Source organism: Amblyomma americanum, chromosome 3, assembly GCF_052857255.1.
Source record: "Amblyomma americanum isolate KBUSLIRL-KWMA chromosome 3, ASM5285725v1, whole genome shotgun sequence".
Taxonomy (NCBI): Eukaryota; Metazoa; Arthropoda; class Arachnida; order Ixodida; family Ixodidae; genus Amblyomma; species Amblyomma americanum.
The window spans coordinates 120,442,207-120,579,960 of NC_135499.1; the positions used below are offsets into that span (position 1 = coordinate 120,442,207).

The 137,754-nt window shown below is 45.2% G+C and overlaps 3 protein-coding genes across 3 annotated transcripts; 1 reads left to right on the forward strand and 2 right to left on the reverse strand.

Annotated features, from left to right (window-relative positions):
- The first annotated feature begins 6,252 nt into the window (after positions 1-6,252).
- Positions 6,253-6,799, forward strand: LOC144124058 (uncharacterized). The gene has a single exon (XM_077656729.1). The coding sequence runs from the start codon at positions 6,253-6,255 to the stop codon at positions 6,718-6,720; it is 468 nt and encodes a 155-aa protein (XP_077512855.1). The 3' UTR covers positions 6,721-6,799.
- Positions 6,800-13,812: 7,013 nt separating this feature from the next.
- On the reverse strand, positions 13,813-105,246 carry LOC144124059 (uncharacterized). Its single transcript, XM_077656730.1, has 31 exons — positions 104,162-105,246; positions 97,387-97,542; positions 90,682-90,837; positions 87,853-88,047; positions 85,224-85,418; positions 82,595-82,792; positions 79,962-80,159; positions 77,726-77,935; positions 73,317-73,529; positions 69,218-69,430; positions 67,597-67,776; positions 63,289-63,528; positions 57,970-58,018; positions 55,900-55,953; positions 54,733-54,906; positions 49,274-49,464; positions 46,418-46,585; positions 43,953-44,036; positions 37,109-37,218; positions 34,027-34,330; positions 33,149-33,247; positions 31,818-31,895; positions 29,241-29,353; positions 27,977-28,035; positions 26,001-26,052; positions 24,538-24,602; positions 23,406-23,509; positions 20,409-20,468; positions 17,221-17,325; positions 15,434-15,492; positions 13,813-14,087 (listed from the first exon to the last, which is right to left on the reverse strand). The coding sequence occupies exons 1-31, from the start codon at positions 104,795-104,797 to the stop codon at positions 13,985-13,987; spliced, it is 4,821 nt and encodes a 1,606-aa protein (XP_077512856.1). The 5' UTR covers positions 104,798-105,246; the 3' UTR covers positions 13,813-13,984.
- An 18,485-nt stretch (positions 105,247-123,731) lies between these two features.
- On the reverse strand, positions 123,732-130,437 carry LOC144124060 (uncharacterized). The gene is made up of 4 exons (XM_077656731.1): positions 130,420-130,437; positions 124,550-124,730; positions 124,244-124,417; positions 123,732-123,760 (listed from the first exon to the last, which is right to left on the reverse strand). Exons 1-4 carry the CDS (start codon positions 130,435-130,437, stop codon positions 123,732-123,734), a joined length of 402 nt encoding a protein of 133 aa, XP_077512857.1.
- Positions 130,438-137,754: the final 7,317 nt, after the last annotated feature.

A 137,754-nucleotide genomic window follows, 5' to 3' on the forward strand; every position in this document is an offset into this window, starting at 1 on the left:
AGCAGTGTCGCGTCGTGGGGTTCCAGCCATGGTCTTGAACTAGGCCATAAAGCTGGCAGAGGCGGCTGTAATCGTGGGAAGGAAAAAGCTTAAGTGAGGCTGTGAGAATACTAAGGCAGCAACAGCAACAAGAATGGTGAAATTTAAGCTTGTTAGACCCCCTAGCCACCCTCAACCACCTCTCTCCCGGAATCTGAGTTGCCCACTTTTTTAGGTCATCCTATGTTTGACACATGCAATTTGCAATAGAACTAGTCACCGCCTGGTTATGGCCAATCCCCCTGTTGGTTTGTGCCATTTTGTGAGGCAAACAACTGGTGAACTGGCAGGCGCATCCTTAATTTCCGTTGCCCATTGGTATCTGAATAAGATTCCTTTTGAATGCGTCAGAGATTCAGCTGCTGGCCTACGCTCGTTTTCATCGCGACGACGTTCGATCCGTATAAAACAATACAGAAGATCTGACAAGGCCTCAGCTTCATAAGTAAGACCTTGCGGCGCAAAGCTCGAGCTGCACTGGACGGGACATTGCTGTCGAGGAGTAGGAGTATACTAGGTAAGCGCTAGAAAAGATACAACTGAATATTGCGGATATCTGAAAAGGACGCTGGTCCGTAGTTTATCTTGACAAGACCATCTTTTAGTTTCTTTCTGAAGAAAGTGACATTTACACAAAGGCAAACGGAAAAGAATGTACCTTTTCACTAATTTAACATAGCAAATGTTTTAATGTGTTAGCAATAGAAGCCCCACCGTGGAGAAAAAGCGGGGTCCAGTATTGCAGTGTTGCGTGCACCGCCTACCAGCTACCACCTGCCATTGTTGACAAGGGACAAAAGTCAGGAGATAAAATTTTGCTCCCAATTTATAAGAGAGAGGAGGGAGAGGCTGCTGCAGGGAGAACCCAGTTGGTTGCTACCGTGGACGGAGGAGGTTCGGACTCCGGCAGACGAATACTCCACCTGAGTGAGGGTGGTTGTTATGGGAGCAACCCGGCTGGTGGCTAGCGAGGAAAGTGGAAGGCAAGTCAGCAAATGCCATTAAGCTTTCGATGATGAATGTGGTAATCCGGCAACCCTAACTTTTTTAAGCAAGAACACATAATGCTAACGGACTGTCATCGGATAATGGTAAAAGTGCTCGTAATTTTTAAACAGTCCGATGGAGAAGGAAACCCGGCCATCAGCTGGGACGGCTTTTGTGAACTTAGAGGCTGTGAGGATACTCCAGACCACGAAGTGGCTAGCATTCAAAAGCGTTCAAATGCATATCACTTTTTGCTAACGCCACCATCTTTTATTTGAAGCTGAAAGTCCAGCGGAGTCACGCTGAATAATAGATTACTGGTGTCATGTTACTGAAATTTCTTTCTGGTGTTGTATGAAACTAAATCTCTGGCACTTGGACTTTTCCGCACAATGTGACAGGTAGATGAGAACATGTTGTTAATTTATGTACTAATCTTTTCGGAGGTGAATTATGTAGGAAAAGGCCTGATATTGCAGCCACAAGTTGCTTCACAGTCGTTCTGTCAAAGGAATGATCAATGTTTTATGCCAGAGCAACGCTGCGGACTATGAGACATCTATGTGGAGGGCTTCGGATAAGCTTTCATCCCGAAAGTGCTTAACCTTGCTCGGCACGACCACTTTAGTAGAGCACGTCTTAGTGAAAAATGAAAAAGCCTGGTATAGAAAACATATTTTTTGTGCAGCATTTGGAACAGGCGGTCCAAATTTAAGTTAAAAAACTTGCACAGCTCACTTGCATAGCACAAGCAGAAAGCGCCTTTACTTTACCCGTGAACGTTTGCCCGAAAACAGTACAATATGTCTGAGCGCTTCGAGTGAAGCGTTTGGACACAGCGCCATGATTGTTTGGCGGTATATAGGCCCACATTGATAGGAAAAATGCTACCTTTATGAACATAACTACGTACCTTCGAACTGAACTATAACTTCAAACCTGCCTGCCCAAATAGGATATGCTGTCATCCATACCTCAATGACAGCAAAGAAATGCAAGTTTTCTGTGTAATAATGTGGGCGATATAAACAAAATACAAGTACTGACTAACAGGCCCGGCCATGTCGTTTGAAGAATGCTTTCAGCCATCGTGAAAGCGCACGTACGCGAAACACCTTTCAGGAAAATGGAATTAAACGACTTAAATAATGGTCAGCAAAAAACCCTGAACCCTTTGATCTTGGGCGATGTGATTCTCGGCTGCGTCCGTCTTTGCCGCTATTTTGTAGATTGTACATCCCCGAGTCATTCAGGCAGCTTTTCTTCAGTCTTGAATCCATGTAATTTCGGTATCATCTGAAACGCTTAAACTACAAGGTGCAGTTACCATCATTAGCATATTAAGTGTGGTTCTGCTGCCAAACATTATTTAGCAAGCAGGCCTAATTGACTGCTCATGAAATCCGGAGGACGAACGTGATTTTAATATCGGGTAGCACAACACGTTGCGCTCATTCATTGCTCCTCCTATTTATTCATGACAATATGACCGCTGTATGGGGCACTGACCGAGAAGTCGTTGGCGAGCGGGAATACTTCAGAGAGGGAGAATACTTCGGAATGAGAAATAATAAGCGAGTAAGTGTGTTGGATTCTTGCGGTGATGCCAGGCCGCGTGTTCCCTAGACGAGTGGGTGAAGGCTTTTGGAGACTCCAAAGAGACGTTCCTGACTCTAGCAAGCTTCACATAGTGCAGCGCCCGCGTACCGAGATCTCGATGCACCTTAAGAACCTCAGGCAGTCGAGATTAACCCAGAACCCTTCAATGCGGCTTTTCTTTGCAGCCAAAACTCGTAACACGTAGAAAATTCGCTCACGTTCCACGCTTCACCTTCTTTCCTATCTCGCCCAGTACCATCCTTTCCCACGAATTATAACATAGAAATGGGCGTTCTTTCAGTCTTTCGGCGTACATTGCTTGTTGGGCCAGCACCAAAAGAATTGTTGATGAGCGCGCTTGCCCAGAAGTCAGTCCTTAAAAGTCTGACTCCATTGGAGGGGGGTCTCTAATGATTCGAGATCAGGTGGAGAGGGAAACAAAGAGGAAGAGAGAGAAAGTGGCTGGTGACCTATTTTACACGTCATTTTATTCAAAGGGGAGACATCGTTTTTAAAAGGGGTTTTTTGCTCAATTTATGAAAGACCTAAGACAAGTGATCCCCACGCTCCGCCAGTGTGCTCGATGGTATCTGACATAAAACAGCTCGCAGCGAAACGAAGCGTACGCACTTCTAAAGTAGAAGAAATGTTCCGACCACCACTGACAAGAAGACTAAAAAGGGTTGCCTGCTTTGGGTTCATGCCGCTTCTACGTTCTGGCGCTGGCGGGTCTCAGATCTCTTGTCAATACTAGTGGAGGGTCCGATACCCCCCGCGCCAGATTGTAGAGATGCATGAACCCGAAGCAGGCAACCTATACTAGTGGAGGGTCTGAGACCCCTCGAGACCCTCCTGACTTTAAGCTCTACCTGAAGAGCTTCTAGAGGTCATCGCTACTGACGATGGCTGACGCAGAACACGCAGAAATGAGTGCGGGCCGACGACACGCTTACGACCATGGGTCCTGCTGGCTGCGACAGTGGGCCTCGTGTCGCTTAGGTGATTTCGACCCATTGACATTGGCTCCGGCTGCCATACCAGGAAGGTAGGCCGGAATATAGCTCCGTTAAAGACAATCAATATGCGCCATTGAGATGTGTCAAGCCCCAGAAAGGAGGCGGTGATAACTCTTGTGCCGCCATCATGGTACGGTGAAGAATACTGGTGAAGAATACGGTGAAGAATACCGGTGAAGAGTAAAGGTTTTCGGCTAAATTAAGTTCCGTTTAAAGAGCATATTATTTTATGCGAATAAAAACTGCGCGAATTCGACGAGACAAGGAGGAACACAAAGACGCACAGAGGGACACAAGGACGCACAGACAAAGCGCAGTTTGCGTCTTTGTGTCTCTCCTTGTTGCGTGGACTTCGCGCAGTTTTTATTCGCATCTACTATGAACCGACTAGCCCAACTTCATGTCCTATACTTCAGCATATTATTATACTGCTGAGCGGCCTGATCTCTACAAAAATGCAGAAACTCTCTCTCTAAATTTCTGTTTCATTGTAGTAGCGGGCACCATGGTAGCTGTTATAATCACATGATTTGAAGCGATTGTTGTAAGAATAGTGTGCCTTGTTTTCGTCAGTGGAGTGAAGGTTAACGATCAGAAAGTGATGCCATAATGGCTGCCGCCACAATTAGCAATAATGTGGACAGCATGTTAATGCGAGTACGGGTGCCCTCGCCTTCTCTGTTTAGGTTCAGTATATTAACAATTCAGTGCCAATGTCGAAGAAGTAGTTATGTGGACATCCTGAGAGGGCTGAGCGGGCACCGAAACCTCTGTACATTGGCGCGCCTGCATTTCGCCTCTACCCAAATGTGTTAACCGCGACTGGGAACCTGACAAACCTGGCCGTTGAAGTTCCCCCTTGCTTTGCCCATAGTCCAAAAGCTACCCTTCTATAAGATGTTGCTTAGTTAGCACGAGAGCAATGAAGCGGCTTGGCTCACTTTTGTATTTGACGTAAAGAAGGAAATTCATGGCTTGCAGTTTTTTCTTGGCTGCAGAAGAAACTAAACTGAGTTCATTGAGTCTAACTGCACTTGTACACATAAAAGCACTCCATATGATTTGAAGCGCATGTTACAGGTAATTTCGCACCAAGAGATTACTAACATCGCGCACAGTGCGTAATCTGTTGACAAACTCCATTTTTTAAATTCTTGCATTTCTATTTGGATACTTGGATAGGCAAGAAAACCAACGGATTCAGCTTGCGTTCTAGCTGCGGGCGCTAAATCGAAAGGGCTCAAGCTATGCGCCTAGTATGCACCGAGCTATGCTTCGAATATATGGAACACCAAATAATGCACTACAGCTTTTGTCTACCAAAAATATGTTGACTAACGCAACAAAATCACACCACAATATTAGTTTTTGTATTGGCACTTACGCAACATCGATCTGAAGATAATGAGCATGCATGCATGAACTTCAATGAACAATTCATGCATCGCGTGCTAGCCTCATGCTAAACTGTTATGTATGATTGCTGCGGAATTAGTGAAGTTCTAACCCAGCCGACCGCTCCCGATTAATGACGACGCAAGAAGCCTATGCTCAAAAGGGGCTTTGTGTACCGTTACGCATTACTGAGGACAAAACCCTAGTTGTCAGATTCTCATCTACTAAGGTGAGCGCTTCGCTAACCCCTACACGTCATCATCGCTTGTGCGCAAGCCACCCTCTACGTACACAAGATGTCGAGAACAGGCTATCATTCAAACGCGTGGTACACATGTCTGCTTCTCTAGCTCAGCGGCAGCGTTGCAATAATTGGAACGCACTCTGGCATTGACCTTGATCAGCAGTGAAACGGCGACCTGGTATCTGCGCTGTTGCGACGATGCGCCCGGGGGGGTCACCGGTCTGCATGACAATGGCAGCGCCGCCAGCCATGCGTCGGCATGCGTCACGTGGCACTGGGTTATGTGTGCGCAGAGAAACAGCCGCGGTGGTCGTTACACGCCCTGAGGAGAGAGTGCGATCGCTCCTTCTGGGGCACCCGCTCTCGCCCATGCATAGACAAACATGCTGGCGGGTTCGCTGGCATCGTCTTGGCCGAGGCGTTCGTGCACTGCGGAGTGTGTGGAGTGCGTGTCGTGAGAGTTCCGCTCGAGTAAACTGCGTTCGCATATGAGTCGCCCGCCTTTTTGCTTACTGCCGTACCGTGCGCTGCTTCTGTGTCGACCATGGCTCTGCAGTGTGTAGGAAGCAAGTAGTGCCCTTGTTTTTTTCAATAAAGTACAGCGGGTGTCATACCTGGCGGGAACACGAGAAGTGGCTAAACTGGCTGTTAACGCGGACAGAAGTAGGCTTCACTTCGAAGCAGGAGCACGGCTTCAGGCTCCTCCTGTCGAGCTCTCTTGGGCTTTTTTTCGCCTCACGGTGAAGCCAATTTTGTCTGCGTCAAAAGCCGGTTTAAACATTTCTCGATTTCATTTTAAGTACGGCACGTCGTGTAAATCCAAAGGCCACAGAACTGCAAGATGAGTCACCAGGACACTATGACAGGTACAGAAACGGGGTTAGATTCAGGTGTTACCAGTGCTCCTTGTAGCGCCTTTTAAAAATGGACATTTTACACGCACTGTATCCTCCTGTGTTCCTCCATGCCAGAATGGCGACTCAAGGTTCCTGGACGCGGCAAGGTCTCCCGCTGGTAACGTCCTTGCTTGTGGCCGGCGCTGCGGCGGCGCTGCTCTTCATCGACACAGCCAGCGCCGGCCGCGTCGCCCACCCGTACCCGCACCTGTCCCGCAGAGGCCGCGAGCTAGAGTACTTCCCCGGCGTGGGCCTGGTGGAGCCTCTGGGCCTCCTGGCCGTCGCCTCGCTGCCCCTCTTCGTCCTCTTCTCGGTCATGTGGCTCGTCTTCCCACTGTGGTTCAAGTTCCACCACTTCGGCCTCTACGGACACGGCCTGGTCCCCGGACTGGTGCCGGGGGCCGCGGTGCCCGGTGTAGCGGCCACTGGCAGGCGCAGGAGGAGAGACCTCTTCGTCCAGCAGCAGCGTGGCGGCGAAAGCCTCACCGAAGTGGCTGCTCGCGTAGTGAAGGCGCTGCGCGAGGGACTCGAGAAGTATTCGTAGCTATAGGGACGATGGGCTTTGTTTGAAACACGTTTTGTTCGGAGTTAATGAGTGACGTGATACTGCTGTGTTCTGGTGTTAGAAGATACTCTAGTGTCTCACAGTTCTTTGAACGTGAGCTGCCAGCGCGTTCTTACCAACCTGGAAGAGTAAATCCACCGACGTAAATGTTGATATTATAGCACATGTTGTTTTCGGCGTGTGAATATGAGACAAAAGAGAACCTAAACTGTCGGCTTGTCCGGCTCCTGACACGAAAAAAAGAAGAATGGACTGTCTTCGGGTGATCGGCTGTGCTAAGTTAGCGAGTGCCTAAACAATTCTGGTTTAGATCTTTAGTGAGTCAAAAGGCTTAGCATAAGTGTACAGATAGAAATAGTTGATGAACTTCAGCAACGAAAAAGCAAACTTTTTTTCTGTACACTCGTACACATCAAAACCGTTAGCTTCCTCCTAGGCTACGCTTAAAGCCTGCGTTCGAGAGCCTTGTTGAACTTGTTCGCGCTTCGGCAATAGCTGTCCAAGAGAGCGTTTTTGACTTCGAGGTGGCAAGGAAGCAAATCACCGAGCTAAACAATTTATGTAGCCAGTGTGCTGCACCTAACTACGGAAGAATGATTCCAAATGACGAGGAGGAACACCTGATTGCAAAACAACTCTCTAGTTTATTTTACATGTTGCTTACAGGTTATAGGTTGCAGGCCGTCGAACTGACTGCCTTAATTCTGGAGTAAAGTCTGGACTGCTCAGACCAAATCTCTTATTTTATAAGACGATATTTGCATTTACGATGGACGACTGGAGCCTCCATCGAAACGCAGCCGCCGCGGTCGGGTTCGAACCCGGGAACTGCAGATCAGTAGCCAAGCGCCCTAACCACTGATCCACCGCGGCGGGTCATGTTGCGCAAACCAACTACAGAAAGTGGGAAAAAGAAAATTGGCCGCGGAATCGGAATAAGAAGGGAATCGTTATATTGTGCAGGTCTTGGTTTGAGGTTGGATGCCCTGTGATCAATGCCGGTATTAGCCGCTGAAAAAGGAGCACTGACATAACAGTTGGAAACCGACTGACTTCAATTAAGTGTATCCGTGATTTCAGTGTATCCACCTTGCGTACATTAGGTTTTTTTTATTCATTTGGGACTGTTGCAATGTTACTGATCGAGTGACAGGTATTGAATGAATAAACTGCTGCTTGAACTGCCTTGATTTGGTCTAATTCAAGGTTCGGATGTCCGTAATTGTAAAAGCTGAGAGATCTCTCGGTTTCACCTGAGAAGTGCTCGCAGCTATTGCGGCTCTACGTCATCACATCATATTCCTTCTGATATGCTTTATTTTATAAGCGTTACTTCTAGGTCCAAGTGAGCCGGGCTGCCTGAATAGTGGAAACCATACACTGCCACCTCCCATCCACCCAGACAATATTGCTTTGATTCTGGAGGCCACCTGTTTTATTCAGTATAGATACTGCTTGCCGTACTAGAGTGTTAATAGGTACCTATTAATTGAATAGCTCCGTAAATTGGACAGAATTTTATAGGACCATTTTGATATTGCTTGAGAGACCCTGCGAACATAATCAAAAACCGTTATCACAATGCTGGTGACGTAGCGCCTGTCGATACATCTAGAAACTATTTGACATTTCCGCCACGTGCCTTCTTGTTTCTCGTAATCGCCTATGTGATTTTCTGTGGCATTCGTGCCGAAATCCCCCGCGTGGGTATATGCCATGTCTGCTGCGGTCAACAACAGCTGCAGCGGCTCGGAGCGCGAGCTACGCCTGACCGCATATCTATCGTGACGCTTTAAAAGGTTGGGCGCTAGAAGACAGGTTACTCCTGTTTTATCTCCCGTATAGGCGTATTTGTGTTTGGAGGCATGGTGTCAGGGAAACGTGGTGCCTTATTGAACGTTGTGCCAAGCACGCACTCAAATACAAGTTGCATTAATGAAAGAATGATTCAGGAAGACCCATTTCATTCATTTAGATCTCTGTGTCCTGTACTTCGCGCTGTTTTAAGTATGAAAGTTCAACAACAAGTCCAATTCGCTACTCTTGCGCATAATCAGCTTCTCATTTTACTTTTGCTTGAATCACCAGCGCATGAAATTAATTACCGAAATGTGCAGTGGGACAGCCTCAATGCGGCAATGTTTGCTGCAAATTTGAAATCCTCGTGCTTACGGTGTTCGTACTATGTTTTTGTCGTCTCATTATGGTGATAATAATACATGGCATAATTACTTTTGAGAAGCAATTTAATTACATTAATTACTTGCCAAGGAATCTCTAAAGGAAACTAAGTTACATTACAAATTACTGCTCTCAAAAATTAATGACAGTGCATTGCAATTACTTCCCAGAAAGTAACTAATTTAATAAATTAGTTATTACAACACAAAAAATTGCACATTGGTTATAGTTCCTACAAAATTTTCATATTAAAGCGTAAGCCTTTCTTGGCTCCCGAGTGACGGGACGGTAGTTGTAGACAGAAGTTGTCCGCGCGAACGGTGAATCTCAAGTTGTATGGTAAATAAAACAAAAATGCGAAAGTTCATTACGCAAGAACTCTTAAGGAACATATATGTAATTAAAAAACAAAGCAAAAACAAGGAAATAATATTTAAAAAAAGAAAACAAAGATCCCGACCGCGACGGCAGCGTTTAGATGGAGGGAAAACGCAAAGGCGCCCGTGTGCTGCGCGATGTCAGTGCACGTTAAAGGTCTCCCGGTGGTCGAATACATCCGGAGCCCGCCACTACGGCACCTCTTTCTTCCTTTCTTCTTTTTCTTCCTCCTTCCTCCCTTCCCTTAAAGCGTGGTTAGTGTGTCCTCCGAGAAATGTGAGGAAATTACTGCGCCATTCGCTGTCCTGAAAAACCCATTTTCAAAAAAAAAAAACGAAAAATACATAAGAAAAAGTAAAACAAAAAGCAAAAAAAGCCACAATGACACAAAAAATGAAAAATGGAGGGAGAAACAGAACAGGTAAAGGCTTTCGCCTTTCCGTTCATCGCAGGCAAGTGCAATCCTGTAATTCTTCTTTGTTGGCGCCACCGCTGAGCTTCAAAGTGGGCACCGGAAATTTTGCTTCTCTTTTAATAAAGATAGCCCTAGTCCATTGAACAGCCGCTTTACTGATCTAGATGAGGTCAACTTAAATTGCAGAATTTAACTGCTCGCATCGCTCTCGAATCAGAAGTCAGTCTTTCAATGCGCAGTATGGTCCCACCCTCTCGATTTTGAATAATTGGTCGTACACGTAATTAGCGGGAGTGCATCGACCGCCTGTTGACGCTCATCGTCCCGGAAATGCCCCAGGATGCAGACAAGCTGCTATTTATGCTGTTAAATGGACTTGTTCTGGAGGTACATTGGCGGAAAAAAATAGCATGTCGTGGTGCCGCGGTCGTCCGTATTGCCCTTCAGTTAAAAATATGGTTTCATATCCGGCCGCAGAAACTAGTTTTCCCTAGAACCCACAATAAGGTTTATTAGATGTTTATTGAGATTTGTCAGTGCGGCAACGTGACAATTTTCTATATGCAGCAGTCTAGAGGGAAATGCTTGCTCAAACGCTCGCAGTGCGTCTGTGGGAAGGTGCAATACAGCATGTCATGGTCATGGAACTTTCCCGGTGGCCCTGCGGCGCGTCTGTGTGTGCGACCGTACGCAGTGCTGGAAGATGCGCAGCAGTCTTATTAATTAGACTCATCAAGACGGTGCCGATGCTCGCACGCACATCGCCTCCCGTCCGCGTGCGCCGCTACGCTGGAATGCTGGCTATTGCTGGCCACACGTTTTTCTTGCTTTCTAGGCACTCAACCCAGCAAACGCGATGCCAGAGCATTGCCGATGCAAGGAGGAGCACGGACTCATTACTCAGCAAAAGTGATTTCGCTAGTAATTAATTACGTTTGCATGAAATTACTGCTTTAAAAGAATTCAGTAGATTTCCAGATTACCAGCTCAGAAAAGTAACGGATCACATTACAAATTACTGATAAAAGCAATTTAAATACTGCAATTTCATTACAGTAATTTAATTACTGCCATGTGTGGTGCAAATATGACTCTGATTCAGTGACAGCGCCTGCTTGTAGTCAAGAGACTCGGCAGTATTAATAAAAAATCAATAACTAAGCAAGTAAATATATATGAAAGCTTGCTGCAACACCACCGCCATCACTAGCTCGACCGGCAAGCGAACCATGAAGGCCGATTCACAGTACGGACCGTCGGTCTGCGGCTCGCGCATCACGAGTTCACACGTCACCACAAACTGGTCTGCGATCCGATGCTGGCAAGCGGACACGGCGGACCAAAAGAGCAGACGATGATGATGATAATGATGATGATACTGGCTATCCGTTTGTATCGGGAGATAAACAGTACTAAAAACCGGATCAAGCCAAGAAGGTAAAAAAATCAAAATTAAAGAATAAAAAGCCACCTAACATACGCTCATGGCACGTTTTGGCCCCCTGAGCCTTCAAGGAGCGTGACCGTGACTGGGGCGAACCAAAGTTGCTAGACTACTTTAAAGCATTGGCAACGCTGGAAAGCAGGAAAGAGGAGGATACGAGCTTTTGTCCGCGCGCTGTGGGCTACCTCAGTCCTACCGATCTGTCCAACTTCCGCCCTCCGTGCCATTAGCCCGAACAATGAACGAACTATAGTGGCATACAACTCAAGAATAAAGCGGCAAATGGCCCCATCAGAGGAGACCCTCCATGGAGCCAGTGGTGTCTATTAATAATTTTTCCCGTTGACCGATTCTCTCCCTCTTCCCGCTGATCGGTCCCGTTGGACCTGCTAGCGTGAAATCGAAGGGGGTGGCAGATGAATTGGGTATTACCGCGGCGTCTTGTTAATTCGTCACAGAACCATTTACGGCAGCCGAAACGTTGGGAAGAGTGGGCTGGTTGACAGACTAGCACGCATAGCTTCGCGGGCCGCCACTATATCCCGCTTTGAAATAGCGACTTGACATTTCTCGCTTGACCGGTCCGCGGGCAGACAGCGCGCCTCGCATGGTAGTGACGTGTGATGCGCGGGCTGCGGACTGACGGTCTTTACTGAATCACGGAGTGAATCGGCCGTTAGCAGATTAGACCCGAGCAACCTCCTCACTGAGACGCGAAAATGAAGCGGCCACAGGTCAGCCTCAAAGGCTTAAAAAAGCACCTTGTTTGTTGTTAGAGGGTTTTGGGTTTAGATTGGATGTGCTTATGTCAGAAACCTGCTATAGCGATGACATTGTATACGAAATATTTTTCTTCAAACGCAAAAGTGGACGTAAGGGTCGTGGAGTGTTTTTCTTCGTCACTTCCCGCTTTAAAGGGACGTGTTCCAGGAATTTACTATTTATTCAATTTACCGTGAGGTTTTAACAGTCAGTAGTCGCAACGTTGTGTTTTCCGACTTCTGTCGACGGCCATATGGTGTTGCGAGTGCTTTCCTTACATTCGTGAAAGTTTTGTATAATTTGTTACTGCTAAGAAATGTGCTGCCATCTAGAGGGAGGAGAGCCGGGCGGAGAGGTGACAGCTATTTTAACATTTATATAGTAGTTGACAGTAGGCGGTGACATGACGCACAAGTTTCACTGTCCTCTCATGGATGTGAAAACGTAACTAATGAGCCAGCTCGGGTTTCTATGGAATCAAAAACTCTTCTTGATATTTACATTACCAATGCCGACTTGTCCCTTATAAAACTAGGTGTTCTATGCTGTGAATCAAATGATCATATGGGCATATACATGTGTTTACAGAAACATGGTTCAGCGTGGCCGCCCACGCGACACTGGTGCACCTATCCGGACATAACGCCACCTAACCTGCAACGTTTCTCGCAGACTCGAATCCCGAAGAAGGAGTTGGTCTGTAGGTGCCGGAAAGCACAGCACATTCGTAGCACCAGGATGCGACCCGCCTTCCAAGAAAACCATCCTTCTATGGAAGTCTGGACAGGGCTCTAGCTCCTTGTCAGAGCCATAGGGCACATTACATGGCTCTACGCTGAGACCGGTTGCATGTTTTGTAGAGTACCTAATAGCACAACCCTCAACCACTCTTAGAGACAGTGCTGCCACAGCATCCAACGCTGCCGTAGACGCTGCGTCACTGAACACCAGTATTGGTTGGTCTACTTCTCGCTGCCCAAAGCTGCAGTGCAAGCCAACAAAGTACGAGCACAGCTTCTTCTCTGTTGAGTTGACTCGCACCATGCTAAGTATAGCCCAGAGGATTCTGTCATTGTTTCCTTATTTTAGTTCTTAGAAACAGCCTCTTTGTTGGCTCTGGGCCTCAGTTCCAAGATGTTTGGAGCAGACAACATCACATGTTAGCGTTCACAATTTATGTTTTAAAAGACATCACACGTCTATAATGAAGAGAACTTATACCGGATAATAATTCCGCTTCCCTTATGACCAATCCCACGAACACGACGCCTCGGCACATATGTACTGCACCTGTAGAGTGCAGGCGAGCCGCATATGCACTGAGTAATGAACTGATGCTGCTGCAATATGAATATTTGTTTCCAGCCGATACACAAGGATGTGATTGGGTTGGCGTGCACGGCGTTTTTCGGCTGTGAGTTATGAACCGTTATTCCGCGCTAATACTTTCAAGTCCATGACAGGTGCAACAATTCTGAAATTACCTGCGGCGTTGTTGCCAGGCTGACTAAAAAGGATCAAGCGGAGGTGCCGCTCTAGATTTGAATTTAAAAGTTTAATTGAACAAAACAGAATTCATTCTCATTCGAAATGCACTAGTAGTTTGTTCTCTTATAAAGGTGGGAATAAAGAGAAAATTACATTGTTGACAGCCGAGAACGCGATTTATCTTCTGGGGCTTGTTTTTGTCCTGAATGTGGGAAGAAAAACTGATAGTGGCGCTGCTTGGCATACGCTACTAGTGTATTCAAAATACAGAAACACAGGAGAGAAACGTACCAGTCTAACAACGTGGCCATCGTATCTTACAATACAAAATTTCAATGGCTTACAGGCTCAAGAGGCTATAAAGCAATGTTGAGAAATTCAAGCAAATCTCGCTGCGTTTTTTATCGTAAATGCTCATGTATGGTCGAAACTGACAATAATGAACAAAATAATGTTCAACGCTGAATACAGTTGATGATTGCAGAAACTTGCGCAGCTTTCTAGTACGCAAGTAACCAACATCTGGGATGAGAGCATGAGTTCATAGGTCGAAAGTGTTGAAAGGTGGATGGCTCTCAATACCAGAAATCACATCTCCGAGGAGGATTCATGGGCTTCCCAGATGCACAGTTGAATGCAGTTGCAAACTCCTCCATATTCATCAAAGGAACGTTCACCCTGCAGACGGCAGATATAAGAGAAACGATTTAGCGCCAGAAAGACCTTGTGGTTCTTGTCAGCGAGTTCTTGGCGAACTGTTAAATTACCTGTCTCCTTAGACAGGAAAGAGCAACATGTGAAGCCAAGATAGTTCGCACTTGCACGCCTTCGTGATTTTTGTTTTGCTGCTGTTATGCATTATTAAGTGCATCCGCAAAGCTAACAGGAATGCATATTCTATTCGTGAATATCGGATCTGTGACGTTCTTTGTACTAGAAGGCTTTAAAGAGTGAAGTTTTTGGTGGTTTTGTATTCACGAAAGTGGCATTACCACTATAGCAGTCAATCTTCTCAGGGACTATTTAGGACTAAACCGAAAACAGGAATATTTTTTCGCCTCCTGGATGGTTCCCAATGGTTTAAGAGGTTGCCAGCTTCATGAGCCCTTGACGGCGTACATGCAAAGGTGGACTGTGAAATGTTGCTTGATTTATGCAAACGCAAGCCGTTGAACACCGGAGGAACAATTGTTAGTGTACAACTAGGCCACTCGAGCACGGCTTACATGTAACGCATATTTATCGCCTTTCAAAACTGGTAGCAGCATGATGCCAGTAACGAATTCCATACCTTGTAGCCTTCTATAATTTCCTGGAGAGTATTAGCGCAAAGCTTAAAAAGATACACGAGCGTAACTAACTAACTAACTAACTAACTAACTAACTAACTAACTAACTAACTAACTAACTAACTAACTAACTAACTAACTAACTAACTAACTAACTAACTAACTAACTAACTAACTGACAGACTGACTGACTGACTGACTGACTGACTAACTAACTAATTAACTAACTAACTAACTAAGTAACAAACTAACTAACTAACTAACTAACTAACCAACTAACTAATAATTAAACAATTAAATGTCACGTCAGGTGCCGCAGTCTAGTGTTGATAATTTGATAGAATTTCAAGCTTAACGTCCCGAAACAGTACAGGGGCTATGGCAGACGCCGTAGTAAAAACCACCGGGTTAATTTCGATGAGAAGAACACACGGGCGCTGTCGCCTGTTTTCTGTAGTCAAATGCGCCGATATAGGGCCCGGATTATATCGAGCCAGCTTGGGCTCAGGAGCCAAAGCTATAGCTACTAAGCCATCTCGGAAGTTCAGCACTGAAAACAGCGTTGGTATCCCAGACGATGACAGGCGTACGTTTGTTAATCATTTTTGCTACGATCTTGGATTTCATGACGTATAATAGTATCATCATTTGAGTAGCATATGTAGTTATTAAAAGAAGTGAGAAGTTCATTTTTTTCAGACAGAAAAAGTAGAAAATTATAGTTAACAGAATTACCTGTCTTGGGCGAACATTTTCGCATCGGCGCTGTCTTGGGATGAATCTCTGCAATAGCTCTGAAAAACATAAATGGAACAGAATCCTCTGATCTTGTGAATTCAAGGAAATGTCCATGATTCTCTCTCCCCGACAGTGGTTTTTTGCCTCCCAGTTTCAAAATAAAGAGAAATAAATAAATAAATATAAACAAAACAAATGAATAAATAAATAAATAAATCTGAATCCTTTTGCCAATGCACAGAATATGGAATTGTCATTTTTTTACAGTAAGACATAAAAAGAATCGAATGTAGTCAATTGCACTTGGCCACCTCAGAAAAACCACTGAAGGGTACGAAAAACCATCTCCCCAATGGCTAGCTCGGCAGCAACAGATATCAAGGGAACACATCGTGCAGCGAGCAATTACAGTCAAGGTGCAACAGTGCGCACTAAAAAGGAGTCGCAGACATTGATGTTATTTGATGGCTTTTTTGCAAGCATCTAAGAATTGCATAGACATTCATATTTGCCACAACAACTTTGCCATAACAGTTATCCTTAGCCTTACACAAAGCTAATAAAACGAATAAATATTAACTTAATTTAACAGTGAAATAATGCAGTATCCTCTATTGCAAAGCAAACACAAAAGCTAGCGTAGACCTCCTAACCACAAAACTCAATGAAACCACATATCAAGGTTAGACTAACGCGATGACCAATTAATTTATTCGAAATCGCCTTTACCATGATTGAAAAATTGATTCATATTTAACCTGCGAGTGAGTGCTAACAGAACACATCCCCCTAAGTAGATTTGAAAAATAATTGAGCCCAGGAAAAGCTTATTTTTTCTTCATTATTAATTTGGTTGACAAGCGCATTTGTCTAGAGAAGAGGCTATATTCGGTGCACCGTAAGCTGGTAGATTCGTTGGGTATAGCAATGAACGGAGACATAAAAAAAGTATTAATGTGGGAGCACACGTTCTAGAAGAAGCACGCTTATAAATTTGCGCTAAATTACTATTATACGCAAGCAACTTAGTTTCACATAACTGTGTACGATGGTTCTCCCCTGGTGATCCTTCTGTGCGTCCACTTTAAACCCTCTTCGGCAGGCAGCGTATCGCTGCTGCCACTTAACATTTAGTAGCATTCAATACGCTATGTCTACGAGGCGGCTAATGAACGTTAAAAATGAAGCATCAAAATGATTCCCACATTCTTCCCATGCTTTTTTATGAGTAGCAACCTTGCATTCTCTGGAATATCAAGCCGTACGGAGGCAAATTTTAAATTCACAATGCAGGCTAATACGAAGGTATCGAGGAACTTGAGCTTAAGAGCAAAGAGATCGAGCCTGAGAACCGCGCAGTATCAAATGTGTTAAAAAAATTACTCTTGTACGTGTAATAATTACTCTCGTTACTCTTGTACGTGTAACGCGCAAGTTACTGCTTCAGAGTATCATAATGTTTCTGAACTTCAAACGATAGCCGCCAGGAGCGCAGGTTTCCCATCACCGGCGTTCAGCTGGCCAGCCTGATTGTTTTCTAACTCTGTTCTTAAAATACGTTTTTACGAGATCTTTCATGTATCGCGGCCAAACCTCGCCAGCGAGACACATATTATGCTAAAATGGAGCGGGAGAAAATGAGGGTATTTTCTAGCAAGGCAGCTCTTTACCACATTCCTCGCCCGAAGCCCAGAGTAACGAACAGCCGCCTGCAGCAGAGCGGCACAACGGTGGGAAACCCCGAGCGTTCAAGGCGTTCTTGTAAACGCAACTCATTTACTTGCCAGTGCGTAGTAGGTGAAGAAAAGCTGGTCTGCGGTCATGTTCAAAGCCACCAAGCGGTAGTCTTTCCCCAAATATCGCTTAGAGTAAAGTCTTTGCTGAAAGTCCTGAAACGAAACGTATAAAACAGCTGCCGTTAAAACGGCATCTTACAAGTTCGTGTTGATCTGTTCGGGCGTTAACAGAGCATGGTGGGCAGCCGCATGCAAATCAGAAACACTTAAGACTGACAACCCGATGGACATAAAATGTGGAATCTCGAAAACGGGCATAAAATTCTCCTCTGTTTGATCGCGCCTCACAAAACATTTAGCAAAAGCTTACATAGCTGCCCATGTTTAACGTTATCACATTGCGAAGACATTTTGTGAAGTCACAGTGAGTTAGTTTTCTCGCAGCTTCGAGCTGTGTGAAAAGTCGTACGCCTCGACACAGGTTACAAGCTCAATCTCTCTGCTACTGTGGCCGCATTTCGAATGATGAAATTACATAAAGGCACGTGTGCTAAGGGGCGTGAATTTTTTCAGGTATAGCTCGCTGATACGTTTGAGGAAAAAAAAATTTCTGCGTAAAAGGTGTATACAGAACACAAAAAAAAGCCGATTAGTTTTGCAGCGCAAAACGCCATTTGGCATCTCCCAAGGGGATGCCAGAAGTTTTCTATCAAGCTGCTCGATGGGTGGGAACTGCCATGTAGAAAACGTATTTTAAGACGAACGTTCGTAGGGTCATTGGGTTCATGTGCTTTTTTTTCGAACATGAGAATGACTCTGAAGCTTAGCGGGTTAATTCCCATATATGCAGATTTGGTCATTTCTACTTAACATTCATACATCCCTGGGAGTCCGCGTACCACTCCTGGCGCAGTGGTGCAGCAGTTAAGCGATGCACCATTGCCCTGCGATGGCAGGCGCTGCAATCGCTGGGGCTTGTACAACCCAAGTTGTACTCGCAGAGCAACCTTTCGCGACCAATATTTTATTTAACTGTCACCTGCCCCGGTGGACAGTTTGCTCACTATCCGGTTGGCAGGTTGTAAGGACGCCACAAGGTTACGTGACCTAGGTGGCCCACTTGCCTCCTGGGTTGATTCTCTGGGGATTTTTCGCGGATTTTTCACTCATGGTCAAAGACGCCGACACGACACCGGATTTTCTGTTACACGAGCTCCCAACGGCATCGCGTTAAAACGCAAGTTTACAAATTATGATTAAGAGTGACAAAATCAGCCACCACGAATATGTCGAAGGACGTGTTACGAAGCTTACTGCTTAGGGAAATCGACTCACTGCGTTCGCGAACGAATGCAAAATAAGTCTAGAGATATGAACACCATTTGACTAAAATTAATCGCTGCTAGCGGTAACATACCCAGAAAAAGAAGCTTCGAATTCGCAAAGTGCTCTGTACGTAGCTCCTCAAAATGGTGAACAATCCTGTGCAGTTAAAACTAATCCAGAGCCCCCACTATGGAGCTCTTCATAACATAAGCTATGTGCCGCTTCGCAACATTTATGCCCTCATCCTGCGCATGATATTTTTGACGACAGGGTTCAAGTAAAGTTCGTAAAAAGTTGAAAGAACCTCTACAAAGACCTTTTCTATTGTAAATGTCATTGTATCGTTTTTATGACGCCATGAACTATTGAATATACATATAACGCAATTATTTTGAGCCATTGGATTAGCTTGGGCCAGTACCAGTACAAATTCCAGAAAAGTGATTGAAAACCGCTAGAAAGAGCACGAAGTACAGCAAGGAATGCTACCATGCAAAGTCAACTTCAATTATTGTTTATCGTTTAAAAAACTACAGCCACGAAGTAAGCTTTGCCTGTTACTGCTCAGTGCGGTGAAAAAAAAAGAATAGTAGCTCTTGTTAAATCTAAACTTTGACACCTAACCAAAGATGAAAAATATTAAAACAGGTTGTGGTTTTACTGCTGCAACTGCTCTGTTGCAGTGTTTGTCTCTGGTAGGTTTTTTCCACCTTCCTGTTTACATGGTGCGTCAAAGTTCCCAGGTCAGGCGGCCTGCCTTTCAGCAGTGTATTCTACGACGTGAAATTCCTGTGAAGCTACCAGAGTTCTGAGAGGGGATAACGATCCTTCTTTTACAATCTGCACAGATTTTAAGGTTCGGGGGTGTCAAATGCTTTACTACACGCGTCTCATAAGGCGGCCCTGTAGCCTGTATACTTTTGATACAAACTGCACTTTTTCTCCTGCGATGAGCAGATAATGTAAGCTTCACCTTTTCAGTGATTCGATAAAGAGAGAAAAGACGAAAAAAGGGAAAACAAAATGGGGGTTTAAGTCATGAAGGGCATATATATATATATATATATATATATATATATATATATATATATATATATATATATATATATATATATATATATATATATATATATATATTTAAGTCATACAGGACACACACACACACACAACACACAACACACACACACACAAACACACACACACACACACACACACACACACACACACACACACACACACACACACACACACACACACACACACATATATATATATATATATATATATATATTACTAACCGGGAGACGCAAGCGCAAGGCTGGCTTAAATTAGTGAGCGTTCACTTTTGTCAATTCCAGGGTTGGTAGAGCCATATATTATTTTTTGACACGCTTTAATGGTGTCGCATAGCTGCTAGCACGCAGGTATCTCTTCGAACGAGACAAAAATACAACACATAAGGAGAAGCGTTGAATACATCTTACGTGGGGCGCAGTTTTCCTTAGGTTAAGGTGCATGCCTGTACTGCCTGTCGGTCGCAAAAGTTTGAGGAATTTGCAATGCGTGGCCTAGTGAATCAAAACTCAGTTGCTGCGCCATCTTCCGTTACAGAGCGCGGTGTAGCGTCTCACGGTACGCCTGCTGCTGCAGTACAGTGGATGAGCCTCTACACCGAGCTCTGTGAGGGCAGGTGGCGCAGCACTGCAGTTTTCCTTCGCTGCGCCATGCATCGCAGATTCCGCAAACTTTCGCGGCCGACCGTACATATATTTAATTGAAATCAGAGCCCCATCGATAGTGGGTGCTAGGCAAAGGCAGATTCTTGAAAGCAGGTGTTGTGATTGAGGAGCTTCCCTCGGCGTCTTTGAATTCGTGAAGGGGGAGACAGACGTACTACACAGGGGGCTTACCTCGAAAGCAATACGGAGTGCTGCGTTCTCTCCGATCCTCGTGAATGCGTATGGCGAAGGCTGAAATGAGAGCGGTGACGCTTCGTTATTCACCGGGGGCGCCACAAATCAACTATTAGATTTGCGAGTAGCATTGCGTGATTAGCGCAACCATTGCTGAGCCTAGTTCTGCCCACAGCTTGTTATGTCGATATGTGCAGAAACCCGCCGCGGTGCTGTACCGTTCGCCAGGTTACGACAGTATCAATGTCTGTGGGCTGTACAATGTTGGTGCACGTTAAAGAACCCAAGAAGGTGCAAATTATTCTTCAGGCCTCCATTACGGCGCCTCATATAGCTCATGCGTACCTCTGGGACACTGAACCGAAACACAATATACCATATTCTATGCAATACCATACCATACCATACCATACCACAAAACAAAAGGGAAAGCTATGAAGAATGTACCATAGAAGAAATGACACAGCAGTGAGAAGCGCAGTTCATCATCATCATCAGCCTCGCTGCGCCCACTGCAGTACAAATGCCTCTCCCATATCTCTCCAGCTGCCATGTCCTGTGGCAGCTGCGACCACCCTATTCCCGCAAACTTGCTAATCTCATCCGCCCACCCTAACTTTCTGCCATCCCCTGCTAGGCTTCCCTTCCCTTGGAATTCACTCTGTTGCCATTAAGGATCGTCGGTAGTTTTGCCTTCTCATTAAATACACTACCCAATCCCAATTATTACTTTTGATTTCGACTAGGATGTCCCGGGTTTGATTAACCCGGGTGTGATTCTTGACCTACTCTGTTCTCTTCCTGTGGTTTGAAGTTACACCTACCATTTTCCTATGCACAGCTCCCTGCGCTGTCCTTAAGTTGAACCTTTTTGTTAGCCTCCACATTTCTGTCCCATAAGGTACAGCTGTTATATGCTTTTCTCTTGAGGGATATTTGTAACCTGGAATTCTTAATCAGAGAGAACCCGCCATATGCGCTTAACCCGATTCTTATTCCACTTATTATTAATGCGAAAGCGTTGCTTGGCAATGTTCGCGGTTTCGTGTCAGATGAAAGTGCACGCAAAACATGTCCGCAGCTCTTGCGTCGTTCGAGTACAAGTTACGGGTAAAAAAATAATTGCATAAGATAGAGGACAACATAACGCCGCGGCGTGCCAGATTTGGCCAATGTGGAGTAATTAGTTAATTAATTAAAGGCAAAAAGTCAATTAGCCATCGAAATGGCAATGGACGTCAATATAGTGGGCACGTCAAAACAGCCTCGGACGTCAAAATAGAATAAAAAAAGAGGTTAGAAAGCACAAACCAGGTTAAAAAAATTTAACCTAAAAGTAAAAAAGTGATAAGTAATGCAATGCTTCGTGTCATCCGGCAACGAGAGGCGACGAGTGGGGAAGAGGCGTCAATGCTTTCGCATTCCCCCAATGCGGGTCACCGCAGTGATCTGTAACGTCTTTTTTCGCTCTCGTGATCTGGATCAGCGGTCACTACCTGCCCTAAGTAGACGTATTCCCCTACCACGTTTAGCATATTGATACCTATAGCAAACTGCTGATCCCTACCGATATACTGTTGAGCATTACTTCGGCTTTTTGCATATTTATTTTTAGACTGCTCTTCCAGTATTAACTCATTCATCACGTTTCGCAGGTCATCTCCTGAGTGACTTAGCAAGGCAATGTCATCAGCGAATCGCAGATTGCTAAGGTATTCACCATTACGTCCTATCCCCAACTGTTCCCATTCCAAGCCGCTGAATACCTACGGTAAATAGGCGGTGAATGGCATTGGCGAGATCGCCTCTCCATGCCTGAGACCCTTTCTTATTGAATTTTCATTGCTCACTTTATGAAGGACAGTGGTAGCTCCGCAGTTGCTATAGTTATTTTCGAATATTTTTATACAAGGTGTTTCATATAAGACTACAAACTCTTAAAAATAAGGTTTTGATTTAGAAAAGTTCTTTTTAAATAATAATTCCTTTATTTTCCATCACAGGGTTCTGAGAGGCAGAGAGAGAAAAAGCTAAGATTCTATCTTAAGAAGTGCTCACCTTCCCGAAGCAAAATTACATGATACATAAGAAAGGCAAACAGCATAAGCATATCCGAAAACATTCAGTAGCAAGATATTGAAAGAAAATAACAGTGCAGAACAAAGAGCAATTTTTACGCAAATACATATCTTCGTAACAAAAAAAAACGAAATACACGGTATGATAACACACATTTTACACAGTTTGCTACACCCACTCATGTATAGTAACTGACACAGAAGGAGTCAAATCTTTCTATCGTATGCGCTCAAGAATTAAATCGTGGCTTTTGGCAAAGGTTAGATTGAGGACGTGTGAAAGAGTGCGTCTAAGCATTTATTGTCCATAACCTGTTCTGAATGAGTGCATGTTCCAGCGGTGTCAGCGGTGGAGTACATTAGAGTGCAAGTGCGAACTAGGGCCGATAAACTAATATTCAATAGTTAACTTTTTAACAATTACTGCTAGGCTGCTTAATATGTAAGAGGTGTGTAGCTCACCGTAAGTAATATTCATATCACAGTTTAGAATTTCTGAAACTCGGCTACCCTCGACGCTATGGCCTAACAAATTTTGGCTATTTAGACGAGTGACTTCCACTAGAGAGGTTGCTTTGCCTGCAAGCATCTCGAAAGCTCATGCATTTTAGCGCGATGTGGCCAATGATGTACTACACTGCTGAAAATTCTATGCCGAAAAAAGCGCGCTTGTTAGTCAAAAAGCCTATTTTTAAACATTGTGCAAAGTTTAGCTGAAACACCCTATGTAATACCCCCTACACACTGATTCCGCAATACCTGCATGGCTGCTGAAGTTTCGACTGAGTCAGATTCTTTCTCGTTAAAAAGACGTCATACAATAAGGACGCACGTGCCCTTTGAAGCTCAAGATGATTTGTATTGTTTTTCCAGAAGAGTTGAAGGGAGAGGTGTAAGTCGGCTCACGGCTACTTACATAGTATATAGGGTGATACTGCTGCGCAAAACAGTCAGCTTTTGTCTTCAGGGCATTAGTAGCGACATTTGTCCAGTAAATACTGTATGGATTGTAAAAATTTTCTGCAAACCAAAAAAGTCAGAGCCGTTAACAAGAACTCTCAAAGACAGCAGGTGCGAAACAAGCCTTCGATCATGTTTTCAGCCTTTTCTTGTGTCAATATTGCCACGTCTTGAGCGCCGTGCTTCGTAAAGTCGCTCATGTTACTTCATGCCATCAGTCAGTAAAGTAGGATGCATGCCAACAATCCTGCAACTTACCGGGAGCTCTAACGGAATTTCAGCTCCAAGTCTGCTTTCACGGCATAGCTCAGGAGCGATATTCGCACGCGTCAGTGTGTCGTGCGTTTCGGTGGTTAGCATGGTAAAAACTCTCTGAGCAACGAAAATCGCAATTTACGCAAAAGTTCACTTCCCTCTGAAAAGAAGTTATTCACTCAGCTGTGCTCGCCTGCAGTGAATACTCGTAACAGTTTACTTGAATTGCTTAGTTTCGTATGTATTTTTGGTGCAGGCTCAGGATGCAAAGAGCGGTTACTTCCAGTTATTTGCACTAAATATTGCACCGCTAAAGCACTCGACTTTTACGCGACTGCGTATGCAGCTTGTTTGGTCCAAAACCTGTCGCCGTCGCCAAGGATTTAGAGGAAGGCGTCAGAAATGAGACGGAAATAATCCTACAAGTTATAAAGGAAAAAAAATTCGCCGACGTTGAGGTTCAAACCCAGAGCCTCTGCGTGCCTGGATGGTAAGCAGCGCATATGCCACAAAAGATCGATGGTTAAAGCGTGTTGGTGGGGCACCAAGTGAACGCGTTGTGGTGCTTATGACAATAAGGTGTTTTGGGGTTGTGTACAGATGTTAGAGATTAAAAAAATGAAAACCAAATGTAGATGGTTATTAGGCATGAGAAATGAAGGCCAATGTCTACCACGTGTACTCTTAAGGCGAAGGTTAAGGCTCCTCTAAATGTTTATAGACTGCTATAGCGCTCTGGTTGTCGCAATTAAGACATGTGGCTGAGCTGCCAGTCAGTTTTTTTTGTCCAAGCCATCGGCGATTTCAAGACATGCTACTTGTAGACGACTCACCGGGGAATACTGCCCGGAAAAGACACCCGGCCAGGCGGTGCCCAATTCCAGGGATATGGAACATTCTGCGGAAAGCAAATACCTCACCATTTAGCGCTTCGCAACGAATTTGAAAAGTGACATCAGGTGCCATTGGATGTGATTGGCGATGCGGTTACTCCATCATAGCCTAGATGCACACTGACCGAAGGCCTAAAGCATGATGAACGGGTGTACGTGCGCGCAATTTTTATTGGGTGACTGAGTGCAAAAGTGATAAGCTCAAGCTTCTTGACTGTTGACACTTTTTCTCGCAGGGGTTGCTTTATGGCCCACTCAATCTTTAGTGTATATGTCGTGAAAGCCACGAACTTTGAATTATGCAGAGACTGCGCAGGAGAGTAAGTAGAAACCGGGGCTAACCGCTGGCACTACCAGATAGCCTCGCGCAATCTCAAGACCCACAGTTCGATAATGCGGCGCTACGCAATCTATAGTGCCCACCTGTCTGCACTGACAACTTGGTGGGATGGAATTAGCAGGGGATATGTTCGATAAAAACCAAACAAAGGAATACTGAGGCATCGTTCTTGGAAACAGGATAGAACATAGTTCTTGTTTACTACGTATTGTTTTTGCATTGCCTGATCTGCACGTGCGTTATATCCTATTTTATGTGCATTCGGATTTTTTAGAAGCGTAGCTAAGAGATAGGGTGTCTGTTGTAACCTTTTTTCTGCACAGTCCCTTTCAAACAGCTACGTGTCGTGCGAGGGGACTCACATGTGCGATGCGTTCACTGCGAATAAAAATAATCCGGAAGTTCAACATGCACGACACCTCCATGTGACACAAAAGAAGTGCATCCTCAAAAACAACATTAGGTCTTGGGTGTCAAAGTGGATTAACACTCTCATAAAAATGAGTTGGATTATGAAGTATGAGACAATCATTATCTCGCGCTGCGTGTCGCAAAGCATGTTCTTGTTATGGTTATTATTAGTACGAATGCTAGTAAAATAAAGCAATAACAGCGTAAATTTTAAGCATCTTTGTCCAAGTGCTCTAGGTGATTACACATGCGAGCATGAACTAGTACAAAGCCGGCCGTAGCAGTTTTGTCGTTCAAGAGTAGCCGTTAGAACGGTACTGTTTTCTCTCAATTGAAATGAAATATGCATAAGAAAAACATTTGTTTTCAAGACGACACTTACATTGCCGGCTTTTTGTGTTTGCCTTGCAGCAATTTTCGTAAGAATTACGCATAGAAAGAGTGGAGAAATAGGAGCCAGTTTGTTTTAGTGGCAACGTGAAAACGCACCCTCTTCCTTAATATTAAATGAGCCTTTCTTCTGATGTTACACAACTTTCAAGGACTGCCATTCGTCTTCGCTTGTTTCAGATATTTCATGGTGAACAGGTGACGGAACGTGTGCTGACATGGCGCTTCAGCAGCAGCAATAATTTTAATTAAGGGAGTTTACCTTTCGCGGGCTGAGGTCGGCACAGAATGGTTGAACATCCCCATAGGAATCACTAAATATATGTTTTTAGCAAGAAAAAGAGCAATCAGGCGAGAACATTACAAAATAAACACGCTATAAACAAAGAGAGCAAAGAAAAGGGAAAACAATCATAAGTGTGTTTGCAAAAAATGAATGAATCCTTATTCTTTTTTCTTGCGTAATGGAAATCTCGCAGGGCGCCCAAATATCCCAAATACGTAAAATAATGCGGCACAAATTATCCAGACCAAAATACTGCAGAACACACGCCAATAAATGATCATGAAAAGCACACATATATTCGGAAGAAATTTGGACCACACTTAGCCTACCATTAAGAGTAGGACGCGTGCTGCTGCAACAGTACCTGATGAAATCATTTCAAAATTAGCTATTTATTTCGCATATACGAGGCATATTCGAAAAGTAAGTGCCGTTCGGTGATAAAAAAAAGAATATTACTTAGTAAGGATTTTAATGATGGTTTTAGTTTGCTACGAATCTATTTTCCTTATCTATACATAATCGCCGTACACTTCTAAGCACTTTGGGTAACGCTGCACCAGCTCTTTTATCCCTCTGCATTTAAGTTCGCATTTAATGAACACAAACGAAGCCGTTCTCACTCGAAAAAAAAAACAACGGCAGCCGTCATTTTCCGACTCGAGTAACGAGGTTGCTCGAATCTTTTGGTTAGGTTAAATGATATCCACGTCTCGTCACTCATAACAATAACCTGGTCATCTCTCTTGATTAGTTTGGGCAGCTGGTGACCCTAATTCGACAAAATAATCCAATCACAGTAGGCACCCCGCAACTGGCGGAAACTACGATTTTCGCGGATATTGCGGTCTGCATTCCCCGACAGGAAACGTACTGTTGGGCCTTGGCCTTCAAATTAAGCAGCGTAATAAATCAATAATCAATACCAAAGCGTTAAAATGAATTTAAAATGATCAGTTGAGTGAAAACACTCGTCTGAAGGTCCCCACGAGATATCAGCGGATTTTCTTCCCGCGTCTTCAGATTTGTGCACAGAGAAACCAAGTTTTCTAGTAGGGTCATTGTTGTGTAGAAATCGGGTTTTTACGAATTTTTAAGAAATATACTCGCGTTGCGAGAATCGGGTAAAAAAACTAAGGGTCCTATGTATACGGCATAGTAACGATGAAATGCTGAAGTTTACAATTTTTATCTGACGTTTTGTTTCCTTGGTCATTGCAGAGTGTTTTAACAATGCGATGCACAATCACGGATAATACAGCTCGGCGCGCTTATATGTTAAAACGCCATATTTACGCAAGAGTTCAACGCAGCTCTAGACTTAGAGGAATCGAATTTCGCATTTGACGCGAGAAATTTCAGATTCTCAAGGCGACAATATCGCAGAATGCATACATATGTTGTGTGTTTTTTCGCCACTTGTTCAACAATTAAATTGTCGCGAGGAAAGTTGTGCTGTTGCACTCAGTCTAATCTATGATCAGAAATTAATTAGGGAGCTGCTCTGTGTAAAAAACCTGCATAAATATCGACTACTGAATATTTTGAGTGCTCTGCTAGAAAATTCTTGCAGTGCACAATCTCGTTACAAAAACTATGTATCATCGCCAACTTATTTTTATGAGATTGCCCTCTACTTTCTGACGTGGTGAAAATTCTGATGACGTGGTGAAGATGCGTATCACCAGTGGCTGCATATCGCAGTCAGTGCCAGTCAGTGGTTAGACATGGTCGCCAACCACCCAAGGATGGGTCGCTTTCCACAGGCGCTTGAAAGCCGCGGGTATATCTTAGTGACAAACGACAGATGACCAGACAAACGCGAAATGGCAGTGTTAAAATGAACAGCCTATAGAGTATGGACCCAGCAAACTTTGAGACCAACAACTGGCTTTTAAAGTTAAAAATTACAATGATGTCGCAGCAAATTAAAAAAGGACGTATAAACTCACAGACTGCGTCATGCTGAGGTTTGTGAAGGCAGTCCGAATCAAAAAGAGACGACGCCATTCTGCAAGAGAAAAGGAGCCCTACATTACCCAGCGGTGTAACCAAAGCCTTCCATCTTTGTATATTGTAATTCTCTGAATCAGTGTTTGTCGCATCAGTAAAGCAAAATGATAGATTGTCGGCATCCAAGGAGAAACGCTTCGGAATCTTTCGACAGCAACGTTGTTCGATGAATGAGTGACATTCAATATTTGGGAGCAACGTAAAGTGTCAAGATAGATATGCAACTGCGCCCAAACCCGACCGCGTTCAGTTAATTTTTTTTTTGCCTAGGAGACAGAACGTATACTCGTGCGCTTGCATTTCACCAATTCTTGGTTGCAGGAATGAAGGGTACCGTGTACGATACACACGGGGGCACCTCCGACGAAACTTTTTTTTAATAATAGATTACGTGCATAGTTTACTTGCAGATATTTTCAAAATTAATGTTTTCTAAAGAGTTCTAGTAGCAGAGAAATTTCGCAAGCACAAGAAAACCAAAATACACTGCAAATCTTGACCTAACAACAAACCAGAAGTTGTTTACAACCGAAGTTTTACAGCTTGGCTTGCCAGGCCCAACGAATTTAATTGGGCGGACCTTTGTTGCAGTGGTTAGACAGGGCCGAATGCAGCAGCCAGATAATTTTACCACCGTTTGAAATAGAAGGTTCTAAGCAAACAATATTTCCATGATGAGGAAATGACCCTAGCCTGTCGATATGTTTTCTAGTGGGCCTCATAAAACGAAACTTCATGGAAGTTGAGCTTTGCGCAATATTCTGATTGCACATTTGATGGTATATGTGCAAGCCCATCTGAGAACATCGAGCGTACAACCACCTGCTGAGCGCAGTAACTTACTGCTTCAAAAACAGTATAGAGATAAGACGCATTGACGAATAAAGGACCCAATAGAGCATAGTGATGAAAGTAAGATTTACATAATTTTCATCTTACAATGAGAATAAAGCACGAGGAGATAATCACACTGATTTCACGCTACAATGTATATTGCGTCATTTGCATATACGTAAAGAAGAACGTGCCTTAACAAATCGTCAACGAGAAGGTGACCAGGGATAGAGTCCCGGATTAGTAACATGCGCGTCCTCAAAAAACATATTCGCGCCCTAAAGTTTGCTCTAACTTTCTCACGAACAGCGTTTTTGAGGAAGACATCCCTGCCTGAGTTCCTCGTGCAAAACCTCGGAGCATAGGTACCTCGTTTCAGGCACGACGTATTCCTTTGGCTCTTTCCAACGTGCCCCGACGAAGGCTCCGAGTTTAAGGAAGACGTCCAATGGTCTGGTCGTACCAAGCAAATGCGACTGCACCTGAAAATATGCGAAAGCATCGGCTGTGGCGCTGATGATTCCGGGTCGCGCAGCCTCCGGTGAAGCGGTCAGGCACGACTGGATTTAAATGTTCGCTGAGCGAAAGATTTCTAGCTGAAGATATAAGCGTTTTGTGGAGCCTTTGCGACGAAACATTTTTATATGACCAATATTTCGGAGCTGTTCACAAAGATGTCCATCGCCAGAACCAAAGCAGCCAGAAGTGAAGCCATTAATGCATCTCGTTTTACTATTAATTTCCTGCTTTTTACTTGTTTTTTTCTCGTACTTAAGCATCACGTCAGGTTGTAATACGTGAAACTAATCAGCCTATAATTCCAAACTCTGGTCAGATTAAGCAAATATTTGCCCTTAAATTCATATCGGCATGCCCTCAATCGCGACATGAGAAGTTGAAGGAAGAATATAAAGGAGAAAGTTACAAGGGTTTTTGTTCGTACATGGTCTGGCTAATTATTCATTTTTTTTTTGCATACTGAGAAGACTTCTAGAAACTTACAAGTCCTTAAAGAATCCTTCAAAAAGTACGCGCAATGTGAGCAGAATCAAATGTTTTTCAAAACATAACGCAACCAGAAAAGAATATACAGCAAACCCCGGGATTATTCCAATTATTTAACTCGAAGCTGCAGCGCGATTCCAAGCTTTGAGTTCGAACATAGTGGCGTGCTGTAAAACAGCAGACCAAGAAACACAGCATTGACTTATCTCCTCAGGTGATTATTAGCATCACAATTGTCGCTTTACTTAGACCACTGAAGCCCGCACACCTGCCACATCGTCAGCCCACCTTAGCGCGCCTTGATGTCAGTCCATGTTAAAGACCCCCAGGTGGTCCAAATTATCAGGAGCCCTACACTACGTCGTCCCTGATTGACTAGTGGCTTTGGGACGTCAAGCCAATAAAACCAATCTTAACATAAGGCTGTGTAGTTCTCTGCCCGGGACAGCTAGAAGCAGCGCCAAAAGTGTTTTGTTTCATGTTAAACGCCCATTGCCTTGCCTCTCTCGCCCGTCACTGTTGGCACCGTACGGCCAATACCCACAAAACAGGATGCTGCCTTGTTCACTTGTTTTGGATGGAAGTGAAACAGAGTGAGCCAAAAAAGATTTTTTTTTTTACTGTCATAAGAACGCATTTTAAAATGGTGGCCTGGGCTCGTTTTGTGCAACTATGCTTGATGCGGTCCGCCTGTATCTAGTCCACTGGAAAGCCATCCAGCAATAATACTAGACAAAAAAAAAGAGAAATGAAAAGAATTGATGCAAAATACGGCTTTCAATGATGGCTCAACCAGATTTTATCCGTTTACAGGCAAACCATGGGCCTGCATACGCGCGAAAGCATCATGAAAGTCTTAAATATTTGGTTTACAGATACGCAATGCGCACAATGTTTGATCATGCCAGTCAAACGATAATCTAAAAGCGACGTGTAATTTCATTACTTGTGTTATGCGATGAAAAATTAATTGATAGCAACGTGGAAAACTAATGAATACTGTGAAATTCTTTCCTTTCAGTTCTATTTTAAATCTCGCTCGAAAGAATTAAGAGCTCAGCAAAGACCCCTCATGTGATACCCTCAAACTGAGGGCCCTTCGTGGTGTCCCAAATAAAAAAAATTACCAACGCGTTTGGCGAAAACTGTGGTCTATCTCTTCATCCATTGTAAATGTAAGCATTAAGTTCCTCGCCGAGGAAAGCAGCAGTGCATTCTAAGAGAGCTCATTGTCGATGGTAGCCGCACTCTGGTATTGGCCAGTTGTTTAGGCTAAGACGTGCGGACGTCTTCATCCTCTCGACATAGGCAATGCGCTACGGCGCACCCATTGCCGATTTTTTGTTGTACGTGTAGTTGCTTTAAATCACTTCAAATTTTTGCTCTAGGCAGTGCCCTTGCCATATCTCGTCGCTTTTGCTACTTGACGTGCCATAGCACTCACTCGCCCTTCTGACTTAGCGACGGCTCAGACCGCTTACGCCGCCTTCTTACCGGCCTGTGCGGCTGCATAAAGCTGCTGGCGCGGTGACATAGAAGTGTTTCTAATTCCTGGCTCCTCTGGCTCCATTGAATGGCCGCTGCGGCAGCGCAACTGCTTTCGATAATTTGGAAGCGCATAACTAAAGCATGAAAGATAGCGAAGCCGTCGATTTTAAACACGCAGCGCGAGAAACACGGGGGTACTGAGTACATTCTAAGGCTTTGCGAAGCAAACTTGTTCTGTTTACTCCAGCGCTGCTTCGAATCCAGCTCAGAGGTATGGTAAGAAAAATCTTGTTCCTCCAGGTAAACATTCGCACAGCAAATTTCGAAATATTTATGGAAGGATCGGCTTCATGTTCGGCCTCAGATTTGACCAGTTTGCACACAGTGTTCGCCTGAATTGGCCAAGAATGGGAGCTAATAGAATTTCGTCCTTAGAACGCGATAATCACTCACCTTGTTAGCGTACCTGATCACACCGTCGTGGAAGGACTGCCGCAGAGGAAACATACTATACAGGTTAACTGTTTTCGCCTGCAAAGAGTGAGCAATGAAATGTGCACAACACAGCTGGAGGTGAAACTTTCACTGCGTATATACTGGCAGAGTAGTCGACTGCAACTGAATTGTTTCGGTAACTATGCACGACGGTGGAACCATCAAGGCCATCCTAAGAGTTTGTCTACAGGGTTAAATTTCCTCAAATGTAAAAGTGTCTGAGAGAGAGAGAGAAAAAAACTTTATTGTCAGTAAGAGGATTGTGATCTTGGGTTTCCTCAAAACAGGGTACTTTCGTTCTTTCTACAATTCAAATTCTACAATGGTCCTCTAGAAGGTACTGTTACAAGAGAGCATGTTCACGAGTATATTACAGTAGATGACAAGAAGCCCTTATGCTCTTTTCAGTTGTTCGTAGTATACGCGTGTAATTAAGCATTCCTTATTAATGCCTCCTCATCTAGTCATGCTCAAATCACCGTTACGATGCGGAGAAATAGGAGAAATAAATAAACTTCGATCCTGTTAAAGCCGGGTTTTGTAAAGCCCAAATGCGATTGGAAGCAAAAAGATCATCGTAGCGATTCATGCGCAAATCCACATCATACAATAATGCGAGCGTGATACCGGTATCATTGTCATCAGCGAATTTTTTTCGCTGATGGCTAGCATGTACAGAGGACGAGGTGGTCGCATTGTAATCTATAATGCAAGATCATCAAAAAGAGCGTGACAGCACTTGTTAATGTGAGGCTCCAAAGCAGAATTTATTGAAAAATTTTGCATGCATGTATCACCGTCGTCAACCCATAGATTTCTCTTTGAAAAAGGAAATTGAAGAGGACTATTAAGTCCATATAATCTAGACGAACGTCGCGAGATGTGAGATATGCCCCTTTTATGGAGAACAGAACTTGGACTAGTGAATCATACTAAACCCTTTGGTGTTTGCTTCGCCAGACATAACTGGACCATTGCTTTCATAATAAATGCTAAACTATTACGTACTTGAAATAGGGTGATAGCGGCGTGGTGAACGCAGCCGATAAAGGAAAATGTGAAATATCACTCGATTCGCGTGCCGTCCACCCAGACTGTGCAAAGCGGTTGCACACAACACGTTCAGAAGCGCCAAGCTACACACAAGCTTTCAATGCATTCGTCAGTCCATCACAAAGCATGCGGTTTTTTTAAGAAATATTTTTCTTCCTCATTGCATTGCTCATTTCGAGAGCTGTTTTAAATTTCTGTTGATGACTAGCGCTAAAAATAAATAAAAGACCACTTACCTTCCCCTTGAATATATGCCTCGTCCAGCTGTCAAAGTAGCCGATCTTTACTACATGATCGATAAAGGTGCTCCGAATTTCTTCCGAAATCACGTCAGCCTGAACACAGAAAGCCATACATCAGATAATTTATTTTCCTCTTCGTCCGTCGCACACGTTCCCATTTTTGCATTTGTCTCACAAAAAAGTTGCCTGCAAGATAGCCTAGTTTTTACTCTCAACTGAACGAAACGGCGCTGATGCCACCGACTAGGTTTTATCTCACGATTAGATCGTTTGAATTGTCAGGTTCCCTTTAATTTCTATAAACTTAGCCAGTGAACATGCAGAGAGACTGACGGCAACGCTCAGCGCCACACATCAAAAGATATTACGGATTTAAAGAACGCGAAGTTCTTTCCGAAGCAACACTGAACTATCTTCGTAACGTACAGCAATAGGGAAAATAACCTAAAAGATCAAGAACCCAATTTCATCATCATTATCATAACAAATACGTCAGGCAAGTAATGCCTCAAATATGACAAGTGTCATGGCCGTCAACATCCAATTAGCTTGCTCCACCCAGTCTACGGTACCCCATATAAGCAAAATAATAATTTCCTCTCCTGCCCTCACTTTCTCTCTCTCGGATCTGTTTAATTGCATCTCCTCCGTTATGCTTAGAGATCGTTATCTGCTTGTTGTTGGTGGTGGTGGCGCCGTAAATATACACACCGCATCCATGTAGGCCCTTTCGATGGCGGCAGTAGCGTGGCCCAGTACACCGCTCCTTGTTATACAAACAAGCTTCGAACTGCCGCATTGCGTATTCATTTTTGCTTCTCTTGCCTTACACCTCAAACGTCGTCGCCTCGCAACGCAACCGGGGCACTAACCATGAGCTCCTGGAAAAGCGCCGTGTGGTTGATGGCCTTCGCGTAGGCCACAATCAGCAGGCTGGGCAGCAGGCGGTCGATGAGACGCAGGCAGACGCGCCACTTGGGCGGCGGTGGGCTGACGACGGCTCCGACGGCCGCCTCTTCGTCGAACACACGCCCCAGAGTCGGCGGCTGAAGTCTGCGGCGAGTCTTCTGCGCGGCTGCGGCGAACAGCGCCAGCTCCCACAGGGCCTCCTTGGCGTCCAGGAATGGAGACAAGAAGACGGCCACGTGGAAGCCCACGTACTGGTACACGTGCTCGCTGCTCGGACCACGCCGCGCCAGCCCGTGGCCCCAGTTAGAATAATCAGTGTGGTAAGCAAGTGTGGTAAGCCACGAGGGGTGGCCCACTAGCGCCAATCATTGACAAGTAGTAGTCAAAAGCTGAGCGTCGTCTTGGCATGTTTTCCCTGGCACTATTCTTAATATGAATCATTAGATGCGAGAAAAGGAAAGGCGCCGTTACTGCCTGTTTCGGAATGGACATTGGGAAGTGCCATGAGGAGAAGGGATGAAGGAAGTGAGGAAGAAGAATAAATGGTCGCGGCACTCGAGGGCTACGAATTGATATCGTCTTTTTGGTGTTTATTTAACGTGCACCGCACAGCACACTGACGTGTTTTCAATGTTGGTAAAATCGAGATGGAAATTATTTGCGAGCTCTCAGATTTGAGCGCATTACGTTTACTTAATTATATGTACTCCAGATGGGCCGCTAAAATAAGGCCAAGGACTTTTTCTAGTTTCTTCTGGTGCATACCATTCTTCAGTTTTCGGTCGGTAGCTAACAGCGCTTAAAACACACACACACACACACACACACACACACAAAAGGAGCTTCTGATGTTTCTGATGAGTCGCGTAAAGTATTTTGTGGGCGTCTCTGTGTTCACGGCACATGATCTGTTCATCACGTCTGTAGAAGAATTGAATGAAAATAAAGATGCTTTGAAAAAAACGAAGTTCCTAAAACGCGTTTTTGTTTCATTGCTCGGAGAGCAGAGGACACGTTTCTCGGGCCAAAAGAAATTTCAATAAAGCACCGATTTATTGGTTTTTGATTATGCAGCTAGCTTTTCGAAGCCCATTCAGCACCACATTATTTAACAATAGAGCTCAATTTCAGGCGGATTATCTATAGACTGAACTGGCGAGATTTTGTAAAACAATTGCTTTATTCAATACAAAACACTGGTGCCGTAAGCGGATTTCCTAAATGATCACATGTTTTGTTTGCTAATCTCGTGACGCACGGCACTTTATATAGCAGCAAATTAAATGTAGTGTTTGAGGACATTGTTAAACCCCCCCAAAATAGGGGACAAAAACTGATAATGCAGTAAATGTCAGAGGCTATCCCAACAATGCAATGAATTTAGACTGCGTATTCAATGAGAGTTTTTTTAAGTCAATGAGCACGCAGTAAATGATCATGCAGCCAAAAGCGATGTGCCGCTGTTTTATCCAGAATGCATGCGCTCACGAACGATATTAGCCTACGTGGGTCCCATTGGCTTACTTCATTTTATTGTGAGAGCTGTTATATGGGGCCCACCCTTGGAGCCTTCGCGTAGCTGGAATCCGTAGAATATGGTAGGTGCCCGGAGGTGCAATTGACGGTGTATGCTAAGGAGATTGGTCACCAGGGCAAGGCGCAAAGCGGGAGCCAGAGGTCTCCTGGACTCTTAGCAGTCCTCCCGGAGTGCAAGGACTGCATATTTCGCACTTAAGTTTATTCCTCCTCACAATCGGCTCACGTGGCTGATCGTTTTTTCGGTTTGAATAGCGAGCGAAGGGTAGCATCGGTGCGCGCGGATTAAGTTTACACAGCGCAACAGCTTGTTTCAGATCTTTCGATTTCTAACTCCGCAACAGAGTCCCTTCATTTCTTCCTCTTATATTGTTTCACCCTTGGCCGCCCTTGTTTTCTTGGTTTCTCACTTTCTTTCCCTACTGGCCAGCACTCTGTATCTCTTCTATTAATCTCTGTTGGCAACAGCCTCTCACCATTTTCTAGCCCTACTTCTATACACTTCTTTCATCGCGGCCCCTCCTTTGTTATCTAAACTTATCTCCTGGCCGCTCCGATCGCTGACAATGAGACGGACTTCCTTGCGATGGCTTAGTCGGGGAGGAGTCTCTGTATAACGGCGCACGTCGTAAACAAGAATGCTAGAGGTTAGGCAACCTAGTGGGTTGCGCCACCCCAGGGTACTGCGGTCAACGAAGACGTTGCGGCAGCGAAAGAGGCGCCATGGATTAAGCTAAGGGGGTGCACCTTGAAATGTGACCTCGGACCAGATTCGTGCTAGGAAGGCTTTGCAGCATTGAGAAAGTAAGAAACGTCAGCGCTAAACAGCCACCGCCTCCGCGTAAGGTTTGCAACCTGACGCTCTCCCCGAGTCTGAAGAACAACGTATAACGTAGTTGAGCCGAAAGTTTTTTTTTTCTGCAGTGTTTTACTTTTTGCTTTGTGCTGGCTTTTTTACGAATATGAAATGCACAATAGTGCTTTCAGAACGATGGCTGAATGACCTATTAGGAAAAATAGGACTGTGAGTTGGTTCCCTTTGGCTGCTGAGTGCTGACAGTCGTTTCTTATCCATCGGTGGTTGGCTGGCCGGAAAAGGATTCTTTGTGACCAGCGCCTGCAGTATATTTTGTTTTGGGCTATTTGTTGGAAAAAAATTGACAGTTTCACTTGCAGGCTGCACTTAAAGCGAGATCTAATAACAAAAGAAAATGGGTGTCAGGTTCTTTGACTGCTGAACAGATTATAGTTAATTTTATTTTTGATCTCATGGGTCCGGCACACACAAGCTGCAGAAGTACAGAATTTGCGGCGTAACAACAAACTCCATCTTGCTTAGTTCTCTCCCGCTGCAGCTTGGTAGCGAACTGGCACTTCCCCCAAACTTGCAATATGGAAACACCAGTTTTCATGCTTACAGAGGCTTTGTTTTTCTTCTACGAAAAGTCCAATCTTAAAACACAGTTAGAGTAACCGCACTTCAACCTCAGGGACAGAAGCCACACTTACGCCTTAGACGAGAGAAGCGTCTTGAGGACATCAAGAAGCCCCCGGTTCTTCAGAAGTAATGGCTGGCTTGTGTTGACGTAGTCTTCGGATCCGTTTATTGCTCGTAGCAGCTTGGACGCACACATGCACATCCAGACACAAAAAACGTAAGAATAACAATCAGCGGCACTATATAAGAAGCGTGTGGGTTCATTTCATGTGCACGAACGAAATGAAAAACGCAAAAAGCTCTAATTTTCGCGGTAATAACGTCAAGAAACGATTAATAATTTGAAATGGCCGCGCACCTAGATGCACCCCGATGCCTACGCAAATATTCGCAGGAATTTACTGACCTTTCATCTGCATGCAAAAACACACTATGATGACTTTTGCTGAAAGAACCGAAAGCCAGTGCACCAATTTGCTTCCTGTATCTACAGCACTTAGTGCGACAAGGCACCACGCAGCAGGAATAGCTGCGAACATCGGCCATTGTCAGTGAAGAAGCTATTACGCGAATAATTAGTCACGGAATAAGTTTATACCCCTGTCACACGGCATTCCTCGAAGGCCTTTCCAGCAAACGCACTTTTTTTCACCAAAGGAGCGTAAGCTTAAAGGAGCAGTGGCGCTACTACACGGTGCGGCCCAAAGGTGAAACAGTCGTTGAGGCTTAGCACTCGCTGCTGTGCTCGAACCGGCTGAAGTGACTGTTTTAAAATTAAAGTGGGGAATTCTGTTCATTCGCTGAGCTCAGACAAATTTTTTTCATTCTGATTGCTTGCTTGAAAGAACTGCAACAGCTGCTCTTATCATCAGCAGCAGGTTTTGTGTATTGCCTTGGCCACCAGGGGCACTCGGTGTTGCTGCAACACTTTCACTGTCGAGAAATATGGGCATAAAATATATACACCCGTACAAAAAAGAAAGCCAGACACACCTTTTGTATTTTTAAAAGATGTTTTAAAACATTGCTGTCTTCATCTCCTTTTTTCAATTGGTTTTACTTTTTGACGTTGGATGGCACTACGATCGCAGGTTCTCGAAGGCCGCGCCTTTAGGCTCCAAAGGTCTCTGACGAGCCCCTTCGCTTCCAAGGCGCTTAGCGGCAAAGGCGCAACATTTTTGCCGCGTAGCTTCACTCCTTAAGCCATTGGATATAAGGACCTGATTCTCAAAGGCTTTCGCGGTGCCCGTGCGACAGGGGTATTAGGCTAATAAATAAAGCCCTCCCGCCTTTCAGTTTAAGTAGCCTATCTTTTGACTATGACCTCACGAGCTTCGAAAAGATAGAAATAAAGCACTGAAAAAACTTTAACTCAGGCATCTACAGCGACCTTTAAGCAGAACTTCAGTTATAATGAGTTCAATAATCATATCCATTGCATCCTTTATCCATTGCATCTACTTCGAAGCTACAGCGAGCGCTTCTCGTCATCGCCAAAGGTCCGTCAAACGCCAATTGTCAAGCATCGCAGTCTGGAAGGTGCCCCAACGAAGGGATTCGTGAACACAAAAACAACATGAAGTCGTTAACGTGCAGTAATCTGGACTTGCATTGCAGGCAGTGCGGGTGCGTGCCCTTTCTGGATAAATGCTCTGTCTTTGCCAGAAGCAGAGATAAACTGATTCGAGAAATCAATGCCAAGTATTTCTCACCGATGGACCTCAAGAACGGCTACTGGCAAACTGAGCTTGATGAAGATCGCCAGAAGATCGCATTTATCACTTCTGATGGCCTCTCGTATTCAAGGTGATGCCATTTCGTCTCTGTTCCGCACCAGCGATGTTTCAGCAAGTAATGGATAAAGTGATGGCAGACCTAAAGTGGCAAATTTGTCTGGTATATTTAGTTGACGTCATTATCTTCGTCTCGAACTTTGAAAAGCACCTAAAAAGGCTTCGAACAGTACTCAGTAGTCATGTGCTCTAACCTTGAAAGCAGAGATGTGCCACTTTGCCTATGAAGAGCTGCTGTTTCTAGGGAACATCGTTAGCAAAGAGGGAGTATGCCCAGACACACAGAAAACAGCTGCTATCGCCCTATTTCCACCGCCGGCCGATAATAAAGCTGTGCGCAGATTCCTCCGACTGTGCGCGTATTACCGACGATTTGTCAAGAACTTTTCGCGCATCTAGCAAGGGAACAGTCTAGCAAGAAAACAGCAGCTCAAAATTGGTAGCGAGGTGCTGGAAGTGGTAAGGGAATACCTCTACTTAGGTCAGGTAGTGACCGCTAATTCGGATCATGAGAGGGGAATAACTAGAAGAATTAGAATGGGGTGGAGCGCGTATGGCAGGTTCTCTCGGATCATGAATGGCGGTTTACCAACATCCCTCAAAAGAAAAGCATACACCAGCTGTATCATACCGGTACTGACGTATAGGAAGAAACGCGGAGGCTACCGAAAAGGGTACAGCTTAAGTTAAGGACAATACAGCGAGCCATTGAAAGGAAAATGATAGGTGTAACGTTAAGAGACCGGAAACGGGCAGAGCAGGTGAGGGAACAAACGCGTGTTAATGATATCCTAGTCGAAATCAAGAGGAAGAAAGGGGCTTGGGCAGGGCATGTACTGCGAAGGCAAGATAACCGCTGCTCCTTAAGGGTAACGGAGTGGATTCCAAGAGAAGGCAAGCGTAGCAGGCAGCGGCAGAAGGTTAGTTGGCGGATGAGATTAGGAAGTTTGCAGGCATAGGATGGGCGCACCTGTCAAAGGACAGGGTTAATTGGAGAGACATGGGAGAGGCCTTTGCCCAGCAGTTGGTGTAGTCAGGCTGATGATGACGATGATGATTTCGCGCATCGCAGAGCCTATGACCAAAGTGACACAGGCAGACGTGTCATTTAAATGGAAAAGCGCTGCAAGAAAAAGCTTCAAGAAACTTCAGTGTCGTTTACAGCTTCCACCTCTCCTCGCGAACTTTAATGAAAACACCGAGAATGAAATTCATACCGACCCAAGAAGCTTGGGCCCAGGCGTCGTCCTCGTTCAGAAAACCGATGGACTGGAGAAAGTAATTGCATGCGCTAGCTGTTCCCTGCCCAATCAGAAACGTAACTATTCGACGACTGAGAAGGAGTGCCTTGTCATGATTTGGGCTACGTTGAAATTCCGCCCCTACCTGTACAGCCGATCGTTCAAGGTGGTAAGCAATCTCCCCGCTGTGATCTGGCTTGCCAGTTTCAAGAACACCTCCGGCCGCCTCGCTCGATGGAGTCTGCGCCTGCAGGAGCTTGATGTCACTGTCGTTTACAAGTCCGGACGCAAGCACTCTGCCGCCGACTGCCTGTCACGAGCCCCTGTACCCGCACCGCCGCCGGACGACAATGAGGGAGCCTTCCTGGGACCCATCAGCTCCACCACTTTCGCACAGAAGCATCGCTTGGACCCCAAACTAAAACGCCTAATCGAATATTTGGAAGGCAAGGTTTCTTCACTCTGGCCTCGTGCAAGCGAGGACTGTCTTCATTCTGTGTACAGCACGATGTCCTCTTGAAGAACTTTGCAGACAACAAAACAGCCTACCTGCTTGTAGTTCCTGCAAGTCTGCTGGAAGAAGTTCTACAAGCTTCACACGACGAGCCGACAGGTGGACATCTTGTGGCACAGGCTGTCGGCCGATGTCGCACATTTGAGAACCTGCCGAGATTGCCAGCGACGAGAGACCCCTCCAATCGGACCTGCAGGATTTCTGAACCGTATTGAACCCACCTCAAGGTCCTGCTCGGACCTTTCCCGAAGTCAACGTCTAGAAATAAGTGGATTATCATAGCGGCTGACTACCTGACCCGCTACACCGAGGTAAAAGCCCTACCGAACGGAACAGGAGAGGAACAAAGGAATTTTTCGTGGAATGCATTCTTCTGTGACATGGCGCCCCCGATGTTCTCATCACGGACAGAGGAACAGAGTTCACGACACAACTGACGCAAGCCATCCTGCGTTACAGCCAAACAAGCCAAAGGAGGTCAATTGCGTACCATCTGTAGGCCAATGGACTCACGCATCGCCTGAACAAAACCATCGCTGACATGCTCAGCAAGTATGTCGTTGCCCAACAGAGGGACTGGACGCCATCTTGCCCTACGTCGTCTTCGCCTAAAACACCGCTATGCAGGAGACCACCCAGATGACTGCTTTTGGGCTCGTCTGTGGCTGGGAGGCTGCGACCCCGCTAGACGCCATTTCTGCCCAACGTTACCGAAGAAAACAACGTCGACGTCGCCGCCTACATTCAACACGCTGAAGAAGCCCGAAGACTTGCCCGATTACGGGCCAAAGAGCAGCAGCGGATGGACGCCAGAGGCTTCAGCCTACGAAGAAGCAGCGCGGAATAAAAGCCATGAGACCGAGTCTCGGTTTGGAAGCCCATTCACCGCCGTGGATTGAGTGAAAAGCTTTTGAGCCGCTATTTAAGCCCGTACAAGGTTCTCCGTCGACTAGGTGAATTTGGCTATGAACTCGTCCCTGAGGAAATGACTGCATCCCTGCGACGCCGCATACTACCAGAAGTTGTCTATGTCGTCCGTCTAAAGTCCTGTCATGCTCGCTAAAGGAGGCTGCGTTTCCAGTCTCGATGCTTATTGCGCATAGTCCGTTTTGTTTGTTTTCAGTCACCTTTTCGTTAAAAAGCACCGGGTGGACGCTTCTTTGAAATGGGAGTAATGCCGCGAATCTGTCTACTGTTTGTTTATTCATTCTTCAAAGCTGCCGGCACGTGGCTGTATCTGTGTTTTTGATGCAAGATGCCAGAAAATTTATCTAGATTGATCGCATCTAGGCGACGCTTATTCTACGTTTTTCCAGAATGTTGTGGTAACTTTGTAGGCCGTGTCTGGAAAGTTTGCTATCAGCTTTAAATTGAGCATGGTCAAGAGCGGCGCGCATTCTGTTCGACGACCACGAAGCACGCTTGTTTCTTTCACCGACTCGGCCCAATGTGTCCGACGGTCAGCCCAATAAACAGTTTTTTTAGGAGAACTTTTCGCTGTCTTCGTCACTGCCTGGACTGCCTTTAACACTACGTGGCACTACTGTATATACGCGATTACCATGTACGAAAAATGAGAAACAACCCATACAAAGCGATGAACACAAAAGTTAATATAAACTGTTTGTTCAGACAGAAGCGCACAGATATACTCAGCCCGCAACGTGTGCTCAATACAATCATGAAACAACGGGTCAGTCGCCATTCTTCTAAAAAATTGGCGGTGGTTTCGCTCTGGTTTAACCTAGAGTGACGCCATAGCTACAGCTGTCCGAGAGGAGATTGGTCAAGTGGCGAACCACGTGACGAACCACGTGATCAGCTACGGCGCCGCGCCACCGGCAGCTGCTCCGCACCACGTGACCAACCACGTGCCAGAGTGGCGGCGCCGCCGCCACGCCGAAGGCTTGAAATGCTGCCGTAATGTAGCTATCGCTACAAAACGGCAAGTCGGGGGCGTCAGTCCAAAAGGTCATATCTCGTCAACAGAGTTGAGGAGGTACTTTTGTGCCCGATAGTACATCAGACCCGCACTGTTGCCTTTTTTCTGTCTTACATAACAAGCACACGCGTTCGTTTATTCTGCCAACAATAATTGTTCCTTCAGGTCGCGCGACATGCCAGCAGGAATGAAAGCAAGCAGGCGAATGAGCACATTTCTATTAATTTGTCATTTTTAATTATATTAGTCGAGGCGCCCGTTGACTGTACGCCGCGTCTGCCATGCAACGCCATGGAAAAACGCCATGCCAGCTGGCACTTGCTTGATGGGGTGGAAGATATTATGAAGAGGTACTGCCAGAGGTCCCAACTTTTCACCGTTGGTTCCTATCCCGATATTCTGCTTCTGAAATAGTTATGAGCGACCTGAGTGGAATTGAAACTATGTTTTTGCGTCGGGACCCGGACACGCTGCCTCTACACCACTAAGGCGAGCTCATTCACAAGGATAATTACACGCCTTGCGCGAGCACCTCATACTGTACAGTGGGCGAATTTTATTAGAAGAATACTTAATCAGTTAGGGTCACTCATTAGCGTTGCCAGTTAATTTGAACAATGATGCGCAGTAAAGCAGTATGTGATGAAAACGACCGTGTCGATGTCTGTGAAAGGGTGCGCCAGGGGGCCCCCAAGGGACCGTTGGGACCCCTTAACGCTATCGCGTCATATTCTTAATGTGAACGTAAGCTTCCCCTGAGATATTTGCGCAGTGAAAACACTACTAGTGTTCCCAAATGCCATCCTATAAGCGTGCAGCGTAGCTTCTTGAATCCGATAAGTGTAACATAAGTGTCTCTTTGAAATCAAATAGTTTTTCGATTTCGCCAGGCCACTCTATTCATAGGCCTACTACTGGAGAGCAACCAACTAATAAAACGTTTTTCCACAGCTGAGCTGAAAAATGTATCCGCCACACCAAAAGTGGCTGAAGCACGTCATGACCACCCATTTGTGCCCCTCAACTGTTACGGCCTCAGGTCGGCAGGACCAATGACCGTGTTTTCTAATTCCCCCTTTTCTTTTTCTTTCTTTCCTTCACCCCTCACATTCGTTCGCAGTTAGCTTTGATGTGTCAAGTTTCAAAGCTGGCATGGGACACATGCCTAGCGCTATGGCACCGAAAGAGCTGCTGACTAAAGGCAAGACGGCAATAAGATATCTGTATAAATAATCGATACAAACTTCCCCTCCAGCCTTAGTTGAGAATAGAAGCGAAACGGTTTGAAATGATGCTATTTATTTATAATAAAGCATGTTAGCAGTGCTAACATCAATTGTTTGTAAAATACAAATACAGGCTTCTTGTCTTTTACACGGCCTGGATTGTGACGTGCGAAAATCTTCTCTTTCGTATTGAAATTACCGGTTCAAGAACAGCGACTTGCTCCCATGTTTTGAGGCTGTAATCGGTCATCCTCTCCTGTGTGGGCCTGTCTTGCAGCGAAACCTGCGAGCACAAAAAGGTCTTCGTTATTATTTTCTTTTTGCACGTCGCCATCCGCTCTTATCTAAAACGCCCGACGAGTGCTTGCTAATCTTTCCCTCTGTGAGTGAAGCTAAACATACGTATGTGTACTTATGTAAGTGTACGTATGTGTAGCTTGGGTCAGAGCCAGAGTATACTCGTGTATTTCATTCACACAGTGAGCGTGGTATCATTTGCATCAGTCGGCTGTAGCAAATGTTTATCTTCAAGTACACTACCGTACTTGTCTACTACTTTATTGCTCCCCTGTGCTGCACACCTTTCGTTCGCCCACAGAAACGGCGTTCCGCACACGCCAGTCGGGTACATAGACGTGATTGCACTAGCACTAGCACAGTACAGAATGCTATCGGACCAAGCGCCGCATCCAAGCCTTCATAATCAATAGTGTACAATAGAAGAGAGCGAGGAAACAACAATACTTAGAAAGCGACGACTTTCATCTAAACTTCATTCACGACGCGGGCACATACATACGAGTGCCTGTGTGGACACGGCTGAATTGTGATTTTTGAAAATTTTTTTCCTTCGTCGATTTTTTTGCCGTCTATGTACACGTTTCCCTGTCGTGAACAAAATTCGCTTGAAAGTCAACGCTGCGTCCGTGTAGTGGTATCGTTAATGCATACTAGATTCTCAGCTGCTAGTACGAAGTACCAACCTGCTCACACCTACGCCCATTCGAGCCGTATTTTCCGCCAGTTTCGGAACATGTGAGCTGCTAAGTCATGTGTTCCTCTGGTGATTCAACGCGGTGTCGCCACGGAGGGCGACACCGCGCATCAGTTACAAAACACATCACGGCATGTACTATGCTCCGGTTTTCTTAGATCCTGATATGCTTTTCGGTACCTCACGCCATGGCAACGCCGACTGCCGATTAAACGTATTAAGTTCAGAACTAAAGCTTGTTGGGCGAGCTGGTTGCTACAAGTACCGAACAGGGCGAAACCAAGAACGAAAAAAAAAACATGCAACGCACGTGTCCCTTTGTGCTCTTTAACGTCCCGTCTTCTTTTCGCACTATTTAACAGATATTAAGCACAGTAAGACAGTAAAACGGAAAGTTTCTATAGTTTGTGCAGTCGCGAGCAAAAAAGGTTAGCACTAGTTGACGCGCCATAGGAGCGGCAGATAATGTTCAGCGCTGCGGTTGTGAACACGCCGATAACAGAAGTGCCAGGTGTGTTCGTGAGCCAGGGCTCCACGCAAGCCGCGCGGTTCAATTTTCACCCCTCCGGTTACGTCATTGTGCTAATCATTTTAACTCGCGACTCTACATCATATTTGTAGACACAGCGGAAAAACACGGACAAGAGGGTGACGGGACGAGCGCTGTCAAGGCGACTTGCTTGTCGGTGTGTTTCGCGCTGTTTCTATAAAACAAATATGTCAAATGTGCACTAAATAGGAATTTGAACTCGTCTTTTTACCGCGGGAACTCGATCTAAACATTCCGAGCTTTCTTAGAAACTTCGAATTATTGTCCTTTGCGACCGATTTTCATACTTTAAATCGGATTCAATGTCCTGGCTCGTGCCTTTTTTTTTTTTGAACTAAACTCTGAAGCTAGGAGGAGTCAACCAACGCGTTGGGTGCCTTTCAGCCAGTCCCGTGGCGGCTTGCCGCGCTGCCATCGGCGGAGTGACGCGTAAACGAAAGAGTCCATGCGTATCTTTATTTCTGTGGCCCTAATTTGCGGCTGTGTTGTCTGCGACTGAAACTATTTATTCACAGAAACCTAAACAAACAAAATAAAAGCGAAAGTGAAGTCGCAACGCGAGTGCATGAAACGCACTCCACGCATTGGTTGACTCGTCCTACCTTCAGCGTTGAGTTAAAAAAAAAGGGAGAGCCGTGGCGTTTAATCTGATTTAAATCGGGCAAACCTGCCACACAATACAATAATTCGAAGTTTATATAAGAATGCTCGGAACGAGTACATAGTGTTCCTGCGGTAAAAAGGCGAGTTCAGATTCCTCTTTAGTGCAGCTTTAAGTTCTTACTTCGAATGTTTTTAAAAGCAATGCATTTGCGATCAAAACGCACAAGGAAAGCGGCCACCTGGTGCCACATCGTGCATTTTAGGGGAGTGTTGGACCACAAGGAAAACGAACTGCACCACACGCTTCTTGGCTACTGGACCAAATTTTCGATACCCTTTGGCCCCAAACCCGCCGTAGATTTTCAGCGCCTGCCAAATGCGCGGTTCTGGCAAAAGGTTGTAGTCGGGGGGTAAAAAAGAGATTCTCAAGACTGTGGAAGCGAGGAATCCTGCTTAGAGTCCTCGAATTTGTGTGTTTAAGAAGGCTAGTAGATTGTTACTTTGTGAATGAGCTTACATTTGCAAGCTGTACGGCCACTTGTGCGATATTATCGCAGAGGTCCTTCGCCTGCATCTCAGCGGGTGCCACGGCTTGCAGATAGACGCAGGCCAAGTCCGAGATGGATGCCAGGCGGCTGCCGCTCATGGCGTCTTCCCGACTCATCAGCACGTCCCCGTCGTCCAGCTGTTGCGCGCAAAAGCAAAGCAGGAAGTTCGGGTTCTCGACGCCCTACTGAAGCATGCCCTTACATGATGCCCACATCGAGCTACTGCCATATGTAACGAAAAAAAGAAATGAAACGACAGCATCCCACTTGATCTGCTCTTCTGTAAGTATATCGTATATATGCGGTATTCGACACTTCAAAACACTTATTTTAATCATTGGCAGTGTGGGATAGTCATTGGACGCAGCAAGCACGCGGAAGCTTTTAAGGAGCCCCAGAAAAGTAAGGTAAAGGTGCGGGTTAGCTGGGGATCCATCACCTATGTACTACCGATTCTTATGGCCGACTTAATCGAATCATGTCTCAGGCCGCATAGGCGGGAGTGAGGCAGTCGGAGAGTAGAATGCGCCATAGTAAGGGCTTTGCTATTGCTACTAAACGCTAGCACTTTCACAGGATGAGGAACTTTACCTCTCCCTAATTAACCTTAGTCGACCAGTTACGTTGTGTGCTGTACTCTTTGTCCTCAGATGCCCTTGCGCCATAACGATGCACCACTTTCGTCATCATGATCTCCCCTCATTTATGTGGTTTTTAGCCCAATTTCTGTTTCCATCGACATTGGTTTACGCTCCACATCCCTCCCCATGCCTTCCTTCAGGTGAGAGCCCATCATTAGAAGGGGAGGCACCGGGGTTACGTGGCCAATGGCGGTTGGGGCCGTTGCTGCGGGCGTAGCAGGTTCAGAAAGAAATGAGTTGAAGGAAACTGCAAAACCTGAATAATATGCACTCAACTTTGGTGTTACTATTGCACGTTTCACATAAATTCGGTGGCGACAGTGCTCGTAATTCACCCCGCTCCCTTCGAGACGCCTTGCGCGATAACGTCTCCTCAGCTGTACTTACTATTCAAGCCTGGCCGCGAGGAGGTGTGGTTTCCCGCAACGCGAAACCGAACAGAATGGTAGAATAGATTTTGACAACGCCGCTATTTTTTCAGTTATATCTCATATTTAGGTGCCATGAAATACCGAAATCACTATTGTATTTCGGATAGATTAACACAACTAATGTTGTTAGTAGTTACATTCCAACATTTATAAGAATGGTTCTCCCTTAAGATCAATCTTAAAACTAATATCCAATGTCTCGTGTCTTCATATGCCCCTAAAGTGAACGTTTACCCGACGTGTGAACTAAAATGATTGCATCTTCTAAGCAAGTTAAAATATTGTACCTGGCAATAAACGCGGGCTCTTATTGTAGCCGTTTGGTAAAACCCCTCTGCGTTTGCCGCAAGCGGATGCAACACACAAACCCCTCAATTGTTATGCAGAAAGCCGCCATAAAAATGCCGCATTTCTATAACGATAGAAAACTATCACATTTTCAACATCCGCTGGCTTTGATAGTTCTCACTATGGCGCCAGAAATGTGTCATAGCGACCTCAGAACGTGACCTGTTCTTGTATTTTCCTGTAGCAATATGCCGATTACGGTAAGCCCACCATCTATTGCTAGGAGGTAGATATAACCACGTCGATAAATGAGCCGTCCACACTACGCACTGCAAGGCAGGCTGATTTCGGCAAGCCTGGGCTTCGAGGTCTTCCAAGGAGACATTGGCTGAAGAAGGTATTAACGCGCGTTTCCAGTTCAACCGACCCAATGAGGCTCACGTTAAGCACAGTGCATTATCGAAAGAAAAAGCGGCAGGTTATGTCAGCCTTCCGTTCACTCCTTTAAGGCGAAAGCGTTTAATGCCTCATTCTCACAGCGTCCGGCGTCCGGTCACACTATAGCTGTCAATCAAATGACGTCATCAACCGAAACCGAATATAACCGAAACTTTAGCCAGTAGCCAATAGCCAACATCAGCCAGTAGCAATGTCACTAGTAGCCAGTAGTCACAACTGCGGTGGTCTCGAACTGCGCATGCGCCGAGAGTGGCGCCACTGTCGCGTGATCCCTTTCGTCGGCAGACGCTCCTTGGCAGTATACGCAGCCGGATGCCTCCTAAGCGCGCTCCCGTTTCCCCATCAACGCAGCGCGAGCGCACAGAGGCAGTCAAAGTGTCACAGAAAGGATGCCTTGTCGCAGTTGTGACTACTGGCTACTAGTGGCTTGGCTACATTCTGATGTTGGCTATTGGCTACTGGCTAAAGTTTCGGTTATATTCGGTTTCGGTTATAGTGCTACCGGACTCCGGACGCTATGAGTATGAGACATTAAACGCCTGACATAACCCTGACAAACGCCTGACATTAAAAGACTGACATAACCCGCTGCTCTTTCTTTCGATAATGCACTGTGCTTGACGTGAGCCTCATTGGGTTGGTTGAACTGGAAACGCGCGTTAATAGCCTTTTTGGTGCACCTGACGCCTGCGCCCGGAAAAGTAAACTACGTCGGTGCTCTCAAAGTCTAACATAAGCGCCGCTTCGTGAGGCGAGCGTCTGGCTTACGTGCTATTATGAATCGATTATTGTCCGGTTACCAATGACAAACCCTCATGCTTCGAAAAATATAATGCTCTTTTGCCTCTGGGACTGATGACAGAATATAGCTACACGCTTTCCAAGTGAATGGCTGCCAACGAGGCCAGTAGGCAGCAGAGGCGCTCCGACCGATAACGAACCGCGCTAGCGCTAGAGACGATTTACTCTCGACCGCAAAGATCGGCGCACCGCTTGACTGCCTGACCGCAAGTATGTGGGTGTAGCCCATGAGATCGTAGGCGTCGAGTGAGACGCAGATGAGTGGTGCCACGCCCAGTTTGTACTGGACGCTGCCTGCCGCTCGCAGTGCCTGTTCACTGGAAGCCTTCTCCAATCCCTGCAAGTCCACGCCCAGAGACGTCAGCACGTCGCGAAGCTGCTCGTTGGTGGCCGAAGCTGGGAAACAGGCAGGAGAAAGACGACAGGCCCATGGTCAAGGAGACTGAGAGGGAAATGGATGAGTACTGTGTCGCGCAAGACATCTGCAAGGGGTTATTTCGGGTCTTATCAAAGATTGAGTCAAATTTGTTATCATAAAAATATGCGATAATGCTGGTCACCTGGTTCGTGACTGGCTAAGGGCAGCCAGGCGGACGAACTAGAGTTACCGAATTCGGGGTCAAGCCAAATAAGAAGACGAAACGGAGGGCGGTGCGTGGTAATAAGAAGGGGTGCGAGAAACAGCCTGAGTTCAAAAAGTCATGTGCACTTACGGTTTCTCCAATGGACAGTCTGTATATCTCTCTACGTCAAGGTAGCCGCCCATCTCGAGAAGAAATTTAAGTTTTTCTCGCTTGCTGTGACTTGCAAAAAGTTTTTGGGGTACAACGTCTCGCAATATTTTTCATCCCTACCTTACCTCAACTTGAAAGGGATTGGTCGATGAGAACGGAGAAAGGTAATTGAGTTTAATGACTTTCAAACATGGGGCATGGCTCTGATAATTCACTTAGGGGAACTTATGTTATGCGGATTATGCACAGAGCTCGAAATGATGAAAGGAAATTTCAAAACGAGCTACGTGCGGTGTTCATGCCAACCTTTTGGCCTCTATACAAAAGCAGCGAACCAAATACATAGCCCCATTTATGGAAAATCAGAACACGTCTAGGTTCACACACGATGTGTAGCCATTACTGAGGTTTTTCGGTAAGTACAGAAAACGGCATGAAGAGAACTCTTGGACATGACGATTTCCTACGGCGCCACCGCTGTGACTGCCGAGAGCAGCAAAAGGAAAGTGCGAAGGAAGAATAAGTTCTATGGCGTTTTCTCACCGTTCTGGTTGCACACCGTCCACGCCGTGTACAATGATGACAGGTTCGGTTCCTTATTACCTGCGCCGATGTGCCGACGACTATCGTTACCACGCAGCTCATCAAAGTTGCCAAGCCTAGGTGCAGCATTGAGCGAGCGCCAATCAGCCATTTTAAAGGGGCCCCGAAACACATTTTAAGTGCATCGTTTTGCCTGTTGGTTGCATAGAATGAGTTATAGTGATGCTATTAGCATCGGTCGTATCGCGTATACTGTGGTTTTTAATATTTTAATTAGCTCGCAAAAACAAATTCGGGCCGCTGACGGTGTCAGCATACAGTGGCGGTTTTTAGCAGCGGATATGACATCACTTAGTGCGAGCTTGATGATTGGACAAAGAGTATACTGCAAATTGCGTTAATAACTAGAGATACGTTTTGTCAAGTTTTTGTGTTTTATATTACATTAAAAAAACCAACTTGTTTGCCCTAGATAAAAACACTGTAAATCAAGTAAAACAAAAACACGCCACCAGAGGCACTGGCTACTTTTTGCATCGAAGAACTTTGCGCCTCTGTAAACATCCTACGACTTAGCACTAAACACTTATGGCTACTCTCTATGTAACTGACAGCGACTTTGCGGAATCGATCCTATCAAGCCATTGCAATCTATAAGTGTTCGTTTCGGTCTCAAGGAAGGATGCGTTCGTTTCACATTTAGTAGGCAGTGCGCATCGTCAGCTTCTGGAGGATCTCCGGGCGGTGGTGCCAGATGGCGCCACGTTCCCGTCAACAGCGCGCGCTGCTTGCTCGCCGTGGCCAACCAGCGCGCTAGGAGCGACGGGCGATGGTTGGCGGTAAGCAGTAGCGGTACGCGCTATGCTAAATGTGTTTGATACCTTGCGCAGGCTGTCACACCGTCGCAGTATCTCGCGCTCGAGTTCGGATCCATAAGGGAACGTCACTGATCAGTGTTCCCTTCTGCGCCGTCGACGTGACGGTGAAGCATCGGTGGGTCAGCTGGACGTTCACATGGTTGTAACCATGCAAACGGCGCTGCCAGCCTTGGCATGAACGAGTTACAGAGAACAGGTAACCATGGAGTGCAAACTTCCGCCACGTGCTAAGATAGGCTGTTTTTATTGGTCGCACTGAGTGTCGTCATTGGGAGAGTGAAATGGAAATGGGAAGCTGGGCGAAAATCGAGTTGAGGGCAGCAATTGTTTGCTTGTATTTTGAAATTTCTTCATTGAATAACTCCCGTTCCTATGCATCGATTCACGTAATTCTTTTTGAGAGCATCTGTGTGACAAAGAATCCATTTGAAGCGTAACCGGCATCCGTTCAAGCTTTGTTTCGCAGCCCCTTTAAGCTGTATCTAGGAGCGAGGTATTCCTAAAGCTATTGCTCGCGTATCTAATAACCATATTTTAAAGCGGAAATGAGATATCGGAGCCACAAAGAGGGTACAACGCAGCCCACGTGCTAATTTCCGACGGATTCCTTTCTGAGCGCCCCGGAAAAAACTGGTAGGATACGTGCACGAATTACATGCGCGAAAGGCAAAAAGAGAAGAAAGCAAGACACGCTACGAAGAAATCCTCGACAATAATTGCTGAGAATTCTGAGAAAGCAAACCCTTCCTCTGCTGGTTGTTTGGTTTACAGATCGATGCAATTTAGAAAATTTCACATGTTTGATTTACTCCTGCCAACAACAGCACATTTATCACAAATAAGAATGAAACATTTAACAACCATATGTTTTTGAATAAGCCTCTAGGTATCCGCCGTGAGATGTTTGGAGCTTATTCTTCTTTACTCCAAGCTTATCGAGGCACCTTGCTGACTGGTCTAAACATTGCTTACCGCAAGAGATTGACATGCTGTTCAGGACATCATGCGCACACATCTTCAGGAAAAGGAAATGGACTACAGAAGGGTCTTGAAATTTTGTTGCAGGAATGTGTAACACAGCAGTGAGAAAATGACCAGCCGAAAAAGTGCAGTCTACTGTGCTTAGTAACTGCGGACAAGATGACACCATTACTGCTATTTAATTTTTCCAGAGATAAAATTTTTAATCCGCTTCCGTGGTTCATTGACTTATCATGGAAAATCTATGAAACTCGCTTTGTGGCAAGACGTTATATATACGAGTTTCCGTAATAAATCAGCCGGAAGCTGGCGCCTGTGCTGACTGTGCATTTTTAAGTCTGTTCGAAGTCCCTCTCGCGTTGGTACCAATAGTTACGGAGTGTGGCCGCGCCCAAACATGTACTCATCACCATACTATAGGTGGGAGCTTCAAATTTATCACGTCACAGGAGCCGTGAACGTATTATTATGTGCACTTTATGACGAAATAGGCATAATATTTTCTATGAAAGAGTAACATAGAAATTTGCTGCACAGGAATAGCTAGCTGGGCAGGTTGCTACTGGTTCATCTTAAAAGAAAAACGTCGCCCTCAAACTGAACGGAACAAGAGACACACCAACACGGCATCTCTTCTTCCGTCGCGTCTTCGCGCAACTTTTTTCATTGTAAAATATGGAAAGTGTTGAGCGAAGAGAACGGGGCTGTGGTGGAGCGCATTTGGTAGGTACTCCCAGATCATGTATAGCGTCTAACCAATGTCCCCAAAACGGAGATTTGTGTACATTTACCTTGCCAATAATCGTCAAAGCGCAAAGCGACAAGTGCCTTTGTCCGCCCTAACGAAAATGCTTCAACTTAAATTGAGCACCGTGCAGTGGACTACAAACAGTAAAATGGAAGGTGAAACGTTAATACAGAAAGACACCAGAGTTGGTGAACAAAGGCATGTTAGTGATCTCCTCTTTGAAATCCAGACAAAGAATGGGAATGAGAAGGCCCTGTAATGCAAAGAACAGATAACTGATAATCACTGACGGTATCGAACTAGATTGCAGGAGAAGGCAAACGTAGTTGACGGAGGCAGACAGTCTGCTTCGCAGATGAAATTGGGGTGTTTGTCCGGCTGTCACCGCCATGAGCGCGGTGATCTCTGCTGATAGGAACAGTGAATAAATTGGAGGGGACAATTAAGCTACGCCTTATGGTTATGACGCGATAGCTTTAGTTGGTTACAGCCCTTATATGCGGAATTAGTCATTGTCTACTTTATATTTATGGATTCCTGGGTGTCCGCATATCACTCCTGGCGCAGTAGTGCAAAGATTAAGCGATGGCCCTGCCGTGGCAGGTACTGCCATCGGTGGGGCTTGTGCGACCCAGGTTGCTGCTCCCGTGCAATTTCTCGCGATAAGTCATTAATTGCCACCTGTCATGGTTGTCAGTGTGCTTACAGCCCGGTGGGCAGGTTGTAATGACGCCACAAGGTCACGTGACCTAGGTGGCCCACCTAGGTTGCTTCTCCGCGGATTTTTTCGTTCACAACGACGACACCGGAAATTTCCCACAGGGAAGCCTTAACGCTGTCGCGTTAAAACGTTGCGAGGCAGCGACAAAGGTTTATTAGCTTCGTTGATTTGACGATTATGCAGACCTCGGGAGCAAGAACGTCAAAACACTGTCACACATCCACTATACCGCCTGACATCGGCGGCCGCACCGTCGTATATCGCCGTCGTGCCGGCGCGCCGCTGCTATGGGTGGGAAGTACCAACCTGACCCAGGGTGCCCCGACTACCCTGAGAATAACCTTGGAGCGCATGGAGGCGCTCTCAGCGGGAAGCTAGTGCTCGGAATACAGCCAGAGCATCCGATTTCTACCCGTTACAGGTGCGATCGCCTCCCAGAACGCTTCAGAACACTCATAAACAAACGGCCGTATATACCGGAAATGATTGGACGAGTTGCCTTGCCGAAGAAGTTGAGGAGTTCACGATGACAGTGATCATTTTGAACGCGATAGCTTCAAGGATGCCGTTATGCAGAAAATCTGGCGGCCGTGTCGTTGTCGCCGGTGTTGCGAGCGAAAAAGCAGGTGGTCCACCTGTCAGCTACCTTACGTGACCTTGTGCCGTCATCACGACCTGCCCACCGTGGCAGGTGGCAGTTAAATTAGTTATTAGATGCGAGAGGTTCCTTTGGGTCTCACAAGCGCTACCGGTTTTTGAACAGCCACCTGTCGAGGCAATGGCGCATCGCTTATCGGCTGCACCACTGCACAAGGATTGTTATAAGGACTCCCAACGATCTATGAATGCATAGTAAAGTTTACCAATTCCACATATACTGGCATTCCCCATTAACGCTCTCGGGTCGTAACTTTAAGGCTGAGCTCAATATTTATCTAGGCTTTCTTGTTTTTTTTTTCGTCCTGCATTAGTGGCCGCCACTGGGGATAAAAGGGAAGTAAAAAATGGGGTGGAGGGGACAGGCACTCGGCTATAGCGAGGCACGTCAAGTTCCCTCACCGTCGAGTATTTTCCGAGCGGCGTCTTCAATGGCCCCAGTCATGGCGTCAGCGGTGTCCATGTAGACGGCCGACAAATCAGGCAACGCACGACTCCAATCAGCACACACGTACGCATAAAAATTGTCACAAGGGTCGCTGGCTCGATCCTTCAGAACGTCAGAGAGGAAGCGCCCTGGATAAGCGCAAAGTGCCGTTGCATTGAAAAGCCATGTATAACTTGTTTGTTTCATTTAAACCAGTATTTTTCCTGCCTTCTATTAGTCGCACAAATATTGCATGTCAACCGCTTTATACGATGAGGCAGCGTTACAGTGTGCAAGCACTTTTTTAAGGTAAGTAATTATACGAATCGGCAGTGTTTATCACTGTACAGCATACCTGTACCTTGTTTTTTATGTGAAATTTAAGCTGCGTTTTCTTTTGTGCAAAGTGAACTGAAAAAAATTCTTCCAGTTTACTCACAGAGCAGAGAGATTATTTATTTTCAAACGGTAATATTATTACTATTTTATATCGTTCTTTTGTATTCGCTTCATTGTTCTTCTTATTGATGCCATACCACCAATGTCTGATGCAGTATTTGTGAACAGTGCGCTGTCTACAGATGTGGGCAACTGAGTTCCTGTGACCCATTGTGACGACTTGAAAGAAATTTTGGCGAGGAGCACTGTTATTACTGAGCAAACGCCATGAGTGCAAAAACCTGCAACGCGGCCCGTGCATACTACTTGAGCTGCGCGTGCCGTGTTTTGCTCGCTTGCGAAGTAGAGCGTATCCATATAAGCGCTAACGTTCGCAAAGAGAAAAGCGAAAGGTGGAATTTTGTGTACCTTTACGGCTCTTAATGTAGCGGCCGACTTCTTACTGAAGTAAATAATTTTGTTAGGTGGTAATTTTAAAAAAATTGAATTTAAAAAAGACTTATTTAAAAAACTCATTTGAAAAATTTAATGATGTATCAGTTCCTCCGTATATGACCGAGTGCATTGGCACTCTTTTTGTGACCTAATATTTTATTGTTTGAAAGGAAAAACAAGGTCTGCCTGCCCTAGACAGCCAAAACGTTTAGTTTTTGACAACAAGATGTCGAGTAAAATGAGTTCTCGCGTAGATAGTTGCTCACGGAAGAGAGAGAAAGAAAAGAACAAGAGTGAGTGCGACTTGCCTTCCTGTTCGCAGAATGAGGTATTGCAGTACATTTCGCCGGAGAGCGAGATTGCTGAAAGTAATAGAAAAATCTTTTATCACTTGTTTTTCTTGTTAGAACTTGAGAACAGGGTATGTTGCAAATTTGCATGTAGTTTCATCGGATGAGAGATAAGTTAGAGGAGTTGGCGCTCAGTTGTACCCTACTCATTTCTTACATTGACTTTGAAACGCTCTGTTTTTTCATTCGATGAAAGTTGAAAGGGTGCACTTAACTGTGGTTATTTTTATAAAGCGCTCAGAGTGGACTGTAGCTGCAATAAAACTTGAGTCCGTGATTTAGGTGTGGCACAAACTGCAGGAAAAATGTACAGTAAAGCGGTTTTGGCTTCGAAATTCTAATCATATATATTCTGTCCTGTGGTCCGCCACCAAGGAGGGATGGAGGAGAATAGCATTAACCAGTTTTTGCTTACTTTTTTCTGCACAATTTTGGGGCGAACGAGCTTCATGTTTTAACACATTACATTCGATCCTATTAGAATAGCATCCAGCTTTCATCTAATTGAATTACGCATCTTAGTTTCATGGAGTGATAACAAAATGTAACTTAATAAACTACGACGAGAAAAGGTGATGATGCATATTTTTATTTTACTAAATTATGGCATCAGTCTTCCGAAAAATATACATGCTCAACAATTCTGAACAAAAGCATTTTTAAACGGGCAGTAGTCAGTGAACGCAATTTTTTTCATATATTTCCAGATTTTACTATAACAGTCAATATATTCACAGATCTCCCCTCGGCAGGCTTGCATTTGTTTGTTATTAATGTTTTAGTTATCGGCAAAAAAGATCCTCATTGGTTCTTTACGGCAGTCTTAACTCCTTGATGCGAGCGATGGAAAAACTTGAAAAGATTTTTCTACATATCGGAACAATGTATTGTTACCTTCAATGATTCCATAACAGTACCTTACCATACTCGTATACAAAATTTTTGTCTCTAGCTCATTCGCTATTTATAGCCTCGTGTCAGCTGATGTCAACATTGTGAAAGAATACCTCGAATTGCTGTGATTATCATCCATGAAAAATCCAATTACAAGCGTTCAAAACATTTAAGAAGAAAATCTAAATCCCTTCCTTCCGAAGGACTGCGTCTGCTGCCGTATTTCGTCGCATCAGTACCTCTACACTAGTGTTGTGCACGTTACAAAAAGGAAGCAATCGTTTAAAACTGCATTTACTTGATCTGAAAGTTACAGCCCATAAAAAGTAAACAAACAGTTAGAAAAGCTACTGTTGTTTTAATAACATTGTACAAATATACATGGACCAGAACAAGCTGGTGCGTCTTACTTGATCCACGATCTGTGGTACTACATGTGTTCATAATTTCACATGCAGTTGTTTTTCGGAGTTTTCTTGGGTATTTTATTCCACGCTTACTTAAAAACACATCAGTAGCGACACTGAGGAGTGTATGCCATGAGTACGCTCCAGAGGGAAGTGCGCTGCTTTATGATACGAACGGTTTGCGCACCACCTTGAAATTACGCAAAACTCCCAGCGCTGTTCGTACTGTGAGCGGACAAAGCCCAAGGTCACTAAACATGGCATTCCGTTGTGCCGTCGTGATAAAATGCGAAGCGCGGAAAATGGGGCGTGCTACAACAGATTTTGCCACCGAGTTCGGGTTCTTGAAGCTTTGCCACTCGTTGCAACTCGTGCACGGGAAAAAAATTTAACAAATCATTAGCAATAAATTACTGAAAAAAACTGGACTACAAAAAACGTCGGAGAAAATGTAGTTCATTACAATTAATAAATTACTTGCAACTCTTTTCAAGTATTCGTTACACTTATATTGGGAATAACAAAATATTGTCGCGTCAGTCCTCAGTGACGCTGATGCGGGCGTAAACAGTCACAAATGAGGTAATAAACGACTCTTGCTAGCTGGCAGCTGAAGATTAACAAAAGTACTTTTTCTACCGGAAAGTATTTTGGATGGCGTGTAATCAGAAATATAAACAAAAGCAAATACTCGAAATCATAAAACGTGGTATATGCTACAACTTACTCGTTCGACGTGATGGCGTCATCGTTGCACTGGGGATCGTGGAAGTAATCTGTAACGACAGGGAAATATATCAGCACAGTGCATATTTTAATAAGTATTCTATTATTTCACCATCAACATGGAATACGTGATGGTTGAACAGGCAAAGGTAGGTAAAAGCGGGGGCTTATTACGACATACATGTGGAGAAGGCAAACTATCATTGAAATAAATGAAATCATAGGGAAAGGTTTTCTTTTTCTGTGGGGTTAATCAATGGAAAATAAGTAGTGTAATAGAATTTTGCCCTGAAGGTAACTAATAATTATAGAAAAAAAACGACCAAAACCCGCGAGTGGAATTCGAACCCACCCACTCCACATGTCACGTGCCTTGCTCTGCAAATTGCGTCGCCCACGTAGTTCAATTGGCAGGACAATATACGCGACATGCCGATGTCGCGGGTTTGGATCTTACTAGTGGCATGCTGTTGTTTTTCCTTGAATTTCTTAAGCAGTTTTCTTTAAGACAAAAATGATTACAATACTAGTTTCATTTCACCGACCCCAAGAAAAAAAAAAGAAATATTTTCCTATGCTTTCCTTGTTTTCAATCTGCAGACGGAAAACACGTCTTTCGAGCGGTGGAAGGCGCTGCTGACCAGCGATAAACCGGAATACCAACGGGCCCTCATACAACAAGTCCGCAGGGCAGCTCAAGCCAGTGGAGTCGTGGAATGAGGACCCCACCCATAACCTCGCACAACACCCTTCCTTTTTAATAAAGTTTTCTGCCTACTCCTCCTTGATTTCAGTAAGTGTTTGTTTCCTTCATAAATACTTCAGCGTGTCGGTTTGAGATCCCGTAATTTTTTGCATGTTAAACCAATTCCCCCAGACTGTAACATAATGTTGCTAATGCAATGTTTGTGTCCATAGCACGCGATAAAAGTCATGTTAGACGCTGTCTTCCCGCAGTCATATCGCGCCTATAGCCGTGAAGTTTCATAGGCTGCTTTGACAGTTGGCATCCTAAAAGCGATGAAGAGGAAACTAGGCGTAGGCTAAAATTAGATGTATGCGTTAATAGACAAAGAGGGCAACGTCATTAGCAATGTGGATAACATAGCTAAATTAGCCCAAGAGTTCTACACAAACCTATTATGTAGCCATTATAATCAGGACGTCAAAGAGAGAGGCAGTCGCCCACAGCAATAGGAACATGCCGCCAGTAAAGAAAGAGGAAGTAAAGAAATCCTTAGGAGCAATGAAAAGGGGAAAAGTAGCTGTGAGGATCAGGTAACAACAGATCTGCTGAGGAACTTTGGGGGGATTGTGCTAGAAAAACTATCCACCGTGCACACGCAATGCCTTATGACCTCAATCACACCAGAAGTTTGGAAGAATGCTATCATCTTAATTCTTAAGAAAGGAGACGTAAAGTGCTTGAAACATTACAGGCCGGTTAGCCTACTGTCCGTCGTCTACAAGGTATTGAAGGTAATCGCTTATAGAGTCAGGACAACATTAGGTTTCAATCAACCAAATGATCAGGCAGGCTTTCGTAAACGAGAGTCAACGATAGACCATATTCACACTATAAATCATGTGATAGAGAAATGCGCAGAATATAATCAACGCCTATATATAGTCTTCATTATATACGAGAAAGCGTGTGGCTCAGCGGAAACCTCAGCAGTCATACATGCATTGCTGAATCAGGCTGCAGAATGGACCTAGGTAAAAATACTGGAAGATATCAATAACGGCTGCAAACACAAAATAGTCCTCCATAAATTCAGCAATAAAATTAAAGTAAGGAAGGGCGTCAGGCAAAGAGACAGGATCTCGCAAATGCTATTCACCGCCTGTTTAGAGCAGGTATTCAGAGGACTGGATTGGGAGAAGATTCGGATAAGAGTTAATAGAGAATACTTAAATAATCTGTGATTCGCTGATGACATTGACTTGCTGAGTCACTCAGGAGATGAACAGCAAATCATGATCAGTGAGTTAGGCAGAGCAGTACTGTATGTCTAAAAATTATTATGAAGATTACCAAAGTAATGTTCAACAATCTAGGCAGGGAACAACAGTTTACAATTGGCAGCGAGGGGCTGGAAGTGGTAAAGGAATACGTTTACTTAGGGCAGGTAGTGACAGCTGATCCGGATCATGAGAGGGAAATAACTAGAAGGATAAAAATGGAGTGGAGCGCATATGGCAGGTTCTCTCAGATCATGACTAGCAGTTTACCAATATCCCTCAAGAGAAAAAGTGTAGAACAGCTGTATCTTAAGCTTACCGGTAGTTACCAATGGGCAGAAACGTGGAGGCTAACGAAAAGGATTCAGCTTAAGTTAAGGACAATGCAGCGAGCCATGAAAAAAATTGATAGGTGTTACTTTAAGAGACCGTAAGCAGGCGGAGTGGGTGAGGGAACAAACGCGGGTTAATGACATCCTAGTCGAAATCAAGTGGAAGAAATGGGCTTGGGCAGGGCATGTAATGCGAAGGCAAGATAGCCGATGGTCGTTTAAGCTAACGGACTACATTCTATGAGAAGGCAAGCGCAACGAGGGGCGGGAGAAATTTAGGTGGGTGCATGAGATTATGAAGGTTGCGGGCATAGTGTGGCCGCAGCTGGTACATGAAGGTTAATTGGCCAGACAGGAGTGAGTCCTTTGCCGCGCAGTGGGCTTAGTCAAGACGATGATGATGATTGGCGAGGCCTTTCTCCTGCAGTGGTTGAAGTCCGGCTGATGATGATGATGATGATCCGCGGTTTGTGCAAGAACAAAGAAACAGCCAGCGAGGAGCCAGTTGTACAAGTTGGACGGTGCTGTACTCTCGGCCTGCTCCTTTCTGCAATTGTGTACCCGCTGCTTGTCTTCTTGTTGCACAAGAGTGATGTCACGCTGTGCGGCAGTTGCAGGTTATATTTTATTAAAGATATTCCGAATGTACTTTATGAAACTGATATGAAAACGTCGGCGTATAATTTTTGCTTCCTAAAGTAAAGGCTTGGAGGAAATACCAATGAATATGCTGAACTTTGCACATTAGGTAGGTAGGCAAACCTTAATCAAATCAGAGGAATGTTTCTTGATGCTTGTGGGTGGGGTCCTTATTCCAAGGCTCCACTCACTTGAACTGTCAGACGGACCTGTTTTATGAGGGCTCTTTGGTCCTCGGTATTTTGCACTTTAAACACCATTAGCGCAGCGTATTGTTTCTGTTCTTTCTCTTGGGACCATCTCCTGAATTACCTAACTCTACCGCGGTGGCCGCGTTTCGATGGAGGCGAAACGCAAAAGGCGCCCGTGTGCTGTGCGATGTCAGGGCACATTAAAGATCCCCAGGTGGTCGAAATTATTCCGGAGCTCTCTACCATGGCACTCCTTTCTTTCTTTCTTCTTTCACTCCTGTCTTCCTCTCTTCTCTTACGGCCTGGTTGAGGTTTCCACCCAGAAGTTAGACATTTATCACGCCAATTTATTTCGTCAGAAACTACTAATTTTAATTTTTTTCCTGTGCTGACGTGGTTTTAGTTTTACGATCGGATTTAAGCGCGCTCTAAGTAATACCCAAAGGAGCTTCAATGTCGATGGCTATACGAACACGCTCATGGTTACCTCTTTTCCCACTGAAAATTGTCAATCATAGAAGATAGACGCCTAATGCATACGGTCCCCTGAAATGAGCAGAGACATATCTTTATTCAGTACCTAGAAAAACATATGTTCGCATTTTAGACTGCAGATTGGTAGAAAGTTCAAGACAGGACGCTCGTGGGGACAGCTCCTAAGAGCTTGTAGAAGCGTAGCTTGTTGGGCGAGTTGGTGCATGGTACCAGGTAGAGAAACCAGCGAAACAGGGTGCGTACACAAGAAAAGGAAATCACAAGGACGACGCTGGTGCATCCGGCATCACCCTTGCGATTTCCTTTTCTTGTGAACGCGTCCTGTTCCGCTGTTGTCTCTACCTGGTCCTAAGAGCTTCTTACGTCTCTTGAGCTTTGTCGACGGAGCAACGGCGCCAGATTTTTTTTTACCTGCTTTGGTATTCAGGCGTACCTGGAATAACGTGTACATGGGCGTCTTGAAATATTTGACTCCCTGCGGACAACAGCCTTGAGAGTAGAAACTGGAATTGACCCTACCTTAGGCAGCGTCCGTAGCAAGTACAAGAGGGCGTGTGATCGAAGCTAGGAGCTGATAGCAGCCATGTCCAGTTAATGCCGAGGTTGGAGGTTGGGCTTTCAGACGCAATATATGAAGCAAGTTTGAGCGTTGCTTCTATGCGGCGCTTTCACGAGGTTGGTTGTTGCTTATTACCAGCAATGGTCGCAACTCAATCTGGTTCATAACATTTTTGATAACCAGCAGGAGAACGCGGTGGTTTCCGTTCATGAAATACGACGGCGATATCGTTTACCTTAGAGAAAGTACCCCATCCAACTATTGCTGCAAAATGATATTGCCGCTTGAAATAGGAGAAGCGGATTAACGCCACGGCTGTCGAAGGCACATGAAATCCGGCAAGATAAAAAATAAATGCGACGTCGCCATGTTTGAGCGCTCAGTAAAGACGCTCCTCCTCAACCTCTCTTGCTTGGGCAGTGACGCTGCCAGCATTACTGAATGAATGAATTTTTTGAACCTCTTGGCCTATGTACAGAGCTGCACATCGGCAAATTCGCCGAGCTGCCCACTCACTGCTATGTATGCATGACAACTGCATATGTAGACACCTGCCTTCCTTTCGTATCTCAGCGACACGAAGTTATCATTGGTCCTGTTTTTTTTTAATGCTAGAACAAACGTTCATGTTCGTGCAATAGGAGTGCAAAGTTTTCAGGAATCAGGAATCATGTCATGAATCAAGGGTGCCTACTAAATACGTGTGTTGCTAGTTCCTTTTTTCGCAGTTACTTACGAGATTTGTTCTCGAAAATGGGCATCCCTCGCCCTTATTTTTTTTTCACAGTTATCTCTCCGCCCGTTTTTTTTCCTCCTTTCATGCGTTTCTTAAAAATTGGCAAAACACCGCATCGGAAACAGCAGGAAGCGAAGGTGACAAACTTAATGCATTATCTGACAAAGATCCTTTCTTTGTGAAGCAAGTTGTTTTGTTCCTTGTTAACAGCATAGCCTCGCAACCCCCAGAGCTTATATTAAGTTTTAGGTCAAGTCAGAGTAGGGATTGTCTAGTGACAACTTTCACACTTTGCACATTAAGGCCAGACAATAACCTCAGGATTGACCTCGAAATGCAAGCCAACTTAGGAAGAGAGAGGACGGCGGGGTAAATCATGAAAGTTCTCTTTGTGAAATCATACCACTTCGCTGACGGCGCTAGTAGCTTTGGAAGTGGCTTCAGTCGTCGTGGCTGCTGCTGTGACTGTCGTCTCCTGGGAGCCGGTAACGTTCAAACTGGGTGAGACCTCGGTAGTGTCAGCCCCCGTCACGTTCTTAGCACTCGTAGTGGACTCCTCTTTTGAAAACGTTCCTGTGGACTCGGCGTCAGTCTCGTCCGTTGATGAATCGCTGGATGGCACTATCGGCTGAGGAGTGATCACCTGGCAATTAACGATGATGGCGATGGCGATGATATAATAGCTGGTTGGCCTTACATTATTAGGGCTGTATAACCTAGCAACACGCTCAGAGTTATCTTTGAGCGTTGTATGGTTCAGTGCGTCTACAGCGAAAGCTGTTTATGGGACACTCGCCTCCACAGACGACGCGTATAACGACACCAGTCCGCGATCACGTGTCTAACCTATACACCTCCCTCGCGCTGCCTTCCGAGTCTCGTGCTTTGTGCAACCTTTGTCGCCATCTGGTGGGACGCGCAGTCATAAAACGCATCGAAAACGCCTGTCGGACGGTGCATGCAGCCGGAAACCATGAGCCCGCAAACATGCGGGGGGTTAAACACTGCAAGGGAGTGCTAGGGATCCTGCTCGCAAGCACGCTGCCCGAAAATATCCACAAGTCGGTTCCCATACATTTCATAGACAAAAAAGAACATCGTTTAAGCCATGCTTGGAAACTCAATGATACCAGTATCGCTTGCCCGCGCTGCTGAAGCTTCACACTTGATTTATAGCTTAACTCTAGGCACGAGTGCCCCATCTGCCGAAGCCAAGGAGTGCGCGTCTTAGCAGGGGTTTTCTTAGGCAGTGGCTGGTCTAATAAAGTTGGTAGAAACCTGGACCGTTTCGTGAGGGAAGGGGCTTCTTTTTTGTGTCGTCCTTTCTTTGTGGTCTTCCTAATAACGCTATAGGCTTTTTTATTCAAAGAATGAGTGATAAACTAAAACAGCACCAAGTTTTACTGAAGGGACTTAAGTAGGGGACAAAGAGGAAAGATTAAAAAAAACTGTCATTTAAGTTACAATTCTGTGAATTTCGGGATCTAAGCAACAAGCGTTAACGTTGTAAAATTTGCCTGGCTTTTGCTAACGTGGTCAGCGAATCTAAAATAAATTTACAGATTCAATATGCCACGTTCCTTTTCTCAGCTATTTTTTCTTCGGTATAGTATGGACTCCATAATATGAACCGAGCAGTTCGTTCCTGATCACCTGATGCCACAAGCTGCGGTCATAGTTTCTCACCGCCAGACATGTGAAAAGTCCTGGGCACCCTTGAAAGTTGCATTCTTTCTCAGGATTTCAGTAACTTTATGAAGACAAACTTGGAAATCGGAGTTCATTTCGTATTGAGCTCTTAAGATTTTCCGGTTACAACGTGACAACTTAATAGTGAACCGCAGCAAGCACGTAAGCAAAACTGCGCTCTTAATGTGCGGCTGATGCGCGTCTGTAAAGATTTGTTCGGGAATCTCTTTACTGCGGCACGTTTGCCCCGAACGTGGCGAGACTTCAAGAGCTTTGAACATTACAGCCACTGAGTTTTTTTCTGTGTTTGTAATTTCTGTCCAACATATTCGCCGTTTTGTTGTAAAATAGCACGAAATCATTCCTATCAGTACGGTTAATAATTTATGGCATGTCTTGACTTCAGAGGTAGTAGCCGATATTGAAGCCTAAATATTACAAGAACATCACCTGATCTGACATTCAGAATGGCACAGAAGCATGTCGCTTAATTTCAAGATTAAAATTAGGCAGAGTAAGTGTTCGTCTTAGGGGCATCTCTTCCTCCTCAAAACCAAACTGTAGATATTGCGCTACTACGGAGCTCAAAACGCATCATTGGTAGCAGCGAGCCTTTCTTTCATCCCCTTTGTCTCATACCATTCAGAACTGGTGGTTGGCGAGGTACCGTAAATTTCCTACAGGACTTGATTCTTAGACTACACTTTCCACACTGGACATATTTCTGACGTCATTGTAGGACACTTTCATCGCCATTTAAATATGCTGCGACTTTTAATGACAGTCTTGCTTGGTGTCTTTGCCATTTCTTATTCACACTGCGATAACTTCAAAAAAACCTATCTGACGGCTGAAGCAAACTTTATAAGTAAAAGGGATTATTAGCATGGTCTTAAATGCATGAGGCCATGCGGTTACATTGGAAAGCTACACCGTAGTTGAAGAAAATTGAGCCCGGTCTGGCTACCGAATATACTAACACCGCCTGTCTGGCGCAGACGATCTATAAGCTCAGCTAACGTGGACGGCTAGTAGAAGGCAGGGCGAGGCAGAATTCATCAGCTTATAGTAACAAAGGTGTTAGTAAATTCTGTTTAGAAGAATCACCAAAGTTTGCGTAGATATGGCAACTTTAATGCCCATGGCAAATTTGGTCTTTACTGGAAAACTTTCCATAGCACTGCATGGGCCGCATTCTTAGGATCAAGCCAGGCTCGAGCTCGAGACCCAAAGCACGAGCATGGCGTTCAGCGCGGCCAGGCGAGCACGTCCGAAGTTACTTGAATATAGCACTGCCAGTGAAGCTGATTAAACTCTGTCTACAAATGAGCTTTTTTTCATTCTGCGTCAACAACAAAAAGAATTGTAGTCTAGGATTACCGGCTGAATGCATGAATGAGCGAAAGTTGTTAAAGCTTTGGTTTATCTTTGAACCCTAGAACCCTGCATTCTACCGTGGTAACACCCCCAGGTTGTGCATTACTGCGTCCTCTTCATAACCTCCTCCTTCCGTGGTGGCCACACTCTGGCTTCTTCCCGTGGCAGCACCTTCCTTTTGCGCCACTCTTTCTATTTCGTCCCTCTTCTTCCTCTCCCCTCGAAGGTCCAAAGGGGGACTTCCCTCTCTCAATTTTGCCAGTGCCCTGCTTGGCAGGTGGGCAGCAGGTTGACAGGTGGCAATAAAATTTAATTGAATTAAAGAAATGAAATTAAACAGCTATAATTCAGCTCAGGTAACCAAAATTCATTCACAATGTAATTAAGGTCTTCGGCATGACACTGTATATTCCACAGTAGAAGAACGGCTATATGGCTAGATGAAAGCTATTGAAGCTTCCACTGTAAAAAATCTATAACAAACTGCTGGAAAGATTTTGACGCTGGGATTCTTTCATTTTCGAGACTTTCCACGCAGAAAGCCAAGAGAAAAAAACAGTATTCTTTGTAAAATTTTATGCGTGAAGAAAATGTAACTATAGTATTGAGCAATTTTTTCTAAACCAACACCACGGCCCTGTTTCACCTATAATGCCCCAGGTGTACTTCACCCCGTAATGACGAATCACAAGCCTTACACATTCTCTATGTACAGGCCGGAGTACGGGCTGGGCCCGGCCCAGGCCCGTAAAGGCCCGAGCCAGGCCAGGCGAAATAGTAGATTTTCCGGCCCGGTCTGGGAACGGGCTTTCGAGCCGGCCCGAGCCCTTGCAGCGCTCTAAAACCTTCTACGCGGTGTAGTGAAACTTGATGCCCTGCAGATGACTCTGGAGCACTAACAGTACAGCACACTTGCCCAGCGACCTGCATTTAGTTTGCCTTGGCTAGCCAACTTAACTGCTCCAGCGTGAAATATGTGAAACATGTACCATCAGACTAAGCACATTTAAACGGAAAGCTGGTGTATAGAGCTGTCTTGGGCGGTTTCATGATTCACAGCCTAGACATTCAACATCCAATCACGTGACAGTCACATGAAAGGTCGCGTTTCATAATGGGACCAGCGCCAGGTACGTGACCGGGCACCCGTTGCGATGAATGTACCTTAGGTTCCCGAAAACTCAGCACGTACAGAGTTTAGGTCATTAGGGAAAACGTAGGCAACACGGCGATAGCTTTGGCTGAGGTTAGCGCGTAATGAAGAACATCCGTAACACCTGGCAATTTTTTCCATTCTCGATCGTGCTTTCCTGATTTCACGGCACCACCTGACGGGGTGAAATAATGAACCATCACAAATTGCGATTGAGCTTCAAGCATCGAAATGTGATCACCTTTTGCGCGGCAGCTATATATTTTTCGGCAAACGTACAGAGTTTTACTACCGGTATTCATTTCTCTTTTGCGTTAATTGCTGTGTACTCCCTACAACCTAGCATTTTAATAACACCTCTTTGAACTTTAAGATGCGTGAGCGAAACACCGAGTGATTTGCGCACTGACAAAAACATTCATGACTTTCTTTTGCAGTAATACAAGATGTACCGAAAAAAAAAGAAACGGGGGCAGCGAAAGCATAACGTACTTTTTTCGATGTCCCTACTGTGTCGGTAAAGTTGATCAAGTCGAACGCCTCAATGACTTGGGAAACACTGATCATGGGTACAGCCTCGGTTGCGTTCGAAGTACCCGTAGAGTTGGTGGCCGGGCTGCTGGAGACATTTGTGACGAGTGTAGATGCTGATGTCAAGACATCAGTGACGTCCTGCGTTAGGGTGGAAATGATGGCAAGCGACGAAGAAAACGTGATGTAGCAGCCCAAAAATGTCCAGGAGCGAGAATCAAAAAAGGAAACGGCGAATAAACTGTGAAATTTTGCTTCGAGAAATGTTGTCGGATTTGCAGGGAGAGAAAACTTGTAAGAAATTTATTTCTACCCTGGCCTTTTAAACGCTCATTGAGGACAACATTTAAGAATTATTCCGACTAAAATTGATTCTCCGGCCCTTTCTGGTTGTGCTACAGAAGAACCTGTATCAGAGCTGGTTGGTTCATAGCACGAAGACAGTCAAACCAACGAAAGACGACACGCAGCCTAGTTTCGTGTCTCCTGACTCTGCGCCGTCAATCGTTGGCTGTTACTAGCTTTGCTCTGGTGATGCTAACGTTTCTCCGGCAGCAGAAGACGCATTCATGGCTGAGAAAATTGAATTTAGAAATTTTCCCGCCACTCGACTCAAACCTGTGACGTCTATATCGAGGAGGACTGGTTGCCACCGTTTTGAAATGAATAACCGTACAGCTCAGCCTCCGGGATCCGCGAAGGAAATCGGTGTCGACGCACGCGGTTTAGTTGCGATATCAGCCGGTGATGGCGGCACCAGTATTCCGTTTCCTGTTCTTTTCTAGCGTCTAAAAGCTCTGTTTTCTGTCAGCGCGGTCTTTCTATGATTAGAACGTGGTGCCCTATCTACAGAGGTCCACTTAAATTCCACTCAGTGCCCCTTTTATGAGAGCATTCACACACTAGTGAACCTGACGCCATATTTACTAACGTTGCATTTCGCTTTGAATTCATTAGGTCCTCGGCTATTGGCCGCTCCTCCCAGTCAGATTGGTCGTAGGTGAATACGTCACGCTGGCTGTGGCAGACAGACGCCCATGATGTTACTTGCACACGGGTGCGCCGCACTTCCTCAGTATTGGTGGACCAGCGCCAACTCCGGCGACTAACGTAGCGTGAGGAGAAGTTTCGTACGCCATACAAGCTTTATAGGCGCTGATACTGTCTCGGAACCGAAACTGTTCGCTGAATTGTCGAAGCATTGCTGGTGCAGTGCTGGTGCAGTGCTGGCTGGCGGTGCCGGCGCGAACACATTCGGCATGCCTGCCGGTTCGACCTTTGTACACAATTTTCGACAATATGAGAGAAACTGAAGGGCTTACAATGAATGCGCAGTTAGCCAACATGACGCATGTTCCAAGGCTTTTACATTTGACCTCAACACAATCTAGACTATAGATGTTATCACGCTTGCTGCTGTAGGAGGCTTCTGGTGGTCTGATGTCGCTGCGGCCAGATAGTAACACGACTAAAGAGTTAAAATAAGTGGGCTGTCAACTCGTTGGTCGCAATTTACTACGGCTACTCGCCTTCCGATAAAGAAAAAAAATGAATTTAGAGAACAGTAATAAAAGAGACCCACCTGGGTCGTAGATGTAGCCACTTGAGTTGCATTGGATTCTGATTTTGCCGAGATAACTTCTGTAAAGTTGACCAAATCGGCGGCTGTTACCAGGGCGATGTACGTGTCAGCAGAAACTTTCTCCGTAGCGTTCTTCGAGTCGATAATGGCGGTGAATGTCTTGTTTTCAGCAATGGTGACCAATATAACAGCTGATACCATCTCCATGGAGCTCTGCTCGACGATATCGATATGAAAATAATGTGAACAGAAGAAACCGTGATTCTTAAAGCACGATGATTGGTGAGAAATGAGAAAACTGGCGGCGCAAATGGCAGGTAAGAGCATTTTCTACAATAAATGTTGCTTTTATCATGAGTAGAAATCAATGATTTGTTAATGTTACCAGACGAAAACGATTTCATGTCTCTTTTTGAACCTAAAGTTGCTCTCATCGACGAGAAAGCCTCACTGGAACGAAACGGCAAGAATTTCACAATTGCTACTAACGGGCTTTTAACTGAAGCCTGTGTTTGGTAATTGTAACATTGTGTAGCACTTAACATAATAATGCTACGCGGAACTAGCCGGAAGTCAGCTGGTTACTGCTAAATCCTGGATTTTGCTGCCTCTCTTAGCATCTTCCTACTTAACGCTGCGAAGTTCGAGGATGCAGAAAAAAACAAGTAAGCAAGTACACACAATTACTGAGGAAGCGCAGAAAACGCATCTTAATCAGCTATTATTTCCAAACTGAAGGAATCGGAGCCTTTTACTTTCCTGTCGCTCAAGTCGAAGAGGATGGAATGAAAGGACACTGTTCATTGCGCAGTGACTGCCTGGCTCCGAGAAGACGAAGACCAAACGGGGCTCCATCCAGACGAGCACACAAAACGTAAATGACTGCCCGGGTAATATAATAATGCTCTTATTCTTACTCCTTTCCTTCCGTCGTAATTTGCTATGCTACCTCAACACCCCGGTTGTCACCGGGAGCGGTTGAAACAGTGGAGGGGACGTAGAAATTGAATCGAGTAATAATAATTTAATGAGGTACGGGTCCAGCCTTACTTCAAATAATTATTGAGAGTCCTGTCATCAATGCGGAATAGTGGCTCCAGGAGGAGTGGCAGACGTCCCTGCCCGGCTGCTCTGACCTACAGGCCCAAAAGACCCTGGTTGAGCGCGCCCGGGCAGCGGCCGACGCAACTGTGGTCCCGTACTAGGGACCCCACCTAGTGTTTGTGAGGGCCGGCCCCTAAAGAGTCGGTCCAATCATACCTCCCTGCACGTAATCTTTATGGGGCAATAAAAGTCTTTCGTCACCACCACAAGGCTCAACATTGCGCACGTGCTATCTTCATAAATTTCGCATTCTTTCATTTGATAACGAAAAACAACGGCACACATATTTCACCCAGACTTCCCTCACGGCGCTCGACAATTTGACAGTTGTCATCTTAGCGTGCAGAGCTATATCCAAATGCTCGGCTGATTTAGGAGTAAGCGCATGGAAAGGAATACTGGCGGTTACAACACGCATAATACTTAACGCTCGCCCTATTTCATCTCCGTCAAGCTGCCTGCTACACTCCCAGATAATGCCACAATTACTGCAACCAATAAGGGAGCAAATGCTCATTTGAACCCGGCGAAGCGCAGCCATACGGCTACAAAGGAATGTTACACAGCTTAATAATAATAATAATAATAATAATAATAATAATAATAATAATAATAATAATAATAATAATAATAATAATAATAATAATAATAATAATAATAATAATAATAATAATAATAATAATTGGTTTTTGGGGAAAGGAAATGGCGCAGTATCTGTCTCATATATCTTTGGACACCTGAACCTCGCCGTAAGGGAAAGAATAAAGGAGGGAGTGAAAGAAGAAAGGGAGAAAGAGGTGCCGTAGTGGAGGGCTCCGGAATAATTTTGACCACCTGGGGATCTTTAATATGCAGTGACATCGCACAGCGCACGGGCGCCTTATCGTTTCGCCTCCATCGAAACGCAGCCGCCGCGGTCGGGTTCGAACCCGGGAACTCCGGATCAGTATTTTCTTATCGCAGATTTAGTGTACCTTGGGGAATACCCCTAAACAGATTGGAATTAATTCTACTCGCGCTCCGTGAATACAAATCAGACTGATATGCATTAATTGGCTATGTCTTAGCTATCCCATACAAAAAAGTCCTATGGGCGTCTATGAAAAAAGCTATGTCCGTATATGGCCTTTTACGAACGTCTATAAGCACCTATAGAGGTGCTTATTGCCAGCTATTGAAAAATCTATGTCACTAAAGCTATAGCATTGGAACCATACAATTGTCTTAAGCTCTATATAGAAAACTATATCAGCCTGTATAGACAGCTATAGACAGAAATAGGAAAAGTCTATAGCTATTTGGGCCAAAATTCTATAGCCGGCCATAGGACATTTTTGTATGGGATGGTTAACCCTAGTTGAATTGCGAAAGCTTCGTTCCCTCGGCACGCCGTCTACGCAGCGTCTAATTCCGACGCTCTCGAGAACTCAAACCGGTATCTTCCGCATTTGAAGAGTCACTCCGGAACGTGGCACGACTTCTTCTAGCCGCATCTTCGCTACTGCGCTTCTCAAGTCGTGCGGCGCGTTCTTCTGGCGTCTCTTGAGCGCGTTGTCTCTTCCTCGCTTCGTTCTTTCGTTGTTTCGTCTCTTTCGCGCTCTCCATAACGACTACAATACACTGAGGCGAAGCGCATATACAGGGTGTCCAGGCTAACTTCAGCCAAGGGTTAAAAAGTAAGATATTTGGGGTAGGCCAGGGAAACCACTTGCGTACACCTACCAACCGGCTTGCAAATCATTGGTAATTTTTTGTTTTGCAATTAATTAATTAGCAATTAAGAAAATTTTTCTAAATGCCTAAATATTGACTTCAGACAGCAAATGTGAATAGCAAAGTTGGAGAGCACCTTTAGAGACCCTCATTCTATTTATCTGAGATAGAGAGCCTCACGTGTATCTTTTTTCCTAGCTCCAAACAAAGCCCGCGAAATACAAAAAAAAACTTCACGTGACCAACGCATTCGCGTGCCACGATTGTGCTGCTCTATATTCTGGCTCGATTGAACGAAATGAGCTGTTGGCAAGGCGCGACTACCCCATTGTTTTGGCAGGCCGATATCTCGACGGTGGTTGCGGCGCCCGCGCGAGCCAGTCTGCAAGCGTGACTGTGGAACCACCGTCGACATTTCGGCCTGCCAAAACAATGGGGTCGTCGCGCCATGCCAGCAGCTAATTTGTTCACTCAAGCCAGGATTGAGAGCAGCAATATCGTGACGCGCGAATGCGCTATTCACGGGAAGTTTTTTGTATTTCGCGGGCTTTTCTTTGGAGCTCGGAAAGAAGATACACGTCAGGCTTTCTTTATCGCAAATAAATGGAATGGGTGATATCAGTGCACGTTAAAGATCACCAGGTGGTCTAAATTAATCCGGAGCTCTCCACTACGGCACCTATTCCTTTCTTGTTTCACTCCCTCCTTTATCTTTTTCCTTACGGCGCGCTTCAGGTGTCAAACGATATATGAGACAGATACTGCGCCATTTCCTTTCCCCAAAAACTAGTTATTATTATTTCTGAAGGTGCTCTCCAACCTTGCTATTCATATTTGCAGTCTAAAGTAAATATTTACGCATTTAGAAAAATTATCTTAATTGCTAATTAATTTGAAAAACGAAAAAATTGCCTTTGATGCGCAAGCCAGTTCCAGGGTGTATGTAAGTGGTTTCCCTGGCCTACCTAAAATATCTTATTTTTAACCCTCGGCTAACGTTAGTCTAGTCACCCTGTATATATACCCCCCGCGAGGCGACACCTCCTCTTCCTCTACCCCAGCGGAGCACATTTGGAGGAGCGAGCGGCGACGGTAGCGGCTTTGACGGCGGTGCCATCTGTTGAATCGCGGCTACGGCGTTGCTAGGCAACGGCGGCTCAAGGTCGTTCGTCCGCCACCGCATACGGCCTACAGCATACGGGGGAAGGAGCCGAAATGGCTCGCTGGCTGGCGTAGTAAAGCTTTCGCTTTAAAATGTGTTCATGCAAAGCAACCAACCCACCTCGCTCGTAACTGATGTCATATCAGTTCTGTTCGGCTCTCTATCTGCTGGAATCACTTCCGTAAAGTTGACGAAATCGGCAGCCGTAACTAGAAACATGTCAGTCACAGTGGAGACTCCTTCGGTGGCTTTTCCCGAGTCGATAACGGCGGTGAACGTCTCGTTCTCAGCAGTGGTGACCAGTATAGCAGCTGATACCGTTTCCAGGGAGCTCTGCTCGCCATTAACAGCAAGATATGAAAGGAAACGTTAGGAATCATAATTTTCAACAGTGGTCGGTCTCACGTGAAGTTTTGCCTTGGTTCGCTTTAGTTTGGCATCTGGCATGCTATACGCTCACGTCTCTGGCACACTCAGCCAGGTACTAGTGACTACTAGCACCGTTAGCGTAACAACGCGCAAGAGAAAGTCGAAGAGAAATATTTTCAGCTTGCTGGTGACATGAAGCTGAGTGCAACCAGTGTTCCCAAATAACAGGACTTCTCAGTCTCTCCACTAACGTTGCAGGCTCATAGCCACAATGACACATTACTGCGAGATATTACTCTAACTCGCTGCCTAAGCTCACCTGCAACTAAATGTTTCCTTACACTAAAAAATGACCGATTTTGAGTGTTTTAAACTAATAACTTTTTCTTCAAGAAGTGCTAAATGCACTGCGCAATGTAAAGCATCAAACTGTAGCTTATTGAATGCAACTTCCGAACGAAAAAAGCAACCACAGTTGTGCGTGCTAAAATTTTCAAAAATTTAAAGATTAAATATGCTGGTAACTAAAAAAACAAAAAATAAGCTGCTGAAGCATTGTACATGTTCTTAGGTACCATTCTTGTGATTTTCAACCGCGTACATAACACACGGCACTTTCCGTGGGCTTTCAAGTTAGTATGATTGCTGTGCCACTATAGAAAGCTGTCGCGTGAGGGCATGAAGTGAATGTAGATGTGTGATGTGCAGCACATTACATTTGAAATGAGTTCGGTTCTTGTTTTTTTTTTATAGCAGAGCTTGCAGTGCCAATTTTTTTTTGTTATATTTTCTGTTGGTAGTGAACAGGTTCTATGAGTGGAAAGGGGGCATGGCATCTCTTAACTTCCTCCTAAATATCAGCTGCCTTAATTGGTAAAATATCCTGCAATGTTGCAAAGACCCTAAATCACCAAATACAACCACTCTCACAATTTACAAATCAAGCGCACTGCATAAGATACAACGTGGTAGGCAAATCGAAGCACATGTGAGCACGCGCTGATATCACGGGCTTCTGAGACGAAGTCTCGCAATCGGAACCGAATTCCGGCCATTTCACGTGATTGTATAGCTCACCACTACTTCTCTTAAAAAAACTTGGCATAAGAACCGACAAAATTGCTCAGCGTAGCCTTTCGCCTTTCACAAGCACGAGGCGAAACTGACGCAATGATCGGCCACTGAATGACTGCGTCCGCTCAAAGTTTCATTTTTCACGACGCCTTCTCGCGGTAGAAAATGAAAAAATAAATAAAAAACGAAATAAAAGAAACAGTGTTAAGAAGCACACTAGATTGTGCAGCTTGGTCAGGAGAGCTGTCGACTTTTTGGCTGCAGGTTTCAAACATCGGTCCTATATGACCGATGGCCTAAGGCACACTCAGCTGCTGTCTTTGACGAAGAAAAATTTTGAAATTAGCCCAGGTGACACTGCGGCCAATATCAGGACATTTTTCTAACCTCAAGGGCGCATCTCAGGATTACACAATGCTATTTACTTCTTCTGTAAACTGGGTTATCTTCTCGCTGCAACAAGCATTAAGCGCACCTACGTCATAGTTACTTTGTAAAAACAGCTTATTATGCACGAACAAGTGCGTGGAATTTCCTGAACTTATTGTAACTTTCAGTCACGAATGATTATCCATTGGGAGCTTCAGACATTTTTAAGTTGCTAGGGTATTGTCACGAGCATACCTAGCATGCACAGCAAAAATTTCCTTCTAGATGAAATAATTTGATTTATGTCGCGTCTCTATTTGCAGACAGAGTGACCTAACACTGCTTTATTGGACTCAGTAGTGCTTGGTTTCGCTCAGCACAGAACCAAGAATTGTTTATGGAAACGAAGCAGCAGGATTTAGGCGGTTTAAAGCGTTCATCCTGGCAAAATAAGCAAATGAAAATGCCCTGTTCAGAACCCGCACAAAACATGTAGGTTTACCCCAGGAAAGTGATTTACTGCTTTCACGTCTCGTCATCTTCCTCGCCTTATCTAGGAAAGGTTACAAATACAGGGTGTTCAAACGAGTGCGTTTATTATCTAACTGGCAAGCAGAGCAAGGGCCAGTCACAACAGTCCAGTGCGTTCGTATTTTATGCAGCATAAAATATATCATTCCAAGTATACACCTGCTGGACTTATGAAGTCTTCCCAGAAGGCACTCGACTACAAAAGTAACCGAGTAGGAGCAAATAGTGTCAGTTGCAAAGTTTTCACCCGAAGGCACACGAAAAAATCGCGTTACTCGGTTCTTTCAGCCTTCCACCTAACTGGCTCCTAATTGGCCCCACCCAACTGGCGTCGGGCGGCGTCGAGTGCAAGGTGCAGCGACGCTGCCGTTTTCCACTTCAAGCATCGATTCTCTGCCAGACAGCATAAAATAGCATACATACAGTGACAAAACTAATCTGTACATCCTTTACGCGCACCACGGCAACCAAGCCCCATACACGTTTCGAAAAGCACCGTATTTATATCGCCGCATTCTCATTTGCCGAGCGCTCCGATGGTACCAAGTTTACACTGAAGCGTCAGTCTTGGCCTCCGCACGAGTAGTGAGGGCGCTCTTCTACATAGACAGCCTTATCTCATTAATTTTTCTTCTTATTGCGTAGTGATGCGGACTTCGACTGCTTAAGGCCAGATGCTAATAAGCAGCAAACAAGTTACTTAACTTGGTGACTTACACCGGAGTAGACCAAGGATGCCTCAACACTGTCGTAATCTATCACTCGAGTTTGCGAAGTGCGGCGTAATCTAGGCATAGTCACGGGATAACAACGACAAAACATGATTATGTGCTGTCGCATGACAATCAGAGTGTTGTATGTGTTTAGTTCTTTCCAGTATTCGTCCTAAGCGCTGTTTGCTTGAAGTTTCGAATGTTCTCGTCTCTTCTAAGAACTCAAATAACCCCTGTAGTAAGCTTTTAAGTTCAGCATTATGTGATTAATAAACCTCTAGTATTTATACCTGTTCAAAATTTCTACTATTCGCTGACCTCTATCTACTTGCCGTTTCAACATCATCGTACTCAACGAAGGCGCAAGCTGAAATTGAATTTTAGACATTCAGTATCTTTTTGATATATTTTAGAAGCTATTGCCTCGGGCGTACAAGTCAGCACAGGGCAAGGCAAACAATGGAATGCAGGATCCGTGCCTTTCAGGAGGGCCTCAAGAAGTTTTGTAATTCATCAACCAACTTTCATATCGTCCATACATGATGTCTACGCACTATAAGCTTAGCGTCATCCCAACCCCAGTACAGTTGCAACTATTGGATTTTAAAATAGCTACAAAAAAATGCCGCCCCCACCTGGCAGACGTTGAACTAACGAGCGTTAGCTCTTTGGTAGCGCAATCTATCGTCCATGCGATTTATAACCACGTGATTAGGCTACTTTTCCATACCTCACGGGGAGCGGGCGCCTATCGCCTTGAGGTCAGCTATATTTGGCCAGTTTGGCCCGAAAAAGGTTTTCGACACTTTGGAGGGCCATTTTTTCTTACCTCAAGGCGGTAGGTGCCCCGTCGCCATGAGGTATAAATTGTGGCCGAGTGCTGACGCCACGGCCATCATGTTAAGCCTAACTATAACTAAATACTAACCTAATCAGGCGATACTGGTGTCTAACATGTTCTACTCATCAAGGCCGTTACGAATATGCCATTAGACAGATAATGACGGCCTCTGTTAATTATAAACAATTAAATTTAAGCCTAAGCATAACTAAATATTAATTTCACAAGCTAATATTGGTGTTGAACGTGTTCTATTTATCTAGAAGATTCCAGATATGTAATGCGTTTTATGAAGGCCTCATTAATTACTGAGCTATAAGATTTAACATAGTCAAATGACTAGTTAACTATGACGAAACAAAAGCAGTTACCTCACCAATCAACCACCAATTCGGCATACTCAAGAAGTCACCAATCAATCAGCAGTCAGGTTGCTATATCGATTTACTACGGAGGCCACCATCTTGAATTCCTAGGACTTAGGAAATAAGGCAGGTGGTAGCAGACCCCAAGAAATCGAAAAACATGATGAAAAAGAGCTAACACTCTTAAAATCCGTACTTAAGACACATTTACATAGTTAGGCAAAAGATGTGAACAGGGCGCAGCGATCAGCACCCAGACCAACCTACCTCGGTCGTGTTTTCTGGAGTCTTTGTTCCATTTGGTGCCGGTCCTGCTGGGATCACCTTCGTGAAGTTGAGCAAATCGACACCCGTGATTGTGGCAGCGTCAGTGACTCTGTTAGCTCCGCTCACGTTGCCAGAGACGATGACGTCGGTGACTGTCTCGCTGTCAGCAGTGGTGACTAGTATAGCAGCTGACACTCTATCCAGGGAGCCCTGCCGCAAGGGATATAAGGAAGCATAAGAGCCAATTCTCAGGGATAGTAGGTTTTACGCGAAGAAGTAGAGTAGCCTGTTGCATTCACTAGGGCACGTCTAGCAAGCTGTGTGCGAGAAGTCAATGTCGGACTTGGCCAATTTTCTTAAGATATGGCCAGCAAGACTCGCACGAAATATCAGTGATTGAGAAATATCGCCAGAAAGAGACACTACCATCCGTTTTTCAAGCCAAGTAATCTTGTGGTACTGTAATTTCTGGTGTACGAAGCGTGGACAGTTCACATTCAAGAGTTACATTATTATAATTTGCGGACAATATACAGGTGCGACCTATACAGTATTTTGTCTTCAAATATGCCTCCCACAACATGTTTCGTCGAACATAACTGTCGTTCTTGGCTCAATGTTTAGGGAAATCCCACAATAGGGGCTATATTTGTAATAAGCGATTAATTACTCGTTGACATCAACCCAAGCACAGCCATACGGCTACAAAGGAAAGCAATAGGAGTTCCACAGAAACTTCGCTGTTACAGAAAAATTCGTCCTCGTCCGGGGTTCGAACCCGGGACCACCGCTTCACCGAACAGTCCCTCTATCAACTTAGCTAACCGGGATGGCTAACTTTAATATGTTAGCCATATTAATGTTAGCCAGGGTGATAGCGAATTGTTCAATTACTCGAAGTAGAAATGGTGTTGGTCCGATGCTTAGGAGAATCTCCGAAGTTGGAGTAAATTTCTAGCAAGATAGCAATTAATCACTGACATGCGCCAAAGCGCAACCGTACGGCTGCAAAGGAAAGCCATTGAGCTTCCACAGAAACTTCGTAGTTAAAGTCAAACTCGTTCGGTCGCGGCTTTTACGATGGCTTTCTTAACGCGGTCACACTTTCACTCTGCTTACGGATGAATGACGTACCTGACTGATTTAACTCTGGGTTACTGGCATTTGTTGCCACCTTATCTTCGAAAAGTTCGTTTTGCCGTGTTCGTCCTCAACATGAAAACTCTGCACGAAGCTTACCGTAAGCGCCCGAATTATTTATGTCCAGCTCAGAGTTTCTCCCCAAAGGCCGAAAGGTAGCGAACCATTTGCGTGTAGAAAACTAGTCACAATGCCGCTGAAGAGGAAAGCTTTCTCCGCGCTGAGATCTTTTTGGGATTAGTGCAATTAACATGTTCCTAAATGTTGGAAGTACGGACTATGAACCAGGTGTGGACTTTTTACTGAAATAATTATTTATTACTTAGCTTTGAGCCCTGCTGACTATGCACTGGTGGTGGACTACACACTGCAAATTGCGAGAGGTAAAAAAAAGGATCACTTGCACCGCGCTAGGCTGACGATCGCAGTGACAGGTACATTGCAGTGCACACAGGGCGTGGTGCTGACAGTGGATATATATAAGTTCATGTATACAACCTGACTCTGTCTAATACATGTGCTTTAACATGATTTTGTTGCCGGATGGTGTGCCTTCCTCATGGTCCTGGTCTGCGGTGATCTACCCTATATGTGTGTTCTCTGTCCGTAATGCTTACAATTTGCCAAGTTATGTTGTATAAATTTTCAAGGCTTGCTTTGTTCTTTGCATATTTAAGTCTTTTGTAAATCACTGCTGACCCGCTGTACGGGACAATTTTAATAGCCCAAAGGCAACCTGGCTACAGAACGCCATGGCTAATGTGGTTCGATCGGTCAGCGCTAGGTTTCATCAAAGACCCATCGATTCAAGCGTTCTAATGCTGGGAAGCCGAGTACCGTACCAAAGCAAGCGTCAGGCTATAGAAAAGCCGGTGGCACTAGGATTCCAACCCCCTACCTCGACCATACACGGGCGGTGCAGAAGTGACTAAGCCACAACTACCATTTTCATGCATAGGATAACCAATAAGGAGGCCGAATAACTGCATAATCAGCTCACTGCTGCTACTCAGTATTATCAGAGCTCGGCAAAAAGAAAAAGCCCAACTGAGTGCTAGCATCGCCATGCAAAGCGCCCCACCTCGCTCATACTCACCGTTATCGCGGTTGTATTGGGTGCCGGTCCTTCTGAGATCGCCTCCGTAAGGTTGAGCAAATCGACACCCGTTATTGCGGCAGCGTCAGTGACTCTGTTGTTAGCTCCGGTCACGTTACCGGAGCCGATGACGTCGGTGACTGTCTCGCTGTCAGCAGTGGTGACCAGTATAGCAGTTGACACCCTATCCAGGGAGCTCTGTCACAAGGGATGTAAGGAAACAAAGAGACTCCAATCCTCTAGAGATCAAGGGTTTTTCGCGAAGTAGTGTAGCCTGTTGCATTCACTAGGGCTCACATAGCAAGGTATGTACGAGTGTTCAGTGACGGACTTTGCCATTTTGCTTAAGACATGGCAAACAACACTTGCCCGAAAGATCTGTGATTGAGCAATATCGCCAGAAAGAAACGCTAACATCCGCTTTTCAAGCCAAGTAATTTCCTAGTTCTGTAATTTCTGGTGTACGAATCGTGGATAGTTTACGTTGAAATAAAACGTTTTTCTGATTTGTGGACTATCCATACGTGCGAACTTTAGAGTAATTTTGACTTTAAAGATGCCCCTAACAACATGTTTCGTACAACATAACTCTCACTTTTGGCCCAATGTTTAGGGATATCCCTCAAGGGGGACAAAATTTGTAATAAGCGATTAATTACTCGTTAGCATCAAGCCAAGCACAGCCATGCGGTTACAGATTAAAGTAATAAGGGTTCCACAGAAACTTCTCAGTTAAAGAAAAATTCGTACTGGTCCGGGGTTTGAACCCAGGGCCACCACTTCAGCGGAGCAGTCGCTCTACCAAGTGAGCTAGCCGGGATGGCAAGCTTATGGTAGGGCGATAGCGAATTGATCAATAACTTGAAGTGGGAACAATGTTGGTCAAATCTTCAGGGGAATCCCCAAAGGTGGAGTAGATTTGTAGCAAGAGAGCAATTATCACTGGATGCACCCAAGCGCAGCCATACGGCTATAAAAGAAAGCCATACAGCTTCCACAGAAACTTCGTAGTTAAAGACGAACTCGTCTTGTCGCTGCTTTCAAGATGTCTATTTTTACGCGGTCATACTTTCACCTTGCTTGCAGCGGCATGGCGTACTTGACTGGTGTCATGCGAGCTTCCTGGCACAAACTGGCATCTTAATTTAGAAGAGTGCTTTTCCCCTGGCTCATCCTCACCATGAAAGCATTTCACGAAACTTGCCGTAAGCGCCTGACTTATTTATGTCCAGCTCAGAGTTTCACCCCGCAAGGAGAAATATAGTGAACCGTTTGCGGGTAGAAAACTACACACGATTCCACGGAAAAGAAGAGCGTTCTCCCCACTGCGGCCTTTTTGGGACTAGTGCATTTAACATGTTCCTGAGCGTTGGAACCACGGACTATGGTCCAGGTGTAGACCTTTTAATGAAATAATTTTTTATTAAGCAGCAGCTTTGACTCCTGATGACTATGCGCTGGGTGTGGGCTATACACTTCAAATTGCAAGAGCTACAAAAAAAAAGTATCACTTGCACGGCGCTAGGCTGACCATCGCAGTAATCGCAGTGATAGGTACGTTGAAGTGTGCATGGGCGTTGCGCTGACAGTGGTACGGATTTGCTTCAGTTATAATGCTCCGACGCTCATAAAATTCATTAGAACAAAAGCTGAATATAAATGCCCTTGTCATCCCCTTTACCCCGATTGCGTCGACTACAGTGAACAAACGCTTCTCCGAACAGTCTTCAACCAGACCTGTCCTCAGGCAGCAGCGTTCATCCTACTCCAGAAATTCTCTTAGCAACTTCTTCCCACCTGACTTTCTGCATGCGGCCCGCGGCTGCAATGATACCACTCCTCGAAATAGAATTCACGGAATTACCCTAACTACCCGCCAGGCATCACTTTTTTGTACGTGTCCCGGCCTAGCATTTGCACTTCTACCAGTCTCTGCATTGCCCTAAAAATTAGTTCCAAGCCTATTTTGTTAGCCTCTAGGTTTCAGCCTCAAAGCGGAGTGCTGGAATGACACAACGGATATGACCTTCCTTTGTATAAAATGTTTAAGTTGATGCTCATAATCTGGTTGTCTATACATGTGCTCTAACGTAATTTTTTTTGCCCGAGGGTCTACCTACCTCATGGTCTCGGTCTGCGGTGATCTACCCTATAAGTTTGTTCTCTTTCCGTAATACTTAAAATTGCCCAAGTTATATAGTAGAACTTTTCAAATCTTCCTTTGTTCTTTGCATACTTAAGTCTTTTGTAAGTCACTGTTGACCCGTGTGGACGGGACGATTTTAATTGCACGAAGGCAACCCGGCAAATAACGCCATGGTTAATGTGGTTCGGTCACCGCTAGGTGTCATCAAGGACGCATCTTTTCAGGCGTTCCAATTTTCAAGTGTGAACCTATTTAAAAGACGGCGGCGCTAGGATTCGAAACTCGTACCTCGAGCAATACACGGTGGATGCAGAAGTCACTAAGCCACCATTACCATTTGTCTGAATGGGATAGCCACTCAGGAGGCCGAATAACTGCGGAATCAGCTCACTGCTGCTAATCACTATTTTTAAAGCTCGGAAAAAAGAAAAAGCCCAACTGAGTGCAAGCATCGCCATGCAAAGCGCCCCACCTCGCTCATACTCACCGTCATCTTGGTTCCAGTGGGTGCCGGTCCTTCTGAGATCACCTCCGTAAGGTTGAGCAAATCGACACCCGTGATTGCGGCAACGTAAGTGGCAGCAGAGCCGTCTCCACTCTTGTTGTGAGAGCCGATGACTTCGGTGACTGTCTCGTTGTCAGCAATGGTGACTAATATAAAAGCAGACACCCTATCCAGGGAGCCCTGCCGCAGAGGATATTAGGAAACATGAGAGCTAAATTCTCATGGATGGTGGGTTTTTCGAGACTAACCTGTTGCATTCATTAGGGCACGCCTAGCAAGGTGCGTGCGAGTTGACAGTGGTGGTGACTTAGCCTTTTTGCTTAAAACATGGCAATCGACACTTGTACGAAAGATCAGTGAGAAATATCGCCAGAAAGAAACGCTAACAGCCTGTTTTCAAGCCAAAAAATCTCGTAGTGCTGTAATTTATTCTGTACAAACCGCGGACTGTTCGCGAACAAGAGTCACACCTGTCTGTTTGTGCGCCATGTACAGGTACGACCTATACAGTATTTTTGTTTTCAAACATGCCTCTCAAAACATGTTCCGTCTAACATAACTCTCACTTTTGGCCTAATGTTTAGGGATATCCCTCAAAGGGGTCTAGTTTGTAATAAGTGATTGAATTATCGTTGGCATCAACCCAAGCACAGCCATACGGCTACAAAGAAATGCAGAAGGAGGTCCACAGAAAATTTGCAGTTAAAGAAAAATTCGTCCTGGTCAACACGGGAACACAATCTTATCGGGACAGCCGCTCTACCAGCTGAGCTAACCGAGACGGCTAAAATATGTTAGTGTGATATCAATTTCTCTAAGTGGGAACGGTGTTGGTCCGGTGCTTAGGAGAATCTCCCAAGTTGCAGTAAACTTGTAGGAAGAGAGCAATTAATCACTGGCATGCACCCAAGCGAAGCCATACGGCTGCAAAGGAAAGCCATGCAGCGTCCACAGAAACTTCGTAGTTAAAGGAAAGCCATACAGCTTCCACAGAAACTTCTTAGTTAAAGACAAGTTCGTTTTGTCGTTGCTTTTACGATGCCTTTCTTAACGCGGTCACACTTTCACTCAACTTTCGACGCCATGGCGTACCTGACTCGTTTCACGCGAGCTTACTGGCACTGTCATCTTGATTTGGAACAGTGCTTTTCGCCTCGCACACCCTCAACGTTAAAGCATTGCATGGAACTTACCATGCTCAGAGTTTCGTCCCGCAGGCAGAAAGGAAGCGAAGCATTTGCGTGTAGAAAACTACTTACAATACCGCGCAGAAGAAAAGCGGTCTCCCTGCTGAGGCCTTTTTGGGATTAGCGCAGTTAACATGTTCCTAAATGTGGGAACCATGAACTATGAACAAAGTGTGGACATTTAAGTGGAAATAATTGTTTACTAGCATGCGTTTAGCCCGGTTGACTATGCGCTGGGTGCCGACTATAGACTGCAAATTGTGAGAGCTACCAAAAAAGAATCACTTGCATAGCGCTAGGCTAACGATGGCAGTGATAGGTACGTTGAAGAGTGCATGGGGCGTGGTTCTGACATTGGTACGGATTTTCTCCTATTTATGCTGCTGTGACCCTCATCAAATCCAGCAGAAGAAAGACTTAATGTAAACGCCATCGTCATCCCGTTTACTCCGATTGTTTTGGCTGCAATGGACAAATGCTTCTCCAAACAATCCTCGACATGTCCGCTCCTCAGCCAGCAGCACCCACCCTACCCCAGAAAATCTCTTAACATCTTCTCCAAATCTGACTCTCTGGAAGCTGCCCGCGTCTGCAATAACACCGCTCCCCGAAATAGAATTAACTGAATTGCCTTAACAGCCCTCCGGGCATCACTTTTTTGTACATGTCCCTGCCAACCATTTTCACTTCTACGTGTTTCTGCGTTGCCCTACCAATTAGTTCCCATCCTATTTGTCACCCTCTAGGTTTCAGACTCAAACCGCCGCGCTGGAGAGACACCTCGGGTATCAACTTCCTTTAGATAAAATTGCTGATTTATATAACATTATTGGGTCTAATACATGCAATCTAACGTAATTTTGTTGCCCGTGGGTCTTCCTTCATCATGCTGTCAGTCCGCGGTGATATTACCTATATGTTCTTTCTCTTTTTTGTAACTGTTAAAACTGCTGAAGTTAAAGAGCATAACATTTCAAGCATTCCTTTGTTATTTGCATGTTTAAATATTTTGTAAATCGCTGCTTACCTGCTCCACGGGATGATTTTAATGGCCCGAAGGCAACCTGGCTAAAGAACGCCATGGCTATTGTGGTTCGATCGGTCAGCGATAGGTGTCATCAAAGACCCATCATTTCAAGCGTTCTACTGCTGGGAAGCCGAGTACCGTGCCAAGGGAAGCGTGAACCTATAGAAAAGCCGGTGGCACTAGGATTCCATCCTCCTACCTCGAGCATACACGGGCAGTGCAGAAGTGATTAAGCCACAACTAGCATTTTCATGCATAGGATAACCAATAAGGAGGCCGAATAACTGCATAATCAGCTCACTGCTGCTAATCAGTATTATTAGAGCTTGGCAAAAAGAAAAAGCCCAACTGAGTGCTAGCATCGCCATGCAAAGCGCCCCACCTCGCTCATACTCACCGTAATCTCGGTTCTATTGGGTGCCTGTCCTTCTGAGATCACCTCCGTAAAGTTGAGCAAATCGACACCCGTGATTGTGGCAGCGTCAGTGACTCTGTTAGCTTCGCTCACGTTGCGAGAGCCGATGACGTTGGTGACTGTCTCGCTGTCAGCAGTGGTGACCAGTATAGCAGTTGACGCCATATCCACGGAGCCCTGTCACAAGGGATAAAAAGAAACAAAGAGACTCCAAATCTGTAGAGACCAGGGGTTTTTCGCGAAGTAGTGTAGAAGGTTGCATTCACTAGGGCTCACATAGCAAGGTATGTAGGAGTGTTCAGTGGCGGAGTTTGCCATTTTGCTTAAGGCATGGCTAACAATACTTGCCCGAAAGATCAGTGATTGAGCAATATCGCCAGAAAGAAACGCTAACATCCGCTTTTCAAGCCAAGTAATTACCTAGTGCTGTAATTTCTGGTGTACGAATCGTGGATAGTTTACGTTGAAATGAAACGTTTTTCTGATTTGTGGACTATCTATACGTGCGAACTCTAGAGTAATTTTGACTTTAAAGATGCCCCTAACAACATGTTTCGTACAACATAACTCTCACTTTTGGCCCAATGTTTAGGGATATCCCTCAAGGGGGACAAAATTTGTAATAAGCGATTAATTACTCGTTAGCATCAACCCAAGCACAGCCGTGCGGCTACAGATTAAAGCAATAAGGGTTCCAAAGAAACTTCTCAGTTAAAGAAAAATTCGTTCTGGTCCGGGGTTTGAACCCAGGGCTGGTTACCACTTCAGCGGAGCAGTCGCTCTACCAAGTGAGCTAGCCGGGATGGCAAGCTTATGGTAGGGCGATAGCGAATTGATCAATAACTTGAAGTGGGAACAATGTTGGTCAAATCTTCAGGGGAATCCCCAACGGTGGAGTAGATTTGTAGCAAGAGAGCAATTATCACTGGATGCACCCAAGCGCAGCCATACGGCTATAAAAGAAAGCCATACAGCTTCCAAAGAAACTTCGTAGTTAAAGACGAACTCGTCTTGTCGTTGCTTTCAAGATGTCTATTTTTACGCGGTCATACTTTCACTCTGCGTGCAGCGACATGGCGTACTTTACTGGTGTCATGCGAGCTTTCTGGCACAAACTGGCATCTTAATTTAGAAGAGTGCTTTTCGCCTGGCTCATCCCCACCATGAAAGCATTTCACGAAACTTGCCGTAAGCGCCTGACTTATTTATGTCCAGATCAGAGTTTCGCCCCGCAGGCAGAATTTTAATGAACCATTTGCGGGTACAGAACTACACACGATGCCACGGAAGTGAAAAGCGTTCTCCCCACTGCTGCCTTTTTGGGACTGTGCAATTAACAAGTTCATAAATGTTGGAACCACGGGCTATGAACGAGGTGTGGACTTTATAGTGAACTAATTTTTATTACGCAGCTTTGAGCCCTGATGACTATGCTCTGGGTGTGGGATATACACTGCAAATCGCGAGAGCTGCAAAAAAAAGGATCACTTGCACGGCGCTTAGCTGACGATCGCCGCGATCGCAGTGATAGGTACGTTGAAGTGTGCACACGCGTTGTGCTGACAATGGTACGGATTTGCTTCAGTTATAATGCTGCGATGCTCATAAAATCTATCAGAACAAAAGCTGAATATAAATTCCTTCGTCATTCCCTTTTACCCCGATTGTGTGGACTACAGTGAACAAATGCTTCTCCGAACAATCTTCGACCAGATCTGTCCTCAGCCAGCAGCATTCACCATACTCCAGAAATTCTCTTAACACCTTCTTCCCACCTGACTTTCTGCATGCCACCCGCGGCTGCAATGATAGCACTCCCTGAAATAGAATTAACTGAATTACCCTGACTACCCGGCAGGCATCACTTTTTTGTACATGTCCCGGCCTAGCATTTGCACTTCTACCCGTCTCTGCGTTTCCCTACAAATTAGTTTCAAGCCTATTTTGTTAGACTCTACGTTTCAGACTCAAAGCGGAGTGCTGGAAAGACAGAACGGATATGACCTTCCTTTGTATAAAATGTTTAAATTGATGTTCATAATCTGTTTGTCTATACATATGCTCTAACGTAATTTTTTTTTGCCCGAGGGTATAACTACCTTATGGTCTCGGTCTGCGGTGATCTACCCTATATGTTTGTTCTCTTTCCGTAATATTTAAATTGCCCAAGTTATATAGTATAACTTTTCAAATCTTCCTTTGTTCTTTGCATATTTAAGTCTTTTGTAAATCACTGTTGACTTGACTGCACGGGACGATTTTAATTGCACGAAGGCAACCTGGCAAATAACGCCATGGTTAATGTGGTTTGGTCACCGCTAGGTGTCATCAAAGACGCATCTTTCCAAGCGTTCCAAATTTGAAGCGGGAACCTATTTAAAACACGGCGGCCCTAGGATTCGAAACACGTACCTCGAGCAATACACGGTGGATGCAGAAGTCAGTAAGCCACCATTACCCTTTGTCTGCATAGGATAGCCACTAAGGAGGCCGAATAACTGCGGATTCAGCTCACTGCTGCTAATCACTATTTTTTAAGCTCGGAAAGAAGAAAAAGCCCAACTGAGTGCTAGCATTGCCATGCAAAGCGCCCCACCTCGCTTGTACTCACCGTCATCTCGGTTACAGTGGGTGCCGGTCCTTGTGAGATCACCTCCGTAAGATTGAGCAAATCGACAGCCGTGATTGTGGCAGCGTCAGTGACTCTGATAGCTCCGCTCACGTTGCCGGAGCCGATGACGTCGGTGACTGTCTCCTTGTCAGCGGTGGTGACTAGTATAGCAGTTGACACCTTATCCTGTGAGCCCTGCTACCCGACAGACGCAAGGGATGAAAAAACAACAACTTAGAGCGCCATGATTAGGAGGGTAGACGGCTTTTGTAAATCAAAAGTTTTGTTCATTCCGTTTGGCTGGACGAACATGCGGCATATTCAGATCTCTTCTGTGCTGTCTCACGCTTCTTGGCTACGAAAACCATCACTAGAAGATTGAGCGCGAAAGGATCCGAGCGGTTGCAAGTAGTCGCACTTCGCACGAATTGGTGGTGACTTACGAAAGCATTTTTTACCACTTCTGGGATATTTTCTAAAACTGTGGAGCACAGGCCGAAAGTTACGTAACTCTAGAAGGTTCTTTAGCTTTCTCCCTGCGTTAGGCATGCTGCTCGAGGTTGCTGAGCCCAGTAAAGTGAAAAGTTTGAAGATAAGCCAGGCGCCGCTGGTGGCTAAGTTCATAATTTCTCTCTTTGCCGAGTTCGGGAATCGACTGACAAACGGCGTCCTCGCAAGCTATTATTGTTCGTTTATATTTTCGATGCTTTGCGTGATTCGCCGTCAGTCACTCGGTAATTAAACAAACGGCGTTCTGACGTGTGTTCCGAAGTGATGGTGCTCTGACGTGGTCTTTAAGGAACCTTTGGTACCCCCAAGGTTAACCAGCGCGCAATTTTCCACTGGGTAACTGCGATTGTGAACGAGAAGACTTGCAATTATATATCGTGTAGGGATAAACGTTAGGATACAAATTTTTTTTTAGTCAGGCGAAGCATCTTTTTAGGCGCGAGCAAAAACCGAGCAGAGATAACGGAAATGCAAATTTATTTCATGCATGATTCCAGTAAAGGCTTTAATTTCGCAATAAAAGCTTCCTGTTGACAAGAGTAAACTTAACACTCATCGGCAATTCTCGCACGGGACGTAGCGCGTTACCCAGAAAGCGCGCTAAAGGTATCAGTTCCGGGCGTGATTCGCGGCGACGTTATGACTGTAAATGTGGGAATGGAACGCACACCATCCTCTCCAATAGTTAGACACTTTTAAGAATATGCTCAGTCCTACAGTGTTCAGATACATCCTGCGATCGGGGACAGATCAAATAAGCACCTATTTGAATTTTTCTTACACTGTATTTTCAACGGTCCTGCAAACCTCCTCTCTCTCTCTCTGAAACATGCCGATGCTAATGAAGACCAGCAATCTTTTCAATGCTCCAAAAGAAGCGGAAGCCAGAAAGTGCTTTGAAGCAGTATGCTCTGAGTGTATTCATGCGATCGCTCGGAAGTCGCACAAGCCTTATTTACTTATGTGCACTGCGGCTTTATGGGAACGGAAGAATGTGCTTGCAAGGTTGTTTTTTAGTTTGCTATCGGGCTTTATACTTTCTTTTGGAGCAACCATGGCGCGCCTCAGCAGAACCTCATGCGTCCACTATCTTCTTTATTCTTACAGTACCCGCGGTGCCACTAGGGCATGATAGCGGGGGCACAAAACATCACAAAAAAATCCGTAGTTTTGCGGTAGGCGACATCTTCTGGCAACACGTTCCAATCGTTTATAATATGTGGGAAACATGAGTGTTTAAACAAATCGTTTCGGCATTTGTATCGATGAACTTTCAATTTGGGGTCATTTCGAGAAGAAACAAAATGCGGTTCTTGTATGTAATTTGAGGCACTAATTCTGTTTGAATAAAAGAAATGCTGAAGAACAATAGTAGGAAAGTTCCTTATTCCATAATTATTCTGTCAGTAGACCACAGGTACTAACTGAAATGAATGTCTGCTTAACACATAAGATTATCAATGAATGCGTGCCGATGGGTCAAGTCTTTCCGATTGCGAAGGATTACCCGTTCCATGAGATCAGTAGGTGCGGCGCTCAGCTTTTAAGCACGAGAGTGCAGTTTATATCCCGGCCGCTGTGGCAGTATTTTGATATGCATTAATCTGTGAAAACCTTCACCTTTGTGTGCTCGCTTACCAATCTAAAATAATCCCTGTTTGGTTCACAGCCGAAGTTATTGACGGGACAACCGTATAGATGACTATTTCAAAAGCAACGCGCATATTGCAACTTGTGTTTTTTTTAAAGCGTTTTTCTTTATCATCATTCCTATGATGGTTTGGTACGCCGTGCCAAAAACTTAAGAGACTGATCGAAATCGAAGCTCACTTATCATGCAGCCTTAGCGAACGTCCCTTAACGTGCGCCTACAAAAGTACGACGGGTCATAATATTTTTGATACCTAGACTACAGATGTTCAGCTTATTCTCAATTCCAATTTCAACCATTACGCGGTCGTGTATTTAGGAGCGTCTTGCCGTTATTATAGTTTCGAGCGTCTTATGTCGTTCCAAAACTGGCCGTCAACAAGGAAGATCACTTAGGAAGTGGGGTGTCCTCTTTGCTTTTATGGACGACTGCATCAATTGGTTTATCGCTGATTATCATACTTTCAAAGCTCCTATATCTAATTCCCCACAGTCTGCCCATTGTGTTATCCTGCCTGTTGCCCGAGCAGGTACGCCTCTAGCCGCGGCTGGGTATGCTTGCCTTTAAAGGGCCATTGTGTTCAAAGAGAGACATTGTATTAATATCAAGTTTCATCGATTTGTAATAAATGCTATTGGGAGTCCACATAAGCCCCAGCAGTGACTCACCTCACTCGTGCTTTCTGCCGTCTCGGTTCCAATGGGTGAGGGTGTTACGGCAGTGGAGTCGCTTGCGCTTGCGTCCCGGGAGCCGATAATGTCGGTGGCTGTCACGTGGTCCGCAAAGGTGACCAATATGGAGTCCGACACCCTTTCCAGGGACTCCTGTATGCCGATTTCCGCAGGAAGATAAAGAAATTACAGCGGAGCGTGATTGAGAGGGTGACTTGGTTTTTGCGTTAGCTAATAGTCTACTGCGTTAAATTCCGCACGATATGCATGCTCGATAAAGCTAAAGACCCTATTTCACGCTGATGCCGCAGTCAGTAGAAAACCGTGCTGGAATGACGCTGGGTGGGGAAGAATATTAATTTTGACTATGCGTGCAACCTAGTGCTCCCGGTTACCATATTGCTAGTCGTTGAGCTTCTGTGGCTATTCTCTAACACTAAGGGCTAGAGTGTGAAAGTTACGTTAATGCGTACTGAAATGCTTTGTTTTTGCGCTGGCGCTACTCCGCGCTACTGGAAGAGGTTTAGATTGACGAAGTGGGAGTTCGAAATGATGTCATGCAAAGCTGCCTGCGAGATTCATGATTTTTTTGTTGAGGACATGTACGGTTAGTGAGGGAAGGATTCCGTTTCGGTCGTCATTATTGTTGGTTCATGTCCTCGATGGACCTACCATCACTCATCAGGAATCATGCGGGAGCCAACCGTGCCGTGCTTTTACGTGACAGATTTTCGTGAACACAGTCCTTGTTAACACTGCAGTGAAGTGCACGTTGGGTTTTTGGATTTGTTAAATGCGATGACTACCAATATGATTATCAATGTGAAATGATTAGTCAGGTCTTACTACTCGATACAAAAAACTTCTTCGGCCGGCAAAGAATGTTTTCAGGCGAAATCCACAAAAAACAATGATAATTTCATATTTACTTGATTTAATGAAAACTAAGAAAAGAAAGGACAGTGATTAGCAAGACGTACCCAAAAATTCTAGACAAAAGCATTTTTGAATGCGAAAGAGTTTATGAACGCAACTTTTTCATATATTAATATATATTACTATAGCAATCAATGTATTCGCATATCTCTCGTCGGTAGGCTTGCATTTTGTTTGCTATTAACGTTCTCGCTATCGTCAACAACGTTCTCCATTGGTTTTCTGTGACAGTCTTAAGCGGTCGATGCGAGCGATGGAAATACTTTAAAAGCAACATTTTTCCCCTAATCGAGAAAATGAGCCATTAGTTTCGATATTTCCGTAAGAGTGTCTTACAATTTTTCAATATTCAAAAATTTTGTCCAAGAATGTTCGACGTGGGTTAACGCTGTGCCCTTCAATTGTTTTCGCAGGCGGTATCGCTCGATGCCCGAACAGTAGCCGGTCATACAAAAACACTTTATTCACTCCTCACTCGCTCAACACTTCTGGCAGCGTAGAGGAACGCTTTATTGGTGTCTAGAGCGCATTCTTCAAGGCTGGATAAGTCAGAGCGAGTGCAGTGGACGCGAGTGCAGTACAGTGCAGTGGGGCGTGGTTTTCATTGGTCTTCATCAGCGCTCTTTTATCACCGCCTGAGGGCGACCTGAACTTTTCGTCTCGCTACGCAACTCACACTATATTTGGAAGATAAACACCGAACTTGATTAATTGTGATGAATTAGGGTCATGGGTAGGCTCGAAGCTGCGCGCGAAAAGAAACGCTAGTTCCTTAAACTGACTGAGGGCACACCAGCTTTCTCTAATGTAAGAAATGCCCTCTGGCTCAGTCGAAAAACACAACGGGAAGGTTTCTGTCGTCACAACAAATTTTCTGTGATGTTTTTGACCAAAAACTTGCAGTAACGACACAATGTTTTGTAGTAACAGGAAAATTTTGAGTAGTTACTACCGAAAAGTACTAAAAGCCGCTGACTACAAAAAGGACTACGGTACTACAAAAAAACCCATCGTTAAGAAAAAAACCAAATAATTTGTCGCATAGTTCTGTAAAAATCTGTCCTCCTTTCAATGAGGACAAGTGCTGGCTGAATGAAATAGCCAACGAACGACTGTTAGTTAGTACGTAAGGTAACATCAACCAACATTACGCACCAAAAATCTTTTAGAGCGCACTACTTAAAAAGCCAGGCTAAAAAGCTGTGATATCAAATAAATGCTACTACTCAGCAAGCAAAAGCTGTTACTTGTGTGAACTTTCACTTTTTAAAAGACGGCTTTGCGTGTTGCTGGAAAACCTTGCCTTTCGACCACACACCTACCACACCTATCTTGGGGTTGACGGTGCTTTAGCAAGCGGTAATGCTCAGCCTTGTGTCGGTATACGGCGCACTATACAGTAGAACCGGTGATAGCACTTTCGTTCCCGAGCCGCACAGGTGGCCTTTATTTCACGTGAAAAAGAGGCGAGATAACTTTCGAAACAAATTTTACTCTACGTTTGCTACAACGCAACTGTTGGATATGTCGGGAAACACGAAGCTGCTCTTTCAGCAGACTCAAAAAAGGGGTGCCCGGTGGACAGTGAACGGTCCCCCAGTAATCCTTGTTGGCGGCTTTCCGGCCTGCTAGGTCACCATTACATAGGAAGGATTTTAGTAAAGGATATTAGTGAACATCGCCGTCACGTTCTACACCAATTCTGACTATAGCGCGACATGGTGAAAGCAATAAAAAACAAAGGCGGAAGGAACCAAAAGAACTGCCACTTGAAACGGCGTTGCCCTGTTGCCGCAAGAGATAAACCAAACCATCAATTCTCTGCAATTGTCCCCATTGCACTGCGCTAAGGCTAACGCATATATTCTATAAGATTTAACAGAGTTCTCGGTTATTTACCCAGGAAACAAACAACAAACATGTTGTACTTGGTAACCATTCTTAAAAACTATACTTAACAGTTGCACGAAGCGATTTATGGATGTCATTACAATTCAATATGCATTGTCAACCGTGTTACAGACGCCGGCATAATAATGTCATTACTTGGACTGCGCTTATGAAATGCTTTGACGAAACAAGTTTAACCGCAATTGTGATAGCAAGTGGAACTCGAAGGGCAATCATACTCTGTCGGGCTACTGGGTTTCGCGTCGTTAGAGTCCTTACCATGCACGAATACACAGACTGTCAAAATCATAGCCAGCAATTCTATAAAAAAAGCAGTTTTGGCGGGAAACCGTTTATGAACGAAATTTTTCATATAATACAAGATTTCACTACAACAATCAATATATCCGCAGGTCACCTGATGGCGGTGTTAGATTTATTTTATATTCCCGTTTTTGCTATCGTCAAAAGCGTTTACCATTGATTTTCTATGGCAGTAATAACTGTGTGATGCGATTGCTGGAAATGCTTTCAACGAAATATTTTGCGACATATCAAAATAATGGACCCATAGCTTCAATATTTTCATACCCGTGTCTTACAATTTTCTAACGTCAAAATTTTTGCCCGAGAAAGCTGTACTTTTTTATTCTGGACGCTTTCAAAGGACTTGGCGAGAAAACTGGTGAAGGGCTATGGATCTATAACAGCTAGGAGTGGGTGACGGCTTCCAGGGTTTAAGAAACGGCACAACAATAGCTCTTTTCGAGACCTCGGGTGTTTTCCCCGATCCTCTCACTTTGTTAGAGTCTCGAAAGACCCTCTACGGCAGGTTCAGAGAGACAGGCTAGCATTTGGTAATGTAGTTCACCCGGGTGGGGGTTGTGTGCTTACAGGCGGCAAGTAGTCAATGAATTTCTTGAACTATAAATAAATTATTCTGGGGTTTTGTGCTGCCCCTTGCTGGCAGTCTGTTTCTCTGCTGTGTTTTTTTTTTGTATTTCAGAAATGATTCTATGCAGTGTGATGAACTGAAAACTGCAGAAGAATGTTCACCCAAAATGTCGGCCTGTTCTATATTTGTGTGTACACCTGGAGCTGTCAGAAGGAGAACTGTGAGTAAAGAGTAGCTTCTATTTAGCTTTCTAGCCTTTTCCCACATTTGTTTTGATGTGGTAGAGCAGTTTTGATGTGGTAGAGCCGATGACGTCGCTGACTGTCTCCTTGTCAGCGGTGGTGACTAGTATAGCAGTTGACACCTTATCCTGTGAGCCCTGCTACCCGACAGACGCAAGGGATGAAAAAACAACAACTTAGAGCGCCATGATTAGGAGGGTAGACGGCTTTTGTAAATCAAAAGTTTTGTTCATTCCGCTTGGCTGGACGAACATGCGGCATATTCAGATCTCTTCTGTGCTGTCTCACGATTCTTGGCTACGAAAACCATCACTAGAAGATTGAGCGCGAAAGGATCCGAGCGGTTGCAAGTAGTCGCACTTCGCACGAATTGGTGTTGACTTACGAAAGCATTTCTTACCATTTCAGGGATCTTTTCTAAAACTGTGGAGCACAGGCCGAAAGTTACGTAACTCTTGAAGGTCGTTTAGCTTTCTCCCTGCGCTAGGCATGCTGCTCGAGGTTGCTGAGCCCAGTAAAATGAAAAGTTTGAATATAAGCCAGGCGCCGCTGGTGGCTAAGTTCATAATTTCTCTCTTTGCCGAGTTCGGGAATTGACTGACAAACGGCGTCCTCGCAAGCTATTATTGTTAGTTTATATTTTCGATGCTTTGCGTGATTCGCCGTCAGTCACTCGGTAATTAACCAAACGGTGTTCTGACGTGTGTTCCGAAGTGATGGTGCTCTGACGTGGTCTTTAAGGAACCTCTGGTACCCCCAAGGTTAACCAGCGCGCAATTTTCCACTGGGTAACTGCGATTGTGAACGAGAAGACTTGCAATTATATATCGTGTAGGGATTAACGTTAGGATACAAATTTTTTTTTAGTCAGGCGAAGCATCTTTTTAGGCGAAAGCAAAAACCGAGCAGAGATAACGGGAATGCAAATTTATTTCATGCATGATTCCAGTAAAGGCTTGAATTTCGCAATAAAAGCTTCCTGTTGCAAGAGTAAACTTAACACTCATCGGCAATTCTCGCACGGGACGTAGCGCGTTACCCAGAAAGCGCGGTAAAAGTCTCAGTTCCGTGCGTGATTCGCGGCGACGTTATGCCTGTGAAAGTGGGAATGGGGCGCACACTATTCTCTACAACGGTTCGACACTTTTACAGAATATGCTCAGTCCTACAGTGTTCAGATACATCCTGCGATCGGGGGCAGATCAAATAAGCACCTATTTGTATTTTTCTTATACTGTATTTTCAACGCTCCTGCAAACCCCCTCTCTCTCTTATTCATGCCGATGCTAATGAAGACCAGCAAAGTTGTCTTTTCAATGCTCCAGAAAAAGCGGAATCCAGAAAGTGCTTTGAAGCAGTATGCTCTCAGTGCATTCGTGCAATCGCTTGGAAGTCGCACAAGTCTTATTTAATTATGCGCAATGTGGCTTTCTGGGCACAGAATATTGTGCTTGCAAGGTTGTTTTTCAGTTTGGTATCTGGCTTTATACTTTCCTTTAGAGCAACCATGGCGCGTCTCAGCAGAACCTCGTGCGCCCACTATCTTCTTTAGTCCTACAGTACCCGCGGCGCCATTAGGGCATTATAGCGGGGGCACAAAATATCACAAAAACTCTATAGTTTTGCAATAAGCAACATCTGGCAACAAGTTCCAATCGTTTATGATACTTGGGTAACATGAGTGTTTAAACAAATCTGTTCAACATTTGTTGGACGAACTTTCAATTTGGGGTCATTTCGAGAAGAAACAAAATGCGGTTCTTGTAAGTAATTTGAGGCACTAATTCTGTTTGAATAAGAGAAATGCTGAAGAACAATAGTAGGAAAGTTCCTTATGCCATAATTATTCTGTCAGTAGACCACAGGTACTAACTGAAATGAATGTTTGCTTAACACATAAGATTATCAATGAATGCGTGCCGATGGGTCAAGTCTTTCCGATTGCGAATGATTACCCGTTCCATGAGATCAGTATTTGCGGCGCTCGGCTTTTAAGCACGAGAGTGCAGTTTATATCCCGGCCGCTGTGGCAGTATTTTGATATGCATTAATCTCTGAAAACCTTCACCTTTGTGTGCTCGCTTACCAATCTAAAATAATCCCTGTTTGCTTCACAGCCGAAGTTATTGACGGGACAACCGTATAGATGACTATTTCAAAAGCAACGCGCATATTGTAACTTGTGTTTTTTTTAAAGCGTTTTTCTTTATCATTATTCCTATGATGGTTTGGTACGCCGTACCAAAAACTTAAGAGACTGATCGAAATCGAAGCTCGCTTATCATGCAGCCTTAGCGAACGTCCCTTAACGTGCGCCTACAAAAGTACGACGGGCCATAAATATTTTTGAGACCTAGACTACAGATGTTCAGCTTATTCTCAATTCCAATTTCAACCATTACGCGGTCGTGTATTTAGGAGCGTCTTGCCGTTATTATAGTTTCGAGCGTCTTATGTCGTTCCAAAACTGGCCGTCAACAAGGAAGATCACTTAGGGACGACTGCATCAATTGGGTTATCGCTGATTATCATACTTTCAAAGCTCCTATATCTAATTCCCCACAGTCTGCCCATTGTGTTATCCTGCCTGTTGCCCGAGCAGGTACGCCTCTAGCCGCGGCTGGTTAGGCTTGCATTTAAAGAGCCATTGTGTTCAGAGTGACATTGTATTAATATCAAGTTTCATTTATTTGTAATAAATGCTATTGGGTGCCCTCATAAGCCCCAGCACTGACTCACCTCACTCGTGCTTTCTGCCGTCTCGGTTCCAATGGGTGAGGGTGTTACGGCAGTGGAGTCGCTTGCGCTTGCGTCCCGGGAGCCGATAATGTCGGTGGCTGTCACGTGGTCCGCAAAGGTGACCAATATGGAGTCCGACACCCTTTCCGGGGACTCCTGTATGCCGATTTCCGCAGGAAGATAACGAAATTACAGCGGAGCGTGATTGAGAGGGTGACTTGGTTTTTGCGTTAGCTAATAGTCTACTGCGTTAAATTCCGCACGATATGCATGCTCGATAATGCTAAAGACCCTATTTCACGCTGATGCCGCAGTCAGTAGAAAACCGTGCTGGAATGACGCTGGGTGAGGAAGAATATTAATTTTGACTATGCGTGCAACCTAGTGCTCCCGGTTACCATATTGCTAGTCGTTGAGCTTCTGTGGCTATTCTCTAACACTAAGGGCTAGAGTGTGAAAGTTACGTTAATGCGAACTGAAATGCTTTGTTTTTGCGCTGGCGCTACTCCGCGCTACTGGAAGAGGTTTAGATTGACGAAGCGGGAGTTCGAAATGATGTCATGCAAAGCTGCCCTCGAGATTCATGATTTTTTTGTTGAGGACATGTACGGTTAGTGAGGGAAGGATTCCGTTTCGGTCGTCATTATTGTTGGTTCATGTCCTCGATGGACCTACGATCACTCATCAGGAATCATGCGGGAGCCAACCGTGCCGTGCTTTTACGTGACAGATTTTCGTGAACACAGTCCTTGTTAACACTGCAGTGAACTGCACGTTGGGTTCTTGGATTTGTTAAATGCGATGACTACCAATATGATTATCAATGTGAAATGATTAGTCAGGTCTTAATACTCGATACAAAAAACTTCTTCGGCCGGCAAAGAATGGTTTCAGACGAAATCTACAAAAAACAATGATAATTTCATATTTACTTGATTTAATGAAAACTAAGAAAAGAAAGGACAGTGATTAGCAAGACGTACCCAAAAATTCTAGACAAAAGCATTTTTGAATGCGAAAGAGTTTATGAACGCAAGTTTTTCATATATTAATATATATTACTATAACAATCAATGTAACCGCAGATCTCCCGTCGGTAGGCTTGCATTTTTTTTGCTATTTACGTTCTCGCTATCGTCAACAACGTTCTCCATTGGTTTTCTGTGACAGTCTTAAGCGGTAGATGCGACCGATGGAAATACTTTAAAAGCAACATTTTTCCACTCATCGGAAAAATGAACCATTACTTTCGATATTTCCGTAAGAGTGTTTTACAATTTTCCAATATTCAAAATTTTTGTCCAAGAATGTTCGACGCGGGTTAACGCAGTGCCCTTCAGTTGTTTTCGCAGGCGATATCGCTCGATGCCCGAACAGTAGGCGGTCATACAAAAACTCTTTATTCACTCCTCACTCGCTCAACACTTCTGGCAGCGTAGAGGAAGGCTTTATTGGTGTCTAGAGCGCATTCTTCAAGGCTGGGTAAGTCAGAGCGAGTGCAGTGGACGCGAGTGCAGTACAGTGCAGTGGAGCGTGGTTTTCATTGGTCTTCATCAGCGCTCTTTTATCACCGCCTGAGGGCGACCTGGACTTTTCGTCTCGCAACGCAACTCGCGCTATATTTGGAAGATAAACACCGAACGTGATTAATCGTGATGAATTAGGGTCATGGGTAGGCAATTCTTGAAGGCTCGAAGCTGCGCGCGAAAAGAAACGCTAGTTCATTAAACAGACTGAGGGCACACCAGCTTTCTCTAATGTAAGAAATGCCCTCTGACTCAGTCGAAAAACACAACGGGAAGGTTTCTGTCGTCACAACAAATTTTCTGTAATGTTTTTGACCGAAAACTTGCAGTAACGACACAATTGTTTGTAGTAACAGGAAAAGTTTGAGTAGTTACTACAAAAAAGTACTAAAAGCCGCTGACTACAAAAAGGACTACGGTACTACAGAAAAACCCATCGTTAAGAAAAAACAAAATAATTTGTCGCATAGTTCTGTAAAATTTTGTCCTTCTTTCAATTAGGACAAGTGCTGGCTGAATGAAATAGCCAACGAAACGACTGTTAGTACGTAAGGTAACATCAACCAACATTACGCACCAAAAATCTTTTAGAGCGCACTACTTAAAAAGCCAGGCTAAAAAGCTGTGATATCAAATAAAAGCTACAACTCAGCAAGCAAAAGCTGTTACTTGTGTGAACTTGCACTTTTTCAAAGACGGCTTTGCGTGTTGCTGGAAAACCTTGCCTTGCGACCAGACACCTACCACAGCTACTTTGGGGTTGACGGTGCTTTAGCAAGCGGTAATGATGAGCCTTGTGTCGGTATACGGCGCACTATACAGTAGAACCGGTGATAGCAATTTCGTTCCCGAGCCGCACAGCAGGCCTTTATTTCACGTGAAAAAGATGCGAGATAACTTTCGAAACAAACTTTACTCTACGTTTGCTACAACGCAACTGTTGGATATGTCGGGAAACACGTAGCTGCTCTTTCAGCAGAGTCAAAAAAGGAGTGCCCTGTGGACAGTGAACGGTCCCCCAGTAATCCTTGTTGGCGGCTTTCCGGCCTGCTAGGTGTCCATTACACAGAAAGGATTTTAGTGAAGGATATTAGTGAACATCGCCGTCACGTTCTACACCAATTCTGATTATAGCGCGACATGGTGAAAGCAATTAAGAAACAAAGGCAGAAGGAGCCAAAAGAAACGGCGTTGCCCTGTTGCCGCAAGAGATAAACCAAACCATCACTTCTTTGCAATTGTCCCCATTCACTGCGCTAAGGCTAACTTAATAAAACCTTGCAAGTTACAGATGAGGCGGTTTTTACTTGCAGGCGTTGATTATGTGCGCCGCCATATCAGCATATCAACGCAATTGCCAGTAGACCCACGCATACATTCTATAGGATTTAACAGCGCGCTCGGTTATTTACCCAGGAAACAAACACCAAACATGTTGTACTTGGTAACCATTCTTAAAAACTATACTTAACAGTTGCACGTAGCGATTTATGGATGTCATTACAATACTATATGCTTGTCAACCGTGGTACAGACGCATGCATAATAATGTCATTACTTAACAGTTGCACGTAGCGATTTATGGATGTCATTACAATACTATATGCATTGTCAAACGTGGTACAGACGCCGGCATAATAATGTCATTACTTGGACTGCGCTTATGAAATGCTTTGACGAAACAAGTTTAACCGCAATAGTGATAGCAAGTGGAACTCGAAGGGCAATCCTACTCTGCCGGGCGACTGGGTTTCGCGTCGTTAGAGTCCTTACCATGGACGAATACACAGACTGTCAAAATCATACCCAGCAATTCTAGAAAAAAAAAGCAGTTTTGTGCGGGAAACCGTTTATGAACGAAATTTTTTCATATAATACAATATTTCACTACAACAATCAATATATCCGCAGGTCACATGATGGCAGTGTTAGATTTATTTTATATTCCCGTTTTTGCTATCGTCGAAAGCGTTGACCATTGATTTTCTATGGCAGTAATAACTGTGTGATGCGACCGCTGGAAATACTTTCAACGAAATATTTTGCTACATATCAAAATAATGGACACTTATCTTCAATATTTTCATATCCGTGTCTTACAATTTTCTAATGTCAAAATTTTTGCCCGAGAAAGCTGGACTTTTATATTCTGGACGCTTTCAAAGGACTTGGCGAGAAAACTGGTGAAGGGCTATGGATCTATAACAGCTAGGAGTGGTTGAAGGTTTCCAGGGTTTACGAAACGGCACAACAATAGCTCTTTTCCAGGCCTCGGGTGTTTTCCCCGATACTCTCACTTTGTTAGAGTCTCGAAAGACCCTCTACGGCAGGTTCAGAGAGACAGGCTAGCATTTGGTAATGTAGTTCACCCGGGTGGGGGTTGTCTGCTAACAGGCGGGAAGTAGTCAATGAATTTCTTGAACTATAAATAAATTATTCTGGGGTTTTGTGCTGCCGCTTGCTGGCAGTCTGTTTCTCTGTTGTGTTTTTTTTTGTGTTTCAGAAATGATTCTATGCAGTGTGATGAACTGAAAACTGCAGAAAAATGTTCACCCAAAATGTCTGCCTGTTCTTCTATATTTGTGTGTATACCTGGAGCTGTCAGAAGGAGAACTGTGAGTAAAGAGTAGCTTCTATTTAGCTTTCTAGCCTTTTCCCACATTTGTTTTGATGTGGTAGAGCAGTTTATTACCGACACGTAATTTTTCTACGAAGATTTTTTGGCACTAATACGGATATGTCGAACTTTCGCTCCGATCTTTTCAAAATTTGTGAAGATCTCGTGTTGGATATGTAAAATAAAGAGCTTTGTTTTGTTAATATTTTTCTTCTCTACATTATTTCGTTTGCCAATATTTATGAACATTTTTCACTACTCCATAGGTTTGAGGAATAGCTTGGCGCCAAGCGTTAATAACACAGTTTGTTCAAAGTTCGTTAAGTTTGTCTACAGTGACGTCCGAAACATACCGCCCCACACGTGCTCAATGACCTGGACAAAAAACAAAGACATTTTGAAAATGGCATACAAGAGTGTTTTTAAAATTTTTGGTTAACTGTATTATGGTCTATGTTTCAATTTTGTTTCAAGTGTCTGTTTTATTCGTTACTTGTACAGTTAATTACTATTGGCGGCTGACTGTTCTTTTAGGAGACTGCTTATGAATATTTATGAAACTGTGTGTGCTTCGCAAGTGCTTGCTGTATAGGTGGCAAGAGCTTTGTCAAGCTGCAATGCAAAACAGCTTTTTATCCCGTCACCTTTTTTGCTGAAGGAAAATGAACATCATCATCATCTTCTTCTTTTAGGTTGACCTTTTCATAAGACAACGGCCAGCCAGCTAAATGCAGCTGCCAACGTCGTGGTTTTGTTGAGATTACTTAGGGTGAAGATGTTATAAGCTGACTAGTAGGGGTATATGATCGATTCCAGATGGGTTATCTAAGACATCTCAATTAAAATCAATAATAGAAGACAAACTAAAATAAATCTATACAACTCACGTTTCGTGAGATATGATAACAATAGGCTGGTTTTCCAGTGTTTAATACGCAAAGGTTATGACAGAGTATAAAATCCTCGATCAGTTGACCTCTAGTGTCGGCTTTCTCACTACCCCAAAAGCTGGAATGGGCGTTAAAATCCCCGACTACCAAGAGCAGTTATGGTAGTTGCCCTAAATTGTCTTCGAAATCACGGATGATTATTCTAAGATATGGGTCTATATATACGCAGCACACTGTAATTGTTTTAAATGTGGGCAGGATGGCTGCCATAGCTTTTTATCTAGTTTAAAGCTTGTGTTCTAGAGCTTCGACTCTACTGTTGACTATGATGGCTACGCCACCAGAAAGCCGGCTCGCCTGCTCTCGGCCGCGGCTAACTTTTCCTGCCGGTGTTTGTACAAGAGTTCTATTTGATCGCCGTTTGTTAATTTATTTATTTTGTGGCCCGGGCTTATTTGATCTGCGAGAGTTCCGCTGACAACGAATGGTGAAATCTCTCGCGGCTTTTCCTGCGTGTTCCGAGCGCACTGCGTGGAACCGCGGGAAGTTTGTCGGATTCTTAGAGAAGAATTTTGCTGTCTCGGCGCGCCCGCTCTTGCGACGGAGATCGGCGTTAAAAAATGAGAAGCCATAAAAAATTTTGGTGCTCGGAAATGGTGCCAGCCACCCACAACTGAGACATGAGGACGGGACAGAAGCCTTTAAAAAGCCTTACCCTCGGCAGCTGTGCACCATCGATATAATTCAATACGGCATAACACAGGGTTTTCAGTCAAACATGATTTACCCCCGCCGCCAGAAAAAAAGGTAAAACCAAGAGAGTAGGAGATAGGACAGTAGCGACAAAGAACATAGGAAAGTGAAAGATGAAGGGGAGGACAGGAAAAGGCGACTGCCTATTTCCCCCGGTCGGGTCAGGCCGCAAGTGCCGTTACGGGAAGCTGGGGCCAAAGTGGTGCGTCGCCTCCGCCGAGGGGCCGTAAAGGGACAAGCGCTCAACATCGGCTCAACCACCAGAATCCCCTTTTCCCTTAACACGGCTGAGCCACGCACGGATAAGCGCAGGTGCTCGGGTCCGTGGTGACGCACTGCTCACCATAAATCCCCGTGCGGGGCTGTCCCTGCGGATGCTCGGGAACCCGTGGTGTCGCAACTCACCATCATCTGAATGTTGCAGACGGCCCTGCGGTGCAAGGTCTTGAGCCACACAAACCGGTGAGCCGGTTTGAGCTCGTGAAGTATTGCTTTGCACTAAAAGAACCCGAAATATACGAACAAAATAATTCCGAGCTCCACTATCGCTTTCATAATGCGGTCATCGTATTTTCGTGATGGCGATTAACAGAACATGTATTTAACGACCCTCAACTGAAATCTTATCCTCATATGGCTACCGTTTGCATTGCCTTGCTCGCGTTTTTATTTGTCCGAACTACGAATTTTAACTTTGCCTGAGAGTTGAGTTCTAGGACCCGAACTATCCTAGCAAATTTTACGCAATCTGAGGCATTGCTATACGCGCAAAGAAGTATTTGGTTGCCTCTCAGACTATACTAAATATCCTGGAATAAACTGTTCACTTACATTTTTATGTCAAATGTGGTCGACTTCTCAGCAAAAATTCAAATCCCTAACGGTAACATACTCTGGACATCTTTAAGCCTTTACTAAAAAATCTGTCAGCAATCATAGCATTTTCTTATTGACTGTGTGAACTTGAGTAATGTGCAGAAGTGCGATACCTTTGTAGAGCTGTCTTGATCAGTGGCCGTCATCACGTCGGTGTCCGTAGCGACAACGTCCGTGATCGTCATCTCGTCGGTGAGCGTAACCAACACAGTGTCTGAAATCTTCCCAGAAGCGCTTGTCTGCGTATCTGACGCCACCGAGGACAAAGTACTGTTAGTCGTTATTGAAGTTGGCGCGTTTTCGGACTGTGAACTTTCGATAATGGTGGTGAGATAATCTGTTTCTGTTAACGTAACCAGGAGCGAGGCTGTCACCACGTCAGGGGGCACGATGGATTCTGTGCTTTCTGAGCTCGCAGTTGCATTGCTTGTCGGCTTTGTGACGGGTTGAGGCTCGGACGTTGCTGGCTGCCCTGCATCGTCAGTAACTGCGGTCACTGCGAATGCGTCTACCGATGTCACCAAAATGGCATCGTTGGTTGTGGCTTCGCCTTCGTCTAAACCAGCCCTCAGCAGATTTATTAATGTGACTTGGAAGCGGGAAGCGTTTAGTTGCTGGCCGGCTCGGTCATTGGTGGACTCATTTGCCGGAGCAAGTGTTCCGTGTGTATCTTCCTTAAGGCCAGGCGGTGGTGTCGTCGAACCTCGCAGTTTTTCGTCATTAATGAGCATAGAGTCAGAGTCTTCCATGCTCGCTTCCCTTTTAGAAGCGTCTTTATGCTCGCGACGAGGCGATGCTGCGATAAAATTCGTGGCTGTTTTCGTGTACGCGACCAGTGTATCAGTGGACAAGCGATTCTCTGGAAGTACGATCAGTGAATTCACCAAAATGGTCTCGCGCGCTTCTCTTTGAGTGCTAGTTGAGTCAGTTTTGGAATAGTTCTGAAGAACTATGGCTGATACGTTATGTGTGAAGCTTAGACTTGCACTCGTTGAATCTTGCGCCGCGGTGTCTTCGACGACTACTGCGTCGAGCGTGTGAAGTGGTGCCTCAAATTCGAATTCTTCAGTGCTTCTGTTGCTGGTATTTGATGCACTAGCGCTGTCGTTCACTTCTTTTGTTGGATTGTCGTTAAAGTTTCTTCGATCTGCATCTCCGTCCAGCCGGTGGCCCTGGAACGCGAAGATACCAGGCGAGTGCTTGGGCAGTTGCCTTCCATCGCTTCGGGTACCTCGTGAGTGCAGAAAGCCCTGCAGAGAGAAGAGCAAATGGTCCAACTTGTACAAAACTGCAGGGGACACTTAAGTTCCGCCTTAAAGGTATGACGCCGTAGCCCAATGCGTTATCACCCATATATGCGAATTTGGTTGTTCTGTACTTAAAATTTTCAGATCGCGGTGAGTGCTCATGCCGCTACTGGCGCAGCAGTGAAGCGGTTAAGCGATGCGCCAATGCATCGGCAGGTGGCTCTTTGAAACACAGCTACCGGTGGGGATTGTGAGATCCAGGTTACTCTTCCAGAGCAACCTTTCGCAGCCAATCAATAATTCACTGCCACCTGCCACGCTGGTTAGTTTGCTTACAATCCGGTGAGCGGGCTGTGATGACGTCATAAGTTCACGCGACTTTGCTTCTCTATGGATTTTTCGCTCACGTCGCCGCCACCGCCGAGGACGACGGTGACGCTGGATTTTTCATTGAAAGGGACCCTTAACGTTGTCGCGTTAACAACCTTGTCTACTGAAGAAAAGTGTTGCGAAGTTTAACTGGAACTTTTTGAGATTGCAGCAAGGTGGAGTATTATTAATGCACTTAATTCTTTTTGCAGCCAAACTCTTTCCTTCTTCGGCAGTCCTAGCAAGTTTTATAAGAAAGTGCTTGAAACCAATTTTTAAGCAAAAATTGGCTTCCCTGAATGTGTCATGCTAATTATAAGTGCTCAACTTGTGTACGTCATAAAAACAAAGTGATCCGCCCAACCCATTTTAGGAAGGTTAATCCTTTGTCTTCAAAGTCCTGGTGTTAGCGGTAAATCTAGATATTTCTTGCCTAAAGCAAAGGATCGCTTGCGGAACAGATAGCACAGCAGCTGTTAAAAGCCGGACCTCCCAGAATTCTCTCTGGCTTGAACGTATAAAGGTCAACATCTTGTAAGCAAAGCCTTAAAGGGGGCCAATTGGTCCTATATATTGGTAGCACGGCTTATAAGCTGACATTCAAAGCGGAATGCTGGACTAGTTGGTGATCTTTAGATTCAGGGCTCATGGTAACTAGCGCTAAAGACAAGGATGGAAGAGAGACGGACACCACGAACGCTAGACAGTTGATGTACAGCGTTCGTGTTGTCCGTCTCTCTTCTGCCCTTGTGTTTAGCGCTAGTTACCATGTGTCCTGAATTATAAGCTGCGCTGCACTTAACGTAACGCGAGCATCAGACGGCAGCCATGACGCTGATAAGATTTTCGAATTTAGTGCTGGAATTCAGGCAGAAAATAGTGCGAATGCAAGTAAAGACGAATGCAGAGTTACTAATAAGAATAAAAAATGACCTATGTTAGGTGAAAAAAAATTCATCCCTTTAACCAACGTGTTATATATTTGTTTGAGACATTGTATTCTTCAAAATGGTTTGAGTGCCCATGATCAATTCTCTCCGTAAATGAAAAATTGTCGTGAAAGATTCCTGCTTGAGCAGATATTTGCAGAAAAATCTGAATTCTTGCTGATTTGGGGGTGCGTAACTAAAGCCACTTTCTACGTCCCAAATGAAAACAAACTTGAAAACAAACTTGAAAACAAAGCACCCTAAGTATCGCCAAAACAAATTTCGTCAACATGTATCCCGACGTCCAAAGTGTTTCGAACCATTCTTCTTAAATTCGTTTTGTGATAGTGCCTTTTATGAAGAAATATGTCTTCTCTTCACGTGTCCATGCTTTGAGAAAAAAAAAACCTCTTTTCAGAAGCATTTAAGAAGTTTGTTCTCAGTAAGTTCACAAGTAGGTTGAACAATCTTCAGGAAATCTTGGAACTCACCCACCCGACGGAGTGAGTGCAGCTAATCCTCTGTCTATGCCCACTGTTATCTAAAGCAATTGTCAGTGCGCCTGTGGACTCTATTGCAGAAATGAGCACTGTTGAGAAGGCCGAAATCGAACGCGTCCACTCAATTGAACGTGATGCCAGGAAGTAAATTCATTCATTCATTAATTCATTCATTCATTCATTCATTCATTCATTCATTCATTCATTCATTCATTCATTCATTCGTGCTGTACGCTTCGCCTTAGCATTGCCTGGGTTGGGCACTTTTTCTTTATTTTTCTGCTGCTGTTATAGTACATACTCTAGTCCTACGGTCATTTGCAGGAAATTTAATGCGTGCCCTTAAAGCGGAAGTGCATGTTGTATGCATAAGGTGAACCTGACAAGGCGGACATCATGGACAACTTCTACAGAGCAGTGGTGTAAAACTAGGTTTCAGTTTTTTGCATACAGACTTCCATCGCTATGGGGCCTAGTGGTCAACCCTTGGAACAAATGTTTTCACAGATCTTAAGACTTTTTTTATCAACCATACACAGTATCGAACCCAACAAAAGCAGACTTGCAAGGTAAGAGACAGCTATTAGCGCCGACGTAAATCACAAAGTAAAAACGACAGTAATGTAGAGGACACATCATATCTGAATGGCTGAGTTGCATTCGAATTGTGCATGCAGCGCGGTGAGCAAAGGTAAGGTTTAATGGGGAAGTCCCAAGCGGCGCTAAAGTACAAAACGCAACAGACGCGTTTCACGCATTCTTCTTCTAGAGTGATTTGTTTATTTGGGTTCCTGGCGCTGCCCAGTGATATTTGTAGCCCAGCTACGCCCAACGTAGCCTGTGATGACTGTTCTGGTCACCGCCCGCAATGTCCGTTACAAGTTAAACGCTTACGTAACAAATATGAAAATCTGTGCTTCCTAAAAGCGCGCTACCCAGTAAGGACGCTCTCTGCTCATCCGAAATGTTGGCTCAACGATGCAAACAAATCGTTTGACGCCTACGTTATTATGCAGACCCACGTTTAGTAAATTGTTAACCCCCTGACTACGTCGCACTCTCCACTCAAGCATCCACTATAGCCATGCTACAAAGCAGGCCCGCTAAGAGGTGCTCGTCTCTGCCTTCACGTTCACGGCCATTATTGGTGTCAGTGTCTGGAGACGTTAGCGTGTCTGCCGCCACATCATGGCCGTCACTAGCTTCCGGTTCACTTTTATGTTAAGAGCACGCGCGAATCGCGGGAAACTTTAGTGGAACAGCCTATGGCTCTCTACTCGGGTACTTCCACCGTGACACTATCGACGGTACCTTAGATTATAGTGTAGCCGTAGAAAAGTATTTACAGTGCAAGGGAGTATTAAACGTATTCATATCTGAACAGCAGCCTCCGTAGAGTTTGACTCAACCGGGAACATAGAAATACAGTAATTACAACGTGGTTTAGGTGAGCCAATTACTCAAGATCAAAATTTAAATAACGCGAAGAAAATGAGGACGAAGAGGTAACACAAACGACAGGGCTAGCGCTGCTTGCTGAGGGTACTCCCCGCTTCTGAATTGTTTCGGCGTCCGCATTTAACGTTTCGCGCTACTTAAATCTTCTTGCCGGAATCCATGGTTTCTCTGCCAAGCTCTGATGTAGAGGCATCCTTGATTCAGGGAGCGATAATCGGCAGGTCCATAGCCACTGTGCTCAACCCACGCGCTGCTACCGATTGAAATCTTAATCAAAGCCTGGGGCCTAGCTGAACACACAATTTCGAACAAAATTAGAGCTGCTTTCTGGGAGGTTTTCAAAAAACTCTGGACCTCTTGAGCCCTGATAAGCTCTAGTTGTTCGCTAAAGAGCACCAGCAGCTTGGACAGTAACCTTCCTGCCAATGTACAGTAGTTGTCTGCGATTGTTTCGCCTAATCATGCCATTTTTATTCAGGCAGCATTTAAATAAGATGAACTTATCGAGTTCCGTCTTTGACGCAGTCGAGAGTGAAACTCAGTAAAGGCAAGTACTCACATGGCGATTACTGCTGCCGTTTGTTGAGAAGGGATCGGCTCGAACAGCAACACTGCGATCTAAAAGAGAGAGAAATCGGAAGACTTCTAGAAGCGAGCAAAGGTACAAGGCGGAGATCACACAGGCCGTCATATTTGGACCTTAATTATTGAAAATTGAGTTTATTTAGTTCTCGTTACAGCAGCTGCCCGACAGTGTGATTAGATTTCACCAAAAGATTCCCCTAATTTTCAGTACTACATACATAAGCGCCCGAAATGCAAAGCAAGTAAGTCATATAGAACACACTCGTCTTCCATATCGGTATGGTATGGCATACAGGTTTTAACGCCCTCAAGAGACTGAGGGTATGAGGGACGGGACTGCAGTTCATAGACTGAATTGAAATCCAATAGACAGTCTATAGATTTATGGCCATACACTTACAGTGAACTTTCATTTCAGACAGTGTGTAGACTATGAATAGACGAAAGGAAATATTTATAGGAAGGCAATATACTCTATATGTCTATGGGCAGTCTATGGATCATTTTGATAAGAGGTGTCGGGCTACGAAATTACTTCTACCTTGTGGGCAGTTGGTCCCTCTTTCCCTGCTTATAAGGACGCGCACGAGACACCCACGCGGTGGCTATGGGCGGCGTTCTGTTGGGGGGGGGCGTGCACCCCGCTGCAATCAAACGGCGGCAAGTTTATTGTGCATGTTAGGTAGGCTCCAGGACGGCAGTGTGTAGAAATTGCACTTGACCCGTCCCGCACAAGATAAGCAGCAAGCAAACGGCAGTGGCAGCTTTTTCGGCCGGAGCATTTCGGCAGTGTTGGACAAGCGTTTCCCCTGAATGTGTATTAGCGCGTCAGTGAAGGAAACTTTGCGTAAGTCCCCACCCAAGCGTGTTCGTTTTCCGTTAGCTAGGCTAGTATGTCTCGAGTAGACGAAGCGCACAAAAAACACAGCACACAGGAAAGGAAGACACGAAACAGGCGCTTTTCTCGTGTCTCGTGTCTCGTTTCCTGTGTGCTGTGTTTTTTGTGCGCTTCGTCTACTCAAGCTATGAACCAACTTGCCCAAGAACGTGTTCTACTAGTACGTCTCATCACCTCGCCGTTGCGGCAGGTTGCCTGGTGCCTCGGCTGCCCTTTTGAGCTGCCTTTCAGCGCGTGAAATCGCTTGCTTTGCCTTCTATTACTTTTTTTTCTTCTTTACCCAACCTCAGGTTGAAGGTTTTTCCCGATCCACAAGACTTGGATTCTTAGTTTGTTTGCTGTTTGAATTAAATTAGTGTTGTTACTGTAGTTGGTGGTTCGTCGCATGGCGCGCTGCTCAGGAGCCCCCCTGAGCGATGGCTGAGGTCTTCAACCTTTTGGGGATCTGTAACATTCACTGACATCACACAGCACATGCCGCCGCGGCAGCTTCGCGGCCGCTGAGGCTTGAATTGAACGCGGCCCTAGAGCTAAGTAGCCGAGCGAGCTAACCACTGCGTGACCACGGCGGATCCGTAAAACGTACCACATGTTCAACTATTTCTTTGTAATTTTTCACAAAGTTAATTGGAAGCCAATGGGAGATACCTTTGTCATGCTCTTGACGTAGTTCTGGTGACGATGATCATGAAGATGACATATAACAAAGGAGCAGGGAACATTTTTATAGCTGGATCCTTGAAAGTAGGGCGCGAGACCAAGAAAAAACCACATACTGCAAATTTTCAGAAATGAGCAGATCCAAACGGCACAGGGGAAATCGACGTACCCTTTGGAATGAGGATATGCGCCATTAATTAAAACCGGCAGCTGATAAAGCACTCGGAAGCCATACAAGGCGTTCGGAGTCCTCTCGCACTTGCGGGCAGTTCAGGGGATTCGCTTGCGTGACTTCGCCGATACATTTTTAATGCGAAGAGTACTAGATGAACAATGGCGAAAAAACGTGGTACAGGCGTGATGAAAGAATATCAGAAGGTGCGAAAATGAAAAGCTTAAAGGGGGGAGGGCAAGTTCACTTGGAACAAGTGTGACAATAAAAAGAGCATTGCCCAAAAAACTGGCAGTATGTATGCACGCAGTAAAGCACAATGTGAAAGCAAAGAATTATAAACAGGTACCATAGGCTTGAGGCGCAAATCTGAGCTCGCCACTTAATTTTGAGTAATATTTGATTCGTATGTAGTACACTACGAAAAACTGGCTTTGAAAAAGGCGCGAAGCTCTCTCACTTCTCGGTGTAAACCTCAAGGCCGCGTGAGGGAAGCAGGAGGAGGAAGGTGGGAGTGAAATATTAGGGTGCGATTTTCTGTACGGCGAGTTCTACGGCAGTGCCCACCACAGTGGCTGAGCGGTTATGGTGCTCTGCTACAGGCCCGAAAGAAGTGGGTTCGACGCGGCCGCGGCGGTCGCATTTCGATGGAGGCGAAATGCTGAAGGCCCGTGTACTGTGCGATCTCAGTTCACGTTAAAAACCCCAGGTGGTTGTAATTCTCCGGAGCCCTCCACTACGAAGCCCTACATTCCCTTCACAGCCGGATTCGATTTCTGACGTTAAAGATCATAAACCATAAACCACCTTCGGCAGGGCGATAGAAGCGATTTCATCGCGCAGAGGAGTGAGGGGTAGACGGATGAGTGGTGCGGACAACGTGATGGCTGCCGTTCATTCAAGTAGCCGCAGTGTAACCAGATGGGTAGTAGCGGAAGAAAATATGCTTGAAGGAGTGCGTTTGACTGGCGGAAGTAGATTTTGTGTGTGAAGTGCAAAAAGAGAAATCGAAAAACCGTTACCTAAGCAGCGGAGTGTCACCGATCATGGAAACGATTCATGCTCTTGCATTTCCGTCGGGTCGAGCATCGATTGCCGTGTAATTCTTTTTTTTCTAAAAGCCCGCATATCGTAAATTTTCGCTGCGGACTGTACATCATTCGACAACGTCGCAGGACGCTATCCACCTCTTGCAACTCTATCCACCTTGGCCACCGTGTGACACACTTTAGTAATATTAGATCCTGATGGCGTACTAGAGCACCTTTCGATGATGGCAGAATTATCTTTTCGTCCTTTCATCCTTTCTCTGTGCTCGCAGTGCATGCTGAAACCTACGCCCGCAAAGCAGATACAGGAGCCATTAACCCGGGAGCGATTTTTGAGATTTTGCATGAAGGCGTAGCCGCTTAATTCAAGCAGCTACGCCAAAACACACTTTTCCAAAGCGCAATATGTTAATTATGTGGCTGTCGCGAACGAAATTCTTGTGCTAGTTAGCCTGCACGCCTCAAAAATAAACGTTTCATTCATTCAGTGCTGATAACGGGAGATAGGATTTCAGGCTGTTTTGCGGCTTGATGAAGTACATTCTTTTTTTTTTTTATTTGCCGGTAGCCACATGAGATACTCAATTATTCCGACAGAGGAGGACTGTCCGCTCTACATAAGTAGCGCGTGAAGCCAGTACAACACAGCAAAAAAAAAAGAAAACGCTGTGGCCCCTGAGTGTCATTCAGTGACTGCCAAAGCGCGGTTATATTGGTGACATAGTGGTCCACATTCGCACCAAATTCTCTTACCCACTGGGCACCACGAACCTTATAATGCCATTATAATACGCGAAATATAGTTGAATTAAAATAATTATTGGTTCACAGCCGTGCCATGTAAAGAAAAAGAGAGACATCGAATGGCGTCCAGGGTGTGGCGGGGAAACATTACGCAGAACTACAATGCCAGAAGAAAACCTCCAGCACTACCCAAGATTTAATGTTAATCAACGTATATAACCGGCTAATGATAACTGAAGTAGGGAGCTAAATGCAGACAATCGATATTATGACGGTCTTTCCCACGCTCCAAATGGTCCGTGGTTGGTTTTGTGTCAGTGGTATATGTGTGCAGTCCTAGATATTAAATCTTTTAGCCACGAATTTTTCGCACGGCCAAAGTTCACACCCAAATTTTTGACTAAAAGAAGCAGATTGTTTTGAGCCAGTAGCACGCGGATACCTAATCCGCTATTCGCTGCATTTCTTCCGCGTCACATTAATTGGTGCGGCACTGCGTTTCAATGCTGTGCCTCAGTCTGGCTGGTTCTCTGTCCTATGTCCAGACTGTCTATGTCCAGACTGGCGACACGTGTGGGCACAACGACAAACGCCGCCGCGACCAAAGTCCTAACCAAAGAGTGCGAGTCTGGAAAAGGCCAAAACAGCCAAACACACTGCACGCACCTTTGTACGCACAACGTCGCTACTGTCGCTTTCACCACGCCAAGATTTCCTGCTTTTCTTTTCAGTTCGTGCGCCTCCTCTCGTGAAGCGCACGAGGCGCCAAAATTATGCAGTCACGCGCGTCCGCAGGGTTTCCTCCATTATTAAGGAATTCGGAGTTCGAATCAATGAATACTAGCTGTCACTATAATCAAACACTATTCTTTGCCAAGTGGAGACGTGACTCCTGTTGGCGCTGACACGCATGCCACTAAATGGCATCATTGCTACCGTGGTCTCAAATGCGTTATTCCTGCGATGTTGCGCGTGCTGTAGACAATATAGCCAATCTTTCGCCACAAGCACAAAAAAAAAGATTGTGGCCTCCCACAAGGTCCCTGATCCCGAACTCTTACCCGAATTCTCTGCGGCTCGTAGATACAACCCGACGCTGAACGTGAGAGATCCGACGACCACAGACCCCAGTAGCAAGGCAGCGCGAGGTCGCCATCTCGGGCTGGCGGCTGACCTGCCCGGGCCACTTCCATTTGTGGCTCCTCTTTCGATAGACAGGCCGCCCATCTGACGTCGCTTTGAAAAGGAGGCCCGGTTGCGGCTCAGCGGTGATGCTGCGATGACCGGTGGAGTACCTGACGTCGTCGTAGAGCGCGAAACGACAGCAAGACGGGGATGCTGACGGACTAGAAAAGAACGTCACCCTGCTTCTTTCTTCTCTGCTAGCGCTCAGAGACATCACGCGCTGAACGTGTTCCGAAATATAAGTTTGAATTTCTTTAGCGGAGATTATTTCCCAAAGGCGTAATAATAGTGTTCTGTCACAAAATTCCAAGCATGATTCCTGTGTGGCTCTAGGCATAAAGTGGATAATTACGTTAATTGTAAAAAAATAAGCTGAAGAAACCAAGTTCTGAAGGGGTCGTGGGTCATGGTCCCTCGGCTCAAGAAGGAAAGGACTGTGCACCGTGCAGGCAGATGCCCGTTGTGGCAAGATACAGTATGCTGGTTGGTCGCAATGCTAAGCAGACCTCACAGCAGGAGGTGGATGTCTGCTCCGACTTGTCAGTATGGATTCACAGGACAATTTAAATAAGTGAACCCTGCGCAGCAAAGGAAAAGACCACGTCTAGAGCATGAGCTATATTTGATGTTCTTTTGTCTTCCTTATTGTAGAAAAGGTGTTAGTCCTTTCACATTAAAAAAAGCAGCTTGCATAGTGGTAGATTTTGAAGGTTGGAGTGGTACTGAAGGTTGGAAGGTTGGAGAAGTACCTGAAATAAACATGTGCTTGAGACTGTTACGAGCGGCTTCCACGAGCATCGTTTCATTACACCTGAGAAGGGTATATAGACACTGGAGAGGTCACCGAACGCGCCATATTTCTGTGACTTAAAGATGCTCTTTTACCAGGCGTATAGTCAGAGAAACACGTCTTCAGCTGTCATTGTCAACATTTGGGGTGCAGTTCAGTGTCTTCAGCCTGCACTAAAATGCTACCGGCTCGCGGGGGCTCGATCCCTCTGCATAGACTCAGCAGCCTATCCACATAGTAAATTGGCCTAGGTTACGTCTAGGTGCGACTAAACAGGTTTTTCAGGCGTTCCTGTCGCTCAGTCACTGCACGTGCACTGCCTACCAAGGAAGTCAGGTCACCCACGGGTGACCTTTGCCAAGGCACTTTAGACTTCGGTTTTTTCTTGAAGGCAAGGCAAAGAGTGGAGCTCCCCCTTCCTATAAGTGCGGCTGCTCCCAAAGACCATTTAATGCGATGAGCATCGCTGGAAAGCAGTCTACTACCTTTTTAAGCTTAATAAGCACTTTTTTTCGTCACCAAGAGAACTGAAAGTGTTCAGTAGCGACTGCACACAAATGTTTTTTCGCCGGCAGGAGTCCTTAGAGTACTTGCTGCAGAATCAGATATTTCAGAGCTGCGGAGATATTTCAGAGCGACAGCTACATCACACACCATCCCAGTCCGACTACAGGAGTCCGCACTTAAAGGTCTGCAGTGACAAGAGCTATTCGGATTGACTAACTAAGGTGGCACGTTCCCGAAAGCGCCCACCGACCAAGCTACTTGGCTCACCCAGGCAACAATCTTCTCATCCAGACGGCGGGCGCGAAAGTTTTCGTTTCCGAGAAACTGCATCGACACTGAGGCTGGGCACCATTCTGTGAGCGGAGAAGTTTGCTCATGTGTCTATCACACACACAAAAAAGACAAACACATTTCGCCCTCCTCCGGAATGAAAGGTGCCTACGAGAGCTTTGCCATGTTGTCTCCCTTATGAGGGGAGTGAATATGACGCCCGCATGAGCCAGGCCAGCCGACATCCCTTGTGAGCACAGAACAAAATCAGTAAGAGCTGCCACCGTAAAGTCCACCTAGGTTCATTGACCCACAAGTGAAAATTGTCCTTAGCGCATATTGTGCTCCGGCCACATCCCAATGAACGGCATTTAACCGGAAAACGTATTTTGCTATGCCTCAGTGGTTAGGGCGCTCGACTACTGATCCGGAGTACCCGGGTTCGAACCCGACCGTGGCGGCTGCGTTTTTATGGAGGAAAAACGCTAAGACACCCGTGTGCTGTGCGATATCAGTGCACGTTAAAGATCCCCAGGTGGTCGAAATTATTCCGGAGCCCTCCACTACGGCACCTCTCCCTTTCTTCTTTCACTTCCTCCTTTACCCTTCCCTTACGGCGCGGTTCAGGAGTCCAACGATATATGAGACAGATACTGCGCCATTTCCTTTTCCCCAAAAACCAATTATTATTATTATGCCTGCCGCTTGCGCGACGCTCCTTCGAACTTACCCTAGTTGCTCTGAGGCTTCACATAAGATTCTTGGCTGGGTTTGACACCGTTAAGTAGTGATTTCGCACTTGAACGTCCGTATCCTGTGCTGTGTTTGTGTCACTTAAGAAACCCAGGCGACCGAAATTAATCTGCAGCCCCCCTCTACGGTGTCTCTTAAAGCCCATGTAAATCTTCGGAACGTTAAACGCCGCACCCTATATCATACCAGCTTGCTGGCGACAGTCGCGTTCTGAGCTTCTTTACATTTTGAAGTTCTATATGTACCGCGATGTTTCAACTGGTTCGGTCCTGCATTCATGAATTGCGCTCGAATTTTCCTCCCCGGTAGGGTCGAACCCTGCGCATCAAATGGCTTCGTACAAGTTCCCAAAAATGCCTTGCGGTTTAGCATTGCTAGGAAAAAAAATATTTTGCGAGAACACGCGCTGCCTCGGCAAACTTTCTAGGGTGGGCCATATAAGTTTTGAGAATTGAGCCAAAAAAAAATAATTTTGGATCAGTTCCGAACGTTCAATGTCAGTTTCGAGTGTGAGCAAGTGAATATATATATTTTTTCGGGCGCAGGCCACATGAATTTCAGGGTTGAAACCTTATTTTTGGAGGTGGGTTCCTTTTATATTGAGACTGGGTAAGGCCTGCCTGCCACCCAAGCCCACCCAGATTCACAAGCAGTGAAATTCTGCCAAGTTCATTCGAAGAGGAAAATCGAGGCGGTCTATGCCATATTTTGAGCATGGACCACTTTGAGAACGTGCCATACTACCGCTCAGGAACCAACCATTTAATTTTCGTCGATTTCGGGCGAGATGACTTCGAGGTCAAATTTCGGGTGGTCGATGCCATATCTGGGCATGGGCTATTTTGGGGACGGGCCATGCTACTTCTCAATAACCTTCTCCCCCCCCCCCCTTTAATTTTTGTCGATTTAAGACAAGTTCACTTCAAGGTCGAATTTCGGTTCGTTCATGCCATATACGGACATGTACCATGTCAGGGTATGCCATAATCACATCTCAAACCTTCCCGGCCATTGCCAAATATCTTCACGCTGTTTGGACCGCCGCTGCAAATTGTTGATACGTGACCCGCTAGGAGACTTCACTCATCCCACGGCTTTTGCAGAGAATGCCCTAAGGTAATAAATAACTTTATGAAAAAAAGAAAGGACCGCAACGATGAAAGTGCATGCGTCCTCTAGCTGTCTTGATCGTCTTCACTATTGAGAATGAATCGTGACCATGAATAATTACCAAACTATGCTAAGTATCACCTTTAATTTCTTTTTGAACCCTTCGATTTTGTAACCATTTCCAATAGAATAATGGGCAAAAATGAATGCAAGTTTAGCATAGCTAAGCATGAAATATTGTGCGGTTTTTCAAGGTGCACACCAGCGCCATGTATCGTCATTGTCAAAAGAAACCAGGTAGGCTCGAATGTCCCGGGAGCGTGAGCGCGGTCGTGATGTGGCATTGCGTTCGCCGGCGCTTGCTTACGAGCGCTTGGTCGAGATTACCACTGATGTCGTTGCTTTGCGCCCTCACGCTTCCTGCATGGAGGTAAGCACCACGCTGTATCCACACGCTGGAGGCGTGAGGGCGCAAAGTAACGTCAGCATCGGTAATCTCGGGCAAGCGCCGCTGAACGCAGTGCCACCTGGCCACCGCGCTCCCGCTCTCCGGGCCCTCCGCCCCTACCTGATTACTTTTGAAGCCTCCTCAAATGGTGATTGAGGTGTTCACTGACCAAGGGAGCCAGTTATGCGCCTTTACTTTCCTCAAACTCAACTTATCCTAAAGCTTCCGCTAGATTTGAGAAAAGGAAAAGGCGCATGGCTGCAGCAGTTTGTAGCTGTATACGTCAGCGCCTACGCAAAGTCCGACTGAGGTGTACACTGACCCAGTGAGCTAATTACACTTGCTACCCGGAGGTCTTCGACAGATACACAGCGCTGAAACTAAAGGAGTGCGGCTAGAAGGGCTCTCGCGCTAGAAGCTTTGAACCGTAACGTGGCTTTACGAAGATTTCCAGAATTCTTTACTTTCCACTGCGCTTTTGGTGAAAATGGAGTAGCTTGCGTGAAGAAAGCAGCTTACGGAAGTGTAGAGCGCCTTTCGCCGGAGAGAATAGATTGTAGCTGCGAAATTATCCTAACTGAATTACGGATGGCGATGGAGTCCCTCAAGAACTCTGTGAAAGTCCAGTAATAATATGTAGCCGGGCATTTTTTCCCCCATTTACCAATACCGCTCTTCTCTCCAGAAACTTCGAGCTGATAATGTGCTAGGCACTAGTTTTGAAGAAGCACATAATCGTGACACTAATCTCATTTCTCCGGTCTTTTTCTTCGAGCCCAGCCAGTGTACAAAGGGAAGACGGGTAATCTCAACGTAGCGTGTGGTGTCTCTTCAGACAGGATGCTCTTCGGAAGAAGCTCCATAATTGTTTTTCCGCGCTGCACTTCCGTCAGGAGGAGAAGAGGTTGAGGTGAACGATAACATCTCTGGATTTTAATCCTCCAATCACCGTTCCCCTGCGACCTCTATTGCCTCGTTAGTCTTGTAAAAAATAGCGTCCCCTTCGCGGTACCACCGCGTTATTTGGCGTAGATGCGGTTTATGTATGCCTGTGGCGGTTCGGTTCAGTGGAATAAAACGCCCTCGAAACGACAGGCAGAAGCTGGACGTAAACTTTGAACTGATGGCCATCCAAATATCCAATTGTGTTGCTTCCTTTCGGAAGGACTGTACTCAGACAAATGTAAAAATTGATAGCAAACCCAATCTAAATCACATGATCTGGAACTGCCCGCAGTCCATACCAGCGAGTCACTTCATTACCGATTCTGATCACTGGGAGCTTCTAATGCTCAGCGTCAACCCGGGGACACAGATCAAGCTCCTCCAGCCCGCTGTAGACGCCGCCGCGGCTCAAAGGATAACGACCGTCATTTAACCGAGGGGCAGCTTCGGGTCGCTCCTCTGCATTCCCTGGGAGTAAAGTTTAACCACCACCACCACCACCAGTGGAAAACGCTGATGTAAATCTATTTCATGTCTTGCAGAGCACGAACACGGTTCTTGATGCGGATACCACTTTTTTGTTTCTTTTATAAAAGTGATCAATACCAGAGGCCATCCTTCTCAATTGTTAAGCCTATCTGGTCCTTAAACCGGACACCTAATTCCCTCCTTTCTTTAAACAATTCATTCTCTAATTCAAAATAATTCATGAAGGTTTTCCTATGCCTCGCATTGCCAAGGCTGAAAAAACGCCGACATTGCGATCAAGCTTTTCATATACTTGAAATTTTTATCCCCAGTTCTTTTGTGTTCGTAAACGGTAAGGCGGGCTTATGACGTTAAAACTTCAACCAAAAGTCGTTAATGCCCAGCACCCAAACACGAAACAAAAATGCTGACCTTAAACACATGGTTTGGGCCTGTTAACAAACTCCAAGAATAAACACAATCCGCAACATGACGCAGAAGCAATGGAGTGGCGCTCAGATCAACCCTGACCTTGCGCACCAACGAGGATTGGTGACGATGGCCCTGCAGGCAGCGGAATCCAATAGATTTTTGGAATATCGAAGCCAACTACCATGCTTTGCGGCGCTCAACAAAAGCTTTATTCATTCACTCGCCTCATTTTAGCGACTGGAAAAAAGTTTGGCAAACAAGAGCTCGACATTAAAAGTCCAGAAGTGTCACGTAAGGGTGCCTGAGTTTTTGAAAGCAGAAACAAGCGGCGCAATAGCACTAGGTGGAAAAAATACAACATATACAGAAACTGAAGTGCTGGAACCATTTGCCCGGCGAGGTGTGTCAATATCGGCAGTCATGGACGAAATTTTGTGGAATTTAGTTTCATTTTTCTCGAGCTGGGACAGCAATATGTGTTTTTTCCTGTGTTCATTAGACATGTTATTTGTAAGTATAAGGTCTTCTATTATTTGGTCTCTGGTACTGCCACAGAATGAGGAGTGCGCATTAAAATCCTTCACTACCACATATGATTCATGTAGTTGATAGAAAAGGCTTTCCAAATCATGGACAGTAAATGTGATGTGTGGTGGTATATATACAGAGCGTATTGTTACTGTTTTGTGTGTAACTACACTGCCTGCTACAGCTCAGTTTGTTTTCAATGATATTTCTCATGCAGGTACACTGCTTTGCGTTATAATTAAAATGCCACCTGAGAGCCAGTTCGCATGTTCTCTAACTCGTCGAAAATTTTGGAATTTTTTCAAAATACTTTTGCGTTTTGGTCCTAGGTTTGTCTCCTGAAGACATACAGCTATAGGTGACGTTGATTCAAGTATGTCTGTAATGTCTGTGTAGTTACTCATCATTCCTCTACAGTTCCCTTGAACCAAAAATCCCATATATTAGTGTGTTGGGTGTTGGGGAAGATTAGCTTTCAGGAGGCATTATTCCCGGCTTTCCTTTTTTCTCGAGAGTTACGCCGCCCATCCAACACAGACGTGCTGGGGGTGGTATCCATCGCCTCCCTGGAGGCGCTGGACTCCCGTAAAGCTACGGGTGTACGAGTGGTAGGCCTCTCCCAGTTGGAAGAGACCTTGTGGTCCCCCGACTTGAGGTCGATAGGCCCTCTCTCGAAGTTGGCGGGGCATCTTTCGCTGCCTCGGCCAGGGGGGTGGATTGTCAAGCCAGGGCCCCGCTCGGAGAGGCCTGGGCACGCGCTGTAGGCCGGTGTCGTGCGCCGCCCCATTCCACCGCGTCGGCGGAGTTTGTATTGGGAGCTAGGAAAAACTTGCTGCCTGTGACGCGTCGCCTTGCGTCTTTGAATGTAATGTTTTCATTTGTTTTGAGGGTGATTATTTCCTTTTCTATTTTCCATTGTGAGCATGATCGTGAGTAGGCCGGGTGATCCCCGCCGTGGAAGAGCTGTGCATTTATCAGAGATGTTATCATCTGAGGAGTATTTTGCCCATTTTTCTTGACCACGGCAGCTCTGCGAGCCGTGACCAAATCGTTAGCATCTGAAGCAGCGGCGGTGTCTGTTGATGTATGTTCGAACTGATATTTTTGTGTAACCTACGTCTATTGAGTCAAGCAATGTGCAGGAGGCAAAGGTGAGAACACTGTGCTTAGTAGGGATTTCCTTGTTTTCATTCCGGATTTTTATTCTGCGGACATTTGTTACATGCAGTTCCTTTAGCTCTTCTAATATTTCTTCCTCTGTGAGGAAGATGAGGTCGTTGACGGACATTACGCCACGCACAGTATTAAGGGATCTGTGGGGTGTCACAGTGGTTGGGGGGTTTCTCCAAACGCGGTAATGCCTGAAAGTTTAGGCAGTTGGATTTAGTCACATATTTCAAGTAACATGGCGCCACTGGCTAACTTCGTCGCCTTGTAGCCAGGGCCCAACGTTTCTGTCACTGTCTTTTCAACGAGAAAGGGTGAAATCATTCTAGCTGTTTTTCTTTTGATTCGCTGTGCACTATATGGAAGTTGTTCTTTTGAGGATGGCGATCTTTTTTTGATGGGGGAAGAGCCATAAATTGCGTTTGTACATCGGCCGCGGCGCCAGCCGCCCACCATGGTGCCCAAGAGAGGACGGGACAGGAACTTGGAAGCGTCCTATCCACGCTAGCTGTACACCGCACCTATAACCCAATCTGAAGCAACTCAGGGTAGTTACTCACACAGGGTTAACCCTCGCCGCCAGGTAAAAGGAAAAAGTAATTAAGAGAAGAGAACACAGGAGAGTTTTGAGAAAGAAGATGGGAAAGTGAAAGATTAAGGAAAGGATAGGAAAAGGCAACTGCCGCTTTCCCCCGGTCGGGTCAGGCTGGAGGTGCTGTCCACAGGAAGCCAGGGATAAAGTGGTGTGTTGCCTCCGCCGAGGGGCGTTAAAGGTCCAAACGCTCTGCTTTGGCTCAACCACCAGGATCCCCTTATCCCCGGACACGGCGATGCCACGCACGGCTAGGTGCGGGTGCTCGGGTCCGTAGTGATGCACTGTTTCCCATGATCCCACTGCGGATGCTCGGGGACCCGTGGTGTCGCTTCACACACACACACACACACACACACACACACACACACACACACACACACACACACACACACACACACACACACACACACACACACACACACACACACACACACACACACACACACACACACACACACACACACACACACACACACACACACACACACACACACACACACACACACACACACACACACACACACACACACACACACACACACACACACACACACACACACACACACACACACACACACACACACACACACACACACACACACACGCACACACACACACGCACGCACGCACGCACGCACGCACGCACACGCACACGCACACGCACACGCACACGCACACGCACACGCACACGCACACGCACACGCACACGCACACACACACACACACACACACACACACACACACCTTGAATCTGGAATCCGCATCACGGAAACTGTTCTCCATTATTGAAAGCCATGACGATAGTTCAGATCGCGCTTGATGCGAACCAAGTTAGTATATTGCGAATTCAAAATCGTTCTGCTTCGAATACGTCGAAGAATGGCGCTGAACATATGTTCGAATAGACATAATCGGCTCAGGCTATATTATTTGAGTTCGCTAATGAATGCTTCACAAGATCCCAATTTGGCGTCTTCTTGTTTGAATAGGGAGTTAATTTTTGCTGCAAAATACGGTGCCTACCTCGGAATACGAGAGCATTTTGCAAAGTGATATTGCAGCATGTAAGCCTGTTTGTCATTTTGAAATACATGAGTCTTACTAACTAGAGGTAAGGGCCATGTGAAACGCAATATAATGCGTATTTGCGATACTTCCCTAAGAGCAAAGCGGACGTAGCGCTGCTTAAAATAGGCACACAAAATTGCATTTGGAAGCAATTAAATTCTTGCTCAGTGCATATCGCATGCACTGAATGCTGTTTCACAGTGTAGTTAATGAGCATGCTTTAGAAATTCAGGTTATTGAAAGTTTAGTGCTGTTTGTACCCTTCAACTCCCACTCCCTCCATAATATGCATTCTTTATTTTTGGCTCCCTTCCTGCTTCTTCGAAGGCTTAAGAGCATATTTGCCTTGTTCTGTCATTGTGTGCACAGTGCCCCGCAATGGTGATTTGCAGCAGCCATCGTCGCAATGGCCAATGGGAGTGTTCATCGCTTGTGAATGGGACTAAAAAGCTACCTCGTGCACTTTCTGAGTAAATTCTAGCACACAACGCTGACAAGTGTTCCCAATTATGGCAGAGCTGCTTATAACTTTTTATCCTAACAGCTATCATCTTTATAAATAGTGGTAAGATGGTATGACAATGCTTTCCAGTGTTTTATTGCACCAACCGTCCGTCGTGTTAATACCGCGACAGATGCTGTGTGAACAGTGAAATACAAATGCAGCCATAAAGCGAACGTAGGAAACTAAAAGGCTAACTGTCATTGAGTACTTCCACTTGAAAAAGGTCGTTCGAGGGACAGGCGCTGAACTTTCACCATTACAGCTTCATGTTGTACACTTGCAATGGTGGTCCGTCGAGTGTTCACAAGTTGACCTGTGCCACGAAGCTGCCTGGAAGGCAAAACAAAAATGGAGCTAGAGGCGGATTTTGATGTGATGAAAAGGGACAAGTGCAACGATGCGTGGTACTCTCTCAAGCCTCAAGATGTTATTCGAATTCCTGGCTGCTGGGGAACTGTCCTGTCTTCACTACCGCGAAGAGGAGCTGCTTTGCCACAAAAGCAGTTTGTGAAGACAGGAATGACATATAAAAGCTACAGTCAAGTGTTTCTTCAACAGACTAGAAAAATTAAGCAATCATGGCGCGCTTATTCCCGTTATCGCCCTCCGAAGAGGTCGCCCTCAAACCGCTTCCGACAGAGCAAACATGTTTCTCTTCTGGTAATCCGCACGCGCTAAGCTTACAAGAAGCAGAGAATGAAGGAATATCACGTCCCGTCACTTTTTTCAACAAATGCGTTGCTTCAATGAAAAAGGTCTGGTGGGGGCATCTGAGGTATTTCTTAATGTTCCACAGCGAGCGCCTCAGTCTACAGGCGTTCGTGTTGAGCCGTTGCAGTACGTCGCCGCACGTCTGTTCGATTGCCTCGATCTGTTTCTTGGACAGTTTTCGTCTGCAAGCGCCGGCGACTTGTTTGGTGTTCCTCTTAGTCGAATCTGCGTTCCGGAGATCGTCGGCGTTGGCCGAAGTGTGATTATCCAGGTATGCTGACACAGAGGGCGCAAAGTCCAAACCGAGTCGTGCAAAGAGGCGCGCCGTTTAATTTGCGGGTTCAGAGGCCAGATCTTCGAAACGGAGGCTGTGCGTACGGCCTAGGCGCATTTTGCCCGTGAGCTTCTAGAATTCATCGAGGTCGGAGCGCATCTGAGTGCAAAGAGCCGCCGCACTTCCACAGGACTCGTGGTCCGTGCACCAACGAAGACCACGGCTCGAGGAGTAGATGGCCCGCCGGTCGCGAACAAGGTTGACCACGCGGATGCACTCTGCGAGGTCCGGGTGCCTCCAAACCCTGGCATCTACCTGTGAGGTAAATAAATTCATAAAGAGTCTTGACATGCAGTTGATACTCTGTAATTCCAAGTTTCCTGCGCCCTGCGTCAATTATATTGCTTATATCGCAAAAAAAATGCTACGAAACCTAGTCACAACCGTCATGTAGCTGGATAAGCCAAACAGCTTGATGCAGACCTTCTGTGCTTGATGCAAAAAAAAAAAGATGCATGATTTGTACGTAAGCTGTCAGTTAAGAAAGCAGCATTGTGTTTAGTGCAAACCATAGTTAAACGCATAAATCCATGCGTGCCGGCATGCCCAAGCCTTTGAGATTAAGTCATCAAAACATTTTAACAGCTGTCTACGAATGTCTTTTTGAGTAAGCATTGAAGCTACTAACCAGACCTGGGCATGCGTTGTGACCGGTGACTTGGCTCGAGTGTTTCACTGCTCGAATCAGTGTTTTTTGTTCAACTGCTGGCTTTTGGGACCTTGGCCCACTTTTATTGTCAGACATTTTTTTAATGCTTTTTGTTTGAGGGCCCTCTACACCTCAAAGCCTTCTGGTATTTAAGTTTTTATCCTCTTTTAGGCCGTATAATTGCACCTTCCATTAGTTTTTAATATTTCTTTTAAGGCCCTGTACACCATTGCAGCTTTCTGTTTTCATATATTTTAGCTTCTTTTAGGCACTTTTTATTTCAATTTCCATAAGCGTTTATCAGTTGTTTGCGCGACGAGCCACTACACCCACCTCTCCCGTTATCGCCTTTCACAGCCACTTCTTTCGCAAATGCATGTTTTACTCACCGACGTGACTATTGTCTTAATTCGTGTGACGGAGCAACCCTCTAATCGATGTACGGCATCTTTACTCACCGTGTACCTTTTAAAGAGCTACGCAGATCTTTAGCAAGCACCGGATGTACACTAGACTTCTAAAAATTAAAACTGTTACACTTAAGCAAACGAGCTTCTTACAAAATAATGATGCCTATTAATTTAAAAAATGGATTAGTGAATGCTGCAGAAATTTAATTTATTAATTTGCTTGCAGACGCAGTATACTATTTTTCATTTCTTAATCATAAGCTACATTATCCTTTTGTTTGGTTTATTGTTCAATTTTTTTTTTACAATAATGCTACGCTTGACCTGTATGCGTTTATAGAGTAAATAATCCGTCGTCATCTGTAACCTTTAAAGAAGACTTGAGAGCGCATTACGCTAAGCCACTGTTTACGCCTCTTCATAGACTGCAACTCAAGTAACGAAGAAACACTTTTGTCCTTTGAATGTTAAATTATTTTTAAAAGAGATTTTTAAACTAACCTGATTTTATGAGATTGCGCTCAAAACAACACGATGACTTATACTTGGGCGCACTGTTTCGTTAGGCTGAAAAACTGCGCTACCCGATCTGAATTATCCACCAAAGGCGATTAAGGGGACTGTCTTCAGTCTATTCCACAATAAAGACTTTTTACAAGATATGTTGCGTATTAAGGTTTTTTACCCTGAGTTCTGACGAGCGGGCAATATTGAACCCGGACGCGTTCAGTTGTAGGCACTAGTTTAAAAGACGTCTCTCTCAAAATGCTCCAGGGTGGAACTTAACAGCCAGTGCAGAAAACTTACTCAGCATACGGAGAAACTTTCACAAGAGCCACAGCGCAATGTCTTTTCAACAGGCGGTCTTCCTGAAAGCTAGGCTCTGCCGAGTTGCACTGTGCCTAGGTAGTTGTGTTGTGACGCCATCGTGTACATGTGTCAGAAAGAGACTGTCGAGTGAACATATGTGCTCGCGGCAAATAGCATTAAACGCAAAAGCAGAGAAATGTTTGAGGCCTCCTTTTTCTTTTGTTTTCAGCTTCCACATTTCTTTTTATTATTGAATACCGTATTATCCGGTGAGTGAGTCGCACAGTTTGCCATCTGCACGTGACATCTCCTTGTGTGTGACATAAATGTGTGATGTTCTAATGGCGAACATGCTCCGAGGGGGCCTGATTTCACTGGTGGAGAAATGCAGACGCACTCATGTACTGCGCGATGCCGATGTAAGCTAATAGCCCATGGTAGTCAGAATTATTCAAGACTGCGCTAAAATTATTCCAAGCCAGTCTTCCTTTAAACTTTCAACCTTGCCTTCAACCCTTCTTCGCGGCCTGGTTGAGGTGTGTACAGTGACTGACAGAGTTGCAGCACGCCTGTTTTCTTGACAACCAACCATGTCTCTTGCCTTTTCGAAAAAAGTCGGACCCTCAGTGTTCATGAAAGAGTTGAGCAGAAGCAGGAAATTTGTTTTTGTTTTTTTTTCATGATTATTTCCTGGCTTCTTTACAAGAAGGCTTGCCGTAGACCCCAGGGACACGACAAGTCCACGCGCTGCTCCATGTTGTGATCACCGCATCGCACCCTTCAGTGTATGGGAGTGCTCTGTCGGCAAGTCAGATGCGAAGAGGACGTGTTTAAATATGGAGCACAGATCAGCTTTGCAGCAATCGAGGAAATACTGATAAAAATATTAAGGAAAGTGGAATTTAATGCAGGGGCCTCTAAAAATTCCGAAAGTCATCCGGTTGTTAGATTCGCAAGTTACTCTTGAAATAAAAATTGCGCCGCAAGGCCTTTTATCAGAGTCACCAGGAAGCTCCTATGCGCCTTCAACCGTTTCAAGACTGGTAAACTGCTGACACCGTTATACCCACAGTTATAGCGAATAATCACCAGCCTGATGTAATAGCAGTAAAAGGCAGTCGCTGCTCCTCCCCAACTGCAGTCAAGCTGCAGAAAATGAAGGTTAACGTTTTACGCTAGCCAACATACATGAAACCTTGTGGTTTTAAACGAAGCATGTGTTTGACATGTGGATAGGCACATCCGTCCAGGAAGCACACTTGACACACTTGACATACCATACAAAAGAAGAATGCAGCTAACGAAGCCTTCCCGCGCAGCTGTGGTTAAGAAGAAGGCACACTAGCTGTTCCACCTCATGTGGCAGCAGTGCAATTATACTCTTAGTAATGGCGTGTTCTCGCTACTAATGCAAGGAGCTATTCCTTTTGTAAATTTTCCTACTGGATGTATAATCTTTGGCACCGAATATAAGCATCGGGCTAACTACATTTGCTGCAGGACAAAGACTTCTTCCTTATCGCTCAAGTTAACCTGCTCCTGTGCAGGCAGCAACCCACTTATCACCGCACACTCCCTAATATCATTCGCCCAGCTTTCTGTGTTCCTGCCCCTGCTATGCTTGCCTCTTCATAGAATCTACCCTATAGTGATAATACTGATTATAAAGTCTCTTAAGGTTTGAGCGTCATTCTTTATTTGTCATATGAGTTGAGTGCGTAATTTTGTAGTACTTTGTAGTTTTCATATCTAGATCACAAACACCCCGCAGGTCTTCAACAGACAGCGCAATGTAAAGCAATGAGAACATTCTGTGTGCATACGAAGAGTTATCGATGGTGCAACTTCCATACTTCGAGCCTAATACATTGATTTCTTAGTAATGTTTTCAGTGGAACGCTCTTCACCAAGTCGGGTTATGTTATTTGAGAAAACGTTAAGGCGCCCGTGTGCTGTGCGATGTCAGAGCATGTTAAAGATCCCCAGGTGGCCGAAATTATTCCGTAGCCCTCCACTACAGGCACCCCTTTCTTCTTTTGTTCTTTCACTTCCTCCTTTATCCCCTCCCCTAAGGCACGGTTCAGGTGTCCAACGATATATGAGACAGGTACTGCGCCATTTCCTTTCCCCCAAAACCAATTATTATTATTAGTATTATTTACGAAATTATCTGCGTGAAAGCAGCATAAAATTTTAGCACTTCTTTACCGTTAAAATCTGACGAATCATAAGGGTTAATAAAAGAAGCAGTGAAACTCAATGAAGTTAGGTTCGTGCGCAGGAAACATTAAAACTGGTTGAGGGAGATTGAGATTCCATAGACGCTTTCGTAAATAACCAGACAGGTGTAGTTAGCGATCCTGAACTGAATTTTCGAGTGAGCGTTCAGCACGACAAAATTAAAATTGGTTGATGATGATGATAGTTTTCTCTTTCTCTATCAATGTCTTTTTTCTCTTCTCTTGCGGAGCAGCGCTAATGATCAAAGAGTGTTCATATAGGAGGTGGCGACCAATTAATACATTAGGGTAGATAATTCATGCTGCGGTGAGGGGGTGGGTTTTCGGCGGTGGTCACCGGGGTCAGGCCGCGCCCCAGGCTTGGGTATGCAGTTCCACCGACGCAAGGATTATTTTTTTTGTCTGGCGGAGGACTGCTCGGCACCGGAATTCAAACCGTGGTCTTTGTGCGTACGAGCAGGATGCTCTACCTGTACTCCTCTGCATCTACAGACGAAGTGTGACATCAAATAGAGGTTTTCCTGCTGCGTATGCCTCGCAGAGAGCCCCACTAACATCAAAGTAATTAGTGGACAGAAATGACTGACGGGAGTCAGGCAGCGGCGACTGCCTTTTTTTGCACCCTGTATGAGGTGAGTCGCATTTAGGAACAGCCAGAGCACACTAGCAACCAAGCAGGTGTTTCCGTGTCTCTATGTTTTTATGCCGTGCTATGAGCTCTAACGACCACGCAAAGATAGTACCAAAGCCATAAAAAGAAAAGATCGCTGCTGAACTGTCGTCGTTCTATTTTTTTTGCATGCAAGCATTAAAACCTCCAGTATCAGATTTCGCCGATGTCTGTCTGCCCGAAGCCTTCTTTTGTGACCTTGAGGTTGTTCAGGAAGAGCAACCTGGATCGCACAAGTCCCAGCGGTGGCAGCACTTGGCAAAGCATAGCGGATGCGCATTACTCGACCCCTACATCACTCCGTCAGGAGTGGTATGAGCACTCGCAGCGATCTATGTATGCTAAGTGAAGAATGACCAATTCCGCATCTATGGTCATTTACTTATTAAAGCTGTCGAGACATACGCTTAAAGCGCAATAAGTCTGATCTCGCAGATCTTTGTCTCAAGCCTGCTTGCCCTTGAAAACCGAGACTCGAACCGAAACCTAAGCGAAAGCTGCAGTGCTAGCGCGCCTAATTCGCATTTGGCCTCCCCGCACTAAACCACCCGTTAAAGCGGCGGTGGTCCGATAAGGCTATCGCTTTACACTCTTAAATGCGAAGCTTAAGCGTCCTCCATGTTTGTTGCCTCTCTGTTGGCCTTTGACGCGGAAACCCTGCGGTTTTTGCAACGGCAAGGTGAGAAATGTTTTTTTTTTGTTTTCCGAGCTATGCTGCATTTGAAGCAGTTCAGGCTGTCCACGCCGGCCAGTATGCGACGAATTGCACAGTTCGTGAAGGGCGCTTTGGGGCCTACCGGTTGTACTGGCGTGTTTCGTGTCACTCCTGGGGTTTCCGACAATGGCCGCTTGAGAAGCGTTTTTATTTGTCAAACTAGGCTACATTGCAAGCAATTTAGGATGAGCACGCCGGCCGAGCGGGCGGGTGTCAGAAAACGACGGCCTGTTTGAAGAAGTGGTTTCACATTGGCTTTTCAAAGTGAACGTGACGTTTTAAAGCGAAAGCTTTACTGGCCACAGGTTGAGCAGTTTCGCGTGATTCCTGGAGAGCCGTGCTCCGCATTTGCGAGGAGCAGCGACGACACCCGGCGCATTTCTCTCTCTCGCTCCCTAGTCACAACTGCGCATGCGAAACTTGTAGCACCGGGCCACAGGTGTTTCGCACCTGCGCAGCGCCGCGCATTTCCTCAAAATGCAACTTTCAATTATCAGTTTTCTCTTTCTTCTTTCCCTCCCTAATTTATCCCTTCCTTTACGGCGCGGTTCGGGTGTCCGCCGAGATATATGAGACGGTTACTGTGCTGAGATATATGAGACGGTTACCGCGCCATCTGGCATGATGTCACACCACGCGGCTCGTCGCCGCCGCCGTTTGGTAGACGTCACATCGCGTTCCTCGTCGTTGCTCTCACCTCCGCCGCTTCGTCGTCTGCGTCGCATGCCTTATAACATGTCGGAGGATTGAAAAGGAGAGCTCGCGTTCGCTGCAACCACAGTTGTGTCGTCTTTAATGCGACAACAACATAATTAGACGACCAGACTAACCTGGACTTGCAATCAAGATTAACCAAGGCTAACCATGCTATGCCTTACCTTTCGCTACGTATATCCTGGTATAGCCGAGCTAAGCGATCAAGCCGCAGCGTTCATTGGGTGACCAACCTCGCGCGATCAACCATTAATATAACTGCCACCTGCCAGGGTAGGCGCGTTGCCTATCCAGTGTGCGGAACGCACTCAACGTTAGAGGCCAAGCCGCGTCTACTTGCCCGATACACTGCAGCTTTCGCTCTCTAATTAGATTCAGCAATACTGGAACCGCAGATAATAGTTGATGGTTTCCGACAGTGCCGAGGTAAGCAAAATAAAAAAACCATGTGTTTGTCAAACTAATGCTGCGATGTAAGCAATTTAGACAGCACTCCAGCTCTGCCAACCTGTGTGAGGAACTGCGCAGTTTGCAAAGGCGCGCCATGGCGCGGCCACCTGTTTGGACGCGGGTAGTTTTGTTCTGTTATGAGGACGTGCTGTTTATTATAATGCACAATTTCTTTCAATTCAATTGTTACGGTGGGGCAAAATGAGGTCAACTGGAAAAAAATGGGCGAATGTGTCGAAGGCAAGTTTTCAGTGGCAGTACGAGAGTGCGCTTTTTAAGACGGCTGGAAAATAAATAGCACGTAGGACCAAAAGCTCTAAAACCAGGAGCTTCTCCGTCGAACATTCTGTCGTGGCACTAATGAAAACATTCAATGCACCCTGCATTTTTTCTCAGTCCACCCAGGAGGCATTCTGTGGAAGTCTAGCATAGAGTCTGTGGTCGGCTGCGTCCCGTGGGCGACGAAACCACTGTGCTTAAGGTGCGAAGGGCTGCAGAGAAGTGAGTTTGGGTCCTAGCTTGTAGTCGACGAAGCAGCATCTGACCTGGCTGGGCCTCTCCAAGTTTAAATAATTTTAGAGGCTGCTTTTTGGAGGCCATGGCTTTGTGGTGACACCCACTTCTGCCTCGACATCCCAAGCTGACGCACAAGCCATTTGCTAACTCAGGTAGAAATGAGATCCTTGGTCCTTGGTTCTAGAACATCTGAACAGTGTCTATGATGGCCACCTAAAAGTTTACACTGATGGCTTTAAGAGCAGGCATGAATAGTCCTACTGAGCCATATTTGTGGTGCCTGACATTGAAATATCTCGGGTTGGGCGCTTAGAAAGGCTAGTGTTGTCCACTTCGGCTGAATCATTGGCCACTTTAGGGTCGCTTAAACGTCTCCTTTTCTGCAGAGCACGGAGATTCGTCATTCTATCTGACATACCCACAGCTGAGTATTGGCCAGGGTGCCCAGCACATTAAAGCAATAGTGACCTATTGATGCAAATAAAATTAACGTGAATGCGATTTTGTGTGATAGGAAATAATTAGAAAATTATAACATCGTAATCTCCCTGACGCAATAATGTAATTATGAAGATAAATGCGCACTGGTATTAGGAGATATCCCCTGGCGCTTGCCGCAAAGAACGGAAGAACCTTACTAGAAATACGAACCCCTAAGTGTGCGCAGGGAATTTCCAGACAAGCCCTTTGCAGAGAAGCAAAAAGCGGACGGGAGAGGAGAAAGTGATCAAGTGATTCAATTACTTTATTTGATTCAGAAAGGTTAGTCAAAGAGAACCCCGATCGACACAAATAGAGATTTAATCCTGTTATTCTGCACCGCAAGAGGGCCATTGACTCCTCGCATTGCCGTGACCCGCATAAGCGGACACTCTAAGGAAATGCCAAGTGCTAAAAATCCACTGTAGCCTGGATAGGCTCCTGATTCAAGGAGTACAGCTGCAGGAAACGTTGAAAGCGGGCCGTTGCCAAATGCAGAGTGTTTGGAATAAATAGCACCACAGGTCCGCAAAGGACAGACTTGCCATAAAATCAGCCATCACATTAGCATCAATGCCGCAATGTCCAGGTACCCAATGAACCCGCAATTATTTATCATATGGTGAAACAAAAAGTCTTAGGGAGAGGCTCAGAAGATCTTGGCTCAGAAGTCTGCGAGCGCAGTTAGAACAGAAAGGCTGTCAGCAAGAATAATGACCTCACTAACGTTTCAAGGAACCTAATGAACTGCCAACTGAATTGCTAGAAATCAGCAGCGAATATAGACGTGTATTCAGAGCCCTGGCCGAAAGGAATAACTCCAATCAAGTGCCCTAGAATGAATACCAATAGGTTCCTTTTATTTTTTCGGAGAACCATCTGTGAAAATTGCAGTATGTGCCGGAAATTTGTCCAGACATTCCTCCTTAAGGCCATTTAAAACTTTTGCAGGCAAATTTTAAGCATTTCGTGCGAGTCCGGAGTCAGAACGCACTGAGACACAAGTGCCCGCAGTGCTGAAACTATCTTTTTGTCCTTCCATTTTCTTTTTCCTCTATATTAGGGGTTAAACTGTTCTGTGATGCCGCAATTGTAGATTTTAGAGGACGCTACTCTGGAATTGCGCGAAGAGGCCTGTAGACTGCGCAGAGCTAAAGGGGATGCTAACACAGGAAACTCGACAGTCAAGCACACTTTTTAAAGGTGATATTGCATTTCTATTACAGTACGAAATACGAATAAATTTTAATGAAATTAAACTAAAGCAAACATGCTTTGTATCATTTTATGTCACCTCAATGTCGAAAACAAGCATATCTGAGGTCTCTAACGTTCATCTTCTAACGCGCAGCCTTTTGCAACGCGCAACCTAAAATTACAGGTCATACTCTGGAAGAGCAAGGTTTGAATGTCCCCGCTAACGACTGCTTGGCTATTTTTCAAAGCACTTCAAACATCTTTTGTTATTCATTACAAACACGTTCTTATATCCCCTCTTCTGCTGAACCACTGCACCCTGTTACTGCCGCCTTATTCACACCATATCATTCTTCTTTTTTGTTGCTTTTATTCGCAACAGTGGTGGGGATAAGACACCGTCAAGACACGGCAAGGCACTGCCCATTTTGCATGGTCCATCTTTTAGCGCGAGGCCGATGCGCCTGGGTTACGCATGGAGGTTTTATAGGCCAGCGGGCGGTAGCTTTTCATGACATCAACGGAGGAAGAGTTTGTGTACGTCATGCACAATCTGTTGGCTCACGCCATCTAGGATGACGTCATTGAAAGTTCTGCCGCTAGTTCTGCTGCCTACGCTCCCAGACTATGTTCACGTCTGTGCATCAAGTAATACGGCTCTCGTTGTGGCCATGAAGTTCTTAATTCCCTCCAGAAATTCCTGGAGTCGTAACCGACGCGTGGAGCTCTTTTCGTACTTTTTTTCTCTTTTTGTGACGCAGAAGGACGGTACACAGATCGCTGGAATCGCTCACCTCGACCAGTAATCCTAGTGGATTAAAAACTTCTTTTTACATTTATGTAAGGTTAAGACGACCGCTAAAGCGAATGAGTACTAGAGGAATCACGGTGCCGCACTGCCTGCGCTCCTGCGCTTCACATCCGCAGCGCGGTCACATCCGCTGTTCTGTACCTCGCTTTTCGTTTTTTTTTTGTACTTCTAAATTCTTCTCTCTTTTTGCTGGTCCTGCATGCAAGTGTGCGTGATTTGACTGGCAAGTCTTGAGAGAGAGAGGGAGAGAAAAACGTTTAATGGGAGAGGGAGAGAATAGGCGAGGCGCCGGCTCGGGGGCGACGGCACACGCAACGAGCGGCTACCTTCTAGCTGCTGCGGGGAGCAAGCTGGCGTCACGCGTCGTCATAGCAACGGAGAGAACTGACGTCAAACCACCTGCCAAGCGCAGCGCCGGCTCTGGGGGGAGCACGGCATACGCAACGGGCGGTTGGCCCTGGCGTAGTATCGTAGATATTGCTTTCGAAATAAAAATGTTTCTGTGGGCCCTCATTCCAGGAGCCCATTGGCTTTTGCCGCCGCTCTTACCCGGTACACCTGCGAAAGCTTGTACTCCGAATGTGATCTGGAAAGCGCCTGCCAGTCCCCAGTTGTTGGGTTATTGAACCTTGGTACACCTGGGTTTTTCTGCCATGCCCACACCACATGGTATAAGTCAGCCACTTGACCGCAGAAGGCGCAGTGCGGATCAATCGAATTTGGAAACATATAGCGGAATTTTACATGATTGGGAAGAATTCGATTGCAATTTCCTTAAATTGACCCCTTGCTTCCTGTTTAGGTTTTTATGCGGCTCCACGTATCTTTTCCTCGGGTGGGGGCGGGTTCATTCTCGTTGCAACGGGAATACCATGTGCAATGGTGGAATCTTTTGCTGTTACGGAGTCTGTGTTTTGTAAATTATGATTATCATACGGAAACGGCTTAAATGTTGGGGTTTCTACCGCCCAGTAGGTTCATCGCGAGCAGAATCTGAGCATCTATCAAATATTCTCGGCACTACTGAAGGTGGTCCTACCTTGTTGGGCGGTGATTTCAACCTCCCGAGCATAGATTGGTCAGCCAGTTCCCCAAGAGACAGTGCTCAAGGTTCCTTGTACTCGACATTTTTTTATTTAATTGATTCATTTAGCTTTCATCAGTACATTCATGATGCGTCTCGCAATGATGGCTCTCGGAATATTCTTGATTTATTGCTCTTTAATACACCAAACATTATAACAGATGTTAAAGTACTGCCGGGAATAAGTGATCACAATATAGTGATAGCTGACATTTCAACTGGCAATGTCTCAGTCGCAAGAAAACTCCCACGAAAAGTCTATAGTAAGGTGAATTATGATAGCATTAACATAGAATTAGGTTTGGTTTATGGGGGTTTACCATCCCAAAGCGACTCAGGCTATGAGAGACGCCGTAATGAAGGGCTCCGGAAATATCGACCCCCTGGGGTTCTTTAACGTGCACTGACATCGCACAGCACACGGGACTTTAGAATTTCGCCTCCATCGAAATTCGACCGCCGCGGTTGGGATCGAACCCGCGTCTTTCGGGCCAGCAGCCGAGCGCCATAACCACTCAGCCACCGCGGCGGCTGTTAACATAGAATTAGAATTATATTTTTCGGTTTTCGATACTTTAGATGATGAACTTAGTACTGAGCAGTTATGAACGATTCTAAAAGAAAAACTCCTACAGCTACAAGACATGTTCATCCCCGCGTAAACTTTATCTCCTAGAAGAGCTGAAAGCAAACCGTGGTTCAACAGCGAGTTATACGCTCTAACGAAGAGAATAAAGCGAGTCTACCTGAAACTTAGAAAAAAGATTTGTCCTGCGAATCAAGCTGAACTAAAAAGGTTGAAGTCTGAGTTTAAGTCGCTGGCAGGAACAGCGAAACTTTATAACTTTTCTTCACTGGGAAACTGGTCAGTACAGGATTCGAAACAATTCTGGAAGCAAGTTCGCAGTCGCGGAAAAGACGACTGCTCGGTACCAACTATCAAAAATGGTGAAACGCAAATTGAAGATTACGCATGTAAGGCTGCGACCTTTAGTAAATATTTCTTGTCAGTATTTATTTCATCCCACTCGCGAGTTCTACAGATTCCAACAAGTGCTGATCTGATGCCTGAAGTTATCTTTAGCACAGCAGGTATTCGAAAGTTATTGCGTAATGTGACCCAATCTGCTGCAAGCGACCCAGATGATTTTCCAGCAGCAGTTATCAAAAATTGTGCTGATGCATTGTCATTGTATTTTACTCGATTATTTCAAAAGAGTTTGCAAGAAGGGACTCTGCCAAAAGACGGGAAATTGGCTCGCGTTTTGCCCATCCATAAAAGTGGACCAAGAAGTTTGGTACAAAACTATGGACCAGTGTCTCTGACAAGTATAGCTTGCAAGACAATGAAGCATGTAATTTACAGTTCTATTATGTCGCATCTCATTAAACATCATTTACTTGACCCTGCTCAGCACGGATTTCGCCATGGTTTGTCTTGCTCTAAACTGCCGGTTGAGTTTCCATATGATATTGCAGTTGCTATTGATAAACAGAAAGTTATTGATTGTATTCTTCTGGACTTCCAGAAGTCATTTGATGTTGTTGCACATGATCTCCTTGTTTCTAAATTATGCAGCTGCAATTTGAACGAAAGAGTCATTGTATGGATTTCTGAATACTTATCTCTACGACAGCAGTGTGTTGTGGTTGGTGGTCGCTCCTCGAACTATGGCCCTGTTTCTTCGGGCGTCCCCCAGGGTTCTGTTCTGGGGCCGCTTCTTTTTTGTTATATATAAATGATATTAATGGTAATGCTACTTCTTCATTTAGAATGTTCGCAGACGACTGCGTGATTTATAGAATTATAAATAGTGGACTTGTTGCACAAAGCCTGCAGGATGACTTAGACAAGATATCCGAGTGGTGTAATAATTGGGACATGAATTTGAATACTAAAAAGTGTGTACACGTCACCTTTTCGAAGAAGCACTTTAACCCTTCTTATATATACACAAGAAACCATGCGCATTTAAAGAAGAACAAAATTATAAATACTTACGCGTTTATCTTACTGCTGACCTGAGGTGGTCAAAGCATGTTTATTACATCGTAAAGAAAGCTGCTGGTATTCTAGGTTTGTTAAGAATAAATTTCACCCATCTTCCACAGCATCTCAAAGAAAAGCTATAGTATACTTGCATCCGCACAGTACTCGGATATGCGTCAGTGCGCTAGCTGGGACCTGCACACACAAGAACTGATTGCTAAATTGGAAAAAAAAAACAAAATAGGGCAGACCGCTTTGTCCTTGGAAGTTGCGACAGGACACTCAGTATCTCAGAAAGCAGAAGGAATCTTCAGTGGCCAGAACTTAAAGCTCGAAGAAGAAATCTGAGCTTTAAAATTTTTACACAATATTTTTTATTCCAAGACCGGTATAGACGGAACGAAATATTTGAAGCCGCCTTTCAGTGTCTCAAAGCGAAGGGACCACAACTTAAAGCTTTATAAATTTCCTTTTAAAGGTGCCGTACTCCGATATTCGTTTTTTTTTCCTTACAGTTCGCGAATGGAGTGTCTTGCAGCCACA

What these genes read in the sequence shown, in the direction of transcription:
- LOC144124058 (XM_077656729.1), top strand. Translation starts at nt 6,253, where the DNA reads ATGGCGACTCAAGGTTCCTGGACGCGGCAAGGTCTCCCGCTGGTAACG.
- LOC144124059 (XM_077656730.1), bottom strand. Translation starts at nt 104,797, where the DNA reads ATGGAAGACTCTGACTCTATGCTCATTAATGACGAAAAACTGCGAGGT. An exon ending in CAGTAGGGACATCGAAAAAA is followed by an intron (nt 63,529 to 67,596) that starts GTACGTTATGCT and finishes GTTAATTGCCAG; the next exon opens with GTGATCACTCCTCAGCCGAT. An exon ending in AGTATCACCCTATATACTAT is followed by an intron (nt 20,469 to 23,405) that starts GTAAGTAGCCGT and finishes CTCTCATTTCAG; the next exon opens with CCTTCGCCATACGCATTCAC.
- LOC144124060 (XM_077656731.1), bottom strand. An exon ending in CTCCGACCTCGATGAATTCT is followed by an intron (nt 124,418 to 124,549) that starts AGAAGCTCACGG and finishes CCTCTGTGTCAG; the next exon opens with CATACCTGGATAATCACACT. An exon ending in ACGGCTCAACACGAACGCCT is followed by an intron (nt 123,761 to 124,243) that starts GTAGACTGAGGC and finishes TTTGCCTTCCAG; the next exon opens with GCAGCTTCGTGGCACAGGTC.